Source organism: Salmo salar, chromosome ssa15, assembly GCF_905237065.1.
Source record: "Salmo salar chromosome ssa15, Ssal_v3.1, whole genome shotgun sequence".
NCBI lineage: Eukaryota > Metazoa > Chordata > Actinopteri > Salmoniformes > Salmonidae > Salmo > Salmo salar.
In genome coordinates this window covers 106,856,774-106,983,400 of record NC_059456.1, presented here as the reverse complement: position 1 = coordinate 106,983,400, position 126,627 = coordinate 106,856,774, and the positions used below count along the sequence as shown (strand labels likewise).

The following is a 126,627-nucleotide window of genomic DNA, read 5'->3' as shown; positions in this document are numbered from 1 at the left end:
TATTTAAAAAAAAAATACTCTCGATTTTGTAGATTATTAAGGGTTAGGAAAGTATTTATAAATCATATAAAAAAATATAAAAAATTAAATGGTGTGTCACGACTTCTGCCGAAGTCGATGCCCGTCCTCGTTCGGGTGGCGCTCGGCGGTCGACATCACCGGTCTTCTAGCCATCACTGATCCATTTTTCCATTATCCATTGGTTTTGTCTTGTTTTCCTACACACCTGTTTCCAATCCCATCAATTACATGTTGTGTATTTAACCCTCTGTTTCCCCCTCATGTCCTTGTCCGAGATTGTTTTGTTTGTTATTGATTTCGTGTATTTTTTTGTATTGATGAGCTACGGGTATTTTTTACCCCATGTTATTTTTATGGACGTTGGTTTTGGAGTTTGCGTTTGTTTATTAAACAAGTCCAGTTCTACCAAGTTGGTTTCTCCTACGCCTGACTTCCTTGCCACCTACACACACACACACACACACACACACACACACACACACACACCTACACACACACACACACACACGTCGATGACATAGTGCTTTGATTCATTCTGAAAATTGACTCATTCAGTTCTTTAACCCATGGTAATGTTGGAACATTAGTGTGTATATATATATAGAATTATAAAATGGAGAATAGTGTACAATAGTAGGCTATATACCCTCATCTATTCCCTGCACCAACCATAGAACTGTGCCATGCGTTGGGTTCAAACTGTTTCGGTTTGGTCTGCGCTCCGCTCCATAATGATTTAATTAGCCCACGTGGCAAGATGGGTAGCATCCAGACCAGCTACCAGCAGAACCGGGAAGGGGTGCTGGGCAACCTGCTTAACATGGCGTGTGTGTGACATCAAGCCAGAGATCCATGTCATTTACCGTTTTGCTGGTTAAACCCCCTCATCACAACCCCTTATTAAACTAAGGAAACACTGAGACGCACTCATTGCACTGCCATCAGTTGACACATGCTTCATTGACACATCTCCTACACCCCATGCATGGCACAAACCTCTTTGCCTGCCTGCTCACAACTTTAATGCAATACCCAACTGTTTGTAATGATCCAGCTGTGACAGCATTTACAGAGGAAGCAAATAAAGTTAAACGAAACAATGGAACGATAATGTAGACTATACCAACTGAAGGGAACAAACCGTAAACTGGCCGTTGAAAATGTGTTGTTATCATGGACTACCATGATAAGAGAGAGGAAACAGAGGAAGTCGTTCAGACAATTTCGAGGGTGGCCATCCCTGCAAGTTAAAAGGCCGACCAGTTTAAATTCTTTCATAATGGCACAACATTTCATAAACGTCACTGTGGGAAAGTTGAGATGTTAAATAGTCCCAAACAGCACCCTGTTCCCCCAGTCCCAAACAGCACCCTGTTCCCCAGTCCCAAACAGCACCCTGTCCCCCAGTCCCAAACAGCACCCTGTTCCCCAGTCCCAAACAGCACCCTGTCCCCCAGTCCCAAACAGCACCCTGTCCCCCAGTCCCAAACAGCACCCTGTCCCCCAGTCCCAAACAGCACCCTGTTCCCCAGTCCCAAACAGCACCCTGAACCCCAGTCCCAAACAGCACCCTGCACCCCAGTCCCAAACAGCACCCTGTCCCCCAGTCCCAAACAGCACCCTGTCCCCCAGTCCCAAACAGCACCCTGTTCCCCAGTCCCAAACAGCACCCTGTTCCCCATTCCCAAACAGCACCCTGTTCCCCATTCCCAAACAGCACCCTGTCCCCCAGTCCCAAACAGCACCCTGCACCCCAGTCCCAAACAGCAACCTGCACCCCAGTCCCAAACAGCACCCTGCACCCCAGTCCCAAACAGCACCCTGTTCCCCATTCCCAAACAGCACCCTGTCCCCCAGTCCCAAACAGCACCCTGTACCCCAGTCCCAAACAGCACCCTGTTCCCCCAGTCCCAAACAGCACCCTGTCCCCCAGTCCCAAACAGCACCCTGTCCCCCAGTCCCAAACAGCACCCTGTCCCCCAGTCCCAAACAGCACCCTGTTCCCCAGTCCCAAACAGCACCCTGTCCCCCAGTCCCAAACAGCACCCTGTTCCCCCAGTCCCAAACAGCACCCTGTTCCCCAGTCCCAAACAGCACCCTGTCCCCCAGTCCCAAACAGCACCCTGTCCCCCAGTCCCAAACGGCACAATGTTCCCCAGTCCCAAACAGCACCCTGTTCCCCATTCCCAAACAGCACCCTGTCCCCCATTCCCAAACAGCACCCTGTTCCCCAGTCCCAAACAACACCCTGTTCCCCCAGTCCCAAACAGCACCCTGTTCCCCAGTCCCAAACAGCACCCTGTCCCCCAGTCCCAAACAGCACCCTGTTCCCCATTCCCAAACAGCACCCTGTTCCCCCAGTCCCAAACAGCACCCTGTTCCCCCAGTCCCAAACAGCACCCTGTTCCCCCAGTCCCAAACAGCACCCTGTTCCCCATTCCCAAACAGCACCCTGTTCCCCATTCCCAAACAGCACCCTGTTCCCCATTCCCAAACAGCACCCTGTCCCCCAGTCCCAAACAGCACCCTGTTCCCCCATTCCCAAACAGCACCCTGTCCCCCAGTCCCAAACAGCACCCTGTTCCCCAGTCCCAAACAGCACCCTGTTCCCCATAAGCCTGAAATCCAGAACCTGTTTTGTGCTAACATTCCACTCCTCATTTTTTGTGTCATGCCCAAACATTGTTTTGGCATGATAAGGACACACACACACACACACACACACACACACACACACACCCTTACCAAATACATTTAAAAGAGTAAGATGAGACACTATATATTTCATTTAAAAAAAACGAATTAAGGCCAAAATATATGCAATTCTTTTACATAATATAAGAAATATAGCTCTAAAATATGTGTTAATAGATGTTGTTTCAGAACATTACGCTATATCGAGTTATGTACAATTTCTATTTACATACATAAACAAACACAAAAACAAAGCCTAAGCTGTGGTTATTAAACATATTACCCATCATCCCCTACTTCTTCATCTGTATATAACACACACTGAGTGTACAAAACATTATGAAAACCTGCTCTTTCCATGACATAGACTGACCAGGTGAATCCAGGTGAAAGCTATGAATCCCTTATTGATGTCACCTGTTAAATCCACTTCAAAAATCAGTATAGACGAAGGGGAGGAGACAGGTTAAAGAAGGATTTTTAAGTCTTGAGACAATTGAGACATGGATTGTGTGTGTGCCATTCAGAGGGTGAACGGGCAAAACAAAAGATTGAAGTGCCTTTGAATGGGGTATGGTGTTAGGTGCCAGGCACACCGGTTTCTGTCAAGAACTGCAACGCTGCTGGGTTTTTCACACTAAAACAGTAGGAAGGTGTTCTTAATGTTTGGTATACTCCGTGTATAATTGCTTTTCTATGAAAATAAAAGACACAAAGTAAATCAAAGCACCGAAGTTGATCGTTAAGAACCAAAAACACAGCGCAGCACAAACAGGACAGTCAATATTCTCCAATAGTATGTATCCCAGTTAATAACACAGAAACTATTTGGCTGTATGTGGTTGTTGTATCGGTCTTTCACTGCAAGGACTACTGTTTGTTTCCAACATGAATGTATTCTCTTGTACATAGTTGAACAACATGAAGGAGAACCAGTGTCCTGAAATTCAAAAGGAATAGATGAAATATCGGTAAGGTACAGCTACTAGTAGAGGCAGAATAGGTCAAATATCGGTAGTGGGGATGCACGATATAATCGGTGAACATATTGGAATCGGCTGATATTAGCTAAAAATGCCTAACGTCGGTATCGTCCCGATGGCTAGTTTAACGACGATGTTAAAAACCGATGTCAAAGCTGACGTGCATACCTGATATAACGTAGGTACATGACGTAATGACGCCACGTAAAATTTTGCGCTCAACGTGCAACACAGCATTCCTAAACTAGCCCACAATGTATGTTGTGTGGATCAAGCAGTCAACAAGTCGAGCAGTCATTTGAAAGAGTAAGAAAATTTCAGCGCTACAACTCAAAGGCGAAATCCATTAAAGCCAAGATTATGGAATTTATTGCCCTTGACAATCAACCGTACTCTGTCGTGGGTGATGTTGGCTTTCGCCGACTGGTCGAGCACCGGTACACACTACCAAGTGCGCTATTTTTCAGATGTTGCCCTACCGGAGTTACACAGTAATACGTGTACGACATACTATGGAACGCCGTTGCGTGTCAAAAAAGATACAGTAGCATTGTCAAAGCTGTACAAAAAAAGTCTGCAAACAAGCAAACACCGGCCAAGAACGATGTGATTACAATACCACGTTGGTAATATAGCATTATTTGTTTGGCCGCAACTTCTGGGGTAGCTAGCTAGCTTTAGCTTGGTAACCTAGCTAGCACCAATGCAACCAGCCTGAAAACAATGACCAGTAGAAACTGCAGTCGTTTTCATTATTCTTAGCAATGATTTCGGAATCCTTGTAAGTATTAGCTAGGTGCCACTTGTTGTTCGCCTATTGAAATTGAACTTCAGTTCATGAAAATAAATAGCTAGCCAGCTACTTAACCCTGTTGCCTAAAGCTAAAGTTATAAGCAGCCAGCTAGCTTCATCTGGCTAGTGAGGCTCGACTGGACCGGGTTATGTGTTGTGAAGCTAGCCACAATAAAAATTAGGCACAGTAGTGGAATTTGCAGGTTGCCTTCAAAATAAAAGTATGTCATTGACAGTGATGCAAATGAATACAAATAGTAGAATTATGCCATACTTTTATTTTGAAGGCTAACCACAAAGTCCACTATTGTGGCTAAATCTTATTGTGGCTAGCTTCACATAGATGGGTCCTCCATTAATCAAATAAGAACCGTCTTATTTTAGATGATGACACCTAGCTAGATAGCTAGCTACTATAGCTACTGAAACAGATGTCGTTCTGCTGTGTTTTTGGGGAAGAACATTGTTTGTATCCATGAGCTAGCTAGCTACTATAGCTACTGAAACAGATGTCGTTTTGCTGTGTTTTTGGGGAAGAACATTGTTTGTATCCATGAGCTAGCTAGCTACTATAGCTACTGAAACAGATGTCGTTTTGCTGTGTTTTTGGGGAAGAACATTGTTTGTATCCATGAGCTAGCTAGCTACTATAGCTACTGAAACAGATGTCGTTTTGCTGTGTTTTGGGGGAAGAACATTGTTTGTATCCATGAGCTAGCTAGCTTTTTGTTAATGACCAGCACTGTAGATGTGCGAGACAACGTTACCAGCATCATAGCAGACGTATCGATGAATCGTTGTGACATATGAAATACGAGTAGTGTAATCAATATGTAATAATGCGTAAAAAAAATGTATGAATGCGTTAAATTATTATGTGACATGCAGTCATATTCAGGTCCTGATTGGTCAACAAGTTTACAGTGCCTTGCGAAAGTATTCGGCCCCCTTGAACTTTTCGACCTTTTGCCACATTTCAGGCTTCAAACATAAAGATATAAAACTGTAATTTTTTGGTGAAGAATCAACAACAAGTGGGACACAATCATGAAGTGGAACGAAATTTATAGGATATTTCAAACTTTTTTAACAAATAAAAAACTGAAAAATTGGGCGTGCAAAATTATTGTATTTGACACTCAGATAGTGTTATTTGATGTGTATCTTTTTTGACCCAAACGGTGTTCCATAGAAATCCTGGTTGAGAATGAAACAACTGAACAAATGAACAATGAAACACCACAGCAAGTAAATTAATGTAATAGGTTTTGATTATGGTTTACTGGTAATGGGGACATACGTAAATGCCAACAAAATAACTTTTTGGTCAGTGTGGTGTGTGTGTGTGTAACCTTTATTTAACTAGGCAAGTCAGTTAAGAGCAAATTTTTATTTACAATGACAGCCCGGACGACGCTGGGTCAATTGTGCGCCGCCCTATGGGACTCCCAATCACGGCCAGATGTGATACAGCCTGGATTCGAACCAGGGACTGTACATCTGACCAACTTGCCCTCTAAATACACCTCTTCTGTCTTCAACCAGGATCTCAGTGATCACTGCCTCATTGCCTGCATCCGTAATGGGTCTGAGGTCAAATGACCACCCCTCATCACTGTCAAACGCTCCCTAAAACACTTCAGCGAGCAGGACTTTCTAGTCGACGTGGCCCGGGTATCCTGGAAGGATATTGACCTCATCCCGTCAGTAGAGGATGCCTGGTTGCTCTTCAAAAGTGCTTTCCTCACCATCTTAAATAAGCATGCCTCAATCAAAAAATTTGGAACTAAGAACAGATATAGCCCATGGTTCACCCCAGACCTGTCTGCCCTTGACCAGCACAAAAACATCCTGTGCCGTTCTGCATTAGCATCGAATAGCCCCCGTGATATGCAACTTTTCAGGGAAGTCAGGAACCAATACACACAGTCAGTTAGGAAAGCAAAGGCTATCTTTTTCAAACAGAAATTTGCTTCATGTTGCACTAATTCCAAAAAAGGTTCTGGGACACTGTAAAGTCCATGGAGAATAAGAGCACCTCCTCCCACCTCCTCCCTCCTTCCATTGCACTGAGGATAGGAAACATTGTCACCACCGATAAATCGATAATTTCAATAAGCATTTTTCTACGGCTGGCCATGCTTTCCACCTGGCTACCACTACCCCGGCCAACATCTCAGCACCCCCTGCAGCAACTGTCCCAATCCCCCTCCCCCTCTTCTCCTTCACCCAAATCCAGACAGCTGATGTTCTGAAAGAGCTGCAAAATCTGGATCCCTACAAATCAGCTGGGCTAGAGAATCTGGACCCTCTCTTTCTAAAGTTATCCACCAAAAATGTTGTAACCCCTATTACTAGCCTATTCAACCTCTCTTTCGTATCGTCTCAGATCCCCAAAGATTGGAAAGCTGCTGCGGTCATCCCCCTCTTCAAAGGGGGAGACACTCACGACCCAAACTGTTATAGACCTATATCCATCCTGCCCTGCCTTTCTAAAATCTTCTAAAGACAAGTTAATAAACAGATCACCGACCATTTCGAATCCCACCATACCTTCTCCGCTGTGCAATCTGGTTTCCGAGCTGGTCATGGGTGCACCTCAGCCACGCTCAAGGTCCTAAACGATATCATAACCGCCATCGATAAAAGACAGTACTGTGCAGCCATTTTCATCGACCTGGCCAAGGCTTTCGACTCTTGTCAATCACCGCATTCTTATCGGCAGACTCAACAGCCTTGGTTTCTCAAATGACTGCCTCGCCTGGTTCACCAACTACTTCTCAGATAGAGTTCAGTGTGTCAAATCAGAGGGCCTGTTGTCCGGACCTCTGGCAGTCTCTATGGGGGTGCCACAAGGTTCAATTCTCGGGCCGACTCTTTTCTCTGTATATATCAATGATGTTGCTCTTGCTACTGGTGATTCTCTGATCCACCTCTACGCAGATGACACCATTCTGTATACATCTGGCCCTTCTTGGACACTGTGCTAACAAACCTCCAATTTGTAAGTCGCTTTGGATAAGGGCGTCTGCGAAATGACGTAAATGTAAGTGTAAGCATTAGCCTGGATTCCAACCTGAACCCATGGTGAAACCAGTGTTAAGTATCTGTTATAATATGAATGGCAGCCAGTCGTCCTAGCTGAAAGAAACCCCTTTGTTATTGTGAGTTGCATCGTCTTAGCAGTTTAACGATCCCATCACCTCATCCCTGAAAATAACAGCTGTGGACCCGAGGAAAACTAGCTAATAAATACTAATACCTTACATCAAATTTAAAAACATCTAGCCTGGTCCCAGATTGGTTTGTGCCGTTTTGCTACTTTACACAGTACAAAACAGACCTGGAACCAGGCTATAGAACGTCAGCCTTAAAATCACAACATAACAGACCTGGCTCTTATTGTCACGTCCTGACCAGTATAGAGTATATTTGGTTATTATAGTTTGGTCAGGACGTGGCAGAGGGTAGTTGATGTATGTTTATGGGGTTTGTCACTGGTCTATGTTTCTATGTCTAGTTGATTGGGGTTGGACTCTCAATTGAAGGCAGGTGTGTTGAGTTGCCTTTGATTGGGAGTCCTATATAGTAGGGTGTGTTTTGTCTTTGTTTTTCGTGGGTAGTTGTTTGAGAGCACTGCTTTTTTGTTGAGCCTGCTTTCACTGTTTCATGTCGTTAGTTTGTTTATTGTTTTCTTCCGTGGTGTTCGCATTATTTTATAAATAAATATGTTGAGCACGAAACCCGCTGCGCTTTGGTCCCTTTCTCTCTACGACGACAAGCGTGACACTTATTCCCTTGTTGTCACGTCTCATGTATACTGTATACGGTACCAGTCAAACGTTTGGACACAGCAACGCCGTCATCAAGGCAAACGTTTGGACATTCCAGGTGACTACCTCATGGAGCTGGTTGAGAGAATGCCAACAGTGTGCAGCGCCGTCAAAGGCAAACGGTGGCTACTTTGAAGAATCTCAAATATAAAATATATTTTGATTTTGTTTAACACGTTTTTTTTTGGTTTACTACATGATTCCATATGTGTTATTTCATAGTTTTGATGTCTTCATTATTATTCTATAATGTAGAAAATATATTTTTTTTAAATTAAGAAAAACCCTGGAATGAATAGGTGTTCTAAAACTGTTGTCTGGTAGTGTACCTACATGGGGCGTATAAACACTCATAACTGAATTGACCCCAGCCAGGCCAGGAACAGGAAGTAATAAAGTTCAGGGTTAATCTACTCTTAACTGTCTTGTTGTTGAAGACAATAGAACAGTGGCTCTACAAACACAGTAACTGTTTAGTCTACTATATGGCTGGCTGCTCAGACTGGTTTTCCTGTGGGACTCTTTAAAAGCATACCAATGCACAAAAACTCATCCATACAACATGTCTACCATTGAAAAGTGCTGCACTATGATGTATCCCAAACGGCACCCTATTTCCTATATACTGCACTCCAGTTGTAGCCAGGTGTGCACCATGTAGGGAATTAGAGTGCTATTTGGGATACACAGACAGTTAATCTTGCTGTTTCAACACAGAATAATGCCATCCCTTTTTGTTTTGCAGAGTTACACAAATGCTCAGGTCTCATCATACATACAAATAAAAGTTTTTAATTCTATAGTTGTGGCTTTCTGAACACACCATCTGTAGTTTCATTGAAACAATATGCCCAAACTCCTGTTTCCTTTTCTATGATATATAGACCAGGGATGGGAAAATTCTAACCCGACTCCAAAAATCAACTAATCATTATCTTTAGTTTAGAATACAATTTGTTTAAATCAGCTTTTGTTTGCTAGGGTTGGAGAAAAATACCCCAATCCATTTTTTTTAACCTTACAGCCAGGATTTCTGGAACATTCCTGCCAGGATTTCTGGAACCTTACTGCCAGGATTTCTGGAACCTTACTGCCAGGATTTCTGGAACCTCACTGCCAGGATTTCTGGAAAACTTGGGGACTGGAATTTTGCAAATCCTAGACTAAACTAAGACATTTGACCCCCACTCTGTGATTGATGGACGGGGCCATGCATGGTATGTGGAGGCTCCACCTCAGTCTGCAGTCCTCTGATGGGCTTAGGGCCTTAAGTCGTGCTCCAGATCAACTACATCGCAGACTGACTGATCTACAAATAACCTTGTGTCTTAAACAATTACTAGGAGCTAGGGTCTAGGAGCCAGGGTATAGGGAAGGGTCTCGCAAACTCGGGTCCTCAGGACCCTAAAGGGAGCACGTTTTGGTTTTTGCCCTGGCACTACACAATGGATTCAAATAATCAATTAACCATAACGCTTTGATAATTTGAATCAGCTGTGTAGTGTTAGGGCACAAACCAAAAACGTGCTCCCCTTGGGATCCCGAGTTTGGGAACCGCTGGTCTAGGAGTTGTTGGTTTTGGACTCAGCCCAGTCACAAGTCCTTCTCCATGCTGAAGCTGCTCCTGCGGCTGGAGGTCTTGGAGGGTCCTGGGGAGAAGGAGGAGAGCAGGGGCTCTCGGGCCCACACCGGGGACATCCCTATCCCCCCATGGTCCATCAAGATGTCCCCAAGACCCATGTCTGGTAGCAGGGAGGAGTGGAAGGCTGCGGCCGACGGGTCGTCCAGCTCAGAGAAGCTCAGAGGAGAAGCCATGTTCATCAGGCCAACCGGCGAGGCCGAGGGGGAGGTGGCCTGAAGGCCTAGGCCACCACTCAGGGAGAGGAGGGTCTTGGAGAGGGCGTCGCCCGTGCTGGGGTCCAGGGATTGTGATAGGCTGAGGTGTGAGGAGGAGGATCCCTGGGAGGAGGAGGCGGGGGTGGAGAGGCCGTGGAGGCAGGCCTGCATCTCTAGCTCCTGTAGAGAGAAACAACAACGGTCGACACTTCAGTTTAGTTTATGAGACCATTTTCAAAACAATTTGCGCCATGCCTAAGAACAGCCCTTTGCTGTGCATTATTCATGATAATGCATAGATTCTCATGCCTTAATGCTTAATTAATGTACAGTAAAAATAGTAGAGGCCCTAGCACACTGCCATGGGGGACGCCACACATTATTGATTTCGCCGGAGACAATTTACTTCTACCACTTCCAAAGAAACAACATCATTTTAATATCACAGGCAAGTAACTACCAGCCTAACTTGCAGCATACTGATTGACTACCAGCCTTCATTGCAGCATACTGATTGACTACCAGCCTTCCATGCAGCATACTGATTGACTTCCAGCCTTCATTGCAGCATACTGATTGACTACCAGCCTTCCATGCAGCATACTGATTGACTTCCAGCCTTCCTGGCAGCATACTGATTGACATCCAGCCTTCCTGGCAGCATACTGATTGACTTCCAGCCTTCCTGGCAGCATACTGATTGACTACCAACCTTCCATGCAGCAGACTGATTGACTACCAGCCTTCCTGGCAGCATACTGATTGACTACCAGCCTAACTTGCAGCATACTGATTGACTTCCAGCCTTCCTGGCAGCATACTGATTGACTTCCAGCCTTCCTGGCAGCATACTGATTGACTACCAGCCTTCCTGGTAGCATACTGATTGACTACCAGCCTTCCTGGCAGCATACTGATTGACTACCAGCCTAACTTGCAGCAGACTGATTGACTACCAGCCTTCCTGGCAGCATACTGATTGACTACCAGCCTTCCTGGCAGCATACTGATTGACTACCAACCTTCCATGCAGCAGACTAATTGACTACCAGCCTTCCTGGCAGCATACTGATTGACTACCAGCCTAACTTGCAGCATACTGATTGACTTCCAGCCTTCCTGGCAGCAGACTGATTGACTACCAGCCTTCCTGGCAGCAGACTGATTGACTACCAGCCTTCCTGGCAGCATACTGATTGACTACCAGCCTTCCATGCAGCATACTGATTGACTTCCAGCCTTCCTGGCAGCATACTGATTGACTACCAGCCTTCCTGGCAGCATACTGATTGACTGCCAACCTTCCATGCAGCATACTGATTGACTTCCAGCCTTCCTGGCAGCATACTGATTGACTTCCAGCCTTCCTGGCAGCATACTGATTGACTACCAGCCTTCCTTGCAGCATACTGATTGACTACTAGCCTTCCATGCAGCATACTGATTGACTTCCAGCCTTCCTGGCAGCATACTGATTGACTTCCAGCCTTCCTGGCAGCATACTGATTGACTTCCAGCCTTCCTGGCAGCATACTGATTGACTACCAGCCTTCCTGGTAGCATACTGATTCACTACCAGCCTTCCTGGCAGCATACTGATTGACTACCAGCCTAACTTGCAGCAGACTGATTGACTACCAGCCTTCCTGGCAGCATACTGATTGACTACCAGCCTTCCTGGCAGCATACTGATTGACTACCAACCTTCCATGCAGCAGACTGATTGACTACCAGCCTTCCTGGCAGCATACTGATTGACTACCAGCCTAACTTGCAGCATACTGATTGACTTCCAGCCTTCCTGGCAGCATACTGATTGACTACCAGCCTTCCTGGCAGCAGACTGATTGACTACCAGCCTTCCTGGCAGCATACTGATTGACTACCAGCATTCCATGCAGCATACTGATTGACTTCCAGCCTTCCTGGCAGCATACTGATTGACTACCAGCCTTCCTGGCAGCATACTGATTGACTGCCAACCTTCCATGCAGCATACTGATTGACTTCCAGCCTTCCTGGCAGCATACTGATTGACTTCCAGCCTTCCTGGCAGCATACTGATTGACTACCAGCCTTCCTGGCAGCAGACTGATTGACTACCAGCCTTCCTGGCAGCATACTGATTGACTACCAGCCTTCCTGGCAGCATACTGATTGACTACCAGCCTTCCTGGCAGCAGACTGATTGACTACCAGCCTTCCTGGCAGCATACTGATTGACTACCAGCCTTCCTGGCAGCATACTGATTGACTACCAGCCTTCCTGGCAGCAGACTGATTGACTACCAGCCTTCCTGGCAGCATACTGATTGACTACCAGCCTTCCATGCAGCATACTGATTGACTTCCAGCCTTCCTGGCAGCATACTGATTGACTACCAGCCTTCCTGGCAGCATACTGATTGACTGCCAACCTTCCATGCAGCATACTGATTAACTTCCAGCCTTCCTGGCAGCATACTGATTGACTTCCAGCCTTCCTGGCAAAATACTGATTGACTACCAGCCTTCCTGGCAGCAGACTGATTGACTACCAGCCTTCCTGGTAGCATACTGATTGACTACCAGCCTTCCTGGCAGCATACTGATTGACTACCAGCCTAACTTGCAGCAGACTGATTGACTACCAGCCTTCCTGGCAGCATACTGATTGACTACCAGCCTTCCTGGCAGCATACTGATTGACTACCAACCTTCCATGCAGCAGACAGATTGACTACCAGCCTTCCTGGCAGCATACTGATTGACTACTAGCCTAACTTGAAGCATACTGATTGACTTCCAGCCTTCCTGGCAGCATACTGATTGACTACCAGCCTTCCTGGCAGCATACTGATTGACTACCAGCCTTCCTGGCAGCATACTGATTGACTACCAGCCTTCCATGCAGCATACTGATTGACTTCCAGCCTTCCTGGCAGCATACTGATTGACTACCAGCCTTCCTGGCAGCATACTGATTGACTGCCAACCTTCCATGCAGCATACTGATTGACTTCCAGCCTTCCTGGTAGCATACTGATTCACTACCAGCCTTCCTGGCAGCATACTGATTGACTACCAGCCTAACTTGCAGCAGACTGATTGACTACCAGCCTTCCTGGCAGCATACTGATTGACTACCAGCCTAACTTGCAGCAGACTGATTGACTACCAGCCTTCCTGGCAGCATACTGATTGACTACCAGCCTTCCTGGCAGCATACTGATTGACTACCAACCTTCCATGCAGCAGACTGATTGACTACCAGCCTTCCTGGCAGCATACTGATTGACTACCAGCCTAACTTGCAGCATACTGATTGACTTCCAGCCTTCCTGGCAGCATACTGATTGACTACCAGCCTTCCTGGCAGCAGACTGATTGACTACCAGCCTTCCTGGCAGCATACTGATTGACTACCAGCATTCCATGCAGCATACTGATTGACTTCCAGCCTTCCTGGCAGCATACTGATTGACTACCAGCCTTCCTGGCAGCATACTGATTGACTGCCAACCTTCCATGCAGCATACTGATTGACTTCCAGCCTTCCTGGCAGCATACTGATTGACTTCCAGCCTTCCTGGCAGCATACTGATTGACTACCAGCCTTCCTGGCAGCAGACTGATTGACTACCAGCCTTCCTGGCAGCATACTGATTGACTACCAGCCTTCCTGGCAGCATACTGATTCACTACCAGCCTTCCTGGCAGCAGACTGATTGACTACCAGCCTTCCTGGCAGCATACTGATTGACTACCAACCTAACTTGCAGCATACTGATTGACTTCCAGCCTTCATGGCAGCATACTGATTGACTACCAGCCTTCCTGGCAGCAGACTGATTGACTACCAGCCTTCCTGGCAGCATACTGATTGACTACCAGCCTTCCATGCAGCATACTGATTGACTTCCAGCCTTCCTGGCAGCATACTGATTGACTACCAGCCTTCCTGGCAGCATACTGATTGACTGCCAACCTTCCATGCAGCATACTGATTGACTTCCAGCCTTCCTGGCAGCATACTGATTGACTTCCAGCCTTCCTGGCAGCATACTGATTGACTACCAGCCTTCCTGGCAGCAGACTGATTGACTACCAGCCTTCCTGGTAGCATACTGATTGACTACCAGCCTTCCTGGCAGCATACTGATTGACTACCAGCCTAACTTGCAGCAGACTGATTGACTACCAGCCTTCCTGGCAGCATACTGATTGACTACCAGCCTTCCTGGCAGCATACTGATTGACTACCAACCTTCCATGCAGCAGACTGATTGACTACCAGCCTTCCTGGCAGCATACTGATTGACTACCAGCCTAACTTGCAGCATACTGATTGACTTCCAGCCTTCCTGGCAGCATACTGATTGACTACCAGCCTTCCTGGCAGCAGACTGATTGACTACCAGCCTTCCTGGCAGCATACTGATTGACTACCAGCCTTCCATGCAGCATACTGATTGACTTCCAGCCTTCCTGGCAGCATACTGATTGACTACCAGCCTTCCTGGCAGCATACTGATTGACTGCCAACCTTCCATGCAGCATACTGATTGACTTCCAGCCTTCCTGGCAGCATACTGATTGACTACCAGCCTTCCTGGCAGCATACTGATTGACTGCCAACCTTCCATGCAGCATACTGATTAACTTCCAGCCTTCCTGGCAGCATACTGATTGACTTCCAGCCTTCCTGGCAGCATACTGATTGACTACCAGCCTTCCTGGCAGCAGACTGATTGACTACCAGCCTTCCTGGCAGCATACTGATTGACTACCAGCCTTCCTGGCAGCATACTGATTCACTACCAGCCTTCCTGGCAGCAGACTGATTGACTACCAGCCTTCCTGGCAGCATACTGATTGACTACCAACCTAACTTGCAGCATACTGATTGACTTCCAGCCTTCCTGGCAGCATACTGATTGACTACCAGCCTTCCTGGCAGCAGACTGATTGACTACCAGCCTTCCTGGCAGCATACTGATTGATTACCAGCCTTCCATGCAGCATACTGATTGACTTCCAGCCTTCCTGGCAGCATACTGATTGACTACCAGCCTTCCTGGCAGCATACTGATTGACTGCCAACCTTCCATGCAGCATACTGATTGACTTCCAGCCTTCCTGGCAGCATACTGATTGACTTCCAGCCTTCCTGGCAGCATACTGATTGACTACCAGCCTTCCTGGCAGCAGACTGATTGACTACCAGCCTTCCTGGTAGCATACTGATTGACTACCAGCCTTCCTGGCAGCATACTGATTGACTACCAGCCTAACTTGCAGCAGACTGATTGACTACCAGCCTTCCTGGCAGCATACTGATTGACTACCAGCCTTCCTGGCAGCATACTGATTGACTACCAACCTTCCATGCAGCAGACTGATTGACTACCAGCCTTCCTGGCAGCATACTGATTGACTACCAGCCTAACTTGCAGCATACTGATTGACTTCCAGCCTTCCTGGCAGCATACTGATTGACTTCCAGCCTTCCTGGCAGCATACTGATTGACTACCAGCCTTCCTGGCAGCAGACTGATTGACTACCAGCCTTCCTGGCAGCATACTGATTGACTACCAACCTTCCATGCAGCAGACTGATTGACTACCAGCCTTCCTGGCAGCATACTGATTGACTACCAGCCTAACTTGCAGCATACTGATTGACTTCCAGCCTTCCTGGCAGCATACTGATTGACTACCAGCCTTCCTGGCAGCAGACTGATTGACTACCAGCCTTCCTGGCAGCATACTGATTGACTACCAGCCTTCCATGCAGCATACTGATTGACTTCCAGCCTTCCTGGCAGCATACTGATTGACTACCAGCCTTCCTGGCAGCATACTGATTGACTGCCAACCTTCCATGCAGCATACTGATTGACTTCCAGCCTTCCTGGCAGCATACTGATTGACTTCCAGCCTTCCTGGCAGCATACTGATTGACTACCAGCCTTCCTGGCAGCAGACTGATTGACTTCCAGCCTTCCTGGCAGCAGACTGATTGACTACCAGCCTTCCTGGCAGCATACTGATTGACTACCAGCCTTCCTGGCAGCATACTGATTGACTACCAGCCTTCCTGGCAGCATACTGATTGACTACCAGCCTTCCTGGCAGCAGACTGATTGACTACCAGCCTTCCTGGCAGCATACTGATTGACTACCAGCCTAACTTGCAGCAGACTGATTGACTACCAGCCTTCCTGGCAGCAGACTGATTGACTACCAGCCTAACTTGCAGCAGACTGATTGACTACCAGCCTTCCTGGCAGCAGACTGATTGACTACCAGCCTAACTTGCAGCATACTGATTGACTACCAGCCTAACTTGCAGCATACTGATTGACTTCCAGCCTTCCTGGCAGCATACTGATTGACTACCAGCCTTCCTGGCAGCAGACTGATTGACTACCAGCCTTCCTGGCAGCATACTGATTGACTACCAGCCTTCCATGCAGCATACTGATTGACTTCCAGCCTTCCTGGCAGCATACTGATTGACTACCAGCCTTCCTGGCAGCATACTGATTGACTGCCAACCTTCCATGCAGCATACTGATTGACTTCCAGCCTTCCTGGCAGCATACTGATTGACTGCCAACCTTCCATGCAGCATACTGATTGACTACCAGCCTTCCTGGCAGCATACTGATTGACTTCCAGCCTTCCTGGCAGCATACTGATTGACTACCAGCGTTCCTGGCAGCAGACTGATTGACTTCCAGCCTTCCTGGCAGCATACTGATTGACTACCAGCCTTCCTGGCGGCATACTGATTGACTACCAGCCTTCCTGGCAGCATACTGATTGACTACCAGCCTTCCTGGCAGCATACTGATTGACTACCAGCCTTCCTGGCAGCAGACTGATTGACTACCAGCCTTCCTGGCAGCATACTGATTGACTACCAGCCTAACTTGCAGCAGACTGATTGACTACCAGCCTTCCTGGCAGCAGACTGATTGACTACCAGCCTTCCTGGCAGCAGACTGATTGACTACCAGCCTAACTTGCAGCAGACTGATTGACTTCTTTCTTTCTTTCTTTCTTTCTTTCTTTCTTTCTTTCTTTCTTTCTTTCTTTCTTTCTTTCTTTCTTTCTTTCTTTCTTTCTTTCTTTCTTTCTTTCTTTCTTTCTTTCTCTCTCTCGGAGGACCTGAGCCCTAGGTCCATGCCTCAGGACTACCTGGCCTGATGACTCCTTGCTGTCCCCAGTCCACCTGGCCGTGCTGCTGCTCCAGTTTCAACTGTTCTGCCTGCGGCTATGGAACCCTGACCTGTTCACCGGACGTGCTACCTGTCCCAGACCTGCTGTTTTCAACTCTCTAGAGACAGCAGGAGCGGTAGAGATACTCTGAATGATCGGCTATGAAAAGCCAACTGACATTTACTCCTGAGGTGCTGACCTGTTGCACCCTCGACAACGACTATGATTATTATTATTTGACCCTGCTGGTAATCTATGAACATTTGAACATCTTAGCTATGTTCTGTTATAATCTCCACCCGGCACAGCCAGAAGAGGACTGGCCACCCCTCATAGCCTGGTTCCTCTCTAGGTTTCTTCCTAGGTTTTGGCTTTTCTAGGGAGTTTTTCCTAGCCACCGTGCTTCTACACCTGCATTGCTTGCTGTTTGGGGGTTTTAGGCTGGGTTTCTGTACAGCACTTTGAGATATCAGCTGATGTAAGAAGGGCTTTATAAATAAATTTGATTAGATTGACTACCAGCCTTCCTGGCAGCATACTGATTGACTACCAGCCTTCCTGGCAGCATACTGATTGACTACCAGCCTTCCTGGCAGCATACTGATTGACTACCAGCCTTCCATGCAGCATACTGATTGACTACCAGCCTTCCATGCAGCATACTGATTGACTACCAGCCTTCCATGCAGCATACTGATTGACTACCAGCCTTCCTGGCAGCAGACTGATTGACTACCAGCCTTCCTGGCAGCATACTGATTGACTACCAGCCTTCCTGGCAGCAGACTGATTGACTACCAGCCTTCCATGCAGCATACTGATTGACTACCAGCCTTCCTGGCAGCAGACTGATTGACTACCAGCCTTCCATGCAGCATACTGATTGACTACCAGCCTTCCATGCAGCAGACTGATTGACTACCAGCCTAACTTGCAGCATACTGATTGACTACCAGCCTAACTTGCAGCATACTGATTGACTACCAGCCTTCCTGGCAGCATACTGATTGACTACCAGCCTTCATTGCAGCATACTGATTGACTACCAGCCTTCCATGCAGCATACTGATTGACTACCAGCCTTCCTGGCAGCATACTGATTGACTACCAGCCTTCCTGGCAGCATACTGATTGACTACCAGCCTTCCTGGCAGCAGACTGATTGACTACCAGCCTTCCTGGCAGCATACTGACTGACTACCAGCCTTCCTGGCAGCAGACTGATTGACTACCAGCCTTCCATGCAGCATACTGATTGACTACCAGCCTTCCATGCAGCATACTGATTGACTACCAGCCTTCCATGCAGCAGACTGATTGACTACCAGCCTTCCATGCAGCATACTGATTGACTACCAGCCTTCCATGCAGCATACTGATTGACTACCAGCCTTCCATGCAGCAGACTGATTGACTACCAGCCTTCCATGCAGCATACTGATTGACTACCAGCCTTCCATGCAGCATACTGATTGACTACCAGCCTTCCATGCAGCAGACTGATTGACTACCAGCCTTCCTGGCAGCAGACTGATTGACTACCAGCCTTCCTGGCAGCATACTGATTGACTACCAGCCTTCCTGGCAGCATACTGATTGCCTGTTTGACTGTATTGTCCTAACCTGTATGCGTAGCAGCAGGCTGCGGTTGCTGTGCTCCAGTTTCCTCTGTCTGGTCTGCACCTCCTTGGCTCTCTGCTGCTCCTTCTGCAGCCTCCTGATGTAGTCCACAGACGCCTTCAGGATGGTGCCCTTGTTCCAACGCGTCTCCCTGTCGCCGTAGCACGGGGGTCAGTGAGGAGAAAGTTTAACAGTTTAAGCATCTATAGGTAATCTATATAGGTTATTCAATCTACAGTCTGTCATGATTGAATAATCATGCACTTGAGAACGGCAAATGTGTTATCTGCTCTAATTAATTTCTATCCATAGGAACTCACAGGTCACTAGATTTGGGTATGGCTAAGTAAGGGTCAGGGTTCATTTCTGTCCATAGGGTTTAATGGAGATCGAATCCCTGAACTGACAAGGTAAAGATCTGTCATTCTGCCCCCTGAACAAGGCAGTTGTTCCTAGGCCGTCATTGAAAATAAGAATTTGTTCTTAACTGACTTGCCTAGTTAAATAAAGGTAAAAAAGTTTAATTCTTCCCAGAAGATCAATAGAGCTGCATTAGACAAAAAATAATTTCACACAAGCACTGATATTTAACCGTTCCTAAGAGGCCGAGTCTCCTTCTTCCCATTTTGTACAAACATCGTTCTTTACTGCTAGGCAGGACACTAGTGATACGGCCCACACACTTTTATTTCTCCCTTAAGGTGACCGGTCACTAGATTTGGGTTAGGGTTCATTTCATTTGGGTTAGGGTAACTGAGGGTTAGGGTTCATTTCATTTGGATTAGGGTAACTGAGGGTTAGGGTTCATTTCATTTGGGTTAGGGTAACTGAGGGTTAGGGTTCATTTCATTTGGATTAGGGTAACTGAGGGTTAGGGTTCATTTCATTTGGGTTAGGGTAACTGAGGGTTAGGGTTCATTTCATTTGGGTTAGGGTAACTGAGGGTTAGGGTTCATTTCATTTGGGTTAGGGTAACTGAGGGTTAGGGTTCATTTCATTTGGGTTAGGGTAACTGAGGGTTAGGGTTCATTTCATTTGGGTTAGGGTAACTGAGGGTTAGGGTTCATTTCATTTGGGTTAGGGTAACTGAGGGTCAGGGTTCATTTCATTTGGGTTAGGGTTAGGGTAACTGAGGGTCAGGGTTCATTTCATTTGGGTTAGGGTTAGGGTAACTGAGGGTTAGGGTTCATTTCATTTGGGTTAGGGTAACTGAGGGTTAGGGTTCATTTCATTTGGGTTAGGGTAACTGAGGGTTAGGGTTCATTTCATTTGGGTTAGGGTAACTGAGGGTTAGGGTTCATTTCATTTGGGTTAGGGTAACTGAGGGTTAGGGTTCATTTCATTTGGGTTAGGGTAACTGAGGGTTAGGGTTCATTTCATTTGGGTTAGGGTAACTGAGGGTTAGGGTTCATTTCATTTGGATTAGGGTAACTGAGGGTTAGGGTTCATTTCATTTGGGTTAGGGTAACTGAGGGTTAGGGTTCATTTCATTTGGGTTAGGGTAACTGAGGGTCAGGGTTCATTTCATTTGGGTTAGGGTAACTGAGGGTCAGGGTTCATTTCATTTGGGTTAGGGTTAGGGTAACTGAGGGTCAGGGTTCATTTCATTTGGGTTAGGGTTAGGGTAACTGAGGGTTAGGGTTCATTTCATTTGGGTTAGGGTAACTGAGGGTTAGGGTTCATTTCATTTGGGTTAGGGTAACTGAGGGTTAGGGTTCATTTCATTTGGGTTAGGGTAACTGAGGGTTAGGGTTCATTTCATTTGGGTTAGGGTAACTGAGGGTTAGGGTTCATTTCATTTGGTTTAGGGTAACTGAGGGTTAGGGTTCATTTCATTTGGGTTAGGGTAACTGAGGGTTAGGGTTCATTTCATTTGGATTAGGGTAACTGAGGGTTAGGGTTCATTTCATTTGGGTTAGGGTAACTGAGGGTTAGGGTTCATTTCATTTGGGTTAGGGTAACTGAGGGTTAGGGTTCATTTCATTTGGGTTAGGGTAACTGAGGGTTAGGGTTCATTTCATTTGGGTTAGGGTAACTGAGGGTTAGGGTTCATTTCATTTGGGTTAGGGTAACTGAGGGTTAGGGTTCATTTCATTTGGGTTAGGGTAACTGAGGGTTAGGGTTCATTTCATTTGGGTTAGGGTAACTGAGGGTTAGGGTTCATTTCATTTGGATTAGGGTAACTGAGGGTCAGGTTCATTTCATTTGGGTTAGGGTAACTGAGGGTTAGGGTTCATTTCATTTGGGTTAGGGTAACTGAGGGTTAGGGTTCATTTCATTTGGGTTAGGGTAACTGAGGGTTAGGGTTCATTTCATTTGGGTTAGGGTAACTGAGGGTTAGGGTTCATTTCATTTGGGTTAGGGTAACTGAGGGTTAGGGTTCATTTCATTTGGATTAGGGTAACTGAGGGTCAGGGTTCATTTCATTTGGGTTAGGGTAACTGAGGGTTAGGGTTCATTTCATTTGGGTTAGGGTAACTGAGGGTTAGGGTTCATTTCATTTGGGTTAGGGTAACTGAGGGTTAGGGTTCATTTCATTTGGGTTAGGGTAACTGAGGGTCAGGGTTCATTTCATTTGGGTTAGGGTAACTGAGGGTTCGGGTTCATTTCATTTGGGTTAGGGTAACTGAGGGTCAGGGTTCATTTCATTTGGGTTAGGGTTAGGGTAACTGAGGGTTAGGGTTCATTTCATTTGGGTTAGGGTAACTGAGGGTTAGGGTTCATTTCATTTGGGTTAGGGTAACTGAGGGTTAGGGTTCATTTCATTTGGGTTAGGGTAACTGAGGGTTAGGGTTCATTTCATTTGGGTTAGGGTAACTGAGGGTTAGGGTTCATTTCATTTGGATTAGGGTAACTGAGGGTCAGGGTTCATTTCATTTGGTTTAGGGTAACTGAGGGTTAGGGTTCATTTCATTTGGGTTAGGGTAACTGAGGGTTAGGGTTCATTTCATTTGGATTAGGGTAACTGAGGGTCAGGGTTCATTTCATTTGGGTTAGGGTAACTGAGGGTTAGGGTTCATTTCATTTGGGTTAGGGTAACTGAGGGTTAGGGTTCATTTCATTTGGGTTAGGGTAACTGAGGGTTAGGGTTCATTTCATTTGGGTTAGGGTAACTGAGGGTTAGGGTTCATTTCATTTGGGTTAGGGTAACTGAGGATTAGGGTTCATTTCATTTGGGTTAGGGTAACTGAGGGTTAGGGTTAATTTCTGTCCGTGGGAACTCACCGGTCACTAGATTTGGGGATGAGAGCTCCCAGTTCCTTGATGCGATCGTTGATGTTGAACCTCCTCCGTCTCTCAACTAGGAAGAACCATAACATGGTCAACATTATCACCCAAGCTACTGACGAAATGTTAGATGTAAAAAAAATATATATATATATATACTTTTAAAATATGGTATCCATTGGCAGTAAAGTATTAATCTATACTCACTCTGGTTATGATTGTCCTTTTTCTGTCGTTCCTTCATCATAGCTTTAGCCTCCACCACTAGAAGAGATATTTAATATTAGCAGTCAAGGACGAAGACAGCTTGAAGCATAAATACAAAGAGATATAAAAATAATTCATTCATTACTTTATGCATGTTTAGAATGTACAAAACACACTACAAGTCATAAGACGCATAACAGATGCTGCAGTACATATACTGAGTGTACAAAACATTAGGAACACCCCCACCCAGATTCACCTGGTCAGTCTATGCCAGAAAAAAGTGGAAAAAGGCCACACATCCAAAAGGAGCGCCCCTTGGATGAGCGAGGAATCTAATCGACTGGGTACCCTTCCCCAAACATCTCAAGGATGATCAATGGAGACAGGAAGCACCTGAGCTCAATTTCTAGTCTCATAGCAAAAGCTCTGAATACTTATGTAAATAACATATTCGTTTTTTTTTTTTTTTTAATACATTTGCAAACATTTATGGGGTATCACTTTGTCATTATGGGGTATTGTGTGTAGATTGATGAGGGAAAACATTAATTGAATCAATTTTAAAATAAGGCAGTAATGAACAAAATGTGGAAAAAGTTAACTAGTCTGAATACTTTTCCAAATGCAACCTTTGGTAACGTTATCAGAAAGCACAGCATTGATTTTCACTGCTACGCAGGCGATACACAATTTTACATTTCTGTGAGGACAGACGCTGGGAGACGGGAAGCAAGTACAGGGAGTAAACATTTTAATGAATAACGGACATGAACCGAATCGAGAACGGCGTCTGGACAAGGGAAACATAACGACATTAACGCAGACACGGGGAAGAAACTGAGGAAGTGACAGATATAGGGGAGGCAATCAATAAGGTAATAAGAGTCCAGGTGAGTCCCATGAAGCGCTGATGCGCGTAAGGATGGAGACAGGCGTGCGTAATGAAGGTCGCTGGCGCCCTCGAGAGCCAGAGACGGGGAGCGGGAGCAGGAATGACACATTTCTGTGTCACCAGAGGTATTTTAGCTCCATGGATAAATTATTAGACTTAAAATAGATTTAGATTTAAAATACTCGGATGGCTCACAACTTCCTCCAGCTAAATGAAGACAACACTGAGGTACTTATTGTTGGAGGCAAAGCACAGAGAGAGAGAGAGAGAATCTGGCCACATATTTTAATTCATGGGCAATAAAGATAAAACACCAGGTAAAAAAAAACATACGTGTTATTTTAGATTCTGAACTCAATTTCAAATCACACATTAGGAATGTGACAACAAATAGCTTTTTACCACCTGAGGAACATTGTCAAGGTTTCTCTCTCAGGCTGATACAGAGAGACTCATATTTTTATAACAAGCAGGCTTGACTACTGTAATGATGCTCTCCTGTCTGGTCTACCCAGGAAAGCCATTGGTCAACTGCAAAACATACAGAATGCTGCAGCACCAGGTACTGACCAAGACCAGATGGAGAGAACACATAACACTGGGTTTTAAGGTCTCGGCACTGGCTGTCTATGAGTTTTAGAATTAATTTTAAAGATTATTCTATTGTTTTTTTATAATCGATTGCGCACACAAATACATGTCAGACATGCTTTTTAAGTTATGTACCCAGTAGGTCCCTCAGGTCCTCTGGCCGTTTAACTATCCCAGCCTAGGACCAAGAGGCATGGAGAGAGCAGCCTTTTAACTATCCCAGCCTAGGACCAAGAGGCATGGAGAGAGCAGCCTTTTAACTATCCCAAAGCCTAGGACCAAGAGGCATGGAGAGACAGCCTTTTAACTATCCCAAAGCCCAGGACCAAGAGGCATGGAGAGAGCAGCCTTTTAACTATCCCAAAGCCCAGGACCAAGAGGCATGGAGAGACAGCCTTTTAACTATCCCAAAGCCTAGGACCAAGAGGCATGGAGAGAGCAGCCTTTTAACTATCCCAGCCCAGGACCAAGAGGCATGGAGAGAGCAGCCTTTTAACTATCCCAAAGCCCAGGACCAAGAGGCATGGAGAGACAGCCTTTTAACTATCCCAGCCCAGGACCAAGAGGCATGGAGAGAGCAGCCTTTTAACTATCCCAAAGCCCAGGACCAAGAGGCATGGAGAGACAGCCTTTTAACTATCCCAGCCCAGGACCAAGAGGCATGGAGAGACAGCCTTTTAACTATCCCAAAGCCCAGGACCAAGAGGCATGGAGAGAGCAGCCTTTTAACTATCCCAAAGCCTAGGACCAAGAGGCATGGAGAGAGCAGCCTTTTAACTATCCCAGCCCAGGACCAAGAGGCATGGAGAGACAGCCTTTTAACTATCCCAAAGCCCAGGACCAAGAGGCATGGAGAGAGCAGCCTTTTAACTATCCCAAAGCCCAGGACCAAGAGGCATGGAGAGAGCAGCCTTTTAACTATCCCAGCCCAGGACCAAGAGGCATGGAGAGACAGCCTTTTAACTATCCCAAAGCCCAGGACCAAGAGGCATGGAGAGAGCAGCCTTTTAACTATCCCAAAGCCCAGGACCAAGAGGCATGGAGAGAGCAGCCTTTTAACTATCCCAAAGCCCAGGACCAAGAGGCATGGAGAGAGCAGCCTTTTAACTATCCCAAAGCCCAGGACCAAGAGGCATGGAGAGAGCAGCCTTTTAACTATCCCAGCCCAGGACCAAGAGGCATGGAGAGAGCAGCCTTTTAACTATCCCAAAGCCCAGGACCAAGAGGCATGGAGAGAGCAGCCTTTTAACTATCCCAAAGCCCAGGACCAAGAGGCATGGAGAGACAGCCTTTTAACTATCCCAAAGCCCAGGACCAAGAGGCATGGAGAGAGCAGCCTTTTAACTATCCCAGCCTAGGACCAAGAGGCATGGAGAGAGCAGCCTTTTAACTATCCCAGCCTAGGACCAAGAGGCATGGAGAGAGCAGCCTTTTAACTATCCCAAAGCCTAGGACCAAGAGGCATGGAGAGAGCAGCCTTTTAACTATCCCAGCCTAGGACCAAGAGGCATGGAGAGAGCAGCCTTTTAACTATCCCAAAGCCCAGGACCAAGAGGCATGGAGAGACAGCCTTTTAACTATCCCAAAGCCCAGGACCAAGAGGCATGGAGAGAGCAGCCTTTTAACTATCCCAGCCTAGGACCAAGAGGCATGGAGAGAGCAGCCTTTTAACTATCCCAGCCTAGGACCAAGAGGCATGGAGAGAGCAGCCTTTTAACTATCCCAAAGCTCAGGACCAAGAGGCATGGAGAGAGCAGCCTTTTAACTATCCCAGCCTAGGACCAAGAGGCATGGAGAGAGCAGCCTTTTAACTATCCCAAAGCCCAGGACCAAGAGGCATGGAGAGAGCAGCCTTTTAACTATCCCAGCCTAGGACCAAGAGGCATGGAGAGAGCAGCCTTTTAACTATCCCAAAGCCCAGGACCAAGAGGCATGGAGAGAGCAGCCTTTTCACTATCCCAGCCCAGGACCAAGAGGCATGGAGAGAGCAGCCTTTTAACTATCCCAAAGCCCAGGACCAAGAGGCATGGAGAGAGCAGCCTTTTAACTATCCCAGCCTAGGACCAAGAGGCATGGAGAGAGCAGCCTTTTAACTATCCCAGCCTAGGACCAAGAGGCATGGAGAGAGCAGCCTTTTAACTATCCCAAAGCTCAGGACCAAGAGGCATGGAGAGAGCAGCCTTTTAACTATCCCAAAGCCCAGGACCAAGAGGCATGGAGAGAGCAGCCTTTTAACTATCCCAAAGCCTAGGACCAAGAGGCATGGAGAGAGCAGCCTTATGACTATCCCAGCCTAGGACCAAGAGGCATGGAGAGAGCAGCCTTTTAACTATCCCAGCCTAGAACCAAGAGGCATGGAGAGAGCAGCCTTTTAACTATCCCAAAGCCCAGGACCAAGAGGCATGGAGAGAGCAGCCTTTTAACTATCCCAAAGCCCAGGACCAAGAGGCATGGAGAGAGCAGCCTTTTAACTATCCCAAAGCCCAGGACCAAGAGGCATGGAGAGAGCAGCCTTATGACTATCCCAAAGCCCAGGACCAAGAGGCATGGAGAGAGCAGCCTTTTAACTATCCCAGCCCAGGACCAAGAGGCATGGAGAGAGCAGCCTTTTAACTATCCCAAAGCCTAGGACCAAGAGGCATGGAGAGAGCAGCCTTTTAACTATCCCAGCCTAGGACCAAGAGGCATGGAGAGAGCAGCCTTTTAACTATCCCAAAGCCCAGGACCAGGAGGCATGGAGAGAGCAGCCTTTTAAATATCCCAAAGCCCAGGACCAAGAGGCATGGAGAGAGCAGCCTTGTAACTATCCCAGCCCAGGACCAAGAGGCATGGAGAGACAGCCTTTTAACTATCCCAAAGCCCAGGACCAAGAGGCATGGAGAGAGCAGCCTTTTAACTATCCCAAAGCCTAGGACCAAGAGGCATGGAGAGAGCAGCCTTTTAACTATCCCAAAGCCCAGGACCAAGAGGCATGGAGAGAGCAGCCTTTTAACTATCCCAAAGCCCAGGACCAAGAGGCATGGAGAGACAGCCTTTAGTTACTATGCCCCCCAGCTTCTGGAATAGTCTGCCAGAGAACCTGAGAGGGGGATGAAACTGTGGACATATTTAAAATAGATCTTAAAACACACCTTTTTAACTTTGGTTTTCCTTTTTTATCCTCTTATGGTTTGTTGTGTAGTAAATATTTCATTTTCATTTATTTTTTCTTCCTGTAAAGCACATTGTCTGAAAAGCATTCCATGTCTGAAATGTGCTGTATAAATACAACTTGATTTGATGTTATGGAAAGAGCAGGTGTTCGTTCCTATTGTTTTGTACACTCAGTCTATATTACCAGAGATTAACTAGGAAGAGGGAATGACTGAGCGGAAGGCTGAGCCAGAGCTTCATATTGAGGAACATGACTATGGCTCTAAGGCTGAGCCAGAGCTTTATATTGAGGAACATGACTATGGCTCTAAGGCTGAGCCAGAGCTTTATATTGAGGAACATGACTATGGCTCTAAGGCTGAGCCAGAGCTTCATATTGAGGAACATGACTATGGCTCTAAGGCTGAGCCAGAGCTTTATATTGAGGAACATGACTATGGCTCTAAGGCTGAGCCAGAGCTTCATATTGAGGAACATGACTATGGCTCTAAGGCTGAGCCAGAGCTTTATATTGAGGAACATGACTATGGCTCTAAGGCTGAGCCAGAGCTTTATATTGAGGAACATGACTATGGCTCTAAGGCTGAGCCAGAGCTTTATATTGAGGAACATGACTATGGCTCTAAGGCTGAGCCAGAGCTTTATATTGAGGAACATGACTATGGCTCTAAGGCTGAGCCAGAGCTTTATATTGAGGAACATGACTATGGCTCTAAGGCTGAGCCAGAGCTTTATATTGAGGAACATGACTATGGCTCTAAGGCTGAGCCAGAGCTTCATATTGAGGAACATGACTATGGCTCTAAGGCTGAGCCAGAGCTTTATATTGAGGAACATGACTATGGCTCTAAGGCTGAGCCAGAGCTTTATATTGAGGAACATGACTATGGCTCTAAGGCTGAGCCAGAGCTTTATATTGAGGAACATGACTATGGCTCTAAGGCTGAGCCAGAGCTTTATATTGAGGAACATGACTATGGCTCTAAGGCTGAGCCAGAGCTTCATATTGAGGAACATGACTATGGCTCTAAGGCTGAGCCAGAGCTTTATATTGAGGAACATGACTATGGCTCTAAGGCTGAGCCAGAGCTTTATATTGAGGAACATGACTATGGCTCTAAGGCTGAGCCAGAGCTTTATATTAAGGAACATGACTATGGCTCTAAGGCTGAGCCAGAGCTTTATATTGAGGAACATGACTATGGCTCTAAGGCTGAGCCAGAGCTTTATATTGAGGAACATGACTATGGCTCTAAGGCTGAGCCAGAGCTTTATATTGAGGAACATGACTATGGCTCTAAGGCTGAGCCAGAGCTTTATATTGAGGAACATGACTATGGCTCTAAGGCTGAGCCAGAGCTTTATATTGAGGAACATGACTATGGCTCTAAGGCTGAGCCAGAGCTTTATATTGAGGAACATGACTATGGCTCTAAGGCTGAGCCAGAGCTTTATATTGAGGAACATGACTATGGCTCTAAGGCTGAGCCAGAGCTTTATATTGAGGAACATGACTATGGCTCTAAGGCTGAGCCAGAGCTTTATATTGAGGAACATGACTATGGCTCTAAGGCTGAGCCAGAGCTTTATATTGAGGAACATGACTATGGCTCTAAGGCTGAGCCAGAGCTTTATATTGAGGAACATGACTATGGCTCTAAGGCTGAGCCAGAGCTTTATATTGAGGAACATGACTATGGCTCTAAGGCTGAGCCAGAGCTTTATATTGAGGAACATGACTATGGCTCTAAGGCTGAGCCAGAGCTTTATATTGAGGAACATGACTATGGCTCTAAGGCTGAGCCAGAGCTTTATATTGAGGAACATGACTATGGCTCTAAGGCTGAGCCAGAGCTTTATATTGAGGAACATGACTATGGCTCTAAGGCTGAGCCAGAGCTTTATATTGAGGAACATGACTATGGCTCTAAGGCTGAGCCAGAGCTTTATATTGAGGAACATGACTATGGCTCTAAGGCTGAGCCAGAGCTTCATATTGAGGAACATGACTATGGCTCTAAGGCTGAGCCAGAGCTTTATATTGAGGAACATGACTATGGCTCTAAGGCTGAGACAGAGCTTTATATTGAGGAACATGACTATGGCTCTAAGGCTGAGCCAGAGCTTAATATTGAGGAACATGACTATGGCTCTAAGGCTGAGCCAGAGCTTTATATTGAGGAACATGACTATGGCTCTAAGGCTGAGCCAGAGCTTTATATTGAGGAACATGACTATGGCTCTAAGGCTGAGCCAGAGCTTTATATTGAGGAACATGACTATGGCTCTAAGGCTGAGCCAGAGCTTCATATTGAGGAACATGACTATGGCTCTAAGGCTGAGCCAGAGCTTTATATTGAGGAACATGACTATGGCTCTAAGGCTGAGCCAGAGCTTCATATTGAGGAACATGACTATGGCTCTAAGGCTGAGCCAGAGCTTCATATTGAGGAACATGACTATGGCTCTAAGGCTGAGCCAGAGCTTTATATTGAGGAACATGACTATGGCTCTAAGGCTGAGCCAGAGCTTTATATTGAGGAACATGACTATGGCTCTAAGGCTGAGCCAGAGCTTCATATTGAGGAACATGACTATGGCTCTAAGGCTGAGCCAGAGCTTCATATTGAGAAGCATATAGACGAGGACTGACGGTTCTGGTTGTGACTGACTGACTGGACAGGGGAAGTCTGGGTGAGCAATGCTGAGTAAGAACTTTAAAGAGAGAATGAGTGAGAGAAAAGAGAGAGAGAGAGAGAGAGAGAGAGAGAGAGAATGAGAGCGAGAGAGCAAAATGGGGGAGGGAGAGAGATACAGAAAGACAGAAACAGAGCAAGAGACAGAGTAAGAGAGAGATAGACAGTAAGAGAGAGAGACAGAGTAAGAGAGAGACAGCCAGAAAGTTGAGAGACAGGGAGAGAGAGAGAGAGACAGTTAAGAAACAGCTAGAGATTGAGTGTGATTTAGAGACCAGGCAGACAAGAGAAAGATAGAGATATGAGCGAGAGGTGGTACTGAAGGATAAAAGTGACTGAGAGAGGAACTCTTTACCGGTACCGGTTAACTCAGTCTTGATGGTGTGCAAGTCAGCAGGACAGGAGTTAGAGACAGTGATGGTAGGAGCAACCATCCCTCCACTGCTGTACACATCCAGCATGTTCCTTGACACTGGCAGCTGCATACACACAACAACAACAACAACATTCATAAGGTGTAAACAACAACAACAACAACATTCATAAGGTGTAAACAACAACAACAACAACATTCATAAGGTGTAAACAACAACAACAACATTCATAAGGTGTAAACAACAACAACAACATTCATAAGGTGTAAACAACAACAACAACATTCATAAGGTGTAAACAACAACAACAACAACATTCATAAGGTGTAAACAACAACAACAACAACATTCATAAGGTGTAAACAACAACGACAACATTCATAAGGTGTAAACAACAACAACAACAACATTCATAAGGTGTAAACAACAACAACAACATTCATAAGGTGTAAACAACAACAACAACATTCATAAGGTGTAAACAACAACAACAACAACAACAACAACATTCATAAGGTGTAAACAACAACAACAACAACATTCATAAGGTGTAAACAACAACAACAACATTCATAAGGTGTAAACAACAACAACAACAACATTCATAAGGTGTAAACAACAACAACAACAACATTCATAAGGTGTAAACAACAACAACATTCATAAGGTGTAAACAACAACAACATTCATAAGGTGTAAACAACAACAACAACAACAACAACAACATTCATAAGGTGTAAACAACAACAACAACAACATTCATAAGGTGTAAACAACAACAACAACATTCATAAGGTGTAAACAACAACAATAACAACATTCATAAGGTGTAAACAACAACAACAACAACATTCATAAGGTGTAAACAACAACAACAACAACAACATTCATAAGGTGTAAACAACAACAACATTCATAAGGTGTAAACAACAACAACATTCATAAGGTGTAAACAACAACAACATTCATAAGGTGTAAACAACAACGACAACATTCATAAGGTGTAAACAACAACAACATTCATAAGGTGTAAACAACAACAACAACATTCATAAGGTGTAAACAACAACAACAACAACAACAAGATACAACAGCTTTCAGAGGTCATCAACAACTTCCCAAATGTAGTACTAGGTCTACTTCCTCCCTCATCCAACCAGAACCAGAACCAGAATGTGCTTTGATGTCAGAAGTCTAGAAGTCTCAACAAATGAAAACGTAACTCCAGTGATAACTTCCCTGGAAACGTTGATCATGTGAATTCCAAACTCTGTCTAATGTCTACATATCAGACAATGTGTTCGGGTTACAAAATTCTGTTAACTTTCCCCAAATTCCAAATGGTTCTGCAGAAATCCTGGTCGGAAAATAGATTCCTGGAATCAGGAGGGAATAAAGAGGAAATCTGGAACCATCCAACCAGGAACATGGTAACTTATCCCTCTCACCTCTCTCTCTGCCCAGTAAATCAAATAGATAATGTACATTATATTCATCCCAAAAACAGCACAACCAAAAGCAAGTATACATCACTAAATGTACAAACAAAATAAAGAGTAAAGCTGAAAAAGACAGAAGGAAAATCCCCCCCAAAACGATGAAATACCTGACTAAACTCAAATCACAATGCCAACAATACCAACCAACCAACAAGTCATAAAAACGGAAGTCCATGGATGGACATGACACAAATCTTTAAATAGACATATGCGTCTTTAAAGCTCCTTCCTCTTTGCCCATTGTCCCTACCGTGGCCATGCTTTACAAAGTATTAACATATCACAGAAAAACATTCAAATGAATCAAAACAGGAAACATAGCAAGCCGGCGTTTTAATATATACTACGCCATTCAGCAGACACATTTATCCTAAGCGACTTACAGTCATGCGTTTGTACATTTTAACCCCACATTTCCCGATGTTAGAGGGGTGGTGTTGGATACGATGAATATTAAGTTGAACAACGGTGAAGTGTCCTTTTAACGGGGCACCGTGCAGAGTGTGCTAACGGTTTAACGGGCACCGTGCAGTGTGCTAACGGGCACCGTGCAGAGTGTGCTAACGGTTTAACGGGCACCGTGCAGTGTGCTAACGGGCACCGTGCAGAGTGTGCTAACGGTTTAACGGGCACCGTGCAGTGTGCTAACGGGGCACCGTGCAGAGTGTGCTAACGGTTTAACGAGCACCGTGCAGTGTGCTAACGGGCACCGTGCAGAGTGTGCTAACGGTTTAACGGGCACCGTGCAGTGTGCTAACGGGCACCGTGCAGAGTGTGCTAACGGTTTAACGGGGCACCGTGCAGAGTGTGCTAACGGTTTAACGGGCACCGTGCAGTGTGCTAACGGGCACCGTGCAGAGTGTGCTAACGGTTTAATGGGGCACCGTGCAGAGTGTGCTAACGGTTTAACGAGCACCGTGCAGAGTGTGCTAACGGTTTAACGGGCACCGTGCAGTGTGTGCTAACGGTTTAACGGGGCACCGTGCAGAGTGTGCTAACGGTTTAACGGGCACCGTGCAGAGTGTGCTAACGGTTTAACGGGGCACCGTGCAGAGTGTGCTAACGGTTTAACGGGCACCGTGCAGAGTGTGCTAACGGTTTAACGGGGCACCGTGCAGAGTGTGCTAACGGTTTAACGGGCACCGTGCAGAGTGTGCTAACGGTTTAACGGGGCACCGTGCAGAGTGTGCTAACGGTTTAACGGGCACCGTGCAGAGTGTGCTAACGGTTTAACGGGGCACCGTGCAGAGTGTGCTAACGGTTTAACGGGCACCGTGCAGAGTGTGCTAACGGTTTAACGGGGCACCGTGCAGAGTGTGCTAACGGTTTAACGGGCACCGTGCAGAGTGTGCTAACGGTTTAACGGGGCACCGTGCAGAGTGTGCTAACGGTTTAACGGGCACCGTGCAGAGTGTGCTAACGGTTTAACGGGGCACCGTGCAGAGTGTGCTAACGGTTTAACGGGCACCGTGCAGAGTGTGCTAACGGTTTAACGGGCACCGTGCAGAGTGTGCTAACGGTTTAACGGGCACCGTGCAGAGTGTGCTAACGGTTTAACGGGGCACCGTGCAGAGTGTGCTAACGGTTTAACGGGCACCGTGCAGAGTGTGCTAACGGTTTAACGGGCACCGTGCAGAGTGTGCTAACGGTTTAACAGGCACCAAATCTCAACAGTCAATATGACCAACACCATCTACTATTCACAACAGGATCAATAGAATACAGTAATAACCACGTTGGTTAGAATGTCTATATCTCAGTTTCATTAACAGAATACAGTAATAAACAAGCTGTTAGAATGTCTACATCTCAGTTTCATTAACAACAGAATACAGTAATAAACAAGCTGTTAGAATGTCTATATCTCAGTTTCATTAACAACAGAATACAGTAATAAACAAGCTGTTAGAATGTCTATATCTCAGTTTCATTAACAACAGAATACAGTAATAAACAAGCTGTTAGAATGTCTATATCTCAGTTTCATTAACAACAGAATACAGTAATAACCACGTTGGTTAGAATGTCTATATCTCAGTTTCATTAACAACAGAATACAGTAATAAACAAGCTGTTAGAATGTCTATATCTCAGTTTCATTAACAACAGAATACAGTAATAAACAAGCTGTTAGAATGTCTATATCTCAGTTTCATTAACAACAGAATACAGTAATAAATAAGCTGTTAGCATGTCTACATCTCAGTTTCATTAACAACAGAATACAGTAATAAACAAGCTGTTAGAATGTCTACATCTCAGTTTCATTAACAGAATACAGTAATAAACAAGCTGTTAGAATGTCTATATCTCAGTTTCATTAACAACAGAATACAGTAATAAATAAGCTGTTAGAATGTCTATATCTCAGTTTCATTAACAACAGAATACAGTAATAAACAAGCTGTTAGAATGTCTATATCTCAGTTTCATTAACAACAGAATACAGTAATAAACAAGCTGTTAGCATGTCTATATCTCAGTTTCATTAACAACAGAATACAGTAATAAACAAGCTGTTAGAATGTCTATATCTCAGTTTCTTTAACAACAGAATACAGTAATAAACCCTTTGTTAGCATGTCTATGTCTCAGTTTCATTAACAACAGAATACAGTAATAAACAAGCTGTTAGCATGTCTATGTCTCAGTTTCATTAATAGAATACAGTAATAAACAAGCTGTTAGCATGTCTATGTCTCAGTTTCATTAAAAGAATACAGTAATAATATGTTATTAGCATGTCTACATCTCAGTTTCAAGTTAAGCTAGACCCCCGTAGACAGCCCCAATGTAAAAATCAATTCAGTGAGAACGTAAAACCTAAGCCAAATCCAAACAAACTAAAAAAAAAAAAAAAAACTCTTATCTCATCTAACTACAAACAAATTCCACAGAACGACAATATTTAGTTTACCTCGATCATCTTATTTATTTTGTTATCATCATGCTGCTGCTGCTGCTGCAGAACAACCAGAATCCTCATCTTTCTCCTGCCAAACCACACTGCTCTCACACTCAACCGCTTCCCCTTTCTCTCAGAACAGGCAGTTAAGAAATGGGGAAACATGTTCAGGAGAAGAAAAACACCACCTCTCCTCTCTTTCTCTCCAGGCCACTGTTAGCTAACCTTTAGTCTTCTTAGTTGGCTAACTCTCTCCACATTCTTCACAGTTAAGCTATCAGCATTCTACACCCAGGCAGCCCTCCCTCCCTCCCTCCCTCCCTCCCTCCCTCCCTCCCTCCCTCCCTCCCTCCCTCCCTCCCTCCCTCCCTCCCTCCCTCCCTCCCACCCTATCCTCCAGCACCATGCTGACCCCACCCTAGCCTGCTGTAACCCCGGCCTGCTCTGGCCCTGTTCTGGCTACTGTTAGCCATCTGTCACAAGTGTGTTTACTCTCACAGCCAGACTGGATTCCACTGTCTCGGATTAGACATTCAACTGCCCTGCTCCAAAAAAACTACCAAATACCCCTCTCCCCCCCAAAAAAAAACCCCCATCAATGATTGACAAATAGAGACACAGCTATCGATGTGTTGATCAGCCAATAACAGCGAGGGTCAACTTTCAGTGAAGATGGAAGAGGATTCCATTATTAACTGCTTGCTGCGATAGCAATCTACAGAAAGGCATACTATGTGTGTCTCACTTGAAGAAGCGGGCTAACAGATGATTCATTCATCTCTAGGAGTTGTTGGGATGAAATTTTGCTACGTACCGTGTTGGCTAACTGTAGTCCAGAGTCCCATCAACTTACAGAAGGCTACGTACCGTGTTGGCTAACTGTAGTCCAGAGTCCCATCAACTTACAGAAGGCTACGTACCGTGTTGGCTAACTGTAGTCCAGAGTCCCATCAACTTACAGAAGGCTACGTACCGTGTTGGCTAACTGTAGTCCAGAGTCCATCAACTTACAGAAGGCTACGTACCGTGTTGGCTAACTGTAGTCCAGAGTCCATCAACTTACAGAAGGCTACGTACCGTGTTGGCTAACTGTAGTCCAGAGTCCCATCAACTTACAGAAGGCTGCGTACCGTGTTGGCTAACTGTAGTCCAGAGTCCCATCAACTTACAGAAGGCTACGTACCGTGTTGGCTAACTGTAGTCCAGAGTCCATCAACTTACAGAAGGCTGCGTACCGTGTTGGCTAACTGTAGTCCAGAGTCCCATCAACTTACAGAAGGCTACGTACCGTGTTGGCTAACTGTAGTCCAGAGTCCATGAACTTACAGAAGGCTACGTACCGTGTTGGCTAACTGTAGTCCAGAGTCCCATCAACTTACAGAAGGCTACGTACCGTGTTGGCTAACTGTAGTCCAGAGTCCATCAACTTACAGAAGGCTACGTACCGTGTTGGCTAACTGTAGTCCAGAGTCCCATCAACTTACAGAAGGCTACGTACCGTGTTGGCTAACTGTAGTCCAGAGTCCATCAACTTACAGAAGGCTACGTACCGTGTTGGCTAACTGTAGTCCAGAGTCCATCAACTTACAGAAGGCTACGTACCGTGTTGGCTAACTGTAGTCCAGAGTCCCATCAACTTACAGAAGGCTGCGTACCGTGTTGGCTAACTGTAGTCCAGAGTCCATCAACTTACAGAAGGCTACGTACCGTGTTGGCTAACTGTAGTCCAGAGTCCATCAACTTACAGAAGGCTACGTACCGTGTTGGCTAACTGTAGTCCAGGGTCCATCAACTTACAGAAGGCTACGTACCGTGTTGGCTAACTGTAGTCCAGAGTCCATCAACTTACAGAAGGCTGCGTACCGTGTTGGCTAACTGTAGTCCAGAATCCATCAACTTACAGAAGGCTACGTACCGTGTTGGCTAACTGTAGTCCAGAGTACCATCAACTTACAGAAGGCTACGTACCGTGTTGGCTAACTGTAGTCCAGAGTCCATCAACTTACAGAAGGCTACGTACCGTGTTGGCTAACTGTAGTCCAGAGTCCATCAACTTACAGAAGGCTGCGTACCGTGTTGGCTAACTGTAGTCCAGAGTCCCATCAACTTACAGAAGGCTACGTACCGTGTTGGCTAACTGTAGTCCAGAGTCCATCAACTTACAGAAGGCTACGTACCGTGTTGGCTAACTGTAGTCCAGAGTCCATCAACTTACAGAAGGCTGCGTACCGTGTTGGCTAACTGTAGTCCAGAGTCCATCAACTTACAGAAGGCTACGTACCGTGTTGGCTAACTGTAGTCCAGAGTCCATCAACTTACAGAAGGCTGCGTACCGTGTTGGCTAACTGTAGTCCAGAGTCCATCAACTTACAGAAGGCTACGTACCTTGTTGGCTAACTGTAGTCCAGAGTCCCATCAACTTACAGAAGGCTACGTACCGTGTTGGCTAACTGTAGTCCAGAGTCCATCAACTTACAGAAGGCTACGTACCGTGTTGGCTAACTGTAGTCCAGAGTCCCATCAACTTACAGAAGGCTACGTACCGTGTTGGCTAACTGTAGTCCAGAGTCCATCAACTGAAAGAACTCATTGTTGAGACCGGATTCAAGACTGATGATGCCATCGATCACATCTTCCATCTGAAAGACAAACAGCTCTGGGGTCAGTAGAGGAAGAGATTTTATATATATATATATATATATATATATATATATATATATTATATATTATATATTATATATCTGTGTGTGTATATATACACACACAGATACACTACCGTTCAAAAGTTTGGGGTCACTGAGAAATGACCTTGTTTTTTAAAGAAAAGCACATTTTTTGTCCATTAAAATCACATCAAATTGATCAGAAATACAGTGTAGACATTGTTAATGTTGTAAATGACTATTGTAGCTGGAAATGGGCGATTTTTTATGGAATATCTACATAGGTGTACAGAGGCCCATTATCAGCAACCATCACTCCTGTGTTCCAATGGCACGTTGTGTTAGCTAATCCAAGTTTATCGTTTTAAAAGGCTAATTGATCATTAGAAAACCCTTTTTCAATTATGTTAGCACAGCTGAAAACTGTTGTTCCGATTAAAGAAGCAATAAAACTGGCCTTCTTTAGACTAGTTGAGTATCTGGAGCATCAGCATTTGTGGGTTCGATTACAGGCTCAAAATGTCCAGAAACGTCCTTTCTTCCGAAACTCGTCAGTCTATTCTTGTTCTGAGAAATGACGGCAATTCCATGCGAGAAATTGCTAAGAAACTGAAGATCTCATACAACTCTGTGTACTACTCCCTTCACAAAACAGCGCAAACTGGCTCTAACCAGAATAGAAAGAGGAGTGGGAGGCCCCGGTGCACAACTGAGCAAGAGGACAAGTACATTAGAGTGTCTAGTTTGAGAAACAGACGCCTCACAAGTCCTCAACTGGCAGCTTCATTAAATAGTACCCGCAAAACACCAGTCTCAACGTCAACAGTGAAGGGTTGACTCCGGGATGCTGGCCTTCTCCCTGGTCTCCCTGATACCTGGTCTCCCTGGTACCTGGTCTCTCTGATACCTGGTACATTCTCTCCCTGGTCTCCCTGGTACCTGGTCTCTCTGATACCTGGTACATTCTCTCCCTGGTCTCCCTGGTACCTGGTCTCTCTGATACCTGGTTTCCCTGATACCTGGTACATTCTCTCCCTGGTCTCCCTGATACCTGGTCTCCCTGGTACATTCTCTTCCTGGTACATTCTCTCCCTGGTCTCTCTGATACCTGGTTTCCCTAATACCTGGTACATTCTCTCCCTGGTCTCCCTGATACCTGGTCTCCCTGATACCTGGTCTCCCTGATACCTGGTCTCCCTGGTACCTGGTCTCCCTGGTACCTGGTACATTCTCTCTCTGGTCTCCCTGGTACCTGGTCTCCCTGGTACCTGGTCTCCCTGGTACCTGGTCTCTCTGATACCTGGTACATTCTCTCTCTGGTCTCCCTGGTACCTGGTCTCCCTGGTACCTGGTCTCTCTGATACCTGGTACATTCTCTCTCTGGTCTCCCTGGTACCTGGTCTCTCTGATACCTGGTTTCCCTGATACCTGGTACATTCTCTCCCTGGTCTCCCTGATACCTGGTCTCCCTGGTACATTCTCTTCCTGGTACATTCTCTCCCTGGTCTCTCTGATACCTGGTTTCCCTAATACCTGGTACATTCTCTCTCTGGTCTCCCTGGTACCTGGTCTCCCTGGTACCTGGTCTCCCTGGTACCTGGTCTCCCTGGTACCTGGTACATTCTCTCTCTGGTCTCCCTGATACCTGGTCTCCCTGGTACCTGGTCTCTCTGATACCTGGTACATTCTCTCTCTGGTCTCCCTGGTACCTGGTCTCCCTGGTACCTGGTCTCTCTGATACCTGGTACATTCTCTCTCTGGTCTCCCTGGTACCTGGTCTCCCTGGTACCTGGTCTCTCTGATACCTGGTACATTCTCTCTCTGGTCTCCCTGGTACCTGGTCTCCCTGGTACCTGGTCTCCCTGGTACCTGGTACATTCTCTCTCTGGTCTCCCTGGTACCTGGTCTCCCTGGTACCTGGTCTCCCTGGTACCTGGTCTCCCTGGTACATTCTCTTCCTGGTACATTCTCTCCCTGGTCTCCCTGGTACCTGGTCTCTCTGATACCTGGTACATTCTCTCCCTGGTCTCCCTGGTACCTGGTCTCCCTGATACCTGGTCTCCCTGGTACATTCTCTTCCTGGTACATTCTCTCCCTGGTCTCCCTGATACCTGGTCTCCCTGGTACATTCTCTTCCTGGTACATTCTCTCCCTGGTCTCCCTGGTCCTGGTCTCCCTGGTCTCCCTGGTACCTGGTCTCCCTGGTACCTGGTACATTCTCTCCCTGGTCTCCCTGATACCTGGTCTCCCTGGTACCTGGTACATTCTCTCCCTGGTCTCCCTGATACCTGGTCTCCCTGGTACCTGGTCTCCCTGATACATACATTTACATTTAAGTCATTTAGCAGACGCTCTTATCCAGAGCGACTTACAAATTGGTGGATTCACCTTATAATATCCAGTGGAACAACCACTTTACAATAGTGCATCTAAATCTTTTAAGGGGGGGGGGGTTAGAAGGATTACTTTATCCTATCCTAGGTATTCCTTAAAGAGGTGGGGTTTCAGGTGTCTCCGGAAGGTGGTGATTGACTCTGCTGTCCTGGCGTCGTGAGGGAGCTTGTTCCACCATTGGGGTGCCAGAGCAGCGAACAGTTTTGACTGGGCTGAGCGGGAACTGTGCTTCCTCAGAGGTAGGGGGGCCAGCAGGCCAGAGGTGGATGAACGGAGTGCCCTTGTTTGGGTGTAGGGCCTGATCAGAGCCTGAAGGTACGGAGGTGCCGTTCCCCTCACAGCTCCGTAGGCAAGCACCATGGTCTTGTAGCGGATGCGAGCTTCGACTGGAAGCCAGTGGAGAGAGCGGAGGAGCGGGGTGACACTCCCAGATACCTGGTCTCCCTGATACCTGGTCTCCATGGTACATTCTCTCCCTGGTCTCCCTGGTACATTCTCTCCCTGGTACATTCTCTCCCTGGTACATTCTCTCTCTAGTCTCCCTGATTCCTGGTCTCCCTGATTCCTGGTCTCCCTGGTACATTCTCTCCCTGGTCTCCCTGGTACATTCTCTCCCTGGTCTCCCTGGTACATTCTCTCCCTGGTCTCCCTGGTACATTCTCTCCCTGGTACATTCTCTCCCTGGTCTCCCTGGTACATTCTCTCCCTGGTACATTCTCTCCCTGGTCTCCCTGGTACATTCTCTCCCTGGTACATTCTCTCTCTAGTCTCCCTGGTACATTCTCTCCCTGGTCTCCCTGATACCTGGTCTCCCTGATTCCTGGTCTCCCTGGTACATTCTCTCCCTGGTCTCCCTGGTACATTCTCTCCCTGGTACATTCTCTCCCTGGTACATTCTCTCCCTGGTACATTCTCTCCCTGGTACATCCTGGTACATTCTCTCCCTGGTACATCCTGGTACATTCTCTCCCTGGTACATTCTCTCTCTAGTCTCCCTGGTACCTGGTCTCCCCAGCACCTTGGTCAGACATACAGCCAGACTGAGATAGCGTGTTAGACCGGATTAGTCAGGGTGAGACAGGGTGAGTCATACATAGAAAACCTCACTAAAACACGCCACACAGCACTTTATGAATAAGGCACAAATTCACAAGCCATGAACTATTCTACGACATGGCTTGTTCAGGTTCTTTCCTTCCTTCCTGAAATTCAACCGCTCATTATTGTCTGAGTAAGACCTTTTTTGACACACTGACTTTAAATTCCAGTCAAATTACATTTTAATACAACTTTTTTCATCCCCTCAGGGGCAAATTCATTCGATTTTACTCCAGAAGTAAAAAAAACAAAAGCTTGAATCTGCTATGTAATGTGTTTGCCCCTCAGTTAATTCAGGATGAATACAGACCAACAGACAGCGGAGTAAACCTTTAACTAAAGTCTCTGTGGTGTGAAGTGTGCAGAGGTCATTAGCCTAGAACTGTTGTATTTGACAGATACATTTTGTACTGAATACACATAGCAAGGTGCAGGAGACAGGAGACAGACCAGCCCCAGTCAGACAGACCCACAGGCAGCTAGACAGACAGGCAGGCAGGCAGACAGACAGACAGACAGACAGACAGACAGACAGACAGACAGACAGACAGACAGACAGACAGACAGACAGACAGACAGACAGACAGACAGACAGACAGACAGACAGACAGACAGACAGACAGACAGACAGACAGACAGACAGACAGGCAGACAGGCTAATGTGGAACCAAACACACTGAGCCACATAGCAAGGTGCAGGAGACAGACCCAGTCAGACAGACAGACAGACAGACAGACAGACAGACAGACAGACAGACAGACAGACAGACAGACAGACAGACAGACAGACACTGAGCCACAGAGAAAGGTAGAAGAGACAGACCCGCCCTACCGTGAGACTTGTCTACAACAACATGCTATTGTTATTACAGGGGGAACGAACTACTGTTGAATTTTAAAGGAACTGAAAGACCAAGACAGTGTGTGTATATATATATATATATATATATATATATATATATATATATACCATGGAACACACAAGATGTGGCTAAAATGAATATTTTACAGATGGAGGACATTCTAGACAGAGTTGCAGTATGTCTAGTTTGATAGAATAAAGTTTGATTATTTAGGTCATGGCGTGTTGAAAGAATGTGGTGTCAGTTGACGAGTATACAACATTATAGAAATGTATTGCATAAAAACAGAGGTGATTGTCATGTAGAATAGAACAGAGGTTCTCTAACGTTTTGGGGCCAGGGAAACCTTTATGTGATAGCAAAATTCATCAGGGACCCCCTCTCCTCTCCTCTCCTCCCCCTCATAACAGGAACACAACTGGAGTTAAATAAAATTAAAAATATATATATATAACATACAAGGACTTTTACTATGACTTCGACCGCGCGTGGACGGAAAAAACAAGTCTCGGGCCCTGAGAAGGAGCATTTTAAAGTCCCGCCTCTTGGCATCGAAGAGAAAATGTAGCACATTTCTACACATTTTGTCATGGGGCAGAGAGATTTTTTTTTAGTTGTTGTTGCAGCTTTAAAGCTAATATCCTGCATTTCTACACATTTTGTCATGGGGCAGAGAGAACATTTAGAAGATTTAATTACAGTACATTTATGTTATCAAAAAATAAATAAATGAAGAAAATTGGGGAATACACGTTTTGAGCTGAAAATGGATAATTGTTGGAGTATTGTAGATACCGATATCCCAGTGAGCCTCCACGCCCATGTTGCCTAGGGTTAAGATCCTACACTGTAGATTCATAATATTACATTACACTCCATACAACTTATTTCACGAATTCCTTGACCAAAATTACTTTAATCTATTATTGTTCGTACTGTTCAGGAGAGATCTGGCCCACAAACCCACTGCAGTATACCTCCTCTTTGTTGGAGCTCAGGCTGAGCACGGCCAGTGGGCTGCTGGGAGTGCTGTTGGCTGCAGGCTGGAGCTCGGGGGCGGATCCGGAGTGAGGTGAGGGGGAGGTGCCCAGCGTCTGACTGGTCAGTTTGTTCCCCTCGGTGGAGGAGAGGTAGTGTTTAACCTGCTGTCTCTGGGAGGCATGGATGTGGTATTTAGTGGGGTTCTCCAAGTTGGTCTGAACCTAGAGGAGAGAGAGAGAGAGAGAGAGAGAGAGAGAGAGAGAGACAGAGAGAGAGACAGAGAGAGAGAGAGAGAGACAGAGAGAGAGACAGAGAGAGAGAGAGAGAGACAGAGAGAGAGAGAGAGAGACAGAGAGAGAGACAGAGAGAGAGAGAGAGACAGAGAGAGAGACAGAGAGAGAGAGAGAGAGACAGAGAGAGAGACAGAGAGAGAGAGAGAGAGACAGAGAGAGAGACAGAGAGAGAGAGAGAGAGACAGAGAGAGAGACAGAGAGAGAGAGAGAGAGAGAGAGAGAGAGAGAGAGAGAGAGAGAGAGAGAGAGAGAGAGAGAGAGAGAGAGGGGAGAGTGGAGAGAGAAAGAGGGAGAGATGGGAAGGTAAGTCAATTAGGAAAGGCAGATATAATGTGGTTATAATGCACTGTAAGACCTGTCATCAACATGTACGTCCTCCTGATAAATGTAATACAGTATCTGCAACAACTCCCACTTCGATATAAAACGTTTGTGATCAAAAGCAAAATCAGTCCTCCCTAAACCCAGCCTCCCCAAGACCAGCCCTCCCCAAGACCAGCCCTCCTCAAGACCAGCCCTTCTCAAGACCAGCCCTCCTCAAGACCTCCTCAAGACCAGCCCTCCTCAAGACCTCCTCAAGACCAGCCCTCCCCAAGACCAGCCTTCCTCAAGACCAGCCCTCTCCAAGACCAGCCCTCCCCAAGACCAGCCCTCCTCAAGACCAGCCCTCCTCAAGACCAGCCCTCCTCAAAACCCAGCCCCCCCAAAACCCAGTCCTTCCAAAGCACTTCCCAAGTCCAGCCCCCCCCAAGACTAGCCCTCCTCAAGACCAGCCCTCCTCAAGACCAGCCCTCCCCAAGACCAGCCCTCCTCAAGACCAGACCTCCTCAAGACCTCCTCAAGACCAGCCCTCCCCAAGACCAGCCCTTCTCAAGACCAACCCTCCTCAAGACCAGCCCTCCTCAAGACCTCCCCAAGACCAGCCCTTCTCAAGACCAACCCTCCTCAAGACCAGCCCTCCCCAAGACCAGCCCTCCTCAAGACCAGCCCTCCCCAAGACCAGCCCTCCTCAAGACCAGCCCTCCCCAAGACCAGCCCTTCTCAAGACCAACCCTTCTCAAGCCCTCCAGGGCATGATGTATTGACAGTAGATGTAGGGAAACAGGTAGGACAGGCTAAAAGGGTCAGGGTTATGATTCATACCCATGTTGCTGATGGTCTATGTGTTTGGGGGAACTGCAGGACTCTTGCACTACAGTATTTTATAATCATGTCCGCAATTCTGGAACGCTCCAACTGTCATTTCTTTGACACACAAACAGACCAGCCGTTTCTAGTGAATTGCAAACCCAACAGCCCTCTGAGTGCTTCAGGAAAGTCATGACCTTACCTTGAGGACCTCCACAGGAACCTGAATATGGGGTGGTCATATGACCTTACCTTGAGGACCTCCACAGGAACCTGAATATGGGGTGGTCATATGACCTTACCTCGAGGACCTCCACAGGAACCTGAATATGGGGTGGTCATATGACCTTACCTCGAGGACCTCCACAGGAACCTGAATATGGGGTGGTCATATGACCTTACCATGAGGACCTCCACAGGAACCTGAATATGGGGTGGTCATATGACCTTACCTCGAGGACCTCCACAGGAACCTGAATATGGGGTGGTCATATGACCTTACCATGAGGACCTCCACAGGAACCTGGGCAGGGGGTGGTCGGGCTCCGGTATGCTCTGGGGCCATGGAGATGGCTGGGGAGGAGTCGGTGGTTCGTAGCTGGGCTGAGAAGACCTGCTTCTGGGCCTCTCTCCTCTCCTGGTCCCTGGCCTGCTGGCGCATCAGCTCCTGCCTCATCAACACCCGGGAGGTCATCACTGAGCTGGAGGAGGGGTGAAGACAGGATGCAGGCGGAGGAAAGGGGGACAGAATCAGGTCAGTTTAAAAACCACACACATGTTAAAACAGGATACAGGGGGAGAACATGAAGGACAAAGTCAGGTCAGTTTAAAAACCACACACATGTTAAAACAGAATACAGGGGGAGAACAGTGCCTTTCGGAAAGTATTCAGACCCATTCCCCTTTTCCACATTTTGTTATGTTACAGCCTTGTTCTAAAATTGATTAAATTAAATGTTTTCCTCATCAATCTACACACAACACCTCATAATGACAAAGCAAAAACAGGTTTTTAGAAATGTTTGCTAATTTATTAAAAATAAAAAAACAGAAATAGCTTATTTAAAGTATTCAGAACCTTTGCTATGACACTCGAAATTGATCTCAGGTGCATCCTGTTTTCATTGATCATCCTTGAGATGTTTCTACAACTTGATTGGAGTCCACCTGTGGTAAATTTAATTGATTGGACATGATTTGGAAAGGCACACACCTGTCTATATAAGGTCCCACAGTTGACAGTGCATGTCAGAGCAAAAACCAAGCCATCAGGTCGAAGGAATTGTCCGTAGAGCTCCAAGATAGGATTGTGTCGAGGCACAGGTGTGCTAAGCTTGTAGCGTCATACCCAAGAAGACTCAAGGCGCTGCCAAAGGTGCTTCAACAAAGTACTGAGTAAAGGGTCTGAATAAATGTGATTTTCAGTTTTTTATTTTGAATAAATGAGCGAAAATTTCCACAAACCTGTTTTTGTTTTGTCATTATGGGATATTGTGTGTAGATTGACGAGGGGAAAAAAAAACAATTTAATACATTTTAGAATAAGGCTGTAAATTAACAAAATGTGAAAAAATTCAAAAGGTCTGAATCATTTCCGAAAGCACTGAACACAATAAAACAGGCTGTAGGGGGCGAGGATAACCTGATTTAATGTGTTTATAGCTGTGGTGTAGTTTGTAATGTATTTATAGCTGTCGTGTAGTTTGTAATGTATTTATAGCTGTGGTGTAGTTTGTAATGTATTTATAGCTGTCGTGTAGTTTGTAATGTATTTATAGCTGTGGTGTAGTTTGTAATGTATTTATAGCTGTGGTGTAGTTTGTAATGTATTTATAGCTGTCGTGTAGTTTGTAATGTATTTATAGCTGTAGTTTGTAATGTATTTATAGCTGTGGTGTAGTTTGTAATGTATTTATAGCTGTCGTGTAGTTTGTAATGTATTTATAGCTGTGGTGTAGTTTGTAATGTATTTATAGCTGTAGTTTGTAATGTATTTATAGCTGTGGTGTAGTTTGTAATGTATTTATAGCTGTGGTGTAGTTTGTAATGTATTTATAGCTGTGGTGTAGTTTGTAATGTATTTATAGCTGTGGTGTAGTTTGTAATGTATTTATAGCTGTCGTGTAGTTTGTAATGTATTTATAGCTGTCGTGTAGTTTGTAATGTATTTATAGCTGTGGTGTAGTTTGTAATGTATTTATAGCTGTGGTGTAGTTTGTAATGTATTTATAGCTGTCGTGTAGTTTGTAATGTATTTATAGCTGTAGTTTGTAATGTATTTATAGCTGTGGTGTAGTTTGTAATGTATTTATAGCTGTCGTGTAGTTTGTAATGTATTTATAGCTGTGGTGTAGTTTGTAATGTATTTATAGCTGTAGTTTGTAATGTATTTATAGCTGTGGTGTAGTTTGTAATGTATTTATAGCTGTGGTGTAGTTTGTAATGTATTTATAGCTGTGGTGTAGTTTGTAATGTATTTATAGCTGTCGTGTAGTTTGTAATGTATTTATAGCTGTCTTGTAGTTTGCACTGTATTTATAGCTGTCGTGTAGTTTGTAATGTATTTATAGCTGTCGTGTAGTTTGTAATGTATTTATAGCTGTAGTTTGTAATGTATTTATAGCTGTCTTGTAGTTTGCACTGTATTTATAGCTGTCGTGTAGTTTGTAATGTATTTATAGCTGTCGTGTAGTTTGTAATGTATTTATAGCTGTCTTGTAGTTTGCACTGTATTTATAGCTGTCGTGTAGTTTGTAATGTATTTATAGCTGTGGTGTAGTTTGTAATGTATTTATAGCTGTAGTTTGTAATGTATTTATAGCTGTCTTGTAGTTTGCACTGTATTTATAGCTGTCGTGTAGTTTGTAATGTATTTATAGCTGTGGTGTAGTTTGTAATGTATTTATAGCTGTGGTGTAGTTTGTAATGTATTTATAGCTGTGGTGTAGTTTGTAATGTATTTATAGCTGTAGTTTGTAATGTATTTATAGCTGTCTTGTAGTTTGCACTGTATTTATAGCTGTCGTGTAGTTTGCTCAGTCGGTAGAGCATGGTGTTTGCAACGCATGGTGGGTTGTGGGTTCGATTCCCACGGGGGGGGGCCATGTATGAAATGTATGCATTCACTACTGTAAGTCGCTCTGCTTAATGACTAAAATGTAAATGTAAAAAAATGTTGTTGTTTTATTGATGTAATTTGTTCTGTTCTCAGGGGCACCCATTGTAAATTAGGCCGCGGTCTCAATTGGGTTCCTCTGTATAAATTAATAAAAGATCAAGAAGACTCCTTGATAAAGAGGCAGACCTCAGCGAGAAATACAAGCGATGATGTTATGCAGTTAAAACAATATGTGGCAAAGTTGAGGTCAGAGTTCAGATCGCTTGTTACATTAGAGCAGATACATTATAGAAGAAGTCCGTTTACACAAGACAGAGACAACTGAAAGTACAGAAGATTATTTCACAAGACTCTGCGGTCACATGTAGATACATTTCCACTCACTCACTGGGAAGCACCTGGATCTGGACTAAAAAAAAAAACAACAACACACTAAACCCTTGTACCCGTACACAGGGGATATGTCTACCTTACACCCTTAACCCTCTTCTGTAAACATCATCTTTCTCAAAGTGGATTCTTGATTGATTCAGTCACTGGGAAGCCCCTGGACCGGGACGAGGAGATGGGGGAATATAAATAAAAACCAGAGACGGCAACTTTGATGGGAACCACAAAAAAAAATCAGAACTCATCAGTAGCCCGTGGTTCTGATCTCATCAGTGGTTCTGAACTCATCAGTAGCCCGTGGTTCTGATCTCATCAATGGTTCTGAACTCATCAGTGGTTCTGAACTCATCAGTGGTTCTGAACTCATCAGTGGCCCGTGGTTCTGATCTCATCAATGGTTCTGAACTCATCAGTGGTTCTGATCTCATCAATGGTTCTGAACTCATCAGTGGTTCTGAACTCATCAGTAGCCCGTGGTTCTGATCTCATCAATGGTTCTGAACTCATCAGTGGTTCTGAACTCATCAGTGGCCCGTGGTTCTGATCTCATCAATGGCCCGTGGTTCTGATCTCATCAGTGGTTCTGAACTCATCAGTGTTTCTGAACTCATCAGTGGCCCGTGGTTCTGATCTCATCAATGGCCCGTGGTTCTGATCTCATCAGTGGTTCTGAACTCATCAGTAGCCCGTGGTTCTGAACTCTTCAGTAGCCCATGGTTCTGAACTCATCAATGGCCCGTGGTTCTGATCTCATCAGTGGCCCGTGGTTCTGAACTCATCAGTGGTTCTGAACTCATCAGTAGCCCATGGTTCTGAACTCATCAGTGGTTCTGAACTCATCAGTAGCCTGTGGTTCTGAACTCATCAGTGGTTCTGATCTCATCAGTAGCCCGTGGTTCTGATCTCATCAGTGGTTCTGAACTCATCAGTGGCCCGTGGTTCTGAACTCATCAATGGCCTATGGTTCTGTGTAAACACATCCATACCCACAAATGCAGTCAGAACCGGAACTAATCACCTCGCCAGCAAAACATTTTAAGCAGTCCCCCCTCTTGATAGCAGAGAGAATTTTTGTTTACATTTTAGAGTTAATTTCCTACAATTCTACACATTTTGCCATGGGGCATAGTTAACATGTTGCAGTTTTAAAGCACGTTTGCTGCAATTCTACACATTTGTCCCCCGATTCTTGAAGTTGGGCCTAAAACTAATTTTCCTACTTTTTTTTTCGTCATCTAAATGCATTTCTTTGCAGAAATGCCTTTTTGAGCATGTGGACTTTCATGTGTCTTAATAACAAACCTGTAAGTGATCTGTAAATATACATCAAATGTGAAAATCACAAAGCTGTTTAGATACAGAGAAAATACAGAATCTCGCTTAGTCATGATTGGTTGAGATAATAAGAGGGCTGGGACATTCACGAGAAAGAGAGTCCATTCTGTCACTCAAGGCTTCTCTGTCAAATAGCACATCCTGCTCTCTGCTACCGCTGTCCCGGATGTCGCAGTGTAACAGTGTAGGTTCCGTCCCTCTCTTCGCCCCAACCTGGGCTCGAACCAGGGACCCTCTGCACACATCAACAACTGACACCCCACGAAGCATCGTTACCCATCGCGCCACAAAAGCCGCGGTCCTTGCAACGCAAGGGGAAACCCTACTTCAAGTCTCAGAGCGAGTGACGTCACTAATTGAAACGCTATTAGCGCGCACCACCGCTAACTAACTAGCCATTTCACATCGGTTACACCACCGCTAACTAACTAGCCATTTCACATCGGTTACACCACCGCTAACTAACTAGCCATTTCACATCGGTTACAGTAGGAAGGAGCGGACCAAAGTGCAGCGTGTGTGTCGTTCCACATTTTATTTTCACTGTGAAACTATGCGACACATAAACTAAAGAACAAAAACAAAACAAACCGTGACGCAGAGGTTGAAACATACACTGACTCAAAAACAATCTCCCACAAACCCAGGTGGGGAAAAACACCTACTTAAGTATGATCTCCAATTAGAGACAACGATGACCAGCTGCCTCTAATTGGAGATCATCCCAAATAAAACCCCAACATAGAAATACAAAACTAGAACATGACAACATAGAAAAACTAAACTAGAAAACCCCCCTGTCACGCCCTGACGTACTCTACCATACAAAATAACAGCTTTCTATGGTCAGGACGTGACAAACGCAGACATTTGAAAGATCCATAGATCATTTACTCATATTTTCATCATGGACAACATGCAAAGTGTAGCTACAGCTTTCAATTTTAATATATCTATATATACTTTTTAACCATAATTTAACTAGACAAGTCAGTTAAGAAAAAATTCTTATTTTCAATGACGGCCTAGGAACAGTGGGTTAACTGCCTTGTTCAGGGGGCAGAACGACAGACTTTTTACCTTGTCAGCACAGGGATTCGATCTTGCAACCATTTCAGTTACTAGTCCAACGCTCTAACCACTAGGCTACGCTGCTGCAATAACAGTGTTGTCCTGAATACAGCTGTTGGTATCGACACAGTTCTGTCTTCTGTGGCTAAAAGCAGGTCTGGTTTGAAGCCTGAGTGGAAATGATTATTTAAGTGTCTCAGTTTGCTGTGAATCATCATAATTCATACACCGGTAAGAGTCTACAGTTAAAATGCCAAGATGAGCATACATGAGCATATATTGCTAGCTATTGTTCGCTAGACAGCTAGCTAGCTAGCTAGCCAGTTGCATACAGGTAACGTTATAAACAGCTAGCTAGCCAGTAGCATACAGTTAATGTTATAGCTCAACTAGCTAGCCAGTTGCATTCTGCTGTTAATATTGATTGCGAATGTGCTAAACCATGCATGATACGATAGTAATCTTTGTCAGTTTGTCATGTTTAACTAGCTACTGAAAATAGCAACTGTGGCAAGCTAATCAAACGAGTCACCTCCCTGACCAAGGCCCTTCCTTCTCCCCCGATTGGTCAGTTTGGCCGGGCGGCCAGCTCTAGGAAGAGTCTTGGTGATTCCAAACGTATTCCATTTAAGAATTAACGGAGGCCACTGTGGGGAATGGGATCTTCAATGAATCAGAATTTTGCCTCGACACAATCCTGTCTGAGTTCTACGGACAATTCCTTCCACCTCATGGCTTGGTTTTTGTTCTGACATGCCCTGTCAACTGTGGGACATTATATAGACAGGTGTGTATCTTTCCAAATCATGTCCAATCAATTAAATTTACCACAGGTGGACTCCAATCAAGTTGTAGAAACATCTCAAGGATGATCAATGGAAACAGGATGCACCTGAGCTCAATTTCGAGTCTCATAGCAAAGGGTCTGAATACTTATGTAAATAAGGTATTTTAGTTTTTTTTAAAATTTAAATACATTTGCAAAAATCTCTCGAAAACCTGTTTTCGCTTTGTCATTATGGGGTAGTGTGTGTAGATTGATGAGGGAATAAAACTGGGAAGCCCCTAGATAGATGAGACAAGGGGATCAGAATTACAAATTCAAGTTACCCAACACCCTACTTCCACACTGGGGAGGGCTTTCCCAGTCAGAATTTCCCCACAACACGATCACGCTTGAACTACCATGACTATCTAAGGTTTTGTGTGAGTCTAAGGTTAAAGATCAATATTACTATCTGAAGTTGTGAAAGTAAAGTTACTAACTGTAACCTTCAACAAACAAACATAACCTCTCCACAGTGGATGTGAAGATATTCTCATATTTGGTTATTTACTGTTCGTGATATTAATACTATACACACATTCATGCTGAGTCACTGGTGAATACATTGTGGAAACTCCCAGGGTACTGACTGAGACTGGGATTCACAGCGGTAACCTGACACCCAGCTTCACACACATACATGTACACAAACACAGAGAGAGAGAGAGAGACAGACAGACAGACAGACAGACAGACAGACAGACAGACAGACAGAGACAGACAGACAGACAGACAGACAGACAGACAGACAGACAGACAGACAGACAGACAGACAGACAGACAGACAGACAGCAAGAGACAGACAGACAGCAAGAGACAGACAGACAGACAGACAGACAGACAGACAGACAGACAGACAGACAGACAGACAGACAGACAGACAGACAGACAGAGGGGAGACAGAGGGGAGACAGTGAGAGACATACAGCGAGAGTCAGACAGAGAGAGGGAGAGACAGTGAGAGACAGACAGCGTGACAGACAGAGAGAGACAGACAGACAGAGAGAGAGAGAGGGGGGAGAGACAGACATACACAGACAGACAGAGAGAGGGGGAGACAGTGAGAGACAGACAGCGTGACAGAGAGAGAGAGAGGGGGAGAGACAGACAGACAGACAGAGAGAGGGGGGGGGGGGTACAGCCTCTCGCCCAGCAAGGCATGCACAGACTCGCTATGTTAAACAGTACTACAAAATGGACAGAGGGGAAAGTAATGAGAGAAAGGACAGAGATGAATGTGGTGTCTGGTCTCACCTAGAACAGTGTGTGTGTGTGTGTGTGTGTGTGTGTGTGTGTGTGTGTGTGTGTGTGTGTGTGTGTGTGTGTGTGTGTGTGTGTGTGTGTGTGTGTGTGTGTGTGTGTGTGTGTGTATATTCACCTCAGAGTGAATGGCTGGCTCTTCAGCTGGTAGAAAGTATCTGATTCTGAAGAGAGGATGCTCTTGACCTCTTGACCTCTATCACCGCCTCAGGTAGGAGAGGCTCCAAACTGGAAACACATACAACTACAGGTCAGTAACATACAACTACAGGTCAGTAACATACAACTACAGGTCAGTAACATACAACTACAGGTCAGTAACATACAACTACAGGTCAGGAACATCAGGTCAGTAACATACAACTACAGGTCAGGAATATACAACTACAGGTCAGTAACATACAACTACAGGTCAGAAACATACAACTACAGGTCAGAAACATACAACTACAGGTCAGAAACATACAACTACAGGTCAGGAATATACAACTACAGGTCAGAAACATACAACTACAGGTCAGAAACATACAACTACAGGTCAGTAACATACAACTACAGGTCAGTAACATACAACTACAGGTCAGTAACATACAACTACAGGTCAGTAACATCAGGTCAGTAACATACAACTACAGGTCAGTAACATACAACTACAGGTCAGGAACATACAACTACAGGTCAGGAACATCAGGTCAGTAACATACAACTACAGGTCAGGAATATACAACTACAGGTCAGTAACATACAACTACAGGTCAGTAACATACAACTACAGGTCAGGAACATACAACTACAGGTCAGGAATATACAACTACAGGTCAGGAACATACAACTACAGGTCAGTAACATACAACTACAGGTCAGGAACATACAACTACAGGTCAGGAATATACAACTACAGGTCAGGAACATACAACTACAGGTCAGTAACATACAACTACAGGTCAGTAACATACAACTACAGGTCAGTAACATACAACTACAGGTCAGGAATATACAACTACAGGTCAGTAACATACAACTACAGGTAAGGAATATACAACTACAGGTCAGGAACATACAACTACAGGTCAGTAACATACAACTACAGGTCAGGAACATCAGGTCAGTAACATACAACTACAGGTCAGTAACATACAACTACAGGTCAGTAACATACAACTACAGGTCAGTAACATACAACTACAGGTCAGTAACATACAACTACAGGTCAGGAATATACAACTACAGGTCAGTAACATACAACTACAGGTCAGTAACATACAACTACAGGTCAGTAACATACAACTACAGGTAAGGAATATACAACTACAGGTCAGGAACATACAACTACAGGTCAGTAACATACAACTACAGGTCAGTAACATACAACTACAGGTCAGGAACATACAACTACAGGTCAGGAACATACAACTACAGGTCAGGAACATCAGGTCAGTAACATAACTACAGGTCAGTAACATACAACTACAGGTCAGAAACATACAACTACAGGTCAGGAACATACAACTACAGGTCAGTAACATACAACTACAGGTCAGAAACATACAACTACAGGTCAGGAACATACAACTACAGGTCAGTAACATACAACTACAGGTCAGTAACATACAACTACAGGTCAGTAACATACAACTACAGGTCAGGAACATACAACTACAGGTCAGGAACATACAACTACAGGTCAGGAACATCAACTACAGGTCAGGAATATACAACTACAGGTCAGGAACATACAACTACAGGTCAGTAACATAACTACAGGTCAGTAACATACAACTACAGGTCAGTAACATACAACTACAGGTCAGTAACATACAACTACAGGTCAGTAACATACAACTACAGGTCAGGAATATACAACTACAGGTCAGTAACATACAACTACAGGTCAGTAACATACAACTACAGGTCAGGAACATACAACTACAGGTCAGGAACATACAACTACAGGTCAGGAACATACAACTACAGGTCAGGAACATACAACTACAGGTCAGGAACATACAACTACAGGTCAGTAACATACAACTACAGGTCAGGAATATACATTAAAACACAGAGACATACAGTGGTCCCGTGTGGCTCAGTTGGTAAGGGTCAAATCAAATCAAATCTTATTGTTCACATACACATGGTTAGCAGATGTTAATGCAAGTGTATCAAAATGCTTGTGTTTCTAGTTCCAAACAGTGCAGTAATATCTAACACGTAATCTAACAATTCCCCAACTACCAAATACACACATATCTAAAGGGAGGAATAACAATATGTACATATAAATATATGGATGAGGCCCAGAATGTTCCCATCAACAAGGACCAGGATGTTCCCATCAACAAGGACTAGGCCCAGGATGTTCCCATCAACAAGGACTAGGCCCAGAATGTTCCCATCAACAAGGACTAGGCCCAGAATGTTCCCATCAACAAGGACCAGGACCAGGATGTTCCCATCAACAAGGACTAGGCCCAGGATGTTCCCATCAACAAGGACCAGGATGTACCCATCAACAAGGACCAGGATGTTCCCATCAACAAGGCCCAGGATGTTCCCATCAACAAGGACTAGGACCAGGATGTTCCCGTCAACAAGGACCAGGATGTTCCCATCAACAAGGACTGGGCCCAGGATGTTCCCATCAACAAGGACCAGGATGTTCCCATCAACAAGGACCAGGATGTTCCCGTCAACAAGGACCAGGATGTTCCCGTCAACAAGGACCAGGATGTTCCCGTCAACAAGGACCAGGATGTTCCCGTCAACAAGGACCAGGATGTTCCCATCAACAAGGACTAGGCCCAGAATGTTCCCATCAACAAGGCCCAGAATGTTCCCATCAACAAGGACTAGGCCCAGAATGTTCCCATCAACAAGGCCCAGGATGTTCCCATCAACAAGGCCCAGAATGTTCCCATTAACAAGGACCAGGACGTTCCCATCAACAAGGACCAGGACGTTCCCATCAACAAGGACCAGGACGTTCCCATCAACAAGGACCAGGACGTACCCATCAACAAGGACCAGGATGTTCCCATCAACAAGGACCAGGATGTTCCCATCAACAAGGACTAGGCCCAGAATGTTCCCATCAACAAGGCCCAGAATGTTCCCATCAACAAGGACTAGGCCCAGAATGTTCCCATCAACAAGGCCCAGAATGTTCCCATCAACAAGGACTAGGCCCAGAATGTTCCCATCAACAAAGCCCAGGATGTTCCCATCAACAAGGACTAGGCCCAGGATGTTCCCATCAACAAGGACTAGGCCCAGAATGTTCCCATCAACAAGGACCAGGATGTTCCCATCAACAAGGACCAGGATGTTCCCATCAACAAGGACTAGGCCCAGAATGTTCCCATCAACAAGGCCCAGAATGTTCCCATCAACAAGGACTAGGCCCAGAATGTTCCCATCAACAAGGCCCAGGATGTTCCCATCAACAAGGCCCAGAATGTTCCCATTAACAAGGACCAGGACGTTCCCATCAACAAGGACCAGGACGTTCCCATCAACAAGGACCAGGACGTTCCCATCAACAAGGACCAGGACGTACCCATCAACAAGGACCAGGATGTTCCCATCAACAAGGACCAGGACGTTCCCATCAACAAGGACCAGGACGTTCCCATCAACAAGGACCAGGACGTTCCCATCAACAAGGACCAGGACGTACCCATCAACAAGGACCAGGATGTTCCCATCAACAAGGACCAGGATGTTCCCATCAACAAGGACTAGGCCCAGAATGTTCCCATCAACAAGGCCCAGAATGTTCCCATCAACAAGGACTAGGCCCAGAATGTTCCCATCAACAAGGCCCAGAATGTTCCCATCAACAAGGACTAGGCCCAGAATGTTCCCATCAACAAAGCCCAGGATGTTCCCATCAACAAGGACTAGGCCCAGGATGTTCCCATCAACAAGGACTAGGCCCAGAATGTTCCCATCAACAAGGACCAGGATGTTCCCATCAACAAGGACCAGGATGTTCCCATCAACAAGGACTAGGCCCAGAATGTTCCCATCAACAAGGCCCAGAATGTTCCCATCAACAAGGACTAGGCCCAGAATGTTCCCATCAACAAGGCCCAGGATGTTCCCATCAACAAGGCCCAGAATGTTCCCATTAACAAGGACCAGGACGTTCCCATCAACAAGGACCAGGACGTTCCCATCAACAAGGACCAGGACGTTCCCATCAACAAGGACCAGGACGTACCCATCAACAAGGACCAGGATGTTCCCATCAACAAGGACCAGGATGTTCCCATCAACAAGGACTAGGCCCAGAATGTTCCCATCAACAAGGCCCAGAATGTTCCCATCAACAAGGACTAGGCCCAGAATGTTCCCATCAACAAGGCCCAGAATGTTCCCATCAACAAGGACTAGGCCCAGAATGTTCCCATCAACAAAGCCCAGGATGTTCCCATCAACAAGGACTAGGCCCAGGATGTTCCCATCAACAAGGACTAGGCCCAGAGTGTTCCCATCAACAAGGACCAGGATGTTCCCATCAACAAGGACCAGGACCAGGATGTTCCCATCAACAAGGACTAGGCCCAGGATGTTCCCATCAACAAGGACCAGGATGTACCCATCAACAAGGACCAGGATGTTCCCATCAACAAGGCCCAGGATGTTCCCATCAACAAGGACTAGGCCCAGGATGTTCCCGTCAACAAGGACCAGGATGTTCCCATCAACAAGGACTGGGCCCAGGATGTTCCCATCAACAAGGACCAGGATGTTCCCATCAACAAGGACCAGGATGTTCCCGTCAACAAGGACCAGGATGTTCCCGTCAACAAGGACCAGGATGTTCCCGTCAACAAGGACCAGGATGTTCCCGTCAACAAGGACCAGGATGTTCCCATCAACAAGGACTAGGCCCAGAATGTTCCCATCAACAAGGCCCAGAATGTTCCCATCAACAAGGACCAGGCCCAGAATGTTCCCATCAACAACGACTAGGCCCAGGACGTTCCCATCAACAAGGACTAGGCCCAGAATGTTCCCATCAACAACGACTAGGCCCAGGACGTTCCCATCAACAACGACTAGGCCCAGGACGTTCCCATCAACAAGGACTAGGCCCAGGACGTTCCCATCAACAAGGACTAGGCCCAGGACGTTCCCATCAACAAGGACTAGGCCCAGGACGTTCCCATCAGCAAGGACTAGGCCCAGGACGTTCCCATCAACAAGGACTAGGCCCAGGACGTTCCCATCAACAAGGACTAGGATGTTCCCATCAACAAGGCCCAGGATGTTCCCATCAACAAGGCCCAGGATGTTCCCATCAACAAGGACCAGGATGTTCCCATCAACAAGGACCAGGATGTTCCCATCAACAAGGACTAGGATGTTCCCATCAACAAGGACCAGGACGTTCCCATCAACAAGGACCAGGACGTTCCCATCAACAAGGACCAGGACGTTCCCATCAACAAGGACCAGGACGTTCCCATCAACAAGGACCAGGACATTCCCATCAACAAGGACCAGGACGTTCCCATCAACAAGGACCAGGACGTTCCCATCAACAAGGACTAGGCCCAGGATGTTCCCATCAACAAGGACCAGGATGTTCCCATCAACAAGGACCAGGATGTTCCCATCAACAAGGACCAGGATGTTCCCATCAACAAGGACCAGGACGTTCCCATCAACAAGGACCAGGACGTTCCCATCAACAAGGACCAGGACGTTCCCATCAACAAGGACCAGGACGTTCCCATCAACAAGGACCAGGACGTTCCCATCAACAAGGACTAGGCCCAGGATGTTCCCATCAACAAGGACTAGGATGTACCCATCAACAAGGACTAGGCCAAGGACGTTCCCATCAACAAGGACTAGGCCCAGGATGTTCCCATCAACAAGGACTAGGATGTACCCATCAACAAGGACTAGGCCAAGGACGTTCCCATCAACAAGGACTAGGCCCAGGATGTTCCCATCAACAAGGACTAGGCCCAGGATGTTCCCATCAACAAGGCCCAGGATGTTCCCATCAACAAGGCCCAGGATGTTCCCATCAACAAGGACTAGGCCCAGGATGTTCCCATCAACAAGGACTAGGCCCAGGATGTTCCCATCCACAAGGACTAGGCCCAGGATGTTCCCATCCACAAGGACTAGGCCCAGGATGTTCCCATCAACAAGGACAAGGATGTTCCCATCAACAAGGCCCAGGATGTTCCCATCAACAAGGACCAGGATGTTCCCGTCAACAAGGACCAGGATGTTCCCGTCAACAAGGACCAGGATGTTCCCGTCAACAAGGACCAGGATGTTCCCATCAACAAGGACTAGGCCCAGAATGTTCCCATCAACAAGGCCCAGAATGTTCCCATCAACAAGGACCAGGCCCAGAATGTTCCCATCAACAACGACTAGGCCCAGGACGTTCCCATCAACAAGGACTAGGCCCAGAATGTTCCCATCAACAACGACTAGGCCCAGGACGTTCCCATCAACAACGACTAGGCCCAGGACGTTCCCATCAACAAGGACTAGGCCCAGGACGTTCCCATCAACAAGGACTAGGCCCAGGACGTTCCCATCAACAAGGACTAGGCCCAGGACGTTCCCATCAGCAAGGACTAGGCCCAGGACGTTCCCATCAACAAGGACTAGGCCCAGGACGTTCCCATCAACAAGGACTAGGATGTTCCCATCAACAAGGCCCAGGATGTTCCCATCAACAAGGCCCAGGATGTTCCCATCAACAAGGACCAGGATGTTCCCATCAACAAGGACCAGGATGTTCCCATCAACAAGGACTAGGATGTTCCCATCAACAAGGACCAGGACGTTCCCATCAACAAGGACCAGGACGTTCCCATCAACAAGGACCAGGACGTTCCCATCAACAAGGACCAGGACGTTCCCATCAACAAGGACCAGGACGTTCCCATCAACAAGGACCAGGACGTTCCCATCAACAAGGACCAGGACGTTCCCATCAACAAGGACTAGGCCCAGGATGTTCCCATCAACAAGGACCAGGATGTTCCCATCAACAAGGACCAGGATGTTCCCATCAACAAGGACCAGGACGTTCCCATCAACAAGGACCAGGACGTTCCCATCAACAAGGACCAGGACGTTCCCATCAACAAGGACCAGGACGTTCCCATCAACAAGGACCAGGACGTTCCCATCAACAAGGACTAGGCCCAGGATGTTCCCATCAACAAGGACTAGGATGTACCCATCAACAAGGACTAGGCCAAGGACGTTCCCATCAACAAGGACTAGGCCCAGGATGTTCCCATCAACAAGGACTAGGATGTACCCATCAACAAGGACTAGGCCAAGGACGTTCCCATCAACAAGGACTAGGCCCAGGATGTTCCCATCAACAAGGACTAGGCCCAGGATGTTCCCATCAACAAGGCCCAGGATGTTCCCATCAACAAGGCCCAGGATGTTCCCATCAACAAGGACTAGGCCCAGGATGTTCCCATCAACAAGGACTAGGCCCAGGATGTTCCCATCCACAAGGACTAGGCCCAGGATGTTCCCATCCACAAGGACTAGGCCCAGGATGTTCCCATCAACAAGGACAAGGATGTTCCCATCAACAAGGCCCAGGATGTTCCCATCAACAAGGACCAGGATGTTCCCATCAACAAGGACTAGGCCCAGGACGTTCCCATCAACAAGGACTAGGCCCAGAATGTTCCCATCAACAACGACTAGGCCCAGGACGTTCCCATCAACAACGACTAGGCCCAGGACGTTCCCATCAACAAGGACTAGGCCCAGGACGTTCCCATCAACAAGGACTAGGCCCAGGACGTTCCCATCAACAAGGATTAGGCCCAGGACGTTCCCATCAGCAAGGACTAGGCCCAGGACGTTCCCATCAACAAGGACTAGGCCCAGGACGTTCCCATCAACAAGGACTAGGCCCAGGACGTTCCCATCAACAAGGACTAGGCCCAGGACGTTCCCATCAGCAAGGACTAGGCCCAGGACGTTCCCATCAACAAGGACTAGGCCCAGGACGTTCCCATCAACAAGGACTAGGCCCAGGACGTTCCCATCAACAAGGACTAGGATGTTCCCATCAACAAGGCCCAGGATGTTCCCATCAACAAGGACCAGGATGTTTCCATCAACAAGGACCAGGATGTTCCCATCAACAAGGACCAGGATGTTCCCATCAACAAGGACTAGGATGTTCCCATCAACAAGGACCAGGATGTTCCCATCAACAAGGACTAGGCCCAGGATGTTCCCATCAACAAGGACCAGGATGTACCCATCAACAAGGCCCAGGATGTTCCCATCAACAAGGCCCAGGATGTTCCCATCAACAAGGCCCAGGATGTTCCCATCAACAAGGACCAGGATGTTCCCATCAACAAGGACTAGGCCCAGGACGTTCCCATCAACAAGGACTAGGCCCAGGATGTTCCCATCAACAAGGACCAGGACGTTCCCATCAACAAGGACCAGGACCAGGATGTTCCCATCAACAAGGACTAGGATGTTCCCATCAACAAGGACCAGGATGTTCCCATCAACAAGGACCAGGATGTTCCCATCAACAAGGACCAGGATGTTCCCATCAACAAGGACTAGGATGTTCCCATCAACAAGGACCAGGACCAGGATGTTCCCATCAACAAGGACTAGGATGTTCCCATCAACAAGGACCAGGATGTTCCCATCAACAAGGACCAGAATGTTCCCATCAACAAGGACCAGGATGTTCCCATCAACAAGGACTAGGCCCAGAATGTTCCCATCAACAAGGACCAGGATGTTCCCATCAACAAGGACCAGAATGTTCCCATCAACAAGGACCAGGATGTTCCCATCAACAAGGACTAGGCCCAGGATTTTCCCATCAACAAGGACCAGGCCCAGAATGTTCCCATCAACAAGGACTAGGCCCAGGACGTTCCCATCAACAAGGACTAGGATGTTCCCATCAACAAGGACTAGGCCCAGGATTTTCCCATCAACAAGGACCAGGCCCAGAATGTTCCCATCAACAAGGACTAGGCCCAGGACGTTCCCATCAACAAGGACTAGGATGTTCCCATCAACAACGACCAGGCCCAGGACGTTCCCATCAACAAGGACTAGGCCCAGGACGTTCCTATCAACAAGGACTAGGCCCAGAATGTTCCTATCAACAAGGACTAGGACGTTCCCATCAACAAGGACTAGGCCCAGAATGTTCCTATCAACAAGGACTAGGATGTTCCCATCAACAAGGACCAGGATGTTCCCATCAACAAGGACCAGGACTAGGATGTTCCCATCAACAAGGACTAGGATGTTCCCATCAACAAGGACCAGGACTAGGATGTTCCCATCAACAAGGACCAGGACGTTCCCATCAACAAGGACCAGGATGTTCCCATCAACAAGGACCAGGATGTTCCCATCAACAAGGACTAGGCCCAGGACGTTCCCATCAACAAGGACTAGGCCCAGGCTTGAACCTGTTCTAAACTGCTGGTGGGGGATCCATGTGCCTCACAGAGGGATGATGGTCATTAGCTAACACAACGTGCCATTGGAACACAATTGTCTACGTGACCCCAAACTTTTGAATGGTAGTGTATATATTTTTTAGGAACTCAGCTAGGGCTGGGCGATATGGCCTAAATATTATATCGCGGTATAATTTTTTTTTTTTTATGGACTGTATGACGGTATTTTTTTCTTTTTTAATTATTAAGTTATACATTTGCTTTATGAGTAGTGAGTGATCCTATGGTGGTAACGCACATATTCTAAGTGAATTCAATGTGTCTTTCTCCATTCTGTTTTCAGCATTTTTATCATTTCTGCATTTCCTGCACTCAATTGCAGTGGTGGAATAAGTACCCAATTGTCATACTTGAGTAAAAGTAGAGATACCTTAATAGAAAATTACTCGAGTGAAAGTCACCCAGTAAAATACTACTTGAGTAAAAGTCTAAAAGTATTTGGTTTTAAATATACTTAAGTATCAAAAGTAAATGTTATTGATAAAATGTACTTAAGTATCAAAAGCAAAAGTATAAATCATTTCAAATTCCTTATATTAAGCAAACCAGATGCCAGGATTTTCAGTTTTTTTCCCTACTTACAGATAGCCAGGGGTACACTCCAACACTTAGACATAATTTACAAACAAAGCATTTGTGTTTAGTGAGTCCTCCAGATCAGAGGCAGTAGTGATGACCAGGGATGTTCTCTGTTTAGTGAGTCCTCCAGATCAGAGGCAGTAGGGACGACCAGGGATGTTCTCTGTTTAGTGAGTCCTCCAGATCAGAGGCAGTAGGGATGACCAGGGATGTTCTCTGTTTAGTGAGTCCTCCAGATCAGAGGCAGTAGGGATGACCAGGGATGTTCTCTGTTTAGTGAGTCCTCCAGATCAGAGGCAGTAGGGATGACCAGATATGTTCTCTGTTTAGTGAGTCCTCCAGATCAGAGGCAGTAGTGATGACCAGGGATGTTCTCTGTTTAGTGAGTCCTCCAGATCAGAGGCAGTAGTGATGACCAGGGATGTTCTCTGTTTAGTGAGTCCTCCAGATCAGAGGCAGTAGGGATGACCAGGGATGTTCTCTGTTTAGTGACTCCTTCAGATCAGCGGCAGTAGTGATGACCAGATATGTTCTCTGTTTAGTGAGTCCTCCAGATCAGAGGCAGTAGTGATGACCAGGGATGTTCTCTGTTTAGTGAGTCCTCCAGATCAGAGGCAGTAGGGACGACCAGGGATGTTCTCTGTTTAGTGAGTCCTCCAGATCAGAGGCAGTAGGGATGACCAGGGATGTTCTCTGTTTAGTGAGTCCTCCAGATCAGAGGCAGTAGGGATGACCAGGGATGTTCTCTGTTTAGTGAGTCCTCCAGATCAGAGGCAGTAGAGATGACCAGGGATGTTCTCTGTTTAGTGAGTCCACCAGATCAGAGGCAGTAGGGATGACCAGGGATGTTCTCTGTTTAGTGAGTCCTCCAGATCAGAGGCAGTAGGGATGACCAGGGATGTTCTCTGTTTAGTGAGTCCTCCAGATCAGAGGCAGTAGGGATGACCAGGGATGTTCTCTGTTTAGTGAGTCCTCCAGATCAGAGGCAGTAGAGATGACCCAGGGATGTTCTCTGTTTAGTGAGTCCTCCAGATCAGAGGCAGTAGGGATGACCAGGGATGTTCTCTGTTTAGTGAGTCCTCCAGATCAGAGGCAGTAGAGATGACCCAGGGATGTTCTCTGTTTAGTGAGTCCTCCAGATCAGAGACAGTAGGGATGACCAGGGATGTTCTCTGTTTAGTGAGTCCACCAGATCAGAGGCAGTAGAGATGACCAGGGATGTTCTCTGTTTAGTGAGTCCTCCAGATCAGAGGCAGTAGAGATGACCAGGGATGTTCTCTGTTTAGTGAGTCCACCAGATCAGAGGCAGTAGAGATGACCAGGGATGTTCTCTGTTTAGTGAGTCCTCCAGATCAGAGGCAGTAGGGATGACCAGGGATGTTCTCTTGATAATTGTGTGAATTGGACCATTTTCCTGTCCTGCTAAGCATTCAACATGTAACCAGTACTTTTAGGTGTCAGGGAAAATGCATGGAGTAAAAAGTACAGTATTTTCTTTAGGAATGTAGTGAAGTAAAAGTAAAAGTAGTCAAAAATAAAAATAGGAAAGTAAAGTACAGATACAAAAAAAAAAAACACTTCAGTATTACTTGAAAGTATTTTTACTTAAGTACTTTACACCACTGCTCAATTGAGAGAATTTCCACACTATATGGGCAAATGGTCTGTGTTGCAATTGCGATTTGACTTGCCAATTAGCACAAAACTGTTGGAATCATGGAAATACAATGACTATTCTAATTCTATAGTTAGAATATAATAGTGGGCACTTTGAATACAGTGTTTGAGATGACAACGAATTAAAATGCCAGGGAGGAGTTATGGTGATGGTAGGAACTAAAGTGTTGATAAGTGTTTCCTAGGGGACCCTATAAGCTTTGGCTACATTGCATGTTTTCTCTTAGCTACTTCATGTAGCTAACATATTCTTGCTTTGCATATTCCTCTTTGATTTACAAGATACTGTTGCACAAATAACATGCTGATTTAGGTCTACACCATCACTGGTATTATCAGCCTGTATTAGCTAGCTACGTTTGCTCTTAGTACATTTATTAGCTAGCTATTAGCATTAGCGGCTAACAATTAGCATCTCACAAGATTTAGGGCAACTTGCTAAGAAAAGGCAAACTAGCTGTTTGCTAATGTATGAAACACAAACTAATAGTGTCATTATAGAAAGCTAGTGGATTTATATTAATAAGAAGCAAAGTGAAAACAGCATCGTTGTCATCAACATTGTTGCTTGTGCTGCATTGACCATGCAGACTGAACGCAAGTGTCTGTGGTTGAGGAACATTACATCCTTGAGTGACAGGGGGCCTGGTTAGGTCTGTGTGGAAAGTGGCACCGAGAGAAAGCGCTATAGAAGGTAAAGTAAAAACCCAAATCGGTCCCTGCATCAATACCGGTATATCATAAAATATGGTATACCACCCATCCCTAAACTCAGCTCAGATTTCAATTTACTTCTGTTGAGAGTTCTAATAGAATGGCTGCACAAGGTGCAATTCATTTGGTATTGAACGGCCATTTTTCCTCTTGTTATGTCATCAGCTGACAGACCTTAGAGAGCTATTTATAACCAGTCAGGAATGTCCAATTGATTAACAACTGGCCATATTAGCTAGATGGGTAAATTAGGCTTACCAGCTTTCTACATTTTAGTTACCATGGCCAGATTACATGCCCAGGGGCCTCGACCCCACAGGGGGCCCTCATTGATTTTGTTGAGTCAATCAGGTATCATATGAACACACAGGAAATTAGCTTTAAATATGCGAAACGCCAACAAGAGGTGTGTTAACAGCTTGGGTTCGCCACGTGGGGATTTGTTACTACGCATAAAAATGACAATGTCCAACAAGACCTTTGTGTGACCGGACAACCTAAAATAGTAACAGATTACCCCTGTATAATAGGTTAGAGTAGATTACCCCTGTATAATAGGTTAGAGTAGATTACCCCTGTATAATAGATGATAGTAGATTACCCCTGTATAATAGATTAGAGTAGATTAGCCCTGTATAATAGGTTAGAGTAGATTACCCCTGTATAATAGATGAGAGTAGATTACCCCTGTATAATAGATGATAGTAGATTACCCCTGTATAATAGATGATAGTAGATTACCCCTGTATAATAGATGATAGTAGATTACCCCTGTATAATAGATGATAGTAGATTACCCCTGTATAATAGATTAGAGTAGATTACCCCTGTATAATAGATGAGAGTAGATTACCCCTGTATAATAGATTAGAGTAGATTACCCCTGTATAATAGATGATAGTAGATTACCCCTGTATAATAGATGATAGTAGATTACCCCTGTATAATAGATTAGAGTAGATTACCCCTGTATAATAGATGATAGTAGATTACACCTGTATAATAGGTTAGAGTAGATTACCCCTGTATAATAGATGATAGTAGATTACCCCTGTATAATAGATTAGGGTAGATTACCTCTGTATAATAGATTAGAGAAGATTACCCCTGTATAATAGATGATAGCAGATTACCCCTGTATAATAGATGAGAGTAGATTACCCCTGTATAATAGATTAGGGTAGATTACCCCTGTATAATAGATTAGAGAAGATTACCCCTGTATAATAGATGATAGCAGATTACCCCTGTATAATAGATGAGAGTAGATTAGCCCTGTATAATAGATAAGAGTAGATTAGCCCTGTATAATAGATGAGTAGATTACCCCTGTATAATAGATGAGAGTAGATTACCCCTGTATAATAGATGATAGTAGATTACCCCTGTATAATAGATAATAGCAGATTACCCCTGTATAATAGATGAGAGTAGATTACCCCTGTATAATAGATGATAGTAGATTACCCCTGTATAATAGATGATAGTAGATTACCCCTGTATAATAGATTAGGGTAGATTACCCCTGTATAATAGGTTAGAGTAGATTAACCCTGTATAATAGATGATAGTAGATTACCCCTGTATAATAGATGAGAGTAGATTAGCCCTGTATAATAGATTAGAGTAGATAACCCCTGTATAATAGATTAGAGTAGATTAGCCCTGTATAATAGATTAGAGTAGATTACCCCTGTATAATAGATGAGAGTAGATTACCCCTGTATAATAGATGATAGTAGATTACCCCTGTATAATAGATGATTGTAGATTACCCCTGTATAATAGATGATAGTAGATTACCCCTGTATAATGGGTTAGAGTAGATTACCCCTGTATAATAGATGATAGTAGATTACCCCAGTATAATAGATGATAGTAGATTACCCCTGTATAATAGATGATAGTAGATTACCCCTGTATAATAGATGATAGTAGATTACCCCTGTATAATAGATGAGAGTAGATTACCCCTGTATAATAGATGATAGTAGATTACCCCTGTATACTAGGTTAGAGTAGATTCCCCTGTATAATAGATTAGAGTAGATTACCCCCGTATAATAGATGATAGTAGATTACCCCTGTATAATAGATGATAGTAGATTACCCCTGTATAATAGATGATAGTAGATTACCCCTGTATAATAGATGATAGTAGATAACCCCTGTATAATAGATGATAGTAGATTACCCCTGTATAATAGGTTAGAGTAGATTACCCCTGTATAATAGATGATAGTAGATTACCCCTGTATAATAGATGATAGTAGATTACCCCTGTATAATAGATGACAGTAGATTACCCCTGTATAATAGATGAGAGTAGATTACCCCTGTATAATAGGTTAGAGTAGATTACCCCTGTATAATAGATGATAGTAGATTACCCCTGTATAATAGGTTAGAGTAGATTAGCCCCGTATAATAGATGAGAGTAGATTACCCCTGTATAATAGATGAGAGTAGATTACCCCTGTATAATAGATGATAGTAGATTACCCCTGTATAATAGATGATAGTAGATTACCCCTGTATAATAGATTAGAGTAGATTAGCCCTGTATAATAGATTAGAGTAGATTACCCCTGTATAATAGATGATAGTAGATTACCCCTGTATAATAGGTTAGAGTAGATTACCCCTGTATAATAGATGATAGTAGATTACCCCTGTATAATAGATGATAGTAGATTACCCCTGTATAATAGATTAGGATAGATTACCCCTGTATAATAGATTAGAGAGGATTACCCCTGTATAATAGATGATAGCAGATTACCCCTGTATAATAGGTTAGAGTAGATTACCCCTGTATAATATATGATAGTAGATTACCCCTGTATAATAGATGATAGTAGATTACCCCTGTATAATAGATTAGGGTAGATTACCCCTGTATAATAGATTAGAGAGGATTACCCCTGTATAATAGATGATAGCAGATTACCCCTGTATAATAGATGAGAGTAGATTACCCCTGTATAATAGATGATAGTAGATTACCCCTGTATAATAGATGATAGTAGATTACCGCTGTATAATAGATGATAGTAGATTACCCCTGTATAATAGGTTAGAGTAGATTACCCCTGTATAATAGATTAGAGTAGATTAGCCCTGTATAATAGATTAGAGTAGATTACCCCTGTAGAATAGATGATAGTAGATTACCCCTGTATAATAGATTAGAGTAGATTAGCCCTGTATAATAGATTATAGCAGATTACCCCTGTATAATAGATGATAGTAGATTACCCCCGTATAATAGATGATAGTAGAATACCCCTGTATAATAGATGATAGTAGATTACCCCTGTATAACAGATGATAGTAGATAACCCCTGTATAATAGATTAGAGTAGATTACCCCTGTAAAATAGATGATAGTAGATTACCACTGTATAATAGGTTAGAGTAGATTACCCCTGTATAATAGATGATAGTAGATTACCCCTGTATAATAGATGATAGTAGATTACCCCTGTATAATAGATTAGAGAAGATTACCCCTGTATAATAGATGATAGCAGATTACCCCTGTATACTAGGTTAGAGTAGATTACCCCTGTATAATAGATGAGAGTAGATTACCCCCGTATAATAGATGAGAGTAGATAACCCCTGTATAATAGATGAGAGTAGATTACCCCTGTATAATAGATTAGAGTAGATTACCCCTGTATAATAGATGATAGTAGATTACCCCTGTATAATAGATGATAGTAGATTACCCCTGTATAATAGATTAGGGTAGATTACCCCTGTATAATAGATTAGAGAGGATTACCACTGTATAATAGATGATAGCAGATTACCCCTGTATAATAGATGATAGTAGATTACCCCTGTATAATAGATGATAGTAGATTACCCCTGTATAATAGATGATAGTAGATTACCCCTGTATAATAGATGATAGTAGATTACCCCTGTATAATAGATGATAGCAGATTACCCCTGTATACTAGGTTAGAGTAGATTACCCCTGTATAATAGATGATAGTAGATCACCCCTGTATAATAGGTTAGAGTAGATTACCCCTGTATAATAGATGATAGTAGATTACCCCTGTATAATAGATGATAGTAGATTACCCCTGTATAATAGATTAGGGTAGATTACCCCTGTATAATAGATTAGAGAGGATTACCCCTGTATAATAGATGATAGCAGATTACCCCTGTATAATAGGTTAGAGTAGATTACCCCTGTATAATAGATGATAGTAGATTACCCCTGTATAATAGATTAGGGTAGATTACCCCTGTATAATAGATTAGAGAGGATTACCCCTGTATAATAGATGATAGCAGATTACCCCTGTATAATAGATGAGAGTAGATTACCCCTGTATAATAGATGATAGTAGATTACCCCTGTACAATAGATGATAGTAGATTACCGCTGTATAATAGATGATAGTAGATTACCCCTGTATAATAGATGAGAGTAGATTACCCCCGTATAATAGATGAGAGTAGATAACCCCTGTATAATAGATTAGAGAGGATTACCCCTGTATAATAGATGATAGCAGATTACCCCTGTATAATAGATGATAGTAGATTACCCCTGTATAATAGATGATAGTAGATTACCCCTGTATAATAGATGATAGTAGATTACCCCTGTATAATAGATGATAGTAGATTACCCCTGTATAATAGATGATAGCAGATTACCCCTGTATACTAGGTTAGAGTAGATTACCCCTGTATAATAGATGATAGTAGATCACCCCTGTATAATAGGTTAGAGTAGATTACCCCTGTATAATAGATGATAGTAGATTACCCCTGTATAATAGATGATAGTAGATTACCCCTGTATAATAGATTAGGGTAGATTACCCCTGTATAATAGATTAGAGAGGATTACCACTGTATAATAGATGATAGCAGATTACCCCTGTATAATAGATGATAGTAGATTACCCCTGTATAATAGATGATAGTAGATTACCCCTGTATAATAGATGATAGTAGATTACCCCTGTATAATAGATGATAGTAGATTACCCCTGTATAATAGATGATAGCAGATTACCCCTGTATACTAGGTTAGAGTAGATTACCCCTGTATAATAGATGATAGTAGATCACCCCTGTATAATAGGTTAGAGTAGATTACCCCTGTATAATAGATGATAGTAGATTACCCCTGTATAATAGATGATAGTAGATTACCCCTGTATAATAGATTAGGGTAGATTACCCCTGTATAATAGATTAGAGAGGATTACCCCTGTATAATAGATGATAGCAGATTACCCCTGTATAATAGGTTAGAGGAGATTACCCCTGTATAATAGATGATAGTAGATTACCCCTGTATAATAGATTAGGGTAGATTACCCCTGTATAATAGATTAGAGAGGATTACCCCTGTATAATAGATGATAGCAGATTACCCCTGTATAATAGATGAGAGTAGATTACCCCTGTATAATAGATGATAGTAGATTACCCCTGTACAATAGATGATAGTAGATTACCGCTGTATAATAGATGATAGTAGATTACCCCTGTACAATAGATGATAGTAGATTACCGCTGTATAATAGATGAGAGTAGATAACCCCTGTATAATAGATTAGAGAGGATTACCCCTGTATAATAGATGATAGCAGATTACCCCTGTATAATAGATGATAGTAGATTACCCCTGTATAATAGATGATAGTAGATTACCCCTGTATAATAGATGATAGTAGATTACCCCTGTATAATAGATGATAGTAGATTACCCCTGTATAATAGATGATAGCAGATTACCCCTGTATACTAGGTTAGAGTAGATTACCCCTGTATAATAGATGATAGTAGATCACCCCTGTATAATAGGTTAGAGTAGATTACCCCTGTATAATAGATGATAGTAGATTACCCCTGTATAATAGATGATAGTAGATTACCCCTGTATAATAGATTAGAGTAGATTAGCCCTGTATAATAGATTATAGTAGATTACCCCTGTATAATAGATGATAGTAGATTACCCCCGTATAATAGATGATAGTAGATTACCCCTGTATAATAGATGATAGTAGATTACCCCTGTATAACAGATGATAGTAGATAACCCCTGTATAATAGATTAGAGTAGATTACCCCTGTAAAATAGATGATAGTAGATTACCACTGTATAATAGGTTAGAGTAGATTACCCCTGTATAATAGATGATAGTAGATTACCCCTGTATAATAGATGATAGTAGATTACCCCTGTATAATAGATTAGAGAAGATTACCCCTTTATAATAGATGATAGCAGATTACCCCTGTATAATAGATTAGAGTAGATTACCCCTGTATAATAGATGAGAGTAGATTAGCCCTGTATAATAGATTAGAGTAGATTAGCCCTGTATAATAGATGAGTAGATTACCCCTGTATAATAGATGAGAGTAGATTACCCCTGTATAATAGGTTAGAGTAGATTAGCCCCGTATAATAGATGAGAGTAGATTACCCCTGTATAATAGATGAGAGTAGATTACCCCTGTATAATAGATGAGAGTAGATTACCCCCGTATAATAGATGAGAGTAGATAACCCCTGTATAATAGATGAGAGTAGATTACCCCTGTATAATAGATTAGAGTAGATTACCCCTGTATAATAGATGATAGTAGATTACCCCTGTATAATAGATGATAGTAGATTACCCCTGTATAATAGATTAGGGTAGATTACCCCTGTATAATAGATTAGAGAGGATTACCACTGTATAATAGATGATAGCAGATTACCCCTGTATAATAGATGATAGTAGATTACCCCTGTATAATAGATGATAGTAGATTACCCCTGTATAATAGATGATAGCAGATTACCCCTGTATACTAGGTTAGAGTAGATTACCCCTGTATAATAGATGATAGTAGATCACCCCTGTATAATAGGTTAGAGTAGATTACCCCTGTATAATAGATGATAGTAGATTACCCCTGTATAATAGATGATAGTGGATTACCCCTGTATAATAGATTAGGGTAGATTACCCCTGTATAATAGATTAGAGAGGATTACCCCTGTATAATAGATGATAGCAGATTACCCCTGTATAATAGGTTAGAGTAGATTACCCCTGTATAATAGATGATAGTAGATTACCCCTGTATAATAGATTAGGGTAGATTACCCCTGTATAATAGATTAGAGAGGATTACCCCTGTATAATAGATGATAGCAGATTACCCCTGTATAATAGATGAGAGTAGATTACCCCTGTATAATAGATGATAGTAGATTACCCCTGTATAATAGATGATAGTAGATTACCGCTGTATAATAGATGATAGCAGATTACCCCTGTATACTAGGTTAGAGTAGATTACCCCTGTATAATAGATGATAGTAGATCACCCCTGTATAATAGATGAGAGTAGATTACCCCCGTATAATAGATGAGTAGATAACCCCTGTATAATAGATTAGAGAGGATTACCCCTGTATAATAGATGATAGCAGATTACCCCTGTATAATAGATGATAGTAGATTACCCCTGTATAATAGATGATAGTAGATTACCCCTGTATAATAGATGATAGTAGATTACCCCTGTATAATAGATGATAGTAGATTACCCCTGTATAATAGATGATAGCAGATTACCCCTGTATACTAGGTTAGAGTAGATTACCCCTGTATAATAGATGAGAGTAGATAACCCCTGTATAATAGATTAGAGAGGATTACCCCTGTATAATAGATGATAGCAGATTACCCCTGTATAATAGATGATAGTAGATTACCCCTGTATAATAGATGATAGTAGATTACCCCTGTATAATAGATGATAGTAGATTACCCCTGTATAATAGATGATAGTAGATTACCCCTGTATAATAGATGATAGCAGATTACCCCTGTATACTAGGTTAGAGTAGATTACCCCTGTATAATAGATGATAGTAGATCACCCCTGTATAATAGGTTAGAGTAGATTACCCCTGTATAATAGATGATAGTAGATTACCCCTGTATAATAGATGATAGTAGATTACCCCTGTATAATAGATTAGAGTAGATTAGCCCTGTATAATAGATTATAGTAGATTACCCCTGTATAATAGATGATAGTAGATTACCCCCGTATAATAGATGATAGTAGATTACCCCTGTATAATAGATGATAGTAGATTACCCCTGTATAACAGATGATAGTAGATAACCCCTGTATAATAGATTAGAGTAGATTACCCCTGTAAAATAGATGATAGTAGATTACCACTGTATAATAGGTTAGAGTAGATTACCCCTGTATAATAGATGATAGTAGATTACCCCTGTATAATAGAAGATAGTAGATTACCCCTGTATAATAGATTAGAGAAGATTACCCCTGTATAATAGATGATAGTAGATTACCCCTGTATAATAGATGATAGTAGATTACCCCTGTATAATAGATGATAGTAGATTACCCCCGTATAATAGATGATAGCAGATTACCCCTGTATACTAGGTTAGAGTAGATTACCCCTGTATAATAGATGAGAGTAGATAACCCCTGTATAATAGATTAGAGAGGATTACCCCTGTATAATAGATGATAGCAGATTACCCCTGTATAATAGATGATAGTAGATTACCCCTGTATAATAGATGATAGTAGATTACCCCTGTATAATAGATGATAGTAGATTACCCCTGTATAATAGATGATAGTAGATTACCCCTGTATAATAGATGATAGCAGATTACCCCTGTATACTAGGTTAGAGTAGATTACCCCTGTATAATAGATGATAGTAGATCACCCCTGTATAATAGGTTAGAGTAGATTACCCCTGTATAATAGATGATAGTAGATTACCCCTGTATAATAGATGATAGTAGATTACCCCTGTATAATAGATTAGAGTAGATTAGCCCTGTATAATAGATTATAGTAGATTACCCCTGTATAATAGATGATAGTAGATTACCCCCGTATAATAGATGATAGTAGATTACCCCTGTATAATAGATGATAGTAGATTACCCCTGTATAATAGATTAGGGTAGATTACCCCTGTATAATAGATTAGAGAGGATTACCCCTGTATAATAGATGATAGCAGATTACCCCTGTATAATAGGTTAGAGTAGATTACCCCTGTATAATAGATGATAGTAGATTACCCCTGTATAATAGATTAGGGTAGATTACCCCTGTATAATAGATTAGAGAGGATTACCCCTGTATAATAGATGATAGCAGATTACCCCTGTATAATAGATGAGAGTAGATTACCCCTGTATAATAGATGATAGTAGATTACCCCTGTATAATAGATGATAGTAGATTACCGCTGTATAATAGATGATAGTAGATTACCCCTGTATAATAGATGAGAGTAGATTACCCCGTATAATAGATGAGAGTAGATAACCCCTGTATAATAGATTAGAGAGGATTACCCCTGTATAATAGATGATAGCAGATTACCCCTGTATAATAGATGATAGTAGATTACCCCTGTATAATAGATGATAGTAGATTACCCCTGTATAATAGATGATAGTAGATTACCCCTGTATAATAGATGATAGTAGATTACCCCTGTATAATAGATGATAGCAGATTACCCCTGTATACTAGGTTAGAGTAGATTACCCCTGTATAATAGATGATAGTAGATCACCCCTGTATAATAGGTTAGAGTAGATTACCCCTGTATAATAGATGATAGTAGATTACCCCTGTATAATAGATGATAGTAGATTACCCCTGTATAATAGATTAGAGTAGATTAGCCCTGTATAATAGATTATAGTAGATTACCCCTGTATAATAGATGATAGTAGATTACCCCCGTATAATAGATGATAGTAGATTACCCCTGTATAATAGATGATAGTATATTACCCCTGTATAACAGATGATAGTAGATAACCCCTGTATAATAGATTAGAGTAGATTACCCCTGTAAAATAGATGATAGTAGATTACCACTGTATAATAGGTTAGAGTAGATTACCCCTGTATAATAGATGATAGTAGATTACCCCTGTATAATAGATTAGAGAAGATTACCCCTGTATAATAGATGATAGCAGATTACCCCTGTATAATAGATGAGAGTAGATTAGCCCTGTATAATAGATTAGAGTAGATTAGCCCTGTATAATAGATGAGTAGATTACCCCTGTATAATAGATGAGAGTAGATTACCCCTGTATAATAGATTAGAGTAGATTAGCCCCGTATAATAGATGAGAGTAGATTACCCCTGTATAATAGATGAGAGTAGATTACCCCCGTATAATAGATGAGAGTAGATAACCCCTGTATAATAGATGAGAGTAGATTACCCCTGTATAATAGATTAGAGTAGATTACCCCTGTATAATAGATGATAGTAGATTACCCCTGTATAATAGATGATAGTAGATTACCCCTGTATAATAGATTAGGGTAGATTACCCCTGTATAATAGATTAGAGAGGATTACCACTGTATAATAGATGATAGCAGATTACCCCTGTATAATAGATGATAGTAGATTACCCCTGTATAATAGATGATAGTAGATTACCCCTGTATAATAGATGATAGTAGATTACCCCTGTATAATAGATGATAGTAGATTACCCCTGTATAATAGATGATAGCAGATTACCCCTGTATAATAGATTAGAGAAGATTACCCCTTTATAATAGATGATAGCAGATTACCCCTGTATAATAGATTAGAGTAGATTACCCCTGTATAATAGATGAGAGTAGATTAGCCCTGTATAATAGATTAGAGTAGATTAGCCCTGTATAATAGATGAGTAGATTACCCCTGTATAATAGATGAGAGTAGATTACCCCTGTATAATAGATTAGAGTAGATTAGCCCCGTATAATAGATGAGAGTAGATTACCCCTGTATAATAGATGAGAGTAGATTACCCCCGTATAATAGATGAGAGTAGATAACCCCTGTATAATAGATGAGAGTAGATTACCCCTGTATAATAGATTAGAGTAGATTACCCCTGTATAATAGATGATAGTAGATTACCCCTGTATAATAGATGATAGTAGATTACCCCTGTATAATAGATTAGGGTAGATTACCCCTGTATAATAGATTAGAGAGGATTACCACTGTATAATAGATGATAGCAGATTACCCCTGTATAATAGATGATAGTAGATTACCCCTGTATAATAGATGATAGTAGATTACCCCTGTATAATAGATGATAGCAGATTACCCCTGTATACTAGGTTAGAGTAGATTACCCCTGTATAATAGATGATAGTAGATCACCCCTGTATAATAGGTTAGAGTAGATTACCCCTGTATAATAGATGATAGTAGATTACCCCTGTATAATAGATTAGAGTAGATTAGCCCTGTATAATAGATTAGAGTAGATTACCCCTGTATAATAGATGATAGTAGATTACCCCTGTATAATAGGTTAGAGTAGATTACCCCTGTATAATAGATGATAGTAGATTACCCCTGTATAATAGATGATAGTGGATTACCCCTGTATAATAGATTAGGGTAGATTACCCCTGTATAATAGATTAGAGAGGATTACCCCTGTATAATAGATGATAGCAGATTACCCCTGTATAATAGGTTAGAGTAGATTACCCCTGTATAATAGATGATAGTAGATTACCCCTGTATAATAGATTAGGGTAGATTACCCCTGTATAATAGATTAGAGAGGATTACCCCTGTATAATAGATGATAGCAGATTACCCCTGTATAATAGATGAGAGTAGATTACCCCTGTATAATAGATGATAGTAGATTACCCCTGTATAATAGATGATAGTAGATTACCGCTGTATAATAGATGATAGTAGATTACCCCTGTATAATAGATGAGAGTAGATTACCCCCGTATAATAGATGAGAGTAGATAACCCCTGTATAATAGATTAGAGAGGATTACCACTGTATAATAGATGATAGCAGATTACCCCTGTATAATATATGATAGTAGATTACCCCTGTATAATAGATGATAGTAGATTACCCCTGTATAATAGATGATAGTAGATTACCCCTGTATAATAGATGATAGTAGATTACCCCTGTATAATAGATGATAGCAGATTACCCCTGTATACTAGGTTAGAGTAGATTACCCCTGTATAATAGATGAGAGTAGATAACCCCTGTATAATAGATTAGAGAGGATTACCCCTGTATAATAGATGATAGCAGATTACCCCTGTATAATAGATGATAGTAGATTACCCCTGTATAATAGATGATAGTAGATTACCCCTGTATAATAGATGATAGTAGATTACCCCTGTATAATAGATGATAGTAGATTACCCCTGTATAATAGATGATAGCAGATTACCCCTGTATACTAGGTTAGAGTAGATTACCCCTGTATAATAGATGATAGTAGATCACCCCTGTATAATAGGTTAGAGTAGATTACCCCTGTATAATAGATGATAGTAGATTACCCCTGTATAATAGATGATAGTAGATTACCCCTGTATAATAGATTAGAGTAGATTAGCCCTGTATAATAGATTATAGTAGATTACCCCTGTATAATAGATGATAGTAGATTACCCCCGTATAATAGATGATAGTAGATTACCCCTGTATAATAGATGATAGTAGATTACCCCTGTATAACAGATGATAGTAGATAACCCCTGTATAATAGATTAGAGTAGATTACCCCTGTATAATAGATGATAGTAGATTACCCCTGTATAATAGATTAGAGAAGATTACCCCTGTATAATAGATGATAGTAGATTACCCCTGTATAATAGATGATAGTAGATTACCCCTGTATAATAGATGATAGTAGATTACCCCCGTATAATAGATGATAGCAGATTACCCCTGTATACTAGGTTAGAGTAGATTACCCCTGTATAATAGATGAGAGTAGATAACCCCTGTATAATAGATTAGAGAGGATTACCCCTGTATAATAGATGATAGCAGATTACCCCTGTATAATAGATGATAGTAGATTACCCCTGTATAATAGATGATAGTAGATTACCCCTGTATAATAGATGATAGTAGATTACCCCTGTATAATAGATGATAGTAGATTACCCCTGTATAATAGATGATAGCAGATTACCCCTGTATACTAGGTTAGAGTAGATTACCCCTGTATAATAGATGATAGTAGATCACCCCTGTATAATAGGTTAGAGTAGATTACCCCTGTATAATAGATGATAGTAGATTACCCCTGTATAATAGATGATAGTAGATTACCCCTGTATAATAGATTAGAGTAGATTAGCCCTGTATAATAGATTATAGTAGATTACCCCTGTATAATAGATGATAGTAGATTACCCCCGTATAATAGATGATAGTAGATTACCCCTGTATAATAGATGATAGTAGATTACCCCTGTATAATAGATTAGGGTAGATTACCCCTGTATAATAGATTAGAGAGGATTACCCCTGTATAATAGATGATAGCAGATTACCCCTGTATAATAGGTTAGAGTAGATTACCCCTGTATAATAGATGATAGTAGATTACCCCTGTATAATAGATTAGGGTAGATTACCCCTGTATAATAGATTAGAGAGGATTACCCCTGTATAATAGATGATAGCAGATTACCCCTGTATAATAGATGAGAGTAGATTACCCCTGTATAATAGATGATAGTAGATTACCCCTGTATAATAGATGATAGTAGATTACCGCTGTATAATAGATGATAGTAGATTACCCCTGTATAATAGATGAGAGTAGATTACCCCCGTATAATAGATGAGAGTAGATAACCCCTGTATAATAGATTAGAGAGGATTACCCCTGTATAATAGATGATAGCAGATTACCCCTGTATAATAGATGATAGTAGATTACCCCTGTATAATAGATGATAGTAGATTACCCCTGTATAATAGATGATAGTAGATTACCCCTGTATAATAGATGATAGTAGATTACCCCTGTATAATAGATGATAGCAGATTACCCCTGTATACTAGGTTAGAGTAGATTACCCCTGTATAATAGATGATAGTAGATCACCCCTGTATAATAGGTTAGAGTAGATTACCCCTGTATAATAGATGATAGTAGATTACCCCTGTATAATAGATGATAGTAGATTACCCCTGTATAATAGATTAGAGTAGATTAGCCCTGTATAATAGATTATAGTAGATTACCCCTGTATAATAGATGATAGTAGATTACCCCGTATAATAGATGATAGTAGATTACCCCTGTATAATAGATGATAGTATATTACCCCTGTATAACAGATGATAGTAGATAACCCCTGTATAATAGATTAGAGTAGATTACCCCTGTAAAATAGATGATAGTAGATTACCACTGTATAATAGGTTAGAGTAGATTACCCCTGTATAATAGATGATAGTAGATTACCCCTGTATAATAGATTAGAGAAGATTACCCCTGTATAATAGATGATAGCAGATTACCCCTGTATAATAGATGAGAGTAGATTAGCCCTGTATAATAGATTAGAGTAGATTAGCCCTGTATAATAGATGAGTAGATTACCCCTGTATAATAGATGAGAGTAGATTACCCCTGTATAATAGATTAGAGTAGATTAGCCCCGTATAATAGATGAGAGTAGATTACCCCTGTATAATAGATGAGAGTAGATTACCCCCGTATAATAGATGAGAGTAGATAACCCCTGTATAATAGATGAGAGTAGATTACCCCTGTATAATAGATTAGAGTAGATTACCCCTGTATAATAGATGATAGTAGATTACCCCTGTATAATAGATGATAGTAGATTACCCCTGTATAATAGATTAGGGTAGATTACCCCTGTATAATAGATTAGAGAGGATTACCACTGTATAATAGATGATAGCAGATTACCCCTGTATAATAGATGATAGTAGATTACCCCTGTATAATAGATGATAGCAGATTACCCCTGTATACTAGGTTAGAGTAGATTACCCCTGTATAATAGATGATAGTAGATCACCCCTGTATAATAGGTTAGAGTAGATTACCCCTGTATAATAGATGATAGTAGATTACCCCTGTATAATAGATTAGAGTAGATTAGCCCTGTATAATAGATTAGAGTAGATTACCCCTGTATAATAGATGATAGTAGATTACCCCTGTATAATAGGTTAGAGTAGATTACCCCTGTATAATAGATGATAGTAGATTACCCCTGTATAATAGATGATAGTAGATTACCCCTGTATAATAGATTAGAGTAGATTAGCCCTGTATAATAGGTTAGAGTAGATTACCCCTGTATAATAGATGAGAGTAGATTACCCCTGTATAATAGATGATAGTAGATTACCCCTGTATAATAGATTAGAGAGGATTACCCCTGTATAATAGATGATAGCAGATTACCCCTGTATAATAGGTTAGAGTAGATTACCCCTGTATAATAGATGATAGTAGATTACCCCTGTATAATAGATTAGGGTAGATTACCCCTGTATAATAGATTAGAGAGGATTACCCCTGTATAATAGATGATAGCAGATTACCCCTGTATAATAGATGAGAGTAGATTACCCCTGTATAATAGATGATAGTAGATTACCCCTGTATAATAGATGATAGTAGATTACCGCTGTATAATAGATGATAGTAGATTACCCCTGTATAATAGATGAGAGTAGATTACCCCCGTATAATAGATGAGAGTAGATAACCCCTGTATAATAGATGATAGTAGATTACCCCTGTATAATAGATGATAGTAGATTACCCCTGTATAATAGGTTAGAGTAGATTACCCCTGTATAATAGGTTAGAGTAGATTACCCCGGTATAATAGATGAGAGTAGATTACCCCTGTATAATAGATGATAGTAGATTACCCCTGTATAATAGATGATAGTAGATTACCCCTGTATAATAGATGATAGTAGATTACCCCTGTATAATAGATTAGAGTAGATTACCCCTGTATAATAGATGATAGAAGATTACCCCTGTATAATAGATGATAGTAGATTACCCCTGTATAATAGATGATAGTAGATTACCCCTGTATAATAGATGATAGTAGATTACCCCTGTATAATAGATGATAGTAGATTACCCCTGTATAATGGGTTAGAGTAGATAACCCCTGTATAATAGATGAGAGTAGATTAGCCCTGTATAATGGGTTAGAGTAGATTACCCCTGTATAATAGATGATAGTAGATTACCCCCGTATAATAGATTAGATTAGATTACCCCTGTAAAATAGATGATAGTAGATAACCCCTGTATAATAGGTTAGAGTAGATTACCCCTGTATAATAGGTTAGAGTAGATTACCCCGGTATAATAGATGAGAGTAGATTACCCCTGTATAATAGATGATAGTAGATTACCCCTGTATAATAGATGATAGTAGATTACCCCTGTATAATAGATGATAGTAGATTACCCCTGTATAATAGATGATAGCAGATTACCCCTGTATACTAGGTTAGAGTAGATTACCCCTGTATAATAGATGATAGTAGATCACCCCTGTATAATAGGTTAGAGTAGATTACCCCTGTATAATAGGTTAGAGTAGATTACCCCGGTATAATAGATGAGAGTAGATTACCCCTGTATAATAGATGATAGTAGATTACCCCTGTATAATAGATGATAGTAGATTACCCCTGTATAATAGATGATAGTAGATTACCCCTGTATAATAGATTAGAGTAGATTACCCCTGTATAATAGATGATAGAAGATTACCCCTGTATAATAGATGATAGTAGATTACCCCTGTATAATAGATGATAGTAGATTACCCCTGTATAATAGATGATAGTAGATTACCCCTGTATAATAGATTTGAGTAGATTACCCCTGTATAATAGATTTGAGTAGATTACCCCTGTATAATAGATGATAGTAGATTACCCCTGTATAATAGATGATAGTAGATTACCCCTGTATAATATATGATAGTAGATTACCCCTGTATAATAGATGATAGTAGATCACCCCTGTATAATAGATTACAGTAGATTACCCCTGTATAATAGATGATAGTAGATTACCCCTGTATAATAGATGATAGTAGATTACCCCTGTATAATAGATTACAGTAGATTACCCCTGTATAATAGATGATAGCAGAATGGCCTTTCACTGACCAGCTGATAGCTCTATCTGAGTGAATCTCATGAAACCAGTTTTAAAATGTCTGTAGCAAATTAAGTTACAAAACCATGATTCATCTGCAAAAATCAACTATGATTCTGCGGACTAAGATGTCTAGTTTTTCCGGATTGTGTCTTACTTGAAAGACATTGTACATTTTCGCCTGAATTTTGTACATTTTCACCCCAAATTCTCATTACCGAAATGTGTCTGGATTAAATGTTGCTGTAATTTGTCCATAAATCATAAACAAATTGTATACTAGTAGTTGAAGTTTACACTAAACTATAATATTCATTACATACAAATGGTTAGATGTCTCATTATGTAACACCGTTTGCAAGTTCCTTGTAAAAACTCAGTTTTTAAATAAAAACAATCCGTTTTTAAATAACGTTTTATTCTCCCATGAGGAGTCTAGAGGAGTCGTTCTTAGATGAGCACAAGTTAAGTTAATTAATGTATATGCCTTGAGAATTAGGTTATTATTCTCCAACACCCCCTTTACCCCACCTGGCCTTCTTACAGAAACCGCTAAAGAGCTCAAATTGGGAAAAAGTCTGTTTTAATTTGCTAATAATTGCATCATTTCATTTGAAATATTTTTATTTTCAGTCTTGTGTTTAACTCGGGCATTTTCATTAGGGGAGCAATGTTCAAAAAAAAATATTAGAAATATTGATTTGTTTATAACTTTTTGGGGGACTTTGAAAACTGTTATGGTAATGAGAATTTTGTGAAAATGTTGGTAAAATGCATAATATCTGATGAAAAGCATAATAATAATGATGAAATAGATAAGTACAGATCCTATTCTCAGTTATTCAAGAGGAAGTTTCGTGAGAAGGACCCGTGTAGCTTTTTAAAATGGTCTGGTAGTAAATGTTACAACATGCCTCACTGGATAATACAATATTGTGTATTCTGAAGACAGTAACATGTACCAATGTGCATGGTAACTAGAGGAAGCCAACTAACGTAGCTAGTACATATGGATAGAGCAGGTGGTCCGTCAGTAGCCTGGGATCCAGAGATACAGCAGGGGTAGATGATCCAGAGATACAGCAGGGGTAGGTGATCCAGAGATACAGCAGGGGTAGATGATCCAGATATACAGCAGGGGTAGATGATCCAGAGATACAGCAGGGGTAGATGATGCAGAGATACAGCAGGGGTAGATGATCCAGATATACAGCAGGGGTAGATGATCCAGATATACCCGGGATGAAGCACACCACACCGCTACACAATGTAAACAGTCTAGCCCTGACAACATGCCATGGTTCTTCAATTACCAGACGAATGGAAACCACCAAACACAGTGTTTCTAGCCGTTATGATAAGTAAACAATCCTACTCACCAATAAATACATCAACAGCAGCTTTGCCTTTAGGAGAAAGACAACTGATGGTCCGTGTTAGCCTGGAACCGAGCGATGGAAATCCATACCGGTCCTCGGTGGGGGAAATAGGCCAACACTCTCGGAATTAGATTCAAAAACCTTTCAGTTTACGCAGAAATCAATATGACGAACAACAATGACTTTGTCAAAAACATGAATGTCCTTGTTTTCTACTGTTGTAGAACAGGAAACCAGGTGGACATCTCAAAACAGGAGGCTACTGCCCCGCTCACCGGTTCAACCGAGAAAATAAACGGAACGTCATCAACATTCAACTATTTCCCCGTTCAAAAAAATATTAAAAATAAATCTAGTGTCAGCGATTAAACGATAATTACAAAGGAAATGAAAGAATGTCGGTGAGAGAGTAGAAACCGGGTTTGATAAATCGTACTATGTGCGTAGGAGAGAGAGGTATCCGAAGAGTTACCAAAATAAATAGGACGTTTAGAAACTAAAACCATTATTATCACCACACGAGGGAGTAGTCACGCACCTTTCTGTCAAATGAAACTTTCTAACGTCAACGGTGTCCGAAAACCCATACTAGCGTACTACACAGTTAAACTGCATACTATTTATCGCGTCCGGTTTAGTAAAAAACATAGACAGTCTGCCACCGCCGCGTCAGAGCAGCAGCGGCTCCTGATTGGCTGAGTCGGTGGTGCGGGTCAGAGTGCGGAAGGAATTCAACAGACATGCGTCACATCAACCACCCTGACAATAACTCATTCCCACTGTCAACCAGCCTGACAATAACTCATTCCCACTGTCAACCACCCTGACAATAACTCATTCCCACTGTCAACCACCCTGACAATAACTCATTCCCACTGTCAACCACCCTGACAATAACTCATTCCCACTGTCAACCAGCCTGACAATAACTCATTCCCACTGTCAACCAGCCTGACAATAACTCATTCCCACTGTCAACCACCCTGACAATAACTCATTCCCACTGTCAACCAGCCTGACAATAACTCATTCCCACTGTCAACCACCCTGACAATAACTCATTCCCACTGACAACCAGCCTGACAATAACTCATTCCCACTGTCAACCAGCCTGACAATAACTCATTCCCACTGTCAACCAGCCTGACAATAACTCATTCCCACTGTCAACCATCCTGACAATAACTCATTCCCACTGTCAACCAGCCTGACAATAACTCATTCCCACTGTCAACCAGCCTGACAATAACTCATTCCCACTCAACCAGCCTGACAATAACTCATTCCCACTGTCAACCAGCCTGACAATAACTCATTCCCACTGTCAACCACCCTGACAATAACTCATTCCCACTGTCAACCAGCCTGACAATAACTCATTCCCACTGTCAACCAGCCTGACAATAACTCATTCCCACTGTCAACCACCCTGACAATAACTCATTCCCACTGTCAACCACCCTGACAATAACTCATTCCCACTGTCAACCATCCTGACAATAACTCATTCCCACTGTCAACCACCCTGACAATAACTCATTCCCACTGTCAACCAGCCTGACAATAACTCATTCCCACTGTCAACCACCCTGACAATAACTCATTCCCACTGTCAACCAGCCTGACAATAACTCATTCCCACTGTCAACCACCCTGACAATAACTCATTCCCACTGACAACCAGCCTGACAATAACTCATTCCCACTGTCAACCAGCCTGACAATAACTCATTCCCACTGTCAACCAGCCTGACAATAACTCATTCCCACTGTCAACCATCCTGACAATAACTCATTCCCACTGTCAACCAGCCTGACAATAACTCATTCCCACTGTCAACCAGCCTGACAATAACTCATTCCCACTCAACCAGCCTGACAATAACTCATTCCCACTGTCAACCAGCCTGACAATAACTCATTCCCACTGTCAACCACCCTGACAATAACTCATTCCCACTGTCAACCAGCCTGACAATAACTCATTCCCACTGTCAACCAGCCTGACAATAACTCATTCCCACTGTCAACCACCCTGACAATAACTCATTCCCACTGTCAACCACCCTGACAATAACTCATTCCCACTGTCAACCATCCTGACAATAACTCATTCCCACTGTCAACCAGCCTGACAATAACTCATTCCCACTGTCAACCAGCCTGACAATAACTCATTCCCACTCAACCAGCCTGACAATAACTCATTCCCACTGTCAACCAGCCTGACAATAACTCATTCCCACTGTCAACCAGCCTGACAATAACTCATTCCCACTGTCAACCAGCCTGACAATAACTCATTCCCACTGTCAACCAGCCTGACAATAACTCATTCCCACTGTCATTCATTTCTCTCTACTCTAAATACAACTCAGACTGCTTACTGGCCAACTATCCCATTCAACCTATACCGTAGTAGACCATCTATCCTATTAAAAAAGGATTTAAGACAAACAGATAATTTGGTTCCGTTTCAACATATTTACTAGTGAAATCAAAGTGTTGTAACATATATGAATTACATCAAATAGTCTAGTGCAAAAACACAAAACCTTTTCAAAAAGGCTATATTGGAGAGTCGGGTGCGTGGCAAATTCAGAACGGCTGGACAGCTCCATAATAAACTAAAGCACTGATCATTGTGTACAAGGTCAGAATGACTGCTATGGCCTGATCGATACCCTACAAAACGAAAACAATCCATACATTCAAATCAATAGGCCTGATTAACATAACATCGATAACGCAGCCACATCCCGAGTCCCTGGTGTAGAAACATTCAACAATCAAAAGGTGGTTTATTGCACGGTTCCCCAACTGGTGGCTCGCGTTTAAAAATACATTTTTTGTTGCATTTTCATTGTAGGACATAAAAAAATAATGTAAAAACACCAGGTAATCAGTTCCAAGTGATTTTAATTTGGGAAATCTGTTCCCAAGTATTTCCACACATAGTGGAGAGACGTGACCACAAAACAAATATAAGCAAGATTTGAATGCATTATGTTTCAAATCAAACATATTTGTTTTGACTTCTTGCGGTCAATTTGTAGTCTATAAATTATTTGTAATTATGATCCTGTGTTTGTGCCCAAAATCTCTACCTCCTGACAGAATTATCTCCCCCCCATTCGCGTGAACGCGCAAGCACTCCATTCTTCATAGGTGCCACTTGCTCGCTTGGTTGAGATTTCTGCTCTTCACTCGGTTGTCAGTTTAGCCTACAGGCCATTTTCTTGCCTGCCGAAATCCCCCTCCCCTTCAAATTTCCTTCATTTTGTGGCTAGAATCAAATAATTTCTATAGAACAAACCGAAATTAATAATTAAACGTGTGTGTGTTATATTAAACATAGAGGAGGCAGTAAAATGTTGGAAAGCAATAAACATTTCAGAACAACTACTAGTCGAATAAGACATGGGAGAGATGACGAATGTTGGCAAAGAGATTTATTTATAGACTAACACACTTGAAACAAATAGACAAACCGAAAAGTGCAGACATTACTAGTGCCTCACCCGCGATTAAAGGACATAAATAAAATAAAAAATGCTTTCTGCTGTTAAGATCAGTGAAATGTAGGCTAAACTGACAACGGAGTGAAGAGCAAGCAATTCGCAGCAATGAAGAATGGAGAGTGCGTGAGCGTTCACAGGGGGGGGGATTTTCTGCACAACAACGGGCCCCCGACCATCCGCTCATCCAAGCCTTCATCTCTTTTTTTGCCGGTGCTGGCTCTGCAGACGGCTGTATCGGTCTCCGATCATCTTTTTGCCGGTGCTGGCTCTGCAGACGGCTGTATCGGTCTCCGATCATCTTTTTGCCGGTGCTGGCTCTGCAGACGGCTATATCGGTCTCCGATCATCTTTTTGCCGGTGCTGGCTCTGCAGACGGCTGTATCGGTCTCCGATCATCTTTTTGCCGGTGCTGGCTCTGCAGACGGCTATATCGGTCTCCGATCATCTTTTTGCCGGTGCTGGCTCTGCAGACGGCTGTATCGGTCTCCGATCATCTTTTTGCCGGTGCTGGCTCTGCAGACGTCTATATCGGTCCGCTAATACAGGACTATTAAAGGCCCGGTGCACTACTTTTGTGAAAAGATTAGTCGTTTTTAAATTTTTTGTATTATTAATAAAATAAAATCAGATAATTTTCAGCGGCTATGTACTTAGCCTACATTTGAACACCACCTCAGAAGCTTCGGGAATCTTCCACAATTATTGCAAGTAGCCTAGTTTTGTTGTTTGGCTTCTTGACGAAAACTAGGTCCTATCACTCGCAGCCCACCTCTTCCAATGCATTGTGGGAAAAAAAATGTGCATCGAATTCTACTAGATGAAGAGGTGAAATTTGTGTAACAGCTTGGTATTCAAGTCGTACTCGATTTCCCGAAAATGTCGCATACTATTAAACATTCTATTTTCGCATAGTGTGAGAATGCATCGTGTGTGATTTTCTTTGTTTCACTCCGTTTGTTAATTTCGGCAGCTAATTGATCTAATTGATCAGCTGTTGTCGAAACCAAAATGAGTATGGCATTTAAAGTATTTATTATATTTATTTAACTAGGCAAGTCAGTTAAGAACAAATTCTTATTTACAATGACGGTCTACACCAGTCAAACTCTAACCAGGGCAGCGCTGGGCCAATTGTATCCTATGGGACACCCAATACAGCCCAGGATCGAACCAGGGTCTGTAGTGACGCCTCTAGCACTGTGATGCAGGGCCTTAGACCGCTGCGCCACTCGGGAGCTAAGTATAAGCCTACTCGATTTTCCAAATGTCCTATATTATTAAAAAAATGTTTTTGTTTTTGCACACTCCAACGGCCTACTATTAGGATGCAAGTATGGCTATTGGGACAAGCCCACTGTAACGGTAGTGTGGAGAGCATTGTAGTGAAAACATTGTAACAATATAACAGGACAGGAGGCAGGGGAGACATTGTACCAATGTTCACTCATCAAGTATGCTAAATACTACCAAATGGTGCTCATAGTCTTGTTTGAATTGATTCCAAAGAAACAAAACCATGGATTCATGATTTATTTTAGGTATAAACCTGAGGGCTAAGGAGTAGGGTCGAGGAGTTAACGAGTTAACTTTGGTCAACTCTGAGTTCAATTCAAGATAACCGATCATACAAAAGTGGTTCACCTTTTAGCCAGGTACATTTCTATGGCAACGAATCCGTGAGTTGAGGACCAATGAAATGACAGCTGTGAGTTGAAGACCAATGAAATGACAGCTGTGAGTTGAAGACCAATGAAATGACAGCTGTGAGTTGAAGACCAATGAAATGACAGCTGTGAGTTGAAGACCAATGAAATGACAGCTGTGAGTTGAAGACCAATGAAATGACAGCTGTGAGTTGAAGACCAATGAAATCAGAATTCCTCCCTCTTGTAATGATTGCATCATCATCCCCTTCATTAGAGGACTGACTTAAATATTTTTGTTTTTTTGTGTTAAAAAATGGTCATGTTAAAATATATCACATTACACATTTAGTAATGACAAAATTGCATTTTAAACTTACATTTTAGTCATTTAGCAGACGCTCTTATCCAGAGCGACTTACAGTAGTGAATGCATACATTTCATACACGTTTTTTCCCCCGTAATGGTCCCCCGTTGGAATCGAACCCACAACCCTGGTGTTACAAACACCATGCTCTACCAACTGAGCCACACGGGACACTTATCAATGATAAGTGTAGCGTGGTTCGTTTTGCCCTCGGTGCAGTCACAGCTCTCGGGCACCTGCGTGAGCACATAGAAACTCACTCAAACACGGTCCCAAATACTCCCGAGTTACAATAGGTACCCTAATTAGCGAGCTCGGTGAAAGTTGTTAACATAAATCTTTAGAATTGTCCACATTGTAACAAAACCTATAGTTGCGTAACAGCACTTTATGTAACTTTACCACAGTTTTATATTGCCAAATTACAGCGCCAAGGACAACATACCTTGCAACTTGAAGTTCAGGCAAAAGAGAACAAAAAGAGGGTACCTCTAAGGTAGTACGGAGATAACCCGCGATGGACCAAACCAAAATATACAAAACTTTTTACAATTAGGTGTATTTACAATATAAATATCAAAAAAAAAAATTGTACACCGAAAAATAACATTAACTATGCAGCTGTAATTAAATAAAGAAAACACATTGAATTATTATTATTATTGTTATTAACTTATTAACATCCCCTCTTGACCTGGCCTACTTGAACTGTCCTTGTGTGCAATTTGGTGCATAATCTAGGGGAACAACATCACTCTACTACATAAGCACAACAAAGACGGCATTAACAATAAGTAATCAAATAAAGATGCCACTTCTAAAATACAATTTCACACCATAGCTTGCTGAATTTAAAAGATAACCCCCTGTGGATTGATGTTTCAGTATTCTGATAAGAGACATTACTGTGCAGCTGTATTCATAGACCTGGCCAAGGCTTTCGACTCTGTCAATCACCGCATTCTTATCGGCAGACTCAACAGCCTTGTTTTCTCAAATGACTGCCTCGCCTGGTTCACCAACTACTTCTCTGATAGAGTTCAGTGTGTCAAATCAGAGGGCCTGTTGTCCGGACCTCTGGCAGTCTATATGGGGGGGCCACAGGGTTCAATTCTCGGGCCGACTCTCTTCTCTGTATACATCAATGATGTCGCTCTTGCTGCTGGTGATTCTCTGATCCAGCTCTACGCAGACGACACCATTCTGTATACTTCTGGCCCGTCTTTGGACACTGTTAACTAACCTCCAGATGAACTTCAACGCCATACAACTCTCCTTCCATGGCCTCCAACTGCTCTTAAACGCAAGTAAAACTAAGTGCATGCTCTTCAACTGATTGCTGCGATGTCATTTACAAAATAGCCTCCAACACTCTACTCAACATATTGGATCAAATCAAATCAAATGTATTTATATAGCCCTTCGTACATCAGCTGATATCTCAAAGTGCTGTACAGAAACCCAGCCTAAAACCCCAAACAGCAAGCAATGCATGTGAAAGAAGCACGGTGGCTAGGAAAAACTCCCTAGGAAAAACTCCCTAGAAAGGCCAAAAACCTAGGAAGAAACCTAGAGAGGAACCAGGCTATGAGGTGTGGCCAGTCCTCTTCTGGCTGTGCAGGGTGCAGGGTGGATATTATAACAGAACATGGTCAAGATGTTAAAATGTTCATAAATGACCAGCATGGTCAAATAATAATAATCATAGTAGTTGTCGAGGGTGCAACAAGCATATCCGGTGAACAGGTCAGGGTTCCATAGCCGCAGGCAGAACAGTTGAAACTGGAGCAGCAGCACGGCCAGGTGGACTGGGGACAGCAAGGAGTCATCATACCAGGTAGTCCTGAGGCATGGTCCTAGGGCTCAGGTCCTCCGAGAGAAAGACAGAAAGAGAGAAAGAGAGAATTAGAGAGCATATTTAAATTCACACAGGACACCGGATAAGACAAGAGAAATACTCCAGATGTAACAGACTGACCCTAGCCCCCCGACACAAACTACTGCAGCATAAATACTGGAGGCTGAGACAGTCTATCACAGCGCCATCCGTTTTGTCACCAAAGCCCCATATACTATCCACCACTGCGACCTGTACGCTCTCGTTGGCTGGCCCTCGCTTCATACTCGTCGCCAAACCCACTGGCTACAGGTCATCTACAAGTCTCTGCTAGGTAAAGTCCCCCCTTATCTCCGCTCACTGGTCACCATAGCAGCACCCACTCGTAGCACGCGCTCCAGCAGGTATATCTCACTGGTCAACCCCAAAGCCAATTCCTCTTTTGGTCGCCTTTCCTTCCAGTTCTCTGCTGCCAATGACTAGAATGAACTGCAAAAATCACTGAAGCTGGAGACTCATATCTCCCTCACTAGCTTTAAGCACCAGCTATCAGAGCAGCTCACAGATCACTGCACCTGTACATAGCTCATCTGAAAATAGCCCATCCAACTACCTCATCCCCTTACTGTATTTCTTTTATCTTGCTCTTTTGCACCCCAGTATTTCTACTTGCACATTCATCTTCTGCACATCTACCATTCCAGTGTTTAATTGCAAAATTGTAATTACTTCGCAAACATGGCCTATTTATTGCCTTAACTTACCTCATTTGCACTCACTGTATATAGACTTTTAGTTTTATTTTGTTCTACTGTATTATTGACTGTATGTTTTGTTTATTCCATGTGTAACTCTGTGTTGTTGTATGTGTCGCTGCTTTGCTTTATCTTGGCCAGGTCGCAGTTGCAAATGACAACTTGTTCTCAACTAGCCTACCTGGTTAAATAAAGGTGAAATAAAATAAAAAATAAAAAAAAAATGAAATTCTTCACAATGAAGAGTTCTGCATTTGCCATGTGCGCACCCTGGTCTCAGAGCATATTAGAATCAAATCAAATTTTATTAGTCACATGCGTTGAATACAACAGGTGTAGTAGACCTCACAGTGAAATGCTGAATACAACAGGTGTAGTAGACCTTACAGTGAAATGCTGAATACAACAGGTGTAGTAGACCTCACAGTGAAATGCTGAATACAACAGGTGTAGTAGACCTCACAGTGAAATGCTGAATACAACAGGTGTAGTAGACCTCACAGTGAAATGCTGAATACAACAGGTGTAGTAGACCTCACAGTGAAATGCTGAATACAACAGGTGTAGTAGACCTCACAGTGAAATGCTGAATACAACAGGTGTAGTAGACCTTACAGTGAAATGCTGAATACAACAGGTGTAGTAGACCTTACAGTGAAATGCTGAATACAACAGGTGTAGTAGACCTCACAGTGAAATGCTGAATACAACAGGTGTAGTAGACCTCACAGTGAAATGCTGAATACAACAGGTGTAGTAGACCTTACAGTGAAATGCTGAATACAACAGGTGTAGACCTCACAGTGAAATGCTGAATACAACAGGTGTAGTAGACCTCACAGTGAAATGCTGAATACAACAGGTGTAGTAGACCTCACAGTGAAATGCTGAATACAACAGGTGTAGTAGACCTTACAGTGAAATGCTGAATACAACAGATGTAGTAGACCTTACAGTGAAATGCTGAATACAACAGGTGTAGTAGACCTTACAGTGAAATGCATACTTACTTACATTTTGAATTATTCGAAACGTAAGCTCCATTTATTATGATATGTTAAGTTTCGTATGGCATGTATTAATTTGTGTCTGTCCATCATACATTTCGTATGATATGTAACCATTTCCAATTTGTTGTGGCTAATGTTAGTTAGGCTAGAGGTCATTTAAAAAAAAAAGTTAGGAATTAGGTTAAAGGGTTAAGGTTAGGTTTAAGGCAGTGTTTCCCAAACTCGGTCCTGGGAACCTCAAGGGGGACACGTTTTGTTTTTTCCCCTAGCCCCTACACAGCTTATTCAAATAATCAAAGAGTGATGATTTAGTTATATATTTGAATCAACTGTGTACTGCTAGGACAACAACCAAAACGTGTATGTAAGGGGTCCCCAGTACCGAGTTTGGGAAACACTGGGTTAGGGGAAGGGTTAGCTAAAATGCTAAGTTGTTGCAAAATAGCTAAAAAATGTGTAAGTAGTTGCATATATAACGGTACGGATTACAGACGTAGCTAAATTACCTGAGGGGTATCGTACCAAAGTTACTAATTAGCTAAATTTGTCAGCGATGAGAGTCGAACACGCAATCTTTGGGTTGCTAGACGTTCGCGTTATACCACCCTCCTTTCGTTTTTTGTCTTTAAGTAACCTTCTGTCTTACGTAACCATACCAACCGTAACATATCATACTGATTTCAAGTGTCCTGGATTTACGTTTACTATGTTACGTCTAGTCTATGATACCAGGCTGATGTGCAACATTCACATTCACACGCAGTTACCAGCCTGCAGGCAGATTAGCAATATCTACCGTCCTAGTAGGCTACGGATGGAAGCCTGAGCAGGAATGTGAAGCTAACTGAAGCTGGCTAGCTTTATAAAAAACCCAGAGTAGATCTAGTTTGCTTTTGTAGGATACCCCTCAGATAATTTAGTCTTGTCTGTAATCCGTACCATTATATAAAAAGATAATCACAAAAAAAAAAAACTGCAGGCCTACAACGGCTTTTCGAGAAAGAGAAACAATGTGTTTAAACCAGACGCTAGTACAGTAGTTGTCACGACTCCTCTCCCTGTTCGGGTGTGGCGCTCGGCGGTCGTCGTCACCGGCCTACTAGCTGCCACCGATCTCCTTTTTCCCTTATCTGTTGGTTTTGTCTTGATTGTTTGCACCTGTGTATGATTAGTGTTTAGTTGAGTATTTAAGCCCGTTTCCCCACACCTGTTCTGTGTGCGGGCTTACTTTTTGTCGTCAACGGTTGTTTATGCAGTGGTACGTGTTGTCGGATCCTTGTGTTTGTTGGATCAAACCCAGTTGTGTTTTTAGTGGGTGTACCTTTCTTTTACGGTGCAATTCATTTAAAAGCCCGTTAGCAACAACTCCTGTTTCCACACCCACTGCTGCAAGCGTGACAGTAGTCTGCAGTCAACATACCAGAGGGGATAAAATAATTAGGAATAGTCCAACATTCTCTAATATGGGTATATGTGCTTAATAACAACATCATGGGTCCTGGTCAAAAGTAGTGCACTATAAAAAAAAAAATGAACAGGGTAACATTTGAGATGTCACTTAGCTACAGGAAGCGACGACCATTATAAAAAAAGGAGCTGAGAGCTGAAGGGGAGAATTCTGCTGAGTCATTTCCACTCAGATACAAGGTCCACATGCATGGCAGACATGCAAGCATACACAAAACAGCCAGGAGGAGAGAGTGGGGACAGCAGCTGTGGAGGCTATATTATAACAACTGCCCAGGGATTTAAAACCTATTTAAACTAAAAAAAAATACAGTTTGGTTTTACTTTCAAGATTGTGTTACAATTTAAACTAGTCGATTATACCCAATGTTATAGCTCAGTAAAGTAAATCAAATCAAATTTTATTTGTCACATGTTTACTTACAAGCCTTTAACCAACAATGCAGTTCAAGATATAGAGTTAAAACAATATTTACTAAATAAAATAAATCTAATCAATCTAAAAGTAACACAAAACATTTACATTACAATAAAAAACCTATATACAGGGATTACGGTACAGAGTCAATGTGGAGGCTATATACAGGGGGTACCGGTACAGAGTCAATGTGGAGGCTATATACAGGGGGTACCGGTACAGAGTCAATGTGGAGGCTATATACAGGGGATACCGGTACAGAGTCAATGTGGGGGCTATATACAGGGGGTACCGGTACAGAGTCAATGTGGAGGCTATATACAGGGGGTACCGGTACAGAGTCAATGTGGAGGCTATATACAGGGGGTACCGGTACAGAGTCAATGTGGAGGCTATATACAGGGGGTACCGGTACAGAGTCAATGTGGAGGCTATATACAGGGGTACGGTACAGAGTCAATGTGGAGGCTATATACAGGGGTTACGGTACAGAGTCAATGTGGAGGCTATATACAGGGGGTACCGGTACAGAGTCAATGTGGAGGCTATATACAGGGGTTACGGTACAGAGTCAATGTGGAGGCTATATACAGGGGGTACCGGTACAGAGTCAATGTGGAGGCTATATACAGGGGGTACGGTACAGAGTCAATGTGGAGGCTATATACAGGGTATTACGGTACAGAGTCAATGTGGAGGCTATATACAGGGGGTACCGGTACAGAGTCAATGTGGAGGCTATATACAGGGTGTTACGGTACAGAGTCAATGTGGAGGCTATATACAGGGGGTACCGGTACAGAGTCAATGTGGAGACTATATACAGGGGGTACCGGTACAGAGTCAATGTGGAGGCTATATACAGGGGGTACCGGTACAGAGTCAATGTGGAGGCTATATACAGGGGGTACCGGTACAGAGTCAATGTGGAGGCTATATACAGGGGGTACCGGTACAGAGTCAATGTGGAGGCTATATACAGGGGGTACCGGTACAGAGTCAATGTGGAGACTATATACAGGGTATTACGGTACAGAGTCAATGTGGAGGCTATATACAGGGGGTACCGGTACAGAGTCAATGTGGAGGCTATATACAGGGGTATTACGGTACAGAGTCAATGTGGAGGCTATATACAGGGGTATTACGGTACAGAGTCAATGTGGAGGCTATATACAGGGGGTACCGGTACAGAGTCAATGTGGAGGCTATATACAGGGTGTTACGGTACAGAGTCAATGTGGAGGCTATATACAGGGGGTACCGGTACAGAGTCAATGTGGAGACTATATACAGGGGGTACAGGTACAGAGTCAATGTGGAGGCTATATACAGGGGGTACCGGTACAGAGTCAATGTGGAGGCTATATACAGGGGGTACCGGTACAGAGTCAATGTGGAGGCTATATACAGGGGGTACCGGTACAGAGTCAATGTGGAGGCTATATACAGGGGGTACCGGTACAGAGTCAATGTGGAGGCTATATACAGGGGGTACCGGTACAGAGTCAATGTGGAGGCTATATACAGGGGGTACCGGTACAGAGTCAATGTGGGTGTACAGGTTAATCGAGGTAATTTGTAACGTGACTATGCTTAGATAATAAACAGCGAGTAGCAGCAGTGTAAAAACAAAGTCCACGATCAGCTCCTTTGTTTTACTCACGTTCAGGGAGAGGTTGTTGTCCTGACCTCCTCCTTATAGGCTGTCTCATCGTTGTCGGTGATCAGGCCTAACACTGTTGTGTCGTTTGCAAACTTAGTAATGGTGTTGGAGTCGTGCTTGGCCACGCAGTCGTAGGTGAACAGGGAGTACAGGAGGGGACTGAGCACGCACCCCTGAGAGACCCCTGTGTTGAGGATCAGCGTGGCAGATGTGTTGTTACCTACCCTTACCAAATGGAGGCGGCTCGTCAGGAAGTCCAGGATCCAGTTGCAGAGGGAGGTGTTTAGTCCCAGGGTCCTTAGCTTATTGATGAGCTTTGAGGGTACTATGGTGTTGAACGCTGAGCTGTAGTCAATGAATAGCATTCTCACATAGGTGTTCCTTCTGTCCAGGTGGGAAAGGGCAGTGTGGAGTGCGATTGAGGCTGCATCATTTGTGGATCTGTTGAGGCGGTATGCGAATTGGAGTGGGTCTAGGGTTTCTGGCATAATGGTGTTGATGTGAGCCATGACCAGCCTTTCAAAGCATTTAATGGCTACAGACGTGAGTGCTACGGGTCGGTTGTCATTTAGGCAGGTTACCTTCGCTATCTTGGGCACAGGGACTATGGTGGTCTGCTTAAAACATGTAGGTACAGTACCGGTCAACAGTTTTAGAACACCTACTCATTCAAGGATTTTTCTTTATTTGTTCAATTTTCTACATTGTAAGAATAATAGTGAAGACATCAAAACTGTGAAATAACACACATGGAATCATGTAGTAACCAAAGAATTGTTAAACAAATCAAAATATATTTTATATTTGAGATCCGAATTAAGCCCGCAGGTGGTTTTATTTTGCCCCCAAAGTTTTCTGAGCAAAAAAACATAATTACCTTTTTTTTTTTTTTTATTGTTGGACATAAAAGACTGTAAAAACATCAGGAAATCAGCTACTAGTTATTATAATTTAGGAAATTTGTAAATTATAAATTATATTATAATTAGTTATATTGTTTAGCAGATATATTTTTTTTGCGGGTGTAGTCAAATATTATATCTGTTTGGGCTTCTTGCAGTTATTTTGCTGTCTACAAATGATTTGTAATCTTGTTCCCGGCCTACCCAAAGGCTGAATCGAGTTGATGATCCTAATAGGCTTTTTTTATCAATGTAGCATATTTTTTGCATTCATAACCAAATATAATCTCAGCGACTGTTCAAACATTAAAAACCAAACAACAAGAATTCACTCACATTAGAAGCTTTAGAAGTAATAACTAGTGATAACAGGCTATTGTGAAATGGTACAACCTACTGTAGCTAACTAGCTAGACATGTGCTTTTTTTTTTCTCCGTGACCAAAACAAGATGAAACTCTATTTTTAACTTACATGGGTGTAGAGAATTTCTACTACGGATGGTTGCTGCATGGCCCTTTCACATTTCTACTTGTTTATATGCACATCTGTTAACGTTTGGCTGGCTGTGCTTGTCACGTCCTGACCATAGTAAGATGTTATTTTCTATGGTAGAGTAGGTCAGGGCGTGACAGGGGGTGGTTTTCTATGTTTTGTATTTCTATGTTGTTAGAAATACAAAAACTAGAACCTATGCTGGTTTGTTTGGGATGATCTCCAATTAGAGGCAGCTGGTCCTCGTTGTCTCTAATTGGAGATCATACTTAAGTAGGGTTTTTTTTTCCACCTGGGTTTTGTGGGAGATTATTTTTGAGTAGTGTTTGTTTCACCTCTGTGTCACAGTTTGTTGTTTTGTTTATTCAGTTTATTTATGTATTGCATAGTTTCACAGATTAAATAAAATGTGGAACGACACACACGCTGCACCTTGGTCCTGCTTCTCTTTCTGACAACCGTGACAGTGCTGAATCTACCTCTCCTCACAAGAGGAGACGGTGATCAGTTTAGCCTGTGATCTCAGCCAATCAACTGGTGCCCACTTGCCCCACACTCTGTACATGAGCTGATCATGCACCCTCTGATTGGCTAAGGACATCAAGTTGGTCCTGCATTGGCTAGCCAGGCCCAACGCATGCTTGTTTTGCATCCTTATAAAACAGGACATATCGCTGATGACGGCTGCCTTTCCAGTGCAGCTCAGAGGTGGATATATGGCAGTATGTACATGGGTACAAACCAGCTCCATGTCCCTACCCTTGCATGGCAATAAAACTCTCAAGGAGTCATAGACCAGTCAAATAGGAAGGTTTTCAGTGAGTCACAGACCAGTCAAATAGGAAGGTTTTCAGTGAGTCACAGACCAGTCAAATTGGAAGGTTTTCAGTGAGTCACAGACCAGTCAAATAGGAGGGTTTTCAGTGAGTCACAGACCAGTCAAATTGGAAGGTTTTCAGTGAGTCACAGACCAGTCAAATAGGAGGGTTTTCAGTGAGTCACAGACCAGTCAAATTGGAGGGTTTTCAGTGAGTCACAGACCAGTCAAAGAGGAGGGTTTTCAGTGAGTCACAGACCAGTCAAATAGGAAGGTTTTCAGTGAGTCACAGACCAGTCAAATTGGAAGGTTTTCAGTGAGTCACAGACCAGTCAAAGAGGAGGGTTTTCAGTGAGTCACAGACCAGTCAAATTGGAGGGTTTTCAGTGAGTCACAGACCAGTGAAATTGGAGGGTTTTCAGTGAGTCACAGACCAGCAAAATTGGAAGGTTTTCAGTGAGTCACAGACCAGTCAAAGAGGGTTTTCAGTGAGTCACAGACCAGACAAATTGGAGGGTTTTCAGTGAGTCACAGACCAGTGAAATTGGAGGGTTTTCATTGAGTCACAGACCAGTGAAATTGGAGGGTTTTCAGTGAGTCACAGACCAGTCAAATAGGAGGGTTTTCAGTGAGTCACAGACCAGTGAAATTGGAGGGTTTTCAGTGAGTCACAGACCAGTGAAATTGGAGGGTTTTCAGTGAGTCACAGACCAGCAAAATTGGAAGGTTTTCAGTGAGTCACAGACCAGTCAAAGTGGAGGGTTTTCAGTGAGTCACAGACCAGTCAAATTGGAGGGTTTTCATTGAGTCACAGACCAGTGAAATTGGAGGGTTTTCATTGAGTCACAGACCAGTAAAATTGGAGGGTTTTCAGTGAGTCACAGACCAGTCAAATAGGAGGGTTTTCAGTGAGTCACAGACCAGTCAAATTGGAGGGTTTTCAGTGAGTCACAGACCAGTCAAATTGGAGGGTTTTCAGTGAGTCACAGACCAGTGAAATTGGAGGGTTTTCAGTGAGTCACAGACCAGTCAAAGAGGAGGGTTTTCAGTGAGTCACAGACCAGTCAAATAGGAGGGTTTTCAGTGAGTCACAGACCAGTGAAATAGGAGGGTTTTCAGTGAGTCACAGACCAGTCAAAGAGGAAGGTTTTCAGTGAGTCACAGACCAGTCAAATAGGAGGGGTTTTCCTCACAATGGGAATGAATACACAAGCAGCATATCAAACTGGGATAATGTTTTAGGTTACACTGGCAAGTAGAACAACATTTGTCAGGGGATATGTTTTAAAATTATAAATCTGATTATTTTACATGGAGATGTGGGAAGCTTAAAAAGGCTAGCTAGCATGCTATATTTTGTAGCCAGGCTGCCAGCTAGCTACTGCTAGCAAGGGAAGGTGACTCTTCCTTGCTTTAAACAAAATTGAAAAGACAAAAAAAACTAAAACGTTGCCATCGCCCCCTTGTGAATGGGAGCGGGACCGACGAGGGTATCATGTTACCCTAAAAATCCCACTACGCCCAAGAGTAGGTAGATCAGCGTAGCGAAGCCTGTTATAAAGTCTAGAAGAGAGGCCAACAACGCACATGGACCACGAATCAAAATTAATCCGTTATCATTTGGTGTTGATTCTCCACCAATCAGTGTGGTCGGCTGGTCGCGGCAGTAGAGCAGTACAGTTCGTTCTGTTAAGCAGTGGGCTCGACCTTGTGTGTGTGTGTGTGGGGGGGGGGGGACAGTAAATAGACTGTAAAACAAAAAGAGATCAAATCATTCTAAGCATTGGGCGTGTTCTCGACGGGTTACTTTTGTCAAGTCGTTGACCATCATTGGTCACCGCTTTTCAAAGTGTGTTGCATTCTGGCTGTAAAAAAAAAAATAGTCTGACTTGCACCTACATGTGACTTATTTAAAAAAATATATATATATATATATAATGCTTATGTGATCAAAAGGTCGTGGAGTTTTGACTGCAAGTTTCTGTAGTCGATCTTCACCAATTTAATCCTGTGTCTTTCGCCTGCATTGTGGGACGCTCTATTCTCAACTAAGCATCAGGGTGTTTTTGTTCGACACAAAGTGAACGTGACCAAAGACATGACTGAAACGGGAACCAATTTGCCGTGATTTATGTGTACAGTGTTTATATTGTATGTACAGTGGCAAGAAAAAGTATATGAACCATTCGGAATTACCTGGATTTCTGCATAAATTGGTCATAAAAAATGTGATCTGATCTTCATCTAAGTCACAACAATGGACAAACACAGTCTGCTTAAACTAATAACACACAAACAAATATACTTTTTCATGTCTGTATTGAACACACCGTGTAAACATTCACAGTGCAGGGTGGGAAAAGTATGTGAACCCTTGGATTTAATAACTGGCTGACCCTCCTTTGGCAGCGATAACCTCAACCAAACGTTTTCTGTAGTTGTGGATCAGACCTGCACAACGGTCAGGAGGAATTTTGGACCGTTCCTCTTTACAAAACTGTTTCAGTTCCACAATATTCTTGGGATGTCTGGTGTGAACTGCTCTCTTGAAGTCATGCAACAGCATTTTTAAAATGGGGTTGAGGTCAGGACTCTGACTGGGCCACTCCAGAAGGTGTATTTCCTTCTTTTGAAGCGATTCTGTTGTTGATTTACTTCTGTGTTTTGGGTCATTGTCCTCTTTTTTCTTCCTCCACACATAGTGATGTGTGTTCCTTTCAAAACACAAGCTTTAGTTTCATCTGTCCACAGAATATTTTGCCAGTAGCGCTGTGGAACATCCAGGTGCTCTTTTGCGAACTTTAGACGTGCTGCACAGTTTTTTTTTTTGGGGGACAGCAGTGGCTTATTCTTGTTCAGTGTTTCACATATCGTAGACTTGTCAACAGAGATGTTAGCATGTTCCAGAGATTTCTGTATGTCTTCAGCTGACACTCTAGGATTCTTCTTAATAACCTCATTGAGCATTCTGCGCTGTGCTCTTGCGGTCATCTTTGCAGGACGGCCACTCCTTGGGAGAGTAGCAACAGTGCTGAACTTTCTCCATTTATAGACAATTTGTCTTACCGTGGACTGAGGAACATCAAGGCTTTTAGAGATACTTTTGTAACCCTTTCCAGCTTTATGCAAGTCAACAATTCTTAATCTTAGGTCTTCTGAGATCTCTTTTGTTCGAGGCATGGTTCACATCAGGCAATGCTTCATGTGAATAGCACAACTCAAATGTTGTGAGTGTTTTATATAGGGCAGGGCAACTCTAATCAATATCTCCAATCTCATCTCATTGATTGGACTCCAGGTTAGCTGACTCCTGACTCCAATTAGCTTTTGGAGCAAGTCATTAGGCTTGGGGTTCACATACTTTTCCCAACCTACACTGTGAACGTTTAAATGATGTATTCAATATAGACACACGAAAAATACAATAATTTGTGTGTTATTAGTTTAAGCACACTATGTTTGTCTTATTGTTGTGACTTAGATGAAGATCAGATCACATTTTTATGACCAATTTATGCAGAAATCCGGGTAATTCCAAAGGGTTCACATACTTTTTCTTGTCACTGTACAAAATGAATGTGGTATTTGAGGCTTTCCTCACTAATTGATTGTACAATGTACACACATAATATGATATTATGATTTCAGTGTGTGAGGGTGTGATATTGGGGGGAGGGTTGGATAAATGCTTTTTTCAGCATGATTAAAAAAAAAACTTTTCTAAACAATAGCAACACTGCCATGTTCATTTGACAACATTAGTGTTCGACTTTCGGGTGTTGCACCTCCCCCCCCCCCACCCACCCACCCCCTCGACTTCAGTCCTCGACTTTCATCTACAGTCGGTTGCTTCAGCCATCCTCGTTGACGTCAACCCCCCCCCCACGAAGGAAGGATCTGCCCACGTTTTAATTTGAGGGACAAGTCAGGGTTCCAATGAATGGTCATGGAGAGTAGGGCTGGAATGTTCTTCAGCCAATAGGATTGCATAAAGAGATCCCTGCATTTAGATATGCCAGGCCTATAGGTTGTTTTTCCCTCCCTTACCCATAGAGAATTATAGAGGACGCGTCTTTGTGTCTGTCCCATTATGAAGCCTGTGCAGGGCTATTGAGGCCATTTCCATTTTGAAGTAGTCATTTTTCTTCTTCTACGACTTCTATGAATTGGTAAACAAACTGAAAGGGTGCATATTGCCACCTGGAGGGTGTTGTTTGAACATGTATAAAGCCAAAGTTGGAGATTTTCTGCCATCTGCAGTTATGGAATGTTTGCTCACAACCATAATTCATTGGCTGATCTCTCCTGATGACCTGGATGGAATTATGTGATCCTTCCTTAACCAATAGGAAATCACACCCAGTTGACTACTTCAACATGGTGAAAGTCCTCAATTGTGCTGCCCATGCTAAAACAGGTTTTGTGGGGCACTAGAGTCCTCTATCTATCTTCATGCCCATACCAAATATTTCATCAGCTCGTCACGAAGCTCATTGATCACAAAGCTGCAACAGCAAAACACTCTTCTTTCCTGTTTTTCAAATGTATTCCAGTAGGCCTACTGATGACACATGGAAAAAGTAAACACATTGATCTTTTTTTTTTGTATTTAACCTTTATTGAACTAGGCAAGTCAGTTAAGAACAAATTCTTATTTACAATGACTGCCTACCAGGGGACCCTTGTTCAGGGTCAGAAACGACAGATTTTTAACTTGTCAGCTCGGGGATTTTGATCTAGTAACCTTTCGGGTTACTAGTCCAACGCTTTAATAACTAGGCTACCAACCACCCCATATAAAAGGTGTCATAATTGATTTTGATTGATTAATTGAATAATTGATTTAGATCAACTATTTGTTAATCTCAGAGTTTCACAGTTACAACAACCGTAATGACACAGTCCTGTAGTCTACCTTTTTTATTTGTTTTTAAAAACTCATAAACATTTTGCATCATTATCTTGCACAGATTTCATTTGGATATCGACATACAATGTTACCCAGTGGCCTGCCACTAATATTAGTAATAGTCATAACAATAATCAATAATAATAATAATAATAATTACAGTAATACTCCTGTTGACAATAAAACATACAAAGTTTTCGAATTCATGAAAAACAGGAAATAATTGTGCCACATTATAACTGTTTGGCTTAGCCAGCCTATCATTTACTTCAAAAAGCATCACTTGCACCTTTTTTGCAAATGTTTTTATTTTTTATTTTTTGTATCCAGGCCGTTTCCGTCTGTTTCACTGTAACAAGATCCCCTTACTGTACTGATGATTCAAATTACGTTTCTCTCAACAGAGACCTAGGGTGTGAAACGGCTCCCTATTCCCTACACAGAGACCTAGGGTGTGAAACGGCTCCCTATTCCCTACACAGAGACCTAGGGTGTGAAACTGCTCCCTATTCCCTACACAGAGACCTAGGGTGTGAAACGGCTCCCTATTCCCTACACAGAGACCTAGGGTGTGAAACTGCTCCCTATTCCCTACACAGAGACCTAGGGGGTGAAACTGCTCCCTATTCCCTACACAGAGACCTAGGGGGTGAAACGGCTCCCTATTCCCTACACAGAGACCTAGGGGGTGAAACTGCTCCCTATTCCCTACACAGAGACCTAGGGTGTGAAACTGCTCCCTATTCCCTACACAGAGACCTAGGGGGTGAAACTGCTCCCTATTCCCTACACAGAGACCTAGGGTGTGAAACTGCTCCCTATTCCCTACACAGAGACCTAGGGTGTGAAACGGCTCCCTATTCCCTACACAGAGACCTAGGGGGTGAAACTGCTCCCTATTCCCTACACAGAGACCTAGGGGGTGAAACTGCTCCCTATTCCCTACACCTAGCACTGTTTACATTGTTTATACGTCTCCCATCAAAATTAAAATAACCCTTTTGTGCATGTTTGTACTGTATACCCCATATTTATAGTAACACTCACATAATGTCTGGAACATGTTTGCATGTTTCATTATTTCAGAAAACGGTCCAACAAGTTCCTGTAGATTTCAAGGAAAGACTCTTTTTTTTTAAGTATGTATATTGCAGTAAAGATAGTTGGTAAAATCCCCAAACATTGCAGATTCCTGATCTTCACACATTGAGGCACACAGCAGGTGTCTTTGAATGATTGAGTACCTCTACCTCTACCTCTACCACTACCTCTACCTCCTCTACCACTACCTCTACCTCTACCTCTACCTCCTTTCCCACTACTTCTACCACTACCTCTACCTCCTCTACCTCTACCACTACCTCTACCTCTACCTCCTCTACCTCCTCTACCTCTACCTCCTCTACCTCTACCGCTACCACCTCTACCTCTACCTCCTCTACCTCTACCTCTACCACTACCTCTACCTCCTCTACCTCTACCACTACCTCCTCTACCTCCTCTACCTCTACCTCTACCACTACCTCTACCTCTACCTCTACCTCTACCTCCTCTACCTCTACCTCTTCCTCTACCTCCTCTTATGCCCTTACATGTAACAAGCAGAATCATATTTTACAATACAGTTCAACAACATGTTTGGAAGTATTAGGAAATGAATGAGTATAAATAAAAGTTCTAAGTAATTATTATATATTTTGAAGTATCTTATATGATTTGTGGCAATGAGAGCGTTATGAAAAAAACTGGACATGAAGCTCAGTTATAAAGTACACAGTACAGGGAGTTTTGGTACAACAAACCAAAAAATCCCAAATGTAATCCAAATTCAACATGTATCAAGGAAAAGTAGCTTCAGGATTTGGAGAACTACTGAACATATTCAACATGTGGCGCAACGATCGAAACCGCTAGGCTACCTGCCGCCCACGATGTCTGAACGTTCAATATTACCTGGCACCACAGGCGAGTCAAATACACAATACTTTGTAGTAAAAAAAAAACTGTAATAAATACAAAACAGATGAAAAAAAACCACTAATAAAGACGTATAAATATGGACTGAAAGCCTCAATTGTATCGAAATACCGTAAATATACTTTGGCAAAAGCAGTAACAGAAAAATCACAGTTTCTGGACCCAGAAGCGCAACATCAGAGACTTCCGGGAACGCTTGTGAAACAGACCAAGAGGACCAGGCCAGGGTTTGGGGGTTTGACAAGTCAATGAGAGAAGTGAAGAATTCTTCCTTAGTTGTTAATTTTCTCCTAATCTAAAGGCACAACCTAGATTGGAGCCAATGTCTTAAATACTCTCTATATACAAAAGTATGTGGACACCCCTTCAAATGAGTGGATTTGGCTATTTCAGCCACACCTGTTGCTGACAGGTGTATACAATCGAGCACACAGACATGCAATCTCCATAGACAAACATTGGCAGTAGAATGGCCTTACTGAAGCGCTTAGTGACCTTCAACGTGGCACCATCATAGGATGCCACCTTTCCAACAAGTCAGTTCATCAAATTTCTGCCCTGCTAGAGCTGCCCTGCTAGAGCTGCCCTGCTAGAGCTCCCTGCCCGGTCAACTGTAAGTACTGTTATTATGAAGTGGAAACGTCTAGGAGTAACAATGGCTCAGGCGCGAAGTAGAAGCCCAAGGTCACAGAACAGGACTGGGAGTGGAGACATGTTGGCTGGAGGGGGTTGGGGGGATGGGAGAGTGGGAGTGGAGACAGGTTGGCTGGAGGGGGTTGGGGGATGGGAGTGGAGACAGGTTGGCTGCAGGGGGTTGGGGGGATGGGAGAGTGGGAGTGGAGACAGGTTGGCTGGAGGGGTTGGGGGGGGATGGGAGTGGAGACAGGTTGGATGGAGGGGGTTGGGGGGATGGGAGAGTGGGAGTGGAGACAGGTTGGATGGAGGGGGTTGGGGGGATGGGAGAGTGGGAGTGGAGACAGGTTGGCTGGAGGGGGTTGGGGGGATGGGAGAGTGGGAGTGGAGACAGGTTGGCTGGAGGGGGTTGGGGGATGGGAGAGTGGGAGTGGAGACAGGTTGGCTGGAGGGGGTTGGGGGGATGGGAGTGGAGACAGGTTGGCTGGAGGGGGTTGGGGGGGATGGGAGGTTGGGAGTGGAGACAGGTTGGCTGGAGGGGTTGGGGGGATGGGAGGTTGGGAGTGGAGACAGGTTGGATGGAGGGGGTTGGGACCTGATGACGTGTTCTGCACATGGGCAGTTCAGGACGAGACAACCGTTAGACCTGATGATGTGTTCTGCACATGGGCAGTTCAGGATGACCGTTAGACCTGATGACGTGTTCTGCACATGGGTAGTTCAGAGCGACCGTTAGACCTGATGACGTGTTCTGCACATGGGCAGTTCAGGACGACCGTTAGACCTGATGACGTGTTCTGCACATGGGCAGTTCAGAGCGACCGTTAGACCTGATGACGTGTTCTGCACATGGGCAGTTCAGGATGACCGTTAGACCTGATGATGTGTTCTGCACATGGGCAGTTCAGGACAACCGTTAGACCTGATGACGTGTTCTGCACATGGGCAGTTCAGGACAACCGTTAGACCTGATGACGTGTTCTGCACATGGGCAGTTCAGGACAACCGTTAGACCTGATGACGTGTTCTGCACATGGGCAGTTCAGGACGACCGTTAGACCTGATGACGTGTTCTGCACATGGGCAGTTCAGAGCGACCGTTAGACCTGATGACGTGTTCTGCACATGGGCAGTTCAGGACAACCGTTAGACCTGATGACGTGTTCTGCACATGGGCAGTTCAGGACGACCGTTAGACCTGATGACGTGTTCTGCACATGGGCAGTTCAGAGCGACCGTTAGACCTGATGACGTGTTCTGCACATGGGCAGTTCAGGATGACCGTTAGACCTGATGACGTGTTCTGCACATGGGCAGTTCAGGATGACCGTTAGACCTGATGATGTGTTCTGCACATGGGCAGTTCAGGATGACCGTTAGACCTGATGACGTGTTCTGCACATGGGCAGTTCAGGATGACCGTTAGACCTGATGACGTGTTCTGCACATGGGCAGTTCAGAGCGACTGTTAGACCTGATGACGTGTTCTGCACATGGGCAGTTCAGGATGACCGTTAGACCTGATGATGTGTTCTGCACATGGGCAGTTCAGGACAACGTGTTTCTGCACATGAGCTTAGCTAGCCAACGTTGCCATGACATCGCCTACAAGCATTATCGGGGATTTCTATTGGAGAAATAATTTCATCCATCATACTGTCCTGTCATGGTAAAGACGGACATTCTCTCGTGTAGTTATAAGACTGAGTACTGTAAGGCATGTTGTAACGGTAACCATGGTAAAGTGATGACATCACTCACGTCGTCCAAAAACATGGCAGCCATCGGATGAGAACGACTTCCCACTCTGTCACGTCCTGACCAGTATAAGGGGTTATTTGTTATTGTAGTTTGGTCAGGACGTGGCAGGGGGTGTTGGTTTTATGTGGTTCGCGGTTTGTTGGGCTATGTTATTATGTAAGAGGGGTGTTTGTTTAGAGTGTTTTGGGGTTTGTTGGGCTATGTTCTTGTTAGTATATTTCTATGTTAGTTCTAGTCTTTCTATGTCTATGTTTAGTTAATGGGGTTGACCTTCAATTGGAAGCAGCTGCTCCTCGTTGCTTCTAATTGAAGGTCTTATTTAAGAGGGGGTGTTTTTTCCTATGGGATTTGTGGGTAGTTGTCTCCTGTTTAGTGTCTGAGCACCTGACAGGACTGTTTAGTGTCTGAGCACCTGACAGGACTGTTTAGTGTCTGAGCACCTGACAGGACTGTTTAGTGTCTGAGCACCTGACAGGACTGTTTAGTGTCTGAGCACCTGACAGGACTGTTTAGTGTCTGAGCACCTGACAGGACTGTTTAGTGTCTGAGCACCTGACAGGACTGTTTAGTGTCTGAGCACCTGACAGGACTGTTTAGTGTCGTTTGTTGTTTTGTATACGTGTTTCGTTTGTTTTTTCCTTCTTTTGATGTAATAAAGAAGATGAGTATTACACGTTCCCGCTGCACCTTGGTCCAATCCTTACGACGCCCCGTTACCCACTCTCATTATTAAAGCCACGGAAGTTCAAGGCAGACTGTGGTACTGCAGGAATTGTTTGCAAAAACAGGATTCCTTAAATGGACATTAGTTTGATCTTCATGGTCAATCTTCGTGTAATTAAACACAATTTTCGAAGACAGTCACGCTACCAATAATTGCTTTTAAAACACCAGATATATGTCCTCGAAACCAATCATTTTTTTCTATCGCAGGATAAGGATTAGTTGCTAATGGAAGACTGCAGTACCCCGGTCGGCCTTCAACGCGAGTTACTCAATGAGAAGGGGGCAGCGCTGAGCTAGCCTGCAACGTCACATTCTGGAGTAGCTCAAAGCGCTGCATGTTATGTCTCCGTGAGACGCAATCTTATCCGAATTAATTAGGCTTCAATTCGCCACTGAGTCTTCACAGAGGAATTAGTGGTGTCACGCGATCAATGGCTTTGTCCATTCATTGGTGCAGACAGTCAGTCAATGGTCCTGTCGTCTGCGGATGTACTGTAGCTCGAGCAGACACTCATCATCTTCCTGTGTGGCTCAGTTGGTAGAGCATGGTGTTTGCAACGCCAGGGTTGTGGGTTCGATTCCCACGAGGGACCGGTACGGAGAAAGAAATGTATGAAATGTATGCATTCAGTACTGTAAGTCGCTCTGGATAAGAGTGTCTACTAAAATGTAAATGTAATCAATGCTCAATGGTGCAGATCAATAAACGTGCTCCAATTCACCGTGATCTCTCATTCATTGGGGGGGGATCAATGTAACTATGTGCTATCTTACCAGCTCCTATGGTCATTACCACAGAGTTGGCCAACACAAACAGATCACACATCACATTATATCTGGTCTGTCTGGTGTTACTGCACTGAAGTCAAGCTATACCACTGAATGTTTCTTTCAGACAACAAAGAAGAAGACAATAATCATTTGAATTCATCCATCCATCCATTGAACACAATGTTGGTCACTAGTTTGGGGACTGAGGTGAAAAACAAAGACTGCGTCAGTTTAGCCTGGTCCCAGATCTGTTGGTGCTGTCTTGCCAACTCACATGGACCTTGTCATGGATGTGTCTGTATACAGCACAAATAGATCTGGCACCAGGCTATAGTATCGATTCTCTTCTGTTGTGACACCAGGCTATAGTATCGATTCTCTTCTGTTGTGACACCAGGCTATAGTATCGATTCTCTTCTGTTGTGACACCAGGCTATAGTATCGATTCTCTTCTGTTGTGACACCAGGCTATAGTATCGATTCTCTTCTGTTGTGACACCAGGCTATAGTATCGATTCTCTTCTTATTTATCAAAACATCTAAACATTCCACGTTTTATGGTTCATATATATCCTCATTCTGTCCTCTGTATAACTATCAAAAACAATCTCATAAAGTCAGAGAAACCACTGGTTAGAATGATACAAAAACAAGCTATTTCTGCTCTCTCTCTCTCTCTCTCTCTCTCTCTCTCTCTCTCTCTCTCTCTCTCTCTCTCTCTCTCTCTCTCTCTCTCTCTCTCTCTCTCTCTCTCGTAAACCTGTCAACACGATATGCTCTCTCAAACACACAAACTCATCACAACAACACAACCACATACCCATGCCCATGTACAAACCCATCAGCTGAGACAGAGAAGACTTTCTCAAAGGGCTTCATTAAGACATTATTATCTCTAATATATATATATATATATATATATACTATTTCATTATTAGAAACCATCTCTGACATAACAAACTGCAGCTATATGGCCATGTTTGGAAAGGAAAACTATCTTATGGACAATCTATCTATCTATCTATCTATCTATCTATCTATCTATCTATCTATCTATCTATCTATCTATCTATCTATCTATCTATCTATCTATCTATCTATCTATCTATCTATCTATCTATCTATCTATCTATCTATCTATCTATCTATCTATCTATCTATCTATTCCATCAGTTTATCTATCCTCCTCACCCTGTCTCTCTCCAGAGCCAAACAAGTGGCACCTCATTTCCCTGCTCTCTGCAGAGGCTCTGTGTGTAATACCATCTTTCCTCACTAGGTGGCAGAGAGGCCGTTATAAAGAGCTCATGTCAAGCCAGTGAGACGGATGGGCTTTTTTTTTAAAGGTTTACAATCTATTCAATCTATTCAATCTGTATCGCGGAAGTTCATATGTTGGCTCAAAATGACCTTTACATTTCTATCGTGGAATCAGTTAACGCTTCAGCTTTCCTTTTGAACAAGAGTCCTTAAATATCCGCTTTGAATGCTTTCGGTTAAAGAGTGGTTCGATGCCTTTATTCAAAACGACTGGGCTCTGGCTGGAGAGATTACATGGGTTTGGAGGAATTATTTTAAAGCTTAAAAAACACAATTTCCTAAGTGTGTAAAAGGACCAGAAACGTCTCTTTTTAAAGTTGGTGTAAAACCTCCCCAAAAAAATCGTGAATTTTAAATATTTCGCAAAACAGTCTTTAAAAACACCTATAGTATAGTAGTAGCATTACCCTGCGTACACAACATCCTCTTTCCAAGGTCTACGTACAAAACATCTAGCCAGCTACGAAAACTAAGCAAACAGATTTCCATAACAAGGGACAGTTCCCACCTACTATACTCTAAAATCTATACAGCCGACCCGGGAGACAGAGAGTACGTGAAAGGACGAAGGATATAGGTTCACATCCCTCACAGCAGAGGAAGGATATAGCTTCACATCCCCCACAGCAGAGGAGGAAGGATATAGCTTCACATCCCCCACAGCAGAGGAGGAAGGATATAGCTTCACATCCCCCACAGCAGAGGAGGAAGGATAGAGCTTCACATCACTCACAGCAGAGGAAGGATATAGCTTCACATCCCCCACAGTAGAGGAGGAAGGATATAGCTTCACATCCCCCACAGCAGAGGAAGGATATAGCTTCACATCCCTCACAGTAGAGGAAGGATATAGCTTCACATCCCTCACAGTAGAGGAAGGATATAGCTTCACATCCCTCACAGTAGAGGAAGGATATAGCTTCACATCCCTCACAGCAGAGGAAGGATATAGCTTCACATCCCTCACAGCAGAGGAAGGATATAGCTTCACATCCCTCACAGCAGAGGAAGGATATAGCTTCACATCCCTCACAGCAGAGGAAGGATATAGCTTCACATCCCTCACAGCAGAGGAGGAAGGATATAGCTTCACATCCCTCACAGCAGAGGAGGAAGGATATAGCTTCACATCCCTCACAGCAGAGGAGGAAGTATATAGCTTCACATCCCTCACAGCAGAGGAAGGATATAGCTTCACATCCCTCACAGCAGAGGAGGAAGGATATAGCTTCACATCCCTCACAGCAGAGGAGGAAGGATATAGCTTCACATCCCTCACAGCAGAGGAGGAAGGATATAGCTTCACATCCCTCACAGCAGAGGAAGGATATAGCTTCACATCCCTCACAGCAGAGGAAGGATATAGCTTCACATCCCTCACAGCAGAGGAAGGATATAGCTTCACATCCCTCACAGTAGAGGAAGGATATAGCTTCACATCCCCCACAGCAGAGGAGGAAGGATATAGCTTCACATCCCCCACAGCAGAGGAAGGATATATCTTCACATCCCCCACAGCAGAGGAAGGATATATCTTCACATCCCTCACAGTAGAGGAAGAAGGATATAGCTTCACATCCCTCACAGTAGAGGAAGGATATAGCTTCACATCCCTCACAGCAGAGGAAGGATATAGCTTCACATCCCTCACAGCAGAGGAGGAAGGATATAGCTTCACATCCCTCACAGCAGAGGAGGAAGGATATAGCTTCACATCCCTCACAGCAGAGGAGGAAGGATATAGCTTCACATCCCTCACAGCAGAGGAAGGATATAGCTTCACATCCCTCACAGCAGAGGAAGGATATAGCTTCACATCCCTCACAGCAGAGGAAGGATATAGCTTCACATCCCTCACAGCAGAGGAGGAAGGATATAGCTTCACATCCCTCACAGCAGAGGAGGAAGGATATAGCTTCACATCCCTCACAGCAGAGGAAGGATATAGCTTCACATCCCCCACAGCAGAGGAAGGATATAGCTTCACATCCCTCACAGCAGAGGAGGAAGGATAGGGCTTCACATCCCTCACAGCAGAGGATGAAGGATATAGCTTCACATCCCCCACAGTAGAGGAAGGATATAGCTTCACATCCCCCACAGCAGAGGAGGAAGGATATAGCTTCACATCCCCCACAGCAGAGGAGGAAGGATATAGGTTTCACATCCCTCACAGTAGAGGAAGGATATAGCTTCACATCCCCCACAGCAGAGGAGGAAGGATATAGCTTCACATCCCCCACAGCAGAGGAAGGATATAGCTTCACATCCCCCACAGCAGAGGAAGGATATAGCTTCACATCCCCCACAGCAGAGGAGGAAGGATATAGCTTCACATCCCCCACAGTAGAGGAAGGATATAGCTTCACATCCCCCACAGCAGAGGAGGAAGGATATAGCTTCACATCCCCCACAGCAGAGGAAGGATATAGCTTCACATCCCCCACAGCAGAGGAAGGATATAGCTTCACATCCCCCACAGCAGAGGAAGGATATAGCTTCACATCCCCCACAGTAGAGGAAGGATATAGCTTCACATCCCCCACAGCAGAGGAAGGATATAGCTTCACATCCCCCACAGTAGAGGGGGATGTGAAGGGGGACATCTGTCTGTCTGTCTGTCTGTCTGTCTGTCTGTCTGTCTGTCTGTCTGTCTGTCTGTCTGTCTGTCTCAGTTAGCCCTCATCCATCATCACATTCCAACACTGTCCAGTCCAGACCTTCAGAACCATCTCATTGCATCAGGAAGAAAAGTAACAGATAGGATAGGACAACCTTCCCCATCACATCCAAACAACAGCCCTTTCATATGGAGGAAACAGAAACATCAGTCTTCTACTGCCTTCTGTGGAGTTACAAACACTCAGAACCATAGAACACTCAGAACCCTAGAACACTCAGAACCCTAGAACACTCAAAACCCTAGGACACTCAGAACCATAGAACACTCAGAACCCTAGAACACTCAGAACCCTAGAACACTCAAAACCCTAGGACACTCAGAACCATAGAACACTCAGAACCCTAGAACACTCAAAACCCTAGGACACTCAGAACCATAGAACACTCAAAACCCTAGGACACTCAGAACCATAGAACACTCAGAACCCTAGAACACTCAAAACCCTAGGACACTCAGAACCATAGAACACTCAGAACCATAGAACACTCAAAACCATAGAACACTCAGAACCCTAGAACACGCAGAACCCTAGAACACTCAGAACCCTAGAACACTCAAAACCCTAGAACACTCAGAACCCTAGAACACTCAAAACCCTAGGACACTCAGAACCATAGAACACTCAGAACCATAGAACACTCAGAACCCTAGAACACTCAGAACCCTAGAACACTCAGAACCATAGAACACTCAAAACCATAGAACACTCAGAACCCTAGAACACGCAGAACCCTAGAACACTCAAAACCCTAGAACACTCAAAACCCTAGAACACTCAGAACCCTAGAGCACTCAGAACCCTAGAACACTCAGAACCCTAGAACACTCAAAACCCTAGGACACTCAGAACCATAGAACACTCAAAACCATAGAACACTCAGAACCCTAGAACACGCAGAACCCTAGAACACTCAAAACCCTAGAACACTCAAAACCCTAGAACACGCAGAACCCTAGAACACTCAGAACCCTAGAACACTCAGAACCATAGAACACTCAGAACCATAGAACACTCAAAACCCTAGAACACTCAAAACCCTAGAACACTCAGAACCCTAGAACACTCAAAACCATAGAACACTCAGACAGCATAGAAACAACTCAATGCTCTAAACAGCATATTGTCAACATCGATTTGTCAGAGAGAGAAATGGTGAGGAGGAGGAAGTCTGTTCTGTGGCTCAGAATGAATTCATGTAAAATGTCTGACTGAAGGGAAGCTATTCACTGTGACACACAATGTCAATGTCTGACTGGAAGGAAGCTATTCACTGTGACACACAATGTCAATGTCTGACTGGAGGGAAGCTATTCACTGTGACACACAATGTCAATGTCTGACTGGAGGGGAAGCTATTCACTGTGACACACAATGTCAATGTCTGACTGGAGGGAAGCTATTCACTGTGACACACAATGTCAATGTCTGACTGGAGGGAAGCTATTCACTGTGACACACAATGTCAATGTCTGACTGGAGGGAAGCTATTCACTGTGACACACAATGTCAATGTCTGACTGGAGGGAAGCTATTCACTGTGACACACAATGTCAATGTCTGACTGGAGGGAAGCTATTCACTGTGACACACAATGTCAATGTATGACTGGAGGGAAGCTATTCACTGTGACACACAATGTCAATGTCTGACTGGAGGGAAGCTATTCACTGTGACACACAATGTCAATGTCTGACTGGAGGGAAGCTATTCACTGTGACACACAATGTCAATGTATGACTGGAGGGAAGCTATTCACTGTGACACACAATGTCAATGTCTGACTGGAGGGAAGATATTCACTGTGACACACAATGTCAATGTCTGACTGGAGGGAAGCTATTCACTGTGACACACAATGTCAATGTCTGACTGGAGGGAAGGTATTCACTGTGACACACAATGTCAATGTCTGACTGGAGGGAAGCTATTCACTGTGACACACAATGTCAATGTCTGACTGGAGGGGAAGCTATTCACTGTGACACACAATGTCAATGTCTGACTGGAGGGAAGCTATTCACTGTGACACACAATGTCAATGTCTGACTGGAGGAAGCTATTCACTGTGACACACAATGTCAATGTCTGACTGGAGGGAAGCTATTCACTGTGACACACAATGTCAATGTATGACTGGAGGGAAGCTATTCACTGTGACACACAATGTCAATGTCTGACTGGAGGGAAGCTATTCACTGTGACACACAATGTCAATGTCTGACTGGAGGGAAGCTATTCACTGTGACACACAATGTCAATGTCTGACTGGAGGGAAGCTATTCACTGTGACACACAATGTCAATGTCTGACTGGAGGGAAGCTATTCACTGTGACACACAATGTCAATGTCTGACTGGAGGGAAGCTATTCACTGTGACACACTATGTCAATGTCTGACTGGAGGGAAGGTATTCACTGTGACACACAATGTCAATGTCTGACTGGAGGGAAGGTATTCACTGTGACACACAATGTCAATGTATGACTGGAGGGAAGGTATTCACTGTGACACACAATGTCAATGTCTGACTGGAGGGAAGCTATTCACTGTGACACACAATGTCAATGTCTGACTGGAGGGAAGCTATTCACTGTGACACACAATGTCAATGTCTGACTGGAGGGAAGCTATTCACTGTGACACACAATGTCAATGTCTGACTGGAGGGAAGCTATTCACTGTGACACACATCTTTGTATACTGCATTCTTCTGATATATCTTCTGAAGGTAGGATGAGAGCAACACTTTACTTGGACTTTTGGCAGTTTTTTTTGTTGTTGTTGCAAACACTGGTTCACTGTGACGAGTTGATGAGCAATACACTGACTGAGAGAAACAGACCTGTAGATATTATCATGCAACTGACTGATCACTGACATTAAATACAAAGAGGTGTGTGTGTGAGTTTGTGTGTGCGTACCTGTGTGTGTATGTACGTTTTAAACTGTGTGTGTGTGTGTGTGTGTGTGTGCGTGTGTGTGTGTGTGTGTGTGTGTGTGTGTGTGTGTGTGTGTGTGTGTGTGTGTGTGTGTGTGTGTGTGTGTGTGTGTGTGTGTGTGCTACACATGTTCTGTACAGTTTGTAGTTTTGTGTCTTTAGAGAACAGATCTAATATTGATTGTACGCCTCAAAATCAATCATGTATTCTCTCCCGAGGTTGCAGTCTCCTCCCCTTCCTCCTCTAGGGCCTCTGTGATTGAACTGTGAGCCTGTAACTCCTCCCCTCTCCCTGCGCGTGATAGGACCTCTATCCAGCGGCGCTGTAGCTCCTCCCCATCGGCACTGAAGTAGAGCGTAAGGTGGGATTGGCTGATTTTGAAGGCAAAGCGGCGTTCTGGGCGGTCACATGACTCAGGAAGGGAGGCCTCGAAGCCAATCAGGGGTACAGAGCGCTGGGCTTTCACATCCTGGGTACACAGGGGAGGAAGAGGACAGAACAGAGAGTGCAGATAAGAGAGGACAGACAGAGGACAGACAGAGATGACAGACAGAGAGGACAGACAGAGAGGACAGACAGAGATGACAGAGAGGACAGACAGAGAGGACAGACAGAGAGGACAGAGAGGACAGACAGAGATGACAGACAGAGAGGACAGACAGAGGACAGAGAGGACAGACAGAGAGGACAGACAGAGAGGACAGACAGAGAGGACAGACAGAGATGACAGACAGAGAGGACAGACAGAGAGGACAGACAGAGAGGACAGACAGAGAGGACAGACAGAGGACAGAGAGGACAGACAGAGAGGACAGACAGACAGATGACAGAGAGAGAGGATAAAGAGAGAGGACAGACAGAGAGGACAGACATAGAGGAGAGACAGAGAGGACAGAGAGAGAGGACAGAGAGAGAGGACAGACAGAGAAGAGAGACAGAGAGGACAGAGAGAGAGGACAGACAGAGAAGGACAGAGAGGACAGACAGAGAGGACAGAGAGAGAGGACAGACAGAGAGGACAGACAGAGAGGACAGAGAGAGAGGACAGACAGAGAGGACAGACAGAGAGGAAAGACAGAGAGGACAGACAGAGAGGATAGACAGAGAGGACAGACAGAGAAGGACAGAGAGGACAGACAGAGAGGACAGAGAGAGAGGACAGACAGAGAGGACAGACAGAGAGGAGAGACAGAGAGGAGAGACAGAGAGGACAGACAGAGAGGACAGACAGAGAGGACAGAGAGAGAGGACAGACAGAGAGGACAGACAGAGAGGAGAGACAGAGAGGACAGACAGAGAGGACAGACAGAGAGGACAGACAGAGAGGACAGACAGAGAGGACAGACAGAGATGACAGACAGAGAGGACAGACAGAGGACAGAGAGGACAGACAGAGAGGACAGACAGAGAGGACAGACAGAGAGGACAGACAGAGATGACAGACAGAGAGGACAGACAGAGAGGACAGACAGAGAGGACAGACAGAGAGGACAGACAGAGAGGACAGACAGAGGACAGAGAGGACAGACAGAGAGGACAGACAGACAGATGACAGAGAGAGAGGATAGAGAGAGAGGACAGACAGAGAGGACAGACATAGATGACAGACAGAGAGGACAGACAGAGAGGAGAGACAGAGAGGACAGAGAGAGAGGACAGACAGAGAAGGACAGAGAGGACAGACAGAGAGGACAGAGAGAGAGGACAGACAGAGAGGACAGACAGAGAGGAAAGACAGAGAGGACAGACAGAGAGGATAGACAGAGAGGACAGACAGAGAAGGACAGAGAGGACAGACAGAGAGGACAGAGAGAGAGGACAGACAGAGAGGACAGACAGAGAGGACAGAGAGAGAGGACAGACAGAGAGGACAGACAGAGAGGAGAGACAGAGAGGACAGACAGAGAGGACAGACAGAGAGGACAGACAGAGAGGACAGACCTGGATGAATGTTCCAAATCCAAAGTACATTGCTATGTTTTTTTAAAACGTTTTCTCCTTTTGTTGTGTTGTTTAAAGGAATTGAAGTGTAACTATAATATGCAATAACACTCTAATAGGGGTGCAATAACACTCTAATAGGGGTGTAATAACACTCTAATAGGGGTGTAATAACAGTCTAATAGGGGTGTAATAACAGTCTAATAACACTCTAATAGGGGTGTAATAACAGTCTAATAGGGGTGTAATAACAGTCTAATAGGGGTGTAATAACAGTCTAATAGGGGTGTAATAACAGTCTAATAACACTCTAATAGGGGTGTAATAACCGTCTAATAGGGGTGCAATAACACTCTAATAGGGGTGTAATAACAGTCTAATAACACTCTAATAGGGGTGTAATAACAGTCTAATAGGGGTGTAATAACAGTCTAATAGGGGTGTAATAACAGTCTAATAGGGGTGTAATAACAGTCTAATAACAGTCTAATAGGGGTGTAATAACAGTCTAATAGGGGTGTAATAACAGTCTAATAGGGGTGTAATAACAGTCTAATAACAGTCTAATAGGGGTGTAATAACAGTCTAATAGGGGTGTAATAACAGTCTAATAGGGGTGTAATAACAGTCTAATAACAGTCTAATAGGGGTGTAATAACATTCTAATAACAGTCTAATAGGGGTGTAATAACATTGTAATAGGGGTGTAATAACAGTCTAATAACAGTCTAATAGGGGTGTATTAACAGTCTAATAGGGGTGTAATAACAGGTTAATAGAGGTGTAATAACAGGTTAATAAGGGGTGTAATAACAGGTTAATAGGGGCGTAATAACAGGTTAATAGAGGTGTATTAACAGGTTAATAGGGGGCTAATAACAGGTTAATAGGGGCGTAATAACAGGTTAATAGAGGTGTAATAACAGGTTAATCGGGGTGTAATAACAGGTTAATAGGGGTGTAATAACAGGTTAATAAGGGGTGTAATAACAGGTTAATAAGGGGTGTAATAACAGGTTAATAGGGGCGTAATAACAGGTTAATAGAGGTGTAATAACAGGTTAATAGGGGTGTAATAACAGGTTAATAAGGGGTGTAATAACAGGTTAATAAGGGGTGTAATAACAGGTTAATAAGGGGTGTAATAACAGGTTAATAGAGGTGTAATAACAGGTTAATAGGGGTGTAATAACAGTCTAATAGGGGTGTAATAACAGGTTAATAGGGGCTAATAACAGGTTAATAGAGGTGTAATAACAGGTTAATAAAGGTGTAATAACAGGTTAATAGAGGTGTAATAACAGGTTACTAGGGGTGTAATAACAGGTTAATAGGGGGTGTAATAACAGGTTAATAGAGGTGTAATAACAGGTTAATAAGGGGTGTAATAATAGGTTAATAGAGGTGTAATAACAGGTAATCTCACCTGAGGAGCACCGTATATGTACAGCACCAGTGGTTCATTCTCTGGGATGACAAACCAGGCTTTCTGCCAGCCTCTGCCTGTTCCCTTCTCCATGTGGTGGAGGAAGCTACACATCACACTGTTCTCTGCAGCCACCGACGCCTGTTTCTGTAGACCCACACACACACACACACAGACACACACACACACAGACACACACACACACACACACACACACACACACAGACACACACACACACACACACACACACAGACACACACACACACACACACACACACACACACACACACACACACACACACACACACACACACACACAGACACACACACACACACACACACACACACACACACAGACACACACACACACACACACACACAGACACACAGACCACACACACACACACACACACACACACACACACACACACACACACACACACACCCACAGCGTTAGAGACCACTGTCCACTAATGTTATCCAGCTTGGTCTTATTTTCCAGCGTAGTGTTTTATCCTTATTTCTATCCTCTTGTCTTCCTGTGTTCTAATTTTATTAGTCACACAGGCGCATGTGACTAATAAAATGTTATTTTATTTGTTGTGCTGGAGGTGCTGACTGCAGGCCTTGGTCAAATGCATTACCAAACTCAGTCAAATACATGCATTTATGTCAAATACTTTCCACCTTACAGTGAAATGCTTACTTACGAGCCCCCTTACGAGCCCCTTACGAGCCCCTTACGAGCCCCAACAATGCAGTTTTAAAAAATATGGATAAGAATAAGAAATAAAAGTAACAAGTAATTAAAGAGCAGCAGAAAAAATAACAATAGCGAGACAATATACAGGGGTACACGGTACAGAGTCAATGTGGAGGCTATATACAGGGGGTACCGGTACAGAGTCAATGTGGAGGCTATATACAGGGGAGTACCGGTATAGAGTCAATGTGGAGGCTATATACAGGGAGTACCGGTACAGAGTCAATGTGGAGGCTATATACAGGGGGTACCGGTACAGAGTCAATGTGGAGGCTATATACAGGGGAGTACCGGTACAGAGTCAATGTGGAGGCTATATACAGGGGGTACCGGTACAGAGTCAATGTGGAGGCTATATACAGGGGGTACCGGTACAGAGTCAATGTGGAGGCTATATACAGGGGGTACCGGTACAGAGTCAATGTGGAGGCTATATACAGGGGGTACCGGTACAGAGTCAATGTGGAGGCTATATACAGGGGGTACCGGTACAGAGTCAATGTGGAGGCTATATACAGGGGGTACCGGTACAGAGTCAATGTGGAGGCTATATACAGGGGGTACCAGTACAGAGTCAATGTGGAGGCTATATACAGGGGGTACCGGTACAGAGTCAATGTGGAGGCTATATACAGGGGGTACCGGTACAGAGTCAATGTGGAGGCTATATACAGGGGGTACCGGTACAGAGTCAATGTGGAGGCTATATACAGGGGGTACCGGTACAGAGTCAATGTGGAGGCTATATACAGGGGGTACCGGTACAGAGTCAATGTGGAGGCTATATACAGGTGGTACCGGTACAGAGTCAATGTGGAGGCTATATACAGGGGGTACCGGTACAGAGTCAATGTGGAGGCTATATACAGGGGGTACCGGTACAGAGTCAATGTGGAGGCTATATACAGGGGGTACCGGTACAGAGTCAATGTGGAGGCTATATGCAGGGGGTACCGGTACAGAGTCAATGTGGAGACTATATACAGGGTGTACCGGTACAGAGTCAATGTGGAGGCTATATACAGGGGGTACTGGTACAGAGTCAATGTGGAGACTATATACAGGGTGTTACGGTACAGAGTCAATGTGGAGGCTATATACAGGGGGTACCGGTACAGAGTCAATGTGGAGGCTATATACAGGGGGTACCGGTACAGAGTCAATGTGGAGGCTATATACAGGGGGGTACCGGTACACAGTCAATGTGGAGGCTATATACAGGGGGTACCGGTACAGAGTCAATGTGGAGGCTATATACAGGGGGTACCGGTACAGAGTCAATGTGGAGGCTATATACAGGGGGTACCGGTACAGAGTCAATGTGCAGGCTATATACAGGGGGTACCGGTACTGAGTCAATGTGGAGGCTATATACAGGGAGTACCGGTACAGAGTCAATGTGGAGGCTATATACAGGGGGTACCGGTACAGAGTCAATGTGGAGGCTATATACAGGGAGTACCGGTACAGAGTCAATGTGGAGGCTATATACAGGGGGTACCGGTACAGAGTCAATGTGGAGGCTATATACAGGGGGTACCGGTACAGAGTCAATGTGGAGGCTATATACAGGGGGTACCGGTACAGAGTCAATGTGGAGGCTATATACAGGGGGGTACCGGTACAGAGTCAATGTGGAGGCTATATACAGGGGGGTACCGGTACAGAGTCAATGTGGAGGCTATATATAGGGGGTACCGGTACAGAGTCAATGTGGAGGCTATATACAGGGGGTACCAGTACAGAGTCAATGTGGAGGCTATATACAGGGGTACCGGTACAGAGTCAATGTGGAGGCTATATACAGGGGTACCGGTACAGAGTCAATGTGGAGGCTATATACAGGGGGTACCGGTACAGAGTCAATGTGGAGGCTATATACAGGGGGGTACCGTACAGAGTCAATGTGGAGGCTATATACAGGGGGGTACCGGTACAGAGTCAATGTGGAGGCTATATACAGGTGGTACCGGTACAGAGTCAATGTGGAGGCTATATACAGGGGGTACCGGTACAGAGTCAATGTGGAGGCTATATACAGGGGTACCGGTACAGAGTCAATGTGGAGGCTATATACAGGGGGTACCGGTACAGAGTCAATGTGGAGGCTATATGCAGGGGGTACCGGTACAGAGTCAATGTGGAGACTATATACAGGGTGTACCGGTACAGAGTCAATGTGGAGGCTATATACAGGGGGTACTGGTACAGAGTCAATGTGGAGACTATATACAGGGTGTTATGGTACAGAGTCAATGTGGAGGCTATATACAGGGGGTACCGGTACAGAGTCAATGTGGAGGCTATATACAGGGGGTACCGGTACAGAGTCAATGTGGAGGCTATATACAGGGGGTACCCGGTACACAGTCAATGTGGAGGCTATATACAGGGGGTACCGGTACAGAGTCAATGTGGAGGCTATATACAGGGGGTACCGGTACAGAGTCAATGTGGAGGCTATATACAGGGGGTACCGGTACAGAGTCAATGTGCAGGCTATATACAGGGGGTACCGGTACTGAGTCAATGTGGAGGCTATATACAGGGGGTACCGGTACAGAGTCAATGTGGAGGCTATATACAGGGGGTACCAGTACAGAGTCAATGTGGAGGCATATACAGGGGGTACCGGTACAGAGTCAATGTGGAGGCTATATACAGGGGGTACCGGTACAGAGTCAATGTGGAGGCTATATACAGGGGGGTACCGGTACAGAGTCAATGTGGAGGCTATATACAGGGGGTACCGGTACAGAGTCAATGTGGAGGCTATATACAGGGGGTACCGGTACAGAGTCAATGTGGAGGCTATATACAGGTGGTACCGGTACAGAGTCAATGTGGAGGCTATATACAGGGGGTACCGGTACAGAGTCAATGTGGAGGCTATATACGGGGTACCGGTACAGAGTCAATGTGGAGGCTATATACAGGGGGTACCGGTACAGAGTCAATGTGGAGGCTATATGCAGGGGGTACCGGTACAGAGTCAATGTGGAGACTATATACAGGGTGTACCGGTACAGAGTCAATGTGGAGGCTATATACAGGGGGTACTGGTACAGAGTCAATGTGGAGACTATATACAGGGTGTTATGGTACAGAGTCAATGTGGAGGCTATATACAGGGGGTACCGGTACAGAGTCAATGTGGAGGCTATATACAGGGGGTACCGGTACAGAGTCAATGTGGAGGCTATATACAGGGGGTACCGGTACACAGTCAATGTGGAGGCTATATACAGGGGGTACCGGTACAGAGTCAATGTGGAGGCTATATACAGGGGGTACCGGTACAGAGTCAATGTGGAGGCTATATACAGGGGGTACCGGTACAGAGTCAATGTGCAGGCTATATACAGGGGGTACCGGTACTGAGTCAATGTGGAGGCTATATACAGGGGGTACCGGTACTGAGTCAATGTGCGGGGGCACCAGTTAGTTGGACTAATTGAGGTAATATGTACATGTAGGTAGAGTTATTAAAGTGACTATACATAGCTAATGACACAGAGAGTAGCAGCGGTGTAAAAGAGGGGTGGGGGGGTGTCAATGTGAATAGTCTGGGTAGCCATTTGATTAGATGTTCAGGAGTCTTATGGCTTGGGGGTAGAAGCTGTTTAGAAGCCTCTTGGACCTAGACTTGGCGCTCCGGTACCATTTGCCGTGTGGTAGCAGAGATAACAGTCTATGACTAGGGTGGCTGGAGTCTTTTTAGGGCCTTCCTCTGACACCGCCTGGTATAGAGGTCCTGGATGGCAGGAAGCTTGGCCCCAGTGATGTACTGGGCGGAGGCCAAGCAGTTGCCATACCAGACAGTGATGCAACCAGTCAGGATGCTCTCGATGGTGCAGCTGTAGAACCTTTTGAGGATCTGATGACCAATGCCAAATCTTTTTAGTCTCCTGAGGGGGAAAAGGTGTTGTCGTGCCTGCTTCCTGACTGTCGTGTTGTGCTTGGACCATGTTTGTTTGTTGGTGATGTGGACACCAAGGAACTTGAAGCTCTCAACCCGCTCCACTGCAGCCCCGTCGATGAGAATAAGTGTGTGCTCGGTCCTCTTTTTCCTGTAGTCCACAATCATCTCCTTTGTATTGATCACGTTGAGGGAGAGGTTGTTGTCCTGGCACCACACTGCCAGGTCTCTGACCTCCTCCCGATAGGCTGTCTCATCATTGTCTGTGATCAGACCTACTTAATGATGGTGTTGGAGTTGTGCCTGGCTGTGCAGTCATGAGTGAACAGGGAGTACAGGAGGGGACTGAGCACGCACCCCTGAGGGGCCCCTGTGTTGAGGATCAGCATGGCGGATGTGCTGTTACCTACCTTCACCACCTGGGGACGGCCAGTCAGGAAGTCCAGAATCCAGTTGCAGAGGGAGGTGTTTAGTCCCAGGGTCCTTAGCTTAGTGATGAGCTTTGAGGGCACTATGCTGTTGAATGCTGAGCTGCAGTAAATGAACAACATTCTCACTTAGGTGTTCCTTTTGTCCAGGTGGGAAAGGGCAGTGTGGAGTGCAATAGAGATTGCATCATCTGTGGATATGTTGGGGCGGTATGCGAATTGGAGTGGGTCTAGGGTTTCTGGGATGATGGTGTTGATGTGAGCCATGACCAGCCTTTCAAAGCACTTCATGACTACAGACGTGAGTGCTATGGGTCAGTTGTCATTTAGGCAGGTTACCTTCGTGTTCTTGGGCACAGGCACTATGGTGGTCTGCTTGAAACATGTTGGTATTACAGACTCCGGACAGGGAGAGGTTGAAAATGTTAGTGAAGACACTTGCCAGTTGGTCAGCGCATGCCCGCAGTACACGTCCTGGTAATCCGTCTGGCCCTGCGGCCTTGTGAATGTTGACCTGTTTAAAGGTCTTACTCACATCGGCTGCAGAGAGCGTGATCACACAGTCTCCCGGAACAGCTGGTGCTCTCATGCATGTTTCAGTGTTATTTGTCTTGAAGCGAGCATAGAAGTAGTTTAGCTCATCTGGAAGGCTTGTGTCACTGGGCAGCTCTCGGCTGTGCTTCCCTTTGTAGTCTGTAATGGTTTGCAAGCCCTGCCACATCCGACGAGCATCAGAGCCGGTGTAGTGCGATTCGATCTTTGTCCTGTATTGATGCTTTGCCTGCTTGATGGTTCGTCGGAGGGCATAGCGGATTTCTTATAAGCTTCCGTGTTAGAGTCCCGCTCCTTGAAAGCGGCAGCTCTAACCTTTAGCTCAGTGCGGATGTTGCCTGTAATCCATGGCTTCTGGTTGGGGTATGTACGTATGGTCACTGTGGGGACGACGTCTTCGATGCACTTATTGACGAAGCCAATGTCTAATTTGGTGTACTCCTCAATGCCATCGGAGGAATCCCCGGAACATATTCCAGTCTGTGTTAGCAAAACAGTCCTGTAGTTTAGCATCTGCTTCATCTGACCACTTTTCTATTGATCTAGTCACTGGTGCTTCCTGCTTAAATGTTTTGCTTGTAAGCAGGAATCAGAAGGATAGAATGATGGTCAGATTTGCCAAATGGAGGGCGAGGGAGAGTTTTGTATGCGTCTCTGTGTGTGGAGTAAAGGTGGTCCAGAGTTCTTTTCCTCTGGTTACACATTTAACATGTTGATAGAAATCAGGTAAAACTGATTTAAGTTTCCCTGCATTAAAGTCCCCGGCTACTAGGAGCGTTGCCTCTGGGTGAGCGTTTTCTTGTTTGCTTATGGCGGAATACAGCTCATTCAATGCTATCTTAGTGCCAGCCTCTGACTGTGGTGTTATGTAAACAGCTACAAAGAATACAGATGAAAACTCTCTTGGTAGATAGTGTGGTCTACAGCTTATCATGAGATACTCTACCTCAGGCGAGCAAAACCTCGAGACTTCCTTAGATATCGTGCACCAGCTGTTATTTACAAAAATACATAGTCCGCCGCCCCTTGTCTTACCAGACGGCTATTCTATCCTGCCAGTACAGCGTATAATCAGCCAGCTGTATGATGATAGTGTCGTCGTTCAGCCACGACTCCGTGAAGCATAAGATATTACAGTTTTGAATGTCCCGTTGGTAGTTTAATCTTGCGTGTAGGTCATCAATTTTATTCTCCAAAGATTGCACGTTTGCTAGCAGAATGGAAGGAAGTGGGGGTTTATTCGATCGCCTACGAATTCTCAGAAGGCAGCCCGCCCTCTGGCCCCTTTTTCTCAGCCTTCTCTTCATGCAAATGACGGGGATGTGGGCCTGTTCCCAAGAAAGCAGTAATATCGTTTGTCAGCTTGTCAGACTCATTAATAAAGGAAAAAAAGGATTCCGTCAGACCACGGTGAGTAATCGCAGTCCTGATGTCCAGTTACTTTTCGGTCATCAGATACGGTAGCGGCAATAATATGTACAAAAATAACTAAAAAATAGGTTACAAACAACGCAAATAAACGAACGAAAACACAATTGGTTGGAGGCACGTAACGTCTGCCTTATTCTCCGGCACCATTTAATATCTGATGTATATGAGACCTCAGGTCTTATCTATCTATTATCACCTGAGCTGATCCCATCGACTTACAGTCTTTGCACTAACGCTAGTTAGCATTGGGTCGCTATTTAGGGGTTATACTGGGGTTAGGGGTTATACTGGGGTTAGGGGTTATACTGGGGTTAGGGGTTATACTGGGGTTATACTGGGGTTAGGGGTTATCCTGGGGTTAGGGGTTATCCTGGGGTTAGGGGTTATCCTGGGGTTAGGGGTTATCCTGGGGTTAGGGGTTATCCTGGGGTTAGGGGTTATCCTGGGGTTAGGGGTTATCCTGGGGTTAGGGGTTATCCTGGGGTTATCCTGGGGTTAGGGGTTATCCTGGGGTTAGGGGTTACAGTGCCTTGCGAAAGTATTCGGCCCCCTTGAACTTTTCGACCTTTTGCCACAATTCAGGCTTCAAACATAAAGATATAAAACTATAATTTTTTGTGAAGAATCAACAACAAGTGGGA

General features: G+C 43.8%; 2 protein-coding genes across 6 annotated transcripts in view; both read right to left on the bottom strand.

Moving 5' to 3' along the window:
* Nucleotides 1-9,100: 9,100 nt before the first annotated feature.
* On the bottom strand, nt 9,101-83,545 carry LOC106572955 (transcription factor E3). Of its 5 annotated transcripts, none has more exons than XM_045696538.1 (10): nt 82,907-83,545; nt 52,073-52,182; nt 44,457-44,655; nt 42,530-42,754; nt 37,078-37,173; nt 30,118-30,235; nt 22,422-22,478; nt 22,212-22,287; nt 18,990-19,158; nt 9,101-10,340 (listed from the first exon to the last, which is right to left on the bottom strand). In XM_045696538.1, exons 3-10 carry the CDS (start codon nt 44,646-44,648, stop codon nt 9,918-9,920), a joined length of 1,356 nt encoding a protein of 451 aa, XP_045552494.1. In that variant the 5' UTR covers nt 44,649-44,655; nt 52,073-52,182; nt 82,907-83,545; the 3' UTR covers nt 9,101-9,917. The 5 variants fall into 5 exon arrangements, with proteins under 5 accessions (XP_045552494.1, XP_045552496.1, XP_045552491.1 ...); XM_045696540.1 differs by having other exon boundaries at nt 18,990-19,137; nt 82,907-83,544; XM_045696535.1 differs by having other exon boundaries at nt 30,112-30,235; nt 82,907-83,543.
* Nucleotides 83,546-114,618: 31,073 nt separating this feature from the next.
* The window catches only part of fgd1 (FYVE, RhoGEF and PH domain containing 1), a 159,560-nt gene continuing 147,551 nt past the window's right edge, over nt 114,619-126,627 (bottom strand). Inside the window, exons 14-15 of the mRNA XM_045696112.1 lie at nt 118,893-119,039; nt 114,619-115,994 (exon numbers count right to left, since the gene is read on the bottom strand). Of these exons, the coding sequence (XP_045552068.1) occupies nt 115,725-115,994; nt 118,893-119,039 (417 nt within the window). The 3' untranslated portion in view covers nt 114,619-115,724. The remainder of the gene's footprint in view (nt 115,995-118,892; nt 119,040-126,627) is intronic.

Bases quoted from the DNA above. Each gene is read 5' to 3' on its own strand.
- LOC106572955 (XM_045696535.1), bottom strand. From the start codon at position 44,648: ATGACCTCCCGGGTGTTGATGAGGCAGGAGCTGATGCGCCAGCAGGCC. The intron at 22,479-30,111 runs GTAAAGAGTTCC...TATCTCTTCTAG, and splicing joins GACTGAGTTAACCGGTACCG to TGGTGGAGGCTAAAGCTATG. The intron at 19,159-22,211 runs GTGAGTTCCCAC...TTCTCCTCACTG, and splicing joins ATCCCCAAATCTAGTGACCG to ACCCCCGTGCTACGGCGACA.